The 106,758-nt window shown below is 58.7% G+C and overlaps 4 protein-coding genes and 3 long non-coding RNA genes across 11 annotated transcripts; 3 read left to right on the top strand and 4 right to left on the bottom strand.

Annotated features, from left to right (window-relative positions):
• Nucleotides 1–3,559: 3,559 nt before the first annotated feature.
• Nucleotides 3,560–25,537, top strand: ADSS1 (adenylosuccinate synthase 1). Its single transcript, XM_033191088.1, has 13 exons — nucleotides 3,560–3,833; nucleotides 14,295–14,397; nucleotides 16,688–16,750; nucleotides 17,664–17,714; nucleotides 18,086–18,152; nucleotides 18,957–19,064; nucleotides 19,193–19,274; nucleotides 19,471–19,597; nucleotides 20,211–20,365; nucleotides 21,436–21,560; nucleotides 22,674–22,771; nucleotides 24,094–24,243; nucleotides 25,168–25,537. Exons 1-13 carry the CDS (start codon nucleotides 3,642–3,644, stop codon nucleotides 25,218–25,220), a joined length of 1,374 nt encoding a protein of 457 aa, XP_033046979.1. The 5' UTR covers nucleotides 3,560–3,641; the 3' UTR covers nucleotides 25,221–25,537.
• A 3,023-nt stretch (nucleotides 25,538–28,560) lies between these two features.
• Nucleotides 28,561–30,293, bottom strand: LOC117071288. 2 transcript variants are annotated; one of them, XR_004432227.1, is made up of 2 exons: nucleotides 30,209–30,293; nucleotides 28,561–29,437 (listed from the first exon to the last, which is right to left on the bottom strand). It is a non-coding gene; the product is annotated as an uncharacterized LOC117071288 (long non-coding RNA). The 2 variants fall into 2 exon arrangements; XR_004432226.1 differs by lacking the exon at nucleotides 30,209–30,293 and adding an exon at nucleotides 30,014–30,177.
• A 78-nt stretch (nucleotides 30,294–30,371) lies between these two features.
• SIVA1 (SIVA1 apoptosis inducing factor) lies at nucleotides 30,372–36,545 on the top strand. Of its 3 annotated transcripts, none has more exons than XM_033191086.1 (4): nucleotides 30,372–30,586; nucleotides 32,804–32,998; nucleotides 33,785–33,941; nucleotides 36,317–36,545. In XM_033191086.1, the coding sequence occupies exons 1-4, from the start codon at nucleotides 30,469–30,471 to the stop codon at nucleotides 36,372–36,374; spliced, it is 528 nt and encodes a 175-aa protein (XP_033046977.1). In that variant the 5' UTR covers nucleotides 30,372–30,468; the 3' UTR covers nucleotides 36,375–36,545. The 3 variants fall into 3 exon arrangements, with proteins under 3 accessions (XP_033046977.1, XP_033046975.1, XP_033046978.1); XM_033191084.1 differs by lacking the exon at nucleotides 36,317–36,545 and adding an exon at nucleotides 36,108–36,295 and having other exon boundaries at nucleotides 30,373–30,586; XM_033191087.1 differs by lacking the exon at nucleotides 32,804–32,998 and having other exon boundaries at nucleotides 30,385–30,586.
• A 10,031-nt stretch (nucleotides 36,546–46,576) lies between these two features.
• On the bottom strand, nucleotides 46,577–73,687 carry AKT1 (AKT serine/threonine kinase 1). 2 transcript variants are annotated; one of them, XM_033191082.1, is made up of 14 exons: nucleotides 73,402–73,687; nucleotides 70,538–70,662; nucleotides 58,172–58,300; nucleotides 54,678–54,789; nucleotides 53,670–53,817; nucleotides 53,090–53,221; nucleotides 52,952–53,017; nucleotides 51,064–51,132; nucleotides 50,585–50,710; nucleotides 50,381–50,509; nucleotides 50,017–50,231; nucleotides 49,504–49,591; nucleotides 47,961–48,063; nucleotides 46,577–47,634 (listed from the first exon to the last, which is right to left on the bottom strand). In XM_033191082.1, the coding sequence occupies exons 2-14, from the start codon at nucleotides 70,581–70,583 to the stop codon at nucleotides 47,555–47,557; spliced, it is 1,443 nt and encodes a 480-aa protein (XP_033046973.1). In that variant the 5' UTR covers nucleotides 70,584–70,662; nucleotides 73,402–73,687; the 3' UTR covers nucleotides 46,577–47,554. The 2 variants fall into 2 exon arrangements, with proteins under 2 accessions (XP_033046973.1, XP_033046974.1); XM_033191083.1 differs by lacking the exon at nucleotides 73,402–73,687 and adding an exon at nucleotides 71,065–72,440.
• A 3,456-nt stretch (nucleotides 73,688–77,143) lies between these two features.
• LOC117071285 lies at nucleotides 77,144–78,382 on the bottom strand. Its single transcript, XR_004432225.1, has 2 exons — nucleotides 78,303–78,382; nucleotides 77,144–77,977 (listed from the first exon to the last, which is right to left on the bottom strand). It is a non-coding gene; the product is annotated as an uncharacterized LOC117071285 (long non-coding RNA).
• A 69-nt stretch (nucleotides 78,383–78,451) lies between these two features.
• Nucleotides 78,452–82,584, top strand: ZBTB42 (zinc finger and BTB domain containing 42). The gene is made up of 2 exons (XM_033191081.1): nucleotides 78,452–78,618; nucleotides 79,087–82,584. Exon 2 carries the CDS (start codon nucleotides 79,104–79,106, stop codon nucleotides 80,370–80,372), a length of 1,269 nt encoding a protein of 422 aa, XP_033046972.1. The 5' UTR covers nucleotides 78,452–78,618; nucleotides 79,087–79,103; the 3' UTR covers nucleotides 80,373–82,584.
• Nucleotides 82,585–94,149: 11,565 nt separating this feature from the next.
• LOC117071283 lies at nucleotides 94,150–94,758 on the bottom strand. The gene is made up of 2 exons (XR_004432224.1): nucleotides 94,432–94,758; nucleotides 94,150–94,288 (listed from the first exon to the last, which is right to left on the bottom strand). It is a non-coding gene; the product is annotated as an uncharacterized LOC117071283 (long non-coding RNA).
• Nucleotides 94,759–106,758: the final 12,000 nt, after the last annotated feature.

Here is a 106,758-nt window from a genome sequence, read left to right as displayed (position 1 = left end):
TGCACTTTGAGAATCTCTCCATCACCCCAAGAAGTCCTCTGGCACCCATCAGTCTGACCCCTTGCCTGTGCTCCTCCCCAGCCCTGGCAGTCACTCACCTGCGCTCCGGACGCTCCAGATGTCGTCATGCATGTCTCCTGGCTTCCTTTGACTGTTTTCAGGCTCCATCCTCGCTGCAGGCTGTATGAGGACGTCATTGCATTTCATGGCTGAAGCACATTTCGTTGCATGCACGGACCACATTTTGTTTTCAGGCTCCATCCTCGCTGCAGGCTGTATGAGGACGTCACTGCATTTCGTGGCTGAAGCACATGCCGTTGCATGCACGGACCACATTTTGTTTTCAGGCTCCATCCTCGCTGCAGGCTGTATCAGGACGTCACTGCATTTCGTGGCTGAAGCACATGCCGTTGCATGCACGGACCACATTTTGTTTTCAGGCTCCATCCTCGCTGCAGGCTGTATCAGGACGTCACTGCATTTCGTGGCTGAAGCACATTTCGTTGCATGCATGGACCACATTTTGTTTTCAGGCTCCATCCTCGCTGCAGGCTGTATCAGGACGTCACTGCATTTCGTGGCTGAAGCACATGCCGTTGCATGCACGGACCACATTTTGTTTTCAGGCTCCATCCTCGCTGCAGGCTGTATGAGGACGTCACCGCATTTCGTGGCTGAAGCACATGCCGTTGCATGCACGGACCACATTTTGTTTGCTTTTTTGTCCATGGGCATCTGGGTTGCTTCCAGCCTGGGGCTTCTGCGAATCCTGCTGCTGTGAACGTTTGCATAGTCCTCGTGTGGAGGCGCGTTTTCGTTTCTCTGGGGTAGATTCCTAGTGGAGGAACAAGTGGGCAACATGCTAAGTTTATGTTTAACTTTTTAAGAAACTGCCAAACTGTTTTCCAAAGCAGCTGCACCATTTTTCACTCCCATCTGTGCTATTGTTTTTAAGTTAAATAGCTCATCGCCTCCCCCTCCCCACCCCCTACAGATCTGCCAGTAAAACTGGACTATGGAGTATTGGGCGGGGTCACCTACAGGGTGACCTGCAGCAACTGAGTCTATCGCCCCGCCTGCCTGGAGAGGTGGGACTGGGGACCCTGTGACAGGAGGAGGAGCTGCCTTTCCGGAGCCTGGTTTTTCTTTTTCCTCTCTGCTCCATGAGAAGTCAGTTTAGTGGGCTACAGCCAGCAAAGGAACCAAAACGGACAGGAGCTCTGGGGGTGCTTGCACGGTGAGGCTCCGTGGCTGCAGGTGTGTATGCAGGTGTGTATGCAGGTGTGTATGCAGGAGTGTATGCAGGCGGCTGTGGGTGTCTGTGTGTGTCCTGGGCCACCGTGTACGCTGTTCCCACAGGGAGGTGTGGCCCCCAAAGAGGGAACCCACAGGTGGACACACCCATGCACCCTCGTTCTTGCCCAAGGTCACACGTCGAGACAGCAGGGCCCAGATGGATGGCCCCAAGCTCGGTGGCTCCTGTGCTGCCCATCACCTGGGGACAGGCCCACTGTGGGGGGTGGGGGTGGGGGTGTTATAATTCAGGCTGGGCCGTGTGACTGGCAGGGGCCCCAGCTGTTGGGCCTGGGCAGGGCTGTTTTTAGAAAAGCCTCAACTCCCTGCCCCCACCCGGGCCAGTGGCTATTTATAGTCCAGGCCTGGAGACGTCAGTGAGTCACTACCGTTCGCCTCTGCAGGGTCAGTCCAAGTCCCCTTAGTGAGGTGGTCTAGCATGTCCCCCAGTCCCCCAAGCCTCTGTCTGACATCTGCTAGCGCAGAGCCCCAAGTGTCCCCAGGAAGGACTCAGAGCTGGTGGCCCCTGCTAGGCCTTGGGAGCACCCCCTTGTCTGATGGGACTTTGTGGTTCCTGGTGGGCATTTAAAACTGTCAGTTTCTCTCATCTGGAAACAAATGTCCCGTGACCCTCTCGGTTTCTCCTGCTGCCGTCTGCCTCTTCCCTACCTGCACGGTTATCTGCTGTGCCCCAAATTCCCTCCTTGACACCCCCAGACCCACTGTCCCACCCTTGGGTGCAGCCCCTTCTCAGAAGGCTCCAGGTTCTGCCAAACCTCGGAGCCCTCCAGCCCTGCTCCAGCCCCTTCCCAAGCTGGGGGCGGTACTCTGCTTAACCCCCACCAGCTGTCACCCCGAGGGTGGCACTAGGAAGTTCATGCATGAAGACTGCATTTCCACCGAGGCCGCACTGACTGCTTGGAACCCACACAATGGCATTTTCCCCGCGAGGATGCTGAGGGAGAGGAAGTATCAGTGTGCCCAGTGGAAGAAGAGGGGACTGGGGACATGGGTGCAGGGGGTGGGAGGCCAGGCTTTGAACAGCCCCTCTCCCCCAGGCTGGGGCAGGGTCAGGCGCCCAGAGAGGAGGGGTGGGGAGACTGAAGGCGAGGGTGGGCAGTGGTGTCCTTGGCTGCACCTGAATCACTAACTCATTGTGAGTGACCTTTGCTGTGACAGGCCCAAGCTCCACTCCTTCCTCATAGGGAGTAACTCCATAGACTCCCTGTCACTAGCTTTGGAATTGCCCTGAGCCCAAGGAGCCTCGTGGCTCTAGGCTCTTTGGCAACTGAGAGCCCTCAGGGAGGGAACCAAGGGCCCCGCCTCCCTGCTCTGAAGCAAGAGCCTGATTCTCCTTTCTTCCCCCAGGGGCCCCAAGACCCTTCTCCAGGCCACCAGGGCTGGCTTCCTCCAAGCCTCCTCCACTTGGGAGGGGTGGGGCAGGATGGGCGAGACAGGACAACCAGCCGGGAACACGGGAGCCTCGCAGACCATCGCCTCCCTCTGTGGCCTGGTCCCTCCACAGGCTGGGACGGGAAGGTCTGGCGTGGGGCCTCTTGGAAACCTGGGCCCCATGTTGGTGTGCATCCCTGGGGGTTGCTCCCATGCCAGCCAGGTGACGCTGACAGCCTGGGTCCCTTTACCCCAGACTTGGGTGCTGAGGGCCAGACCCCCATGCTGGAGCCCGCCTGCTCGCTACAGCCAGGCCCGAGCCACAGCGCTCCTGGGCGGGACGCGGGGACCCTGCCGTGGGGCCGAGATGTGGGCAGTTGCTGGGACACGCCGTTCTCGGCGAGGGCGCGCTGCGCGGCTCTTCGCGGCCGCCGGAGGGCGCGCGGGCGCCCAGGGGACTCGGGGTTCCGCGCGGGGCAGGTGCGCTCCCTGAGAGTGCGGACCCTCCAGGTGGGGTGCAGGACGCAGATCCCCTTTTGCAAACCGCACTCCTTCCCCGGAGGGGACGACCACCTCCGCAGTTGCTGGAACCCCGAAGTCCTGGGCCCGGCAGGGGCCTGGCGGGGTGAGGTCGCGGTGCACAAGCCCTGGTCCCCGACGGCCCAGCGAGAAATTACCTCCGTTGGCAAAGTCGTGGGGGGGCCCCAGGCCATCTGCCTGCCTGGCCGTTGGTCTACGCGCCCCCTCACCTCTAAAGCGCTCGAGGCTCAACTGGGCTTCCCGGGCGGCTGCGAAGGGGCGGGAATTTGGCGGCCGGAGGTCAACGGGGCGTCACTGCGCCCGCCCTGGCCCGCCCCCGGCCCGCCCCCTGCCCCGGCCCGGCTCCATTTAATGGCGCGGACGCCGGCGGCGGCGGGCTCCGGGCCGGGCCAGCGCAGCGGAAGAGCCGAGCCAGCATGTCCGGGACCCGAGCCTCCAACGACCGGCCCCCCGGCGCGGGCGGCGTCAAACGGGGGCGGCTGCAACAGGAGGCGGCGGCGACTGGCTCCCGCGTGACGGTGGTGCTGGGCGCGCAGTGGGGGGACGAGGGCAAAGGCAAGGTGGTGGACCTGCTGGCCACGGACGCCGACATCATCAGCCGCTGCCAGGTGCGGGCTGGGGCGCCGGGTCCCTCCCCCACCGCCCAGCGAGCCCCCCTCCCCGGACCCAGACGGCCCCTGTCCTCCCATGCCCTGGCCGGTCACTCACCGGCTTGGATGCATTCCCTCCGGGAGCACCTTTCCCAGGGCCACCCCATCCATGCACGCACACGCACCACTCACACAACCCTCGACCCACACACACCGCCCTCCCTCCACCCACCCCTCCTCCACCATCTGGGCAGCGGGCCAGGGCACAGCTATAAATACAAGTCGCTGAGTTGGGGACACCCGATCCTCAGGGGGTGCTGCATGCCATCGGCGTGACGCTGGACCCTCCATGGGGGAACCGGAGGACCCAGCCCCAGGGTGGTTTGAGGACCCCCGAGACACCCCCCTTCCTCATTTGCAGTGATCACCTGGGGCCTGTCTGGGTCTGGGATAGGGCTTAGCTGGCTCCCCGCATGGTCGGCAGGTGGTGGAGGGGGTGAAAGCTGCCTGCTGGGTGGGGCTGAACCCGGTGAGTCAGCCAAGGAGAGGCAGAGGTGGAAGGGGGCCAGGCCGTCCTGGGGGGCAGTTGGGGCCGGGCCTGAGGGAGGGTGCTTGGGATGATCCTAGCCAGACATGGGAGAGGGAGGGCCACAGACTTCTGGCCAGGGTGACCTGGTGGCTGGCAGTGCCACCGAGGAGGCCAGACCCGCTTTGTCCCCCAGGGCCCAGGGCGGGGCCTCTGCCAGCCGGTGGCTGCTCTCAGCGCCCCCATCTGTTCTGACTGAGCTGGACACTGGGCACTCTCTCGGCTGCCACCCTGGGGCTGCCTGACCCATGCCAGGGCAGCCAAGTCTGCTGCCCGTGGGCTGACTTACAGCTCTGGGCACAAAGGGGTCAACTTTGGGATGCATGCGTCTGGGGTTTGGAGTCCGCCTGGGGCTGTTGCCAATAATTGAACAAGGGCCCCTGCACAGCCCCTTCTCCGGATTCTGTGGCCTCCTTCCCGAGCTCCGGAGAGGAGGGCTGGGGCTCGCGACGATCGGTGTCAGAGAAGGGAGTCAGCCCAGCACCCTGTGTGGCTCAGGGCTGTCTGAGCCCATCCTGCCGGAAGGGACTGTGGCTTCCTAGAAAGTTCTTCCTGGAACGGTGGGGGACCTCCCCGACCCGCTCTCCGTCCTAAGCAGCAGGCAAGCTCGTCTGTCGCTCCGGAGATCCCCCAGGTCCTAGAGGTGGTCCCCAGCCCGTGCTCCCTGCACACTGCCTCTGCCCTGCCACCTCGGCCCGGGCCGCCAGGCGGCGTGTCCAGCGCTCCTACCGCTCTTCACCTCCAGGGCGCCCTCAGCGTGGGGCAGCCGGGGCTCCCGCCCTCCTCAGACCTCTGCTCCGGTGAGGCCCAGGCCCCTCCCTAGGAGCTGCCGGCTCTGCTGGACGCCGTGCACTTCTGCAGGGCGGGCTGGGGCCGCCACAGCTGCACTACAAGCGTTCATCCCGCTCCACTGCCAGCTGAGGAGGTGGTTCTGGATCTGGGCCCTCCCTGCTGTGCCCCCGCCCTGTCCCCCTACAGCCCCGCTCACTCGCAGCTGCAGACAGGAGCACGGAGGGCGCAGCAGGCTGGAGCCCATCCCACACTAGGGCCACCAGGCCGCCCCCGCCAGGCCACCCCGCAGCCTGAGAGAGCCCCTGGCTCTCCAAGCCAGTGGGAGTAAAAGAGGTTTGTCCCTGGAGCCCACAGCTGTCCCTCTCCAGCCTCCTCAAAAGCCAGTGAGGCAGGAGCATCCTGAAGAGCTCCTTTACTGGGGAACGGAGGCTCAAGTGTGGAGGAATGAGAGTCACTGCCACGTTTGGAGCCCCCACGGGTGCCACGTGCCCACCCTGATAGCCAGAGGCCTGGCCCTTTGTCCCCACCCGTGAGTGCGGGGACCAAGCTGGATCTCAGCGGGGTGCTGCTCTGCAAAGGGAAGGTCAGGGACCTGTCTTCTTTGGGGCCCCAGCCCCAGGCTCTCTGCAAATGCTCAGTGATCCCCGACCTCACAGTGCCCATCTCTCCTCTTAGCGGTGGGGGCTTTCCCCTGCCACCGGGCTCCCAGCATCTCCCCTGTTCTTATGCATACCATGTCTGACCACCCCATGTCGTCAGAGGCTGGCAGAGTGAGGAGCTGGCTGGATCTCCCAGGGAAGACTGCCTCTTTTCTTACTTGGAGTGTGGATGCCTGAAGCCAGATGAAGGCACCCGACATGGGGTTTCCAGGCGCACAGAGGCCAAACTACCCTCTCATTCGAGGGGCTGAGCAGAGGACAGAGCAAGGGCGGAGTGGTCCAGGTGGTAAAAGTGCATGCAGTGGGCAGAGCGGGCTGGGCCGCATCTGGGAGACAGGCTGGTTGCCAGGAGGGCTGAAGTCCCCGAAGGGTGGCCTGGGCCTGGGGCCACCCTGAGTGTTGGCTATGCTCCTTCCCTGGCTGCCCAAGCCTCTGCACACCCAGGCTCTGGCTCTGCCTTCTGCTGACGCCTGCACCAGCAGAGCCATCACTTTGAGCCCAGCTCCCAAGCCCCCTGGTGGCCCCTGGCACTTGGCAAGAGTCGCTGCTTTGCTCACCCTGGACATGGACTTTCCACCCTGCCCAGAGGTGATCTGGGGCTGCCCAAAGCCCCACACGGCTCGCCTCATTCTTTTCCCATCCTAGTCGTTTGGGGCCTGTGGTCAGAGTGCACCTGGGGGCCCCTGAGAGTGTCCTCGCCTCCCACAGTCTCTCGCCTTGGGTCCACCTTTAGGACCTGTTTCCTGGGCAGCCTCCCTTCTCCAGGCTAAGCCTATATTGTGCATCCCCCACCTCGTGCCCCCACCCCCACCTTCACACCTGGGCCGTCCTTCCTCCACTCCAGGGTGGCTCTGGGTCTGTTAGGCTGCACTATGCCCCCTGGCCCCACTGTGCCATCTTCCTCCTTGCCTGCTCCCCTGGCTGCTCCCGAGTCTCTCTCTCCTCCAGGCTGAGTCTCCTCTGAGCCGGGTCAGCCCTCCATGCTCTGCGGCCACATCACATTGCCTGCCTCTCTGTGCTGGGGTCCTGTGTTCCCTCTCTTCTCTCTGGGCACGGACACCCCATCCTACTTCCGAGGGGTCCCCAGGCACCTCCGCCTGTGCTTCCTCCCACATGTCCATGGCGTTTCCTTCCCCTGTGTGTCCCACCTGCACGTCCGGCTCCTACCCCTCAGATAGGCAGCTGAGGACAGGCACACCTGGGTCTCCCTGCCCCCGTTCCCAGGCTGGCAGTGCCTGGCCTTTACCCCCTAGTTCCTCCTTCCATCTCCAAGCTACTTCCTATGGATAACTGGGCTCCCTGCCCAGGACCACAAGGCTCTGGTGAGTCCTGGCCTGGTTTAGAATCCCCGTCCTTCTGCTGCAGTGCAGACCTCAGGGCTGTTTATGTCTGGCCATGCCCAGTACATGGGGCTGAAGGGGACTGCCCTGGGTCTCCATAGTGCACTCCCAGCCTCCCATGCCCTCCAGCTCTAGCTAGAGCCAGTGTCCAGCTGGCAGACAGGGGTGGAAAGCCATGGCCATGTATGCGGGGTGTGAGATCACAGGGTGCTCCCACGGTGTCCTCTGTGGTGTGGCAGCGCCAGGCGGGAGCTGGCGTCCTATGCACTGAGGGCCTCTGTGCTGTGGCTGTCGTGGCTCTGGGCGCCCTCTCCAAGGGGCCATCAGGTAACACTTTGCCTCAGGCTCCAGGGTGCACCAGAGACCTTCTGGGAGCCAGAGGGGCAGCTGCCTTGGCCAGGGAATGCCTGGGCTTGCTTCCAGAAAGAGGTCTTCCCCCTACCCCACCTCTGCACTGGTGATGGTGCTGGTCACTGGGCCATGGCTCCAGGACAGAGGGTCCCTGCAGTTAAACACAGCCCTACCTCATTGCGGCAACACAAGTCCCAGGCAGCTGAGACCTGCACACCTGGACCAGTGACCTCGGTTCTGTCCCAGGCCTCACCCCACTACCAAAACCGGGCAAAGAACAATTCCTTTGTGTTGAAGGAATGAGTGAATGGTGGGAGCCTGCAAGCAGAGCCCAGAAGGGAGTGAAACAGTGTAAGTGGGTGAACCCACTGCACCACACTAGTAGTCACAGGTGCATGCACACTGGGCACCAGGGCCCCTTGCTCTGTGCCAGGCACGGTCATCATACAAACTGCCATTGGGTGCCAGTGCCAAGAGGTTGGGCCCCAGGAGCCTCACAGCCTCTGAGAAGCACCATCGGCCTCCCCCGGCGCTTGCCACTCTGCTCGCTTCACTGTCTGGCGTGAGCTTGCTGACAGCCAGGCCCTGGGCCAGGGCTGGGGATGGACACAGAGGCATGAGAGCTGGATGCTCCCATTCCAGGGGCAGAGGTGCAAACCACCACTGCATTGTCCCCGCCTCCCCAAGCCTGCATGAGAGCTTAACCAGGAGGTGGAATAGCATGGGCCTGGCACAGCTAGGGCTGAGGGGGAAGCAGGTAGAGTGCAGTGGCATTGGGGCATGGCACCGTCAGAGATGTAGTCCGCTAATGCTGTGGGGAGAAGGCTCTGGAGCATGGGAGGTAGCAAGCCTCGTCCCAGGTGCTGTTGCAGGTAGTGCTGACGATGGGGGCTGCATCGCAGGAGAGAAAGGGGCCTCCTTGGAACACTGGGCCAAGCAGGACGCTGTGGCCAGAGGAGTCATCCATGGCATTAAGGGGCCTGTGGATTGCAGGGCAGTGGCCAAGTGGGCCGGGAGTCAAAGGGGGCCCTGGCAGGTCAAAGGTCAATGGACAGCCCCCAAGCCAGGCAGACGGCAGGTGGCATCCCAAGGGTTTAGGGACAGGGTGGACAGGAGCAGGACGATGGCTGCAGGGCAAGGCTGGGACACATGCAGGTGACAAGCTCAGTGCAGGGGCAGGGCATGCGCCATCTGGGCAGTGTGGAGGTGAGGAGCAAGGACAAAGCCTGTGTGTGGAGAGGCCTTGCAGGTGTCAGCAGCGTGGCGTTGGCATGGTGGGGAGGAGCGTGGCGCCGGCGTGGTGGGGAGGAGCTGTGGGGTGGCAACCCAGAGGCAAGGAGGTGGGCAGAGGCCCCCGGAACTGGCCCTGCCCCTCAGCCCAGCCCCAGGTCACAGCACAGCTCTCCCCTGGCTGCCTCCAAGGAGTCCCCAGCTACTGAGTGGCCACTCCACGCCAGCTCAGCCCACATGTCACCTTCCCAGTGCCTGTGGAGGCCCAACCAGGGTGACGCTGGGAGAGGAAAGGGCTTGGAGGAGCCACAGGTCAAATACAGGAGGCCACACCTGCCTGCCCAGGAGGACAGCAGGAGCCAGGTCCTTAACACCTGGAGGGGAGCAGGTGGGTGTGGTGGCTCACATCTGTAATTCCAGCACTTTGGGAGGCTGAGGTGGGTGGATCACTTGAGGTCAGGAGTTCAAGACCAGCCTGGCCAAGTGAAACCCAGTCTCTACTTAAAATACAAAAATTAGCCAGGCGTGGTGGCAGGCGCCTGTAATCCCAGCTACTGGGGAGGGTGAGGTAGGAGAACAGCTTGAACCCAGGAGGCAGAGGTTGCCATGAGCCAAGATCACGCCATTGCACACCAACCTGGGCGACAGAGTGAGACCCTGTCTCAAAAAAAAAAAAAAAAAAAAAATTCCATTGTTGAAGCTGTCCAGGCTGTGGATTTTGTTTTGGCAGCCCTGGCAGACTATAGATAGATAGATGATACGGAGAGAGATGTAGAGAGAGATTTACTTATAAATATAGGTACATATATAAGATGCCTGGAGGGACCAGCAATGGTGGGAGGACTGAGGAGCAGCCCCGAGATGTGCTGTGGGTGGTCTGAGGGTGCGCACAGCCTCCTGGAGGGGAGGGTCCTGAGTGGGGCAGTGGGGACAGGGCTGGCCACAGGGCCGTGCCTTCCCTGGCCCCCAGAGGGGTGAGCTGGCTAGACCCACAGGGACAAAGCAGGGCTCAGAGCTGTGTCTGCTTCCTGAGTGGGCCTTGTTGCCTCTCCCCTCGTCCAGTATGGAGACAGCCTCCTTTCCTGAACTCCCTGCCACCAGGGAGGCAGCTGGCAGGGATGTCCCCTAGGGACTCTGAGTGACCAGCCAGACTAGGCAGAGAGTGGTAGGGGAGACTCCAGTGTCCTTGGGAGCTCAGAGCTGTGTCCTGACCCAAGGCTCCACCACAGAGGGGAAGGCCCCAGGAGAAACCTGGAGGCAGGTAAAGAGTGCCGGGGGCCACCAGGCTCCCTGGATACCCCTAACTCTGGCCCCAGCCTGAGCTGAGCCTTTGGGTACAGGTCACTCAAGGCAGGTGTTCTGCACCGTCCATCTTTGTATCTTCTCTCTCACTCGCACCCTTTTTTTTTTTTTTTTTTTTTTTTTTTTTGAGACAGAGTTTCGCTCTGTGGCCCAGTCTGGAGTGCAGTGGCCAGATCTCAGCTCACTGCAAGCTCCGCCTCCCAGGTTCACGCCATTCTCCTGCCTCAGCCTCCCGAGCAGCTGGGACTACAGGCGCCCGCCACCTCGCCCGGCTAGTTTTTTGTATTTTTTAGTAGAGACGGGGTTTCACCGTGTTAGCCAGGATGGTCTCGATCTCCTGACCTCGTGATCCACCCGTCTCGGCCTCCCAAAGTGCTGGGATTACAGGCTTGAGCCACCACGCCCGGCCAAACTGGTCGCACCCTTGTATCACTGTGCTTCTGAGAGTTGGGGGCGTACCTTAATCTACTGTCCCTGACCTGGTAAACAGTGGAAAGGTGGCATGATGTGTCCCTGCAGCTGCTACACCTCTAGGGGCCATGATTCATGCCATGGCTCTGTGACAGCACCCCCCAGAGTTGTGCAGTGTGCAACATGGGTGACCGCCCATGGCAGCTCACAGCATGTGGCTCAGCCCATTGGCCATGCAGGGGGCTCCTTTCCTAGGAGCAACAGGCCTGGGCTTCCTCTCCACCTGTAGGGGCAGCAGTGGGCATCTTAGGTAAATGCAGGACTCTGCAACCCCTAGAGGACCCTGAGTGGTGGCTGAAGAATGGATGTGCCCATGGCCTTCCCTGAGCTCAGGTGCCTCAGCTCTGCTTTTAGAGGAGCCGGGCAGCCGTGGGGTGCCTGGCAGAGAGAGGCCTGCCAGCTGGACATGAGGACCCTGGAGCTTGGCCTGAGGGGCTGTGGTGGGAGCCGTGCCTAAGCAGAGCTGTCCTGTGGCACACACTCAACCCTGGCTCTTCTGCCCATCACTTATCTCCATGAGGTAGGAAAGACAGAGTGAGTGCGGCTGCCCTGGGAGCTCAGCACTGGGGGGATGGTGACAGGACTTAGGGCTCAGGGCCGGGCTGCCTGGGACAAGCAGACACTGAGAGGCCCCCTGTGGCAGGATCCATAGACCCATCTACTGGGCCAGCAGGGGCCAGGAAAGGAGAGGAGGGAGACCGGTGGGGCTGGAGGCACTGGTGCATCTGTGCAAGAGAAGGAAGCCCTGTGAGAGGGCAGCAGCCTCCGGACTGCCCTGCACACCATGCTGAGGGGCCTGGCATCCACCTGCAGCCCGAGGCAGCCCCAAGGGACGGTCCCAGTGCCTCTCCAGGAAGGGTGGGGCTGGCCCTGATGTTTGGTCCCTCCTCAGCAGCCAGCCTCATGGTCAGCCTTAGCTGGTGGCTCCCATGGCAAGGCAGACCCTGGCCTGGACCTGAAGGCTCTGCCTTTGTGTAGAGCCCCGGCCTGACTGTACCAGCTTTCCCCCTTTGTCCCCCTTTGTCCAGCCCTCCTTGGATGCCTTTGCTGTGGGAACCAGGCTGAAGCTGGAGGAAGGGCAGGAGGACTTCTTGTCCCCCACCTCTCACCACATGCCTGTGCAGCCTGACATCCTGAGACCTCAACTGTGATGGGGAGGACAGACTGGGGTCTCTCCGGGGCCATCGTCCTGGGCTCCCCAGAACTGGGAGGGCCTGCGGGTCAGCAGGCCCCAGGCTCAGTGTCCTGGGCTGGCTCCTGCTCCCGGGAGTGGCCTGGCACTGGCCCTGGGGTCATTGGACACCCACTGGCCCACGACAAGCCACGCCTGTTCCTAGGAGCCTGTGTTTGTCCCCAACAGAACCAATGTGTGCCCAGCGGGGCGTCCCTGGGCCTGCTGACATGGGCTCTGGGCACTCTGCCATGGCAGGCAGCACTTGCCCTGACTGCCAGGTCATCCCGCGAGGCCTGCCCACCCCAGGCGGGGCTTTGTACAAGGGATAGGCTTCCCTTATCTCTGTTTCCCTACCTGTCCTCAGAGACCTCACCCCTGACTGCCCCCAAAAGGCAGCAGATGCAATCATGGGCATGCACCTACTCTGTGACCCCCGCGGAGAGGAATTACCATACCATGTATGTGCCAAGGCAAGGACACAGTAAGGGTGGGGGTCTCCAGGAGGGTGCGGTGACCCCCAAACCCAGAGTCTGTTCCAGTCACGCCAGGGCCTGCCCTGTCCCGATGGACTGAACCTGCACACCCAGGGCTGACTCAGGGTCTGCTGAGCGCCACAGGCTGAGAGCCCCGCCCATCTGCCCAGGCTGCGGAAGTGCCCTGACCCTCCACCTCCACCCCGCCTCGGCGCCTGGCAGCATTAGCTCCCCCAGGGCCTCCAGGTGCCCTCAGATCACCCTCCCTCCTGCCACCGGGCTTCCTGCATCTCTCCACCTCCCAGGATCCCCACTCAGTTCACCCAGCACTGCCCCGCCCAGAGCCACTGTCCTGAACTGGTTTCCTGCAAGGACTGGGCCCAGCCAGGCAGGGCAGGCAGAAGTCGGGGCGTGGAGGTGAGGACTCCTGCCCTGGGAAGGGGCTTCAGGGCTCTGAGTGCTGCCTAATCTCCCAGTGTGTGAAGTTAGGTCCCAGGAGGGCAAGCGCCCTGCCTGGCATCTCTGGATCTGCCCTCCCTCTGTCCCCAGGGTTACCCTGGCACCAGTCACCAGGGCTCTTTCCATGTAAATCTTGTCCAGATGCATCGTGAGGAGCTAGTACAGAGGGAGGGGACGCCATCACTGAGGGTCCTGCCTGCCCAGGACACCTCACTGCCAGGCATGTGAGGGTGGGAGGGGAGCTGAGACCCCTCTGCTGGGCAGAGAGCTGTGTGGTGTGGCTGGGAGGATCCCCCACGGGTAGACAAGTTGAGGGCTTTTCTGCCGGGACGTGAGGCAGGAAGGTGGGGCTGGATCTGGGCTCTGGAGTCCTGGGGACAGAGTGGGCCCCAAAAGGGCAGTAGTGAAGGAAAGGCCAGACCAGTCTGTGGGGCAGGGTATCCGTGTGTGTCCCCCACCACCCCACTGGGACCCTGCTCACCCTTCAGGTGGAGCTCAAGGAGAGAGGGCAACAGGGAGGGTCCCCCATGCCATCCAGTGGCTGGCCAGAAGTGGGGCTGGAGACCTGGCCTTCTCTCGTGGGGCAGAGAGCTTCTGGGGCTCCCTCCAGGCTCTGCCACACCTGGCCTACACGGGTCTCTTATGGTGGCATGAAGACCAAAAGGTGCTGGAGGGACACCCCTTGCCATTGGTGGGGGCCTGGCTTCAGGGGCAATGGGCCATGGTGGGGCATCAGAGATGCTGCCTCTTCCTCAGCTGTGAAGCAGGGGCTCCTGCCTACATGTAGGGGAGCCCTATGAGCCGTGCCTTGGGGCTGGAGTGTCCCTGCAATCATCATGCCACCAGCCCACCTGGCCTGCAGGAGCAGAGGGTGGGGGCAGCAGCGGACACCCACTGGACCTGTGCCCTGCTAAGCAGAGCCAAGCAAAAGGCAGGAGGGCTTTGGTTGTTGCCGCACCTGGAGAGGGTCCCTACTTTATCTCCAGCTTCCACTGGCACAAGAGGCCCTTTGGGAACCTAAGGCAGTGGCGTCCAGGGCGGTGGCACAGTCTGCTTGTGTCATGCGGCTATCTCCTGGCAGGAGGGGATTGGAGTCTGCACATCCTAGTCCCAGGCCCTCTCCCCACCTGCAGCAGGAGTCCCCCAGAGAGGGGAGCCTGTGGCTGGGTGTTCCCCAGAATAGGGCTGGCTCAGAACGGCTTTTTCCTTTTCATTTTAGATGGGAGGTGCCTGCCCAAAGGGAGGAGTCCCTGCTAAAGAGGGTGAGGGCAGGTTGGGCCGTGGCGGGGGCTGAACTCATGCTCTGCGGAAGGGTTGGGCCCTCACTCCTGCATGAAAGGAGCGAGCTCCAGAGCGGGACCTGCAGCTGCAGCGACCTGTACCAAGCCACCTGGAGGTGTTGGCACCAGCCTGGGCCAGACCCTTCCGACAGGCCCGTGACCAAACGGCTGCACTCCTTGCAAGGTGCAGGATGCTCACATCCCAGTCCTGCACAGACGCAGCAGAGCTGGCCACCGAACCAGGCACCCCAAAATCCAACAGCAGTGCCCTGCAGGGATAGAGGAAGCCCCTGTGGGTCAGTCCATGTCCGGGGGTTCCTCAGTACCCAAGTGCCTTCAACTCAGCCAGGTTTCTGTTCCAGGGGGGCAACAACGCCGGCCACACAGTGGTGGTGGATGGGAAGGAGTATGACTTCCACCTACTGCCCAGCGGCATCATCAACACCAAGGCTGTGTCCTTCATTGGTGAGTACCCTGCCCCCACCTGTGTGTGAGCAGGAAAGGGGGTGTCAGCCAGCCCAGGAGCCCCACTCGCAGGGGTACAGGGTACCAGAGCCTGGTGATGACGGCTCTAGCAGGAGGCTGGACCCCGGCCTCCACCTGCCCCACCAGGCACTGGTGCATAGAAACCTGCATAGCGCAGGCCTGGGCTGGGAACGCAGCTGGGCAGTCACATCCACCCGCAGGAGCGGGAGTGCCTGATCCCTGATCCCTCCGGGTTGTGCTGCAGGAAGCCTTCTCCAGCCGCCAGCCCCGTCCTGCCCAGCCCTGGGCCCCACGTGGCGGGAAACAAGGCCCAGGAGGCACCGCTTCGCAAGTGGCAGGACGTGCCAGGGCTCACATAGACACCCTCAGCTTGCGACACTCCAGGCCTCTGCCACGTGTTTATTTCAGGATGCCGTGGCATTTGGGTGACCTTTTGTGCTCACCATGGCTTGCGTAGACTCCAGGTCACTCTCGTCTGGACTGAAGTCCTGTCTCCCTCAGCTGAGCCTGTGCCATGGCCAGCCTCAGCAGGAACTGGCAAAGGGAAAGGGGTTCCTTGGAGAGGCAGCAGGGGTTCCTGAAGGGCTTCATCTTCAAGCAAAGGGTTTAGAGCTCAGGGATATATTTGTGTTTTGTTTTTTGTTTTGAGACAGGGTCTCGCTGTGTCACTCAGGCTGCAGTACAATGGCACAGTCCTGCTCACTGCAACCTCAACCTTCTGGGCCCAAGGGATCCTCCTGCCTCAGTCTCCCAAGTAGCCAGGACTACAGGCTTGTGCCACCACACTCAGCTAGTACATATATGCTTTTTTTTTTTTTTTTTTTTTTAAAGAAATGGGAGTCTTGCTATGTTGCCCAGGCTGGTCTCCAACTCCTGGCCTCAAGTGATCCTCCTGCCTCAGCATTGCAAAATGTTGGGATTATAGGCAAGAGCTGCCATGCCCCACCAGAGTGGTGCATTTGTTACAATCGATGGACCTACATTGACACATCACCATCACCCAGCGTCCACAGTCACCTCAGGGTTCACACTTGGTGCTGTACATTCTGCCAGTTTGGACAAACGTATGCTGTGTGTCTGCCACCAGAGTATCATACAGACTTTTTTCACGTCCTAAAAACCCCCGAGCTCAACGCGTTCATCTCTCCCTCCTCAACCCTCGGCAGCCACTCACGCTGTCTCCGTAGTTTTGCCTTTTTCAGAATCTTGGAGTTGGAATCGTACAGTATGTTGCCTTTTCAGATTAGCTTCTTCCACTCAGTAATATGCATTTAACTTTCCTCTATGTCTTTTCACGGCTTGATAGCTCATTTGTTTTCAGTGTTGAATAATACTCCACTGTCTGGAGGGACCACCGCTGACTCCTTTTGTTTACTGAGGGGCCTCTTGACTGCTGCCGAGTTTCGGCGATCGTGAATAGAGCTTCTAAACATCCACGTGCAGGTTTCTGCAGGGACATTCATTTTCAGCTCCTTAAATACCAAGGAATGTGATTGTTTTGCAACCATCACCACCATCCACCTCCAGAACGTTCTTATCTTCACACACTGAAATGCGGCAACATCAAACAGCTCCCCAGTCTCCCTCTCCCAGCCCCTGGTGCCTCCCATTCTACTTTCTATCTCTATGAATTTGACTCTTCCAGGGGCCTCCTATCAGCAGAATCATCCTGTTTGTGTCCGTTTGTAACTGCTTTATTTCACTCAGCATCATGTCTTCGAGGCCCCTCCACATTGCAGCCTGTGTCAGAATTTCCTTCCTATTTTAAGGCAGAATACTTTTTCCATCATATGGATAGACCATGTTCTGCTTATCCATTCATCTGTCAATGGACAGCTCTTGGCTACTGTGAATAATGCTGCTATGAACATAGGTGTGCCCATTTCATGCTAGGTTGTTTTTGTTTGTTTGCTTTTGAGACAGAGTCTCACTCTGTCATCCAGAGTTCAGTGGTAGGATCTCAGCTCACTGCAACCTCTGCCTCCCAGGTTCAAGTGATTCTCCTGCCTCAGCCTCCCCAGTAGCTGGGATTACAGGCAGGCACTACCATGCCCAGATATTTTTTTGTATTTTTAGTAGAGACAGGGTTTCACCATGTGGGCCACGCTGGTTTTGAACTCCTGACCTCAAGAGATCCTCCTGCCTCGGCCTCCCAAAGTGCCAGGTTTACAGGCATGAGCCACTGTACCCATTCACTTCATGCTGTTCTTAATGTACGTTTTCCAGTGTCTGGGACACAACTCGTCTCATGCCTCTGTCTCTCATGCAGGCAACGGTGTGGTCATCCATTTGCCGGGCTTGTTTGAAGAAGCAGAGAAGAATGAAAAGAAAGGTAGGTCCAAGCTCCTGCAGACTTGCCCTGTCCCAGACACAGTGCCCTGAGCGGTTGTGTTGGCTGGAGCCTCCCTGAGGGTTTCTCCCGCAGAGGGGACTGGCGGGGGTGGGTTCCCAACACAGTTGGCCCAGCTCATCACCCACTGGCTCGACCTGTGCAGAAAGCGAGTGAGCCGGGCAATCCAGAGGCCTCAGACGCTGGCGGCCTCGGCATCACAGGGCCAGGTAGCACCTGCAAACTCAGCTCAGGAAGTCTGGGAAGGAGCCAGGGACCTGGACCAGACACCCAGTGGGAAGTGGGGACTGGACTGCTGGGCTAATTACGCCTGCAGGGAAGGATGTGGCTCCTGGGGACTCTGAGGAGCATCTGGCCAGGCACACAGAGGCCTGCAGGCAGTGAGTGAGACCCACCAGCTGGGGGTGTGGACAAGGCAGACCTAGCGTGGGTAGGGACAGACAGCAGCCTGAGTGGGTCTGGGAGGACGCTGAGCTCCAGCCTTAGGCTGAAGGGCAGGATGGGTGTGAAAAGAGCAAGGAGAATGTGATTCTGGGGACATGGGCACCAGGGGGTACCCAGACTGAGGCCCTGAGGGGGCAGGTCACCTTCAGAGTGGCTGCAGGTAGGGAGGAAGGCCAGACACTCACACCAGCTCTGGCTCCCCAGCCCGGAGGGGGTGAAGCCTGCAGGCATGAGAGTGGGCATCCCAGTGGGGGGTGGAGTGAGGGTCCGGGAGACTCAGCTGGGGAGGAGGCAATGAGGGGCGGGCCTGCTGCTTGCTGCACAACAGAGGTGGCCCTGTCAGCCCCCACATGCCTTCCCCGGATGGGAGCTGGGTGAGCCAGCCCAGCTTTCGCCCCTCACGTGTGAGCCGCAGTGAACACGGACCCACCTGCGTGCTGTGTCCCCACAGGCCTGAAGGACTGGGAGAAGAGGCTCATCATCTCTGACAGAGCCCACCTGGGTACGTGTCCCACTGGGGCGCAGGGAACAGCCCCTCCTGCCCCCACCATTGCCAGCCGGCCCTGCTCCTCCACGGCCACCAAGATCAGGGAAGTCCCCAAGGCCTTCTTGTTCCGCATGGCTCCGTTAGCTTGTACATTATCCTTTTTAAAGAGCTTCAAGGTGGGAGCTGGGTCAGGGATCCCTAGCCCATTTGCAGATGGGGAAACTGAGCCCCAGACACTCATGGTCACACCCCAGTTTGTCCTCTTTGAAATCTCGACCACCCCCTTCCCAGGAGACTCAGGCCAGCAGGAGGTGAGTTCCATGTGTAAACATCTGTCCTCTGCTTCTCTCCTGTTCCCTGGTGCCCTCACCTGGCCCACCCCACAGTGTTCGATTTTCACCAGGCTGTCGATGGACTTCAGGAAGTGCAGCGCCAGGCACAAGAGGGGAAGAAGTAAGTCTGCCGGGACACTCTCACCCTCAGGGAGTCTTCTGGGCCCGCAAGCTGGTAGACTGTGGGGTGTGTCTGGTCTTGGGCACGAGGAGGGTACCTCCACCCACTCAAAGCCCCTGGAGAATGGCACCTGTCAAAATTCCACAGTGCATCACCCAACCCCCGGACGAGCCAGTGCCTCTGGCGTTGCACACTGTCCTTGCTGGCTGCCACTGCCACACAGCTCCCCACAGGAGTGCACAAGCCCTGCCGTAGCCTGTCACACCCACCACCTTTCCTGACTCCACACAGGCCCCAGGGAGGACATGAGGAACACTAAAAAAGTTTAGTAGAACCTCAGATGTGCCAAGGACACAGGAGTGAGGCAGATGAGTGTCCTGCCTCAGAGAGGTGATGATCACACACTTACCCACTCACAGTCTCACAAAGGCAAGGGCACACACTCCTGCTCTCACATACACACCACACGCCCACGCATGCTTGCACAGGTATGCACATGTGCACGCACCGCACAAGTCCACACACCCACGCAAATGCACAAAAGTACACACAGCCACACCTACATACACTCACACACGTGCACACACTCCGTGTGCACACATCCACACACAGGCACACACCATACCAGTACATACATCCATGCGAGTGCGTACACCCACACATGCACACACTCACAGCTCAGCCAGACACAGGCGGCAATGGTGAGCACTGCAGTCATGAGCCGGCGGGGTCATGGCCTCAGGGGGATGCCTGAGCTCCTTGGGGCTCCTGGGTTCTCATGGGCACCCCCTCCTCATCTTTCAGTATAGGCACCACCAAGAAGGGAATTGGACCCACCTACTCTTCCAAAGCTGCCCGGACGGGCCTCCGCATCTGCGACCTCCTGTCAGATTTCGATGAGTTTTCCTCCAGGTACCTGAGCCATCTGCAGTCCTGGGAGAGGATGGGGAGAGGTTGCCGGAAGGGACTGTAGCTAGTGGGGAAGGCCCTGAGGACCTGCGTGGACCGTGATGGGGTGACAATGACTGTCCCTTGTGCAGATTCAAGAACCTGGCCCACCAGCACCAGTCGATGTTCCCCACCCTGGAAATAGACATTGAAGGCCAACTCAAAAGGCTCAAGGTGAAGCCGGGGCCGCAGTGTGGGGGCTGCAAAGTGCCCCTCCAGGGAGGCTGGCTGTCCTGCCCGGTGCTCGTTGAACACCCTTGGGGCACACCCGTTCTTAGGCATTGTTATGGGCTGGCCAACCTTCCTGGGGACGTAGGACTCCTCTGCCCCAGGTCACAGGCTCACTCTGCTGCTTGGTCCTTCCTTGCAGGGCTTTGCTGAGCGGATCAGACCCATGGTCCGAGATGGCGTTTACTTTATGTATGAGGCCCTCCACGGCCCCCCAAAGAAGATCCTGGTGGAGGGTGCCAACGCCGCCCTCCTCGACATTGACTTTGGTATGTCCGGGAGGATGTGCGTGCCAGCGACCTTTTGTGGCTGCCAGGGAAGACCCAGCTGCGGAGAGCTGTGGGAACAGATGGGGGAGGGAGGGGCAGACCCGCTTTCCAAGGCCACAGTGCCATCCATGCCCATGGACATGATCCTCGTGTCCTTAGTATTCCTATTGTCAGCAAGGGAGGGGAGAGGAGAAAGTGCTGGGCTAGAGATGAAAGAACAGGGTGACAAGGTGACACGGTCAGGGGTGGGGCCAGGGAGCCTGGCAAGGTGGGTCAGAGTCAGCCCTTCCGACGGTCTGTACAGCCATATCCTGTCCTCACCCCCACGGGCGCACCAGCTCACCCTCACCCCCAAGGCGGCCTGGCCACCTCAGGCCATGCTGTGGGCAACTTCCTCCCTCCCCTCACCCCAGACTCTTATGTGAGCCACACAGCCCAGCACACAGCACCCATTGGGCCACTCCCCCAGGACAGGCCAGGCTGGCGACCCCCACGGAGGGGACCCCCCCATGGTTTGAACTGCCTGCTGCCCTTTACTGAGAAGGCCTCTTGGGCTGGGTAGAGTAATCTACAGGGGATGACAGGTAGCCCCCTAACCTACTCTGTCTTGCAGGGACCTACCCCTTTGTGACTTCATCCAACTGCACAGTGGGCGGCGTGTGCACAGGCCTGGGCATTCCCCCACAGAACATAGGTGACGTGTATGGTGTGGTGAAGGCCTATACCACACGCGTGGGCATCGGGGCCTTCCCCACCGAACAGATCAACGTGAGTCCCCAGGCCCTCAGGACCCCATGGGAGGACAGGGAGGACAGGCAGCGGTGCCAGGGGTGGGGTGAGCAGTGCCAGGGTGGGGGCCTGTGGGGACCCTGCCTGTACCATTTCCCCATCTCCCACCAGGGCCCTTCCTGCTGTGCAGGCCAGGGTGGGACTTAGTAAGAGGCACTGGGGTGGGCCTATTCCCACAGCCACAGCACATGAGCTCACACAGGGTGTGCACATGTACACATGTACACATGACCTCACTCCCCTCGGAGTGTGAGGCCCACAGGCAAGTGGGGGCGCCTTGCAGCTCCTCAGGACACCCTCATTTGGGGTAGCTGGTGGACTCACCTTGGCTCAGAGAGGACACTAAGCACCTTCCCTCGGCCTTGTCCCCAGGTGCAGGGGGGTCCTCTGTCACAACCAAGCTAGAATTGGGGCTGAAAGCCAACCCCCACAACCCCATCCAGCTCTCCAGCCTCAGGAAGTTTTCTGGAAGCTGCTGTGGCCCCAGAATCCTCAGGAGGCCCCAGCCTTCCTCTCTCAGCCTCAACCTGTGACCCTTGGTAGGGCAAGGACATGGCCCTTGTGCCTGAGCAAGAGGAAGGGCAGGTGCTGGGAGAGCCAACACAGGGAGGGCGGACACTCTCCAGAGAGGCTTGAGAGGGTGCAGGGATAAGTGTCAGGAGGTACACACACCCCTGACCCCCAAAGCCAAGCTGCAGGGCCAGGCCTACCTCCTCCAGCTGCCCAAGGCAGGAGGGGAAGATGGCAAGGCTGCCGGTGCCTTCCCCAGCTCACAAAGCCTAGTGGTCGGGTGTGTTCAGGAAGAGTGCTCACCGGCTCACGCGGCACTGTGGGCCAGGCCCTGCCGGTTGTGAGCCTCAGCTGCCGGACAGGCTTACCGTGGATGTGGGGATGTCGGAGAGCTGGACCTAAGGACTGTCAGCGGAGGCGGGGCAGCCTCAGGGATTCTGAGATCTGCATGTGGGGAGGGGGAGGTGGGGGAGCAGCAGGGCCAGGCCGCACAAAGCCCCCACCACAGTCCACGTGACATCTGCCCTGTTCTCATGTAGGAGATTGGAGACCTGCTGCAGACCCGCGGCCACGAGTGGGGGGTGACCACAGGCAGGAAGAGGCGCTGTGGCTGGCTCGACCTGATGATTCTAAGATATGCTCACATGGTCAATGGATTCACTGCGTAAGCAACCCATGCGGCTGCCATCCCCACTGGGACCGTCCCTGACTCCCGACACCTGCAGAGGCAAGCAGCACTGGACGCAGGGGGCTGAGGGCCACCAAGTCTCCTTGGACAAGGTTTCCCACTGGTCTCAACCCTTCCACAAAGCACGGCCCAGGGGTGAGCGGTGTGGAGGCCTGCGCAGGGTGTGCTGCAGCCAGCCCTGGGAGCACAAACTCTCACCCCAGGGCTGGTGCCATGAAGGAGGAGGGCGCTCCGGCACCTGTAAAAGCTTAAAATGCTTCATGTGGAAACCAGAAGTCCCCAGGACGAAAGGATGCACCGTCATCCTGCTAGGAGGACGGAAGCACTGGTGCCGGCCTGTTGAGGCGTCCACTCTGCAGGCCCCTCTGCTCCTCACGGACTGGCCCAGGCTGCCTAGCTGTTCAGGCTGTCTCCCCGGCTGTTCAGGCTGTCTCCCCGGCTGTTCAGGCTGTCTCCCCGGCTGTTCAGGCTGTCTCCCCGGCTGTGCAGGCTGTCTCCCCGGCTGTTCAGGCTGTCTCCCCGGCTGTGCAGGCTGTCTCCCCGGCTGTTCAGACTGTCTCCCCGGCTGTTCAGGCTGTCTCCCCGGCTGTTCAGGCTGTCTCCCAGGGATCAGAAAGAGGCTTTGCGTGATGGCTGGGCTCACGGCTTCCTCTCCAGCTCAGTTGGACAGGCCAAGGCTGTGAGTCGCACATCTTTCACCAGGGTTGACAGCATCAGCCAAAATTCCTCGAGAATTAACCAGACCCCTCCTGGGTGGGTAGAGCCAACCCGGCAACAGGAAGCAGAGGAACCTAGTAGCTGAGGGTGCGGCGTCTGGGGTCCCTGACCCTCACTTTCCTTATGTGCAACGCAGGGTTCACGGTGCCAGCCTCACCATGTGCTGGGGCTCAGGCTGCAGTGCTAGCTTGCCTGCCACTCATCTGCTCTGCAGCCCAGTTCCTAACAGGCCACCACCACGTACTGGTCCGCAGCCCAGGGACTGGGGACCCGTGCTATAAATAACAGAAGTGAGAGGTGAAAAGCAAATGGAAGAAACCTCAGCATTGCTGACCACTTCGTGGGTTTGCCTGGCCCCTTGGCTTTCCACAGGCTGGCCCTGACGAAGCTGGACATCCTGGACGTGCTGGGTGAGATTAAAGTCGGCATCTCATACAAGCTGAATGGGAAGAGGATTCCCTATTTCCCAGGTATGTGAAGTGGGGCAGCCGTTCTGCCCGTTGGGCTGTTTCATGGGTATTGGAATAGATGGGACCTGGGACTTCTCAGAGAGGGGAGAGTTCCCACATTCACAGGACACAGGGCAAGCAGCTTATCTCCAGGGACCAGCCTCCATCATGGCTTTCGCCTCTCATGGGTTTCTCCCCACAATGTTCCCCAGGAGGTCTGGCTGGGCAGGGGTGGCTGCAGGCGCCTTCCAGTGCTGTGGGAATGGCAAGGGGGACAGACTACGCACCTGGGACCCTGGGGGTCCTTCAGCTGCCTTGGGGAAAAGGCCCACCTGCAGGGAGCCACAGGAGGCACACAGGAGTGAGTGGATGCAGTCGGCTCTGGAAAACCTAAAGCTCTATGCAGATGTAAAGGATGACTATTTCATCTGAGAAAATACGCTCTGTGGTGAGATTTTTAAGAACTAACTGGGATCTCTGCTCCCGTGTACCCCTTCTTCTGGAAAGCATGAAGGAGATGCCATTTTCCTGGGTTTCACAGTTTCGTGTGCATCTGGACGTGCCCCCTCAACCTCAGTCCAGGGTCACGTTCTGACCCCCACAATGGCTTCCTCCCCAGCAGCCCTGGGTGAGCTGCCCCTGGCTGGTCTCCATTCAGCAGATCTGTGTAGACCACAGAGGGCCACCTGGCCACAGGAGCCATGTGTGTCCTTGCAGGCAGTGTCCCTGACCCTCCTGACCCTTGACCTTTGAGAGGATGCACTGCTGAGGCCTGCAAGGTCTCCTCATGGTGGTCCAGGGTCCCAGGAGGACATGCAAACACTGCCTGGCTCCAAGGCTCAAGCACATGTGCAGTGAGAACCTGTGTTCCAGCATCTTCCATCTGTAAGGGTGGTCGTCTTCTACCATGAGCCACAGAGTCCTGCACAGAGCGGGGGATTCTGCCCTCTGGGAGCTGATGTTCTTGGGGTGGGAGGACATAGATGCTTCAGGATCCCTTAGTGCTTCAGGATTCTAGAGTCTTAGAATTTCCAAGCCCAGGCTTGGAGTGCCTCAGCTGATGTCACAGTGGAGGTTCTAGCAGAGTGGGTAGCACATATGTGTCATGTCCCTCTGGTCCGGAAGGCATGTAGTCAGTGTCTGAGCCCCACTGCTGTCCCCTGCTCACCACCCAACACTGAGAAAATCAAACTGGGCCACGTGCCCACTTGCTGCCTTCCTCATTGCTGAGTCCCTGAGCAAGGAGGCCCTGGATGGGGATGGCTGTGTCACCAAATATTTGCTTCCTTGGTGATAAGAGAGAGGTCTGTGGGCCCCACTCATCTCCTGTGTGCTTCCCCCAGCTAACCAGGAGATGCTTCAGAAGGTCGAAGTCGAATATGAAACGCTGCCTGGCTGGAAAGCAGACACCACAGGCGCCAGGAGGTGGGAGGACCTGCCCCCGCAGGCCCAGAACTACATCCGCTTTGTGGAGAATCACGTGGGAGTCGCAGGTGGGTGCCCTGCATCCCCAGCCACCCTCCCTGCACCCTGGATGCCCCAAGGGGCCCACATCCCAGCGCAGGGCTTGGTGAGCAATAAGAAAACCAAGTGTGGTCACCAAGGGAATATATTGGATGGCAGCAGGGGAGGAGGACTCAGAGCTGGGGCAGCGCGGCTCCTGTGGCCAGGGTGTGGGTGTGACCTTGCCAGCAGCCCCTGCCTCTCCGCATCCAGAACAGATGGGTCACATCCCAGCCATATGAGTGTGTCGTATGTTTCCCTCACAGCCCAGGGGCGTTTGCACCTACAGAGAAAGGGCCTGCAGGGACAGCCACTAAGTAACTAAGGTTGCCATTTCCAAGGGAGAAGGGAAGAGAATCCTGTTTTCTGCTGCAGGAGGATCAGTCCCCCAACATGTGCTACCTTCTTTTTTTAATTTATTTTTATTTTTTTAAATTATAGATAGATACTTTTTTTTTTTTTTTTTTTTTTTGAGACGGAGTCTGGCTCTGTCACCCAGGCTGGAGTGCAGTGGCACGGTCTTGGCTCACTGCAACCTCCGCTTCCCAGGTTCAAGCGATTCTCATGCCTCAGTCTCCCGAGTAGCTGGGACTACAGGCGCCCGTCACACGCCCAGCTAATTTTTTCTTTTTTTTAGTAGAGACGGAGTTTCACCGTATTAGCCAGGCTGGTCTCGATCTCCTGCCCTCATGATCCACCCGCCTCGGCCTCCCAAAGTGCTGGGATTACAGGCGTGAGCCACTGCGCCCGGCCTGTACTACCTTCATAACTTAAAAATTAGAACTGTCTCCATTTGGAGAGAAAATAGCCCTTTTTACCAGATGAACTACTCAGAAAGATATGACGCTAAAGAAAACTTTTTCTGAATTTTCTGCCTCCAGTGTGTATCATAACAGTCTTTTCTGCTTTTTCAGTCAAATGGGTTGGTGTTGGCAAGTCAAGAGAGTCCATGATCCAGCTGTTTTAGTCGCAGACCGAGCTGATCCCAACAGACCTGGCAGTGTCTGGACTTGTGTAAACAGCGGCAATCACGTTCCTCGGCAGCCACAACCAACACCAAAGCCGGAAAACCGTTTTCTGTACTTCTCTATTTCTGTTCAACCTGTTGGTTTCCACAATGATTTTAAACATTGGAAAGCCAGCCTTGTGTATATTTTTTAAAATTCTGCTATTTAAAATGAGCCAAAGTGCTCAAAGCAGAGACCTTCTATGACACATTAGTGTCACATGGTTGCGTGTCCAGCTGAAGCAGTGTCATAATAAACATCTCCAATGGCCACTGAATGGGAGCAGCCATTGCATGTTTGATTTGACTTTGTCTTGATTGCTTTTAAACACTGAAAGACAACACTTCACTGTGATGGGAGTCTGGACGACGCAGCTTCCTAAGAGCTGCCCATGTTTTTTGGGTCACAAAGCCAAGCCTTGTGTTTACTCGGAAAATTAAATAGAACAAGCCCATATAAGAGACCAAGTGAATTAAATATGGTTTTTTTATTTGTTTTGTTTTGTTTTGAGATGGAGTCTTGCTCTGTTGCCCAGGCTGGAGTGCAGTGGCACGATCTCAGCTCACCACAACCTCTGCCTCCCAGGTTCAAATGATTATCCTGCCTCAGCCTCCCGAGTAGCTGGGATTATAGGCGCTCGCCACCACGCCCAGCTAATTTTTGTATTTTTAATAGGGACAGGGTTTCGCCATGTTGGCCAGGCTGGTCTCAAACGCCTGACCTCATGATCCGCCCGCCTCAGCCTCCCAAAGTGCTGGGGTTACAGGTGGGAGCCACTGCACCAGTGTGTTTAGTTTTTTTGGTTTGTTTGTTTTGTTTTTGTTTTTTTTTTTTGGAGACAGAGTCTCGCTCTGTCGCCCGGGCTGGAGTGCAGTGGCCGGATCTCGGCTCACTGCAAGCTCCACCTCCTGGGTTCACGCCATTCTCCTGCCTCAGCCTCCCGAGTAGCTGGGACTACAGGCACCCGCCACCTCGCCCGGCTAGTTTGTATTTTTTTTTTTTTTAGTAGAGATGGGGTTTCACCGGGTTAGCCAGGATGGTCTCGATCTCCTGACCTCGTGATCCGCCCGTCTCGGCCTCCCAAAGTGCTAGGATTACAGGCTTGAGCCACCGTGCCCGGCCTTTAGTTTTTAAAAAACATATTTAGGCGGGGTGCGGTGGCTCAGAGTTCGGAGTAAGTTTAGAAAAACAACTGCCCTTCCAGTATCCTTTCAAAGACAGGGAATCCTTCAGAAAGGCCAGTCTGGTGGAGTTAGACCCTGACTTTTGAGCACTGTGGCTGTCAGCTGGTCTCAGTAGCACAGGAAGTTCAGCAGGCTCTACTCACATGGCAGGGGCCCAGGGGCATAGGCTGGGTTATGAGATTACTGTGACTCCAGGGGTTCAAGCAACTTTTCTAGATAGTGCCAAGAACAGCCCTCAGTGACCTGAGCGACAGGAAAGCCATGCAACTGCACGGCCCTGCCCCAGGCCACGGGCGTTTCCTTCCTCGGGCCTGAGTCCCTCAGCAGCACAGCCACCTTGGGATAGGGTGGGACACATAGGCAGAAGCCAGCCTTTGAGTGTTCCCAGATGCTCTCCTTTCATAACATAGCAAGAGAGACAAAAAGGGAGCCTCGAGGCAGGGGTAAGCTCCTGGGGAGAGGGGGCTGAGGGCTTTCTCCACTCCGCCCTCGTATCTGCGCTGGGCTGTCAAAGTCAAGTCATTTAAATTGAAATTTGAGAGCTGCAAAATAGGTTTTCAAACCTCTGTTTTGTAGTAGCTGCTAAATCTTCCACCAGAACACAAGTTGTCATCGTTTTCCTCCCTCTCGGGATGGAATCCCAGCAGGCGTTTCACAGGGTAAAAAGATACCAACGCAGAGGGGAAATACTTCTCCCCTAGCACCAGCTCACTCACTTCCACGTGGACCAGAGCCAAGAGGCTCTGGCGACTGAGCGGTGGGTTAGTACAGACAGTCAGGCCAATCATTCGGGTCTCCACTCCCTTCTTTTCAGTAGCAGATGTTTGGAGGGTCTCAGTGGTTATAGTAAGGGGCTCTCTCCACTTTGTATCAATAACACAGCCCCAGTGTAGATGGGGTCTCTGTTGAATACATGGGTAAAAGACAAGTAAGTGATCATTGTAGTGAATTCTTATCGTTTTATAAGATTTATTCAGAATGGCATCCATTAAGAAGAAAAGTTGGACTTTCTGGTACAGAAGCAGGACTCAGTCCTTTTTTTTTTTTTTTGAGACGGAGTCTCGCTCTGTCGCCCAGGCTGGAGTGCAGTGGCCAGATCTCAGCTCACTGCAAGCTCCCCCTCCCGGGTTTATGCCATTCTCCTGCCTCAGCCTCCCGAGTAGCTGGGACTATAGGCGCTCGCCACCTCGCCTGGCTAGTTTTTTATATTTTTTTAGTAGAGACGGTGTTTCACCGTGTTAGCCAGGATGGTCTCGATCTCCTGACCTCGTGATCCGCCCGTCTCGGCCTCCCAAAGTGCTGGGATTACAGGCTTGAGCCACCGCGCCCGGCCTGGCTCAGTCATTCTTGACACAGTTTCTAGCTCCTCACCTCCTCCCAGTTCCCCAGGGTGGTCCACCCAGATCTCTGCTTTATACACCTGCTTGCTGGTGACCAGCTCCCTATAGGACGCCTGGATACAACCTACTGGACTCGGCCCCGACCCCCACACCCCTCACGGACTGTGCAGGCATGCCACAGGGACCACCACCCAGTCACAGCAAGATACCATGAAGCTGATGCCTGCCGGCTCGAAACCACACCCCACAGGAAATGCGCTTGGGTAACACCCTGGACTCCAATACAGATTTGGTGCACAGGCCGCTGGATCGCTCCCCATCCTCTGGCTGGGCCTGCCTGCTCCCTGAGGCTCCCCCTTCCCGCTGGCCTGTGAGGAACGCTGCCTCCTCTCTCTAGCCCCGTGAGTCACACACCCACTCTGCGGTTTCATGTGTTCCGCTGCGCTGCCTCCTCCAGCTCTCACCTGACCCTGGCACCCAAATCTCACTCTCTTCCTGGTCAGGACTCTCCCAGAGAGGCCATCATGATAGCAATGAACTGATTACGGCTCAGACAAAAGCCACAGGCTGCCTGCCAAGGCCTAGAAGCAAGCTGCTGGTGAGAGGAATGCCAGCACGGCTGGATACACAGGCCTGAGGCCATCAGCCAGGGTCAGGAGGCATCCCACGAGGGCGCACTAACCCCACGCCCACCGGCCCCAGAGCCCCCTCAGGGCAGGGCCCAAGTTTACAGCCACTCTCCAGGAGAGACCTCAAGACCGATTAGAGGAAAATTGTGACAATGATTTTGTTTAATGGATTTTCCTTTTTCCTAGCACTTTGGAAAGCTACCAGTTTCTTTACAAGTTAAGCATCCATCTGACGCAGGGCAGGTGAGCCCCAAAATTGGGGCTTAACCCTGGAGGGTTCGTGGCTTCGCCCAGGAAGGCATTCAAGGGCGAGCAGGTGGCGTCGAAGCAGCAGAGTCCTGCCCAGCAGCCTCTGAGGAACCGGCACGCGGCCCGGGGGACAGCCCCGCTCCACAACCTGCCCGAGGTTCTGTATCTGTCCACGATGGTGATGAGACCCTAGGGTAGTCTGAAGTCTGAACACAGGGAAATCTTTAGACGTCCCCACGATCTACGAGATTGAAAACAATCCTCCTCTCTGAGAATTTCATCTATTTCTGGGATAAACCAAATGTGTGTTTACTCACACGTGACTCCAACTGAGCAACTTTCATTTCCCTAAAGCAGAAGGAATTCTCCATTATGCCGGCGAAGTGGCAAGGAAGAGCCGAGAATGCTGGATCCCGTCCCCCACCGCGAGGAACCCCGCGGCAGGAGAAGGAGAAAGGACATCTGACCTGGAGGCTGGTGGGGCTTCGGCCACCCGTGGCCAGGAAGGAGTGCGCTGCCTCCGAGGGGGTGTGGACAGCCGCGACGCGGGTGTCACGCGGGATGGGTTTGCAGGGTTCCAGGCGTCAGTTCCTCACACCGGAGGCGGCGCCGACCGAGCCGCGAGGAGAACATAGTCCAGGGTGAAGCCCACGCCACTGGACGCGTCGGTTCTGCACCCGCCGGGGCAGGGGAGAGCCGCCTCTGGTGAGCAGAACCCCGGAGAAGGGACGACGCGGGTGCACCGCGCGGCCTGGGGACCCCAAGTCAGAGGAACCTGCTGTGCAAGAACATTTTCCACACACCCCCGCCCGGGGGCGCTCGGCAGCCGCACGCGGCCCTCGGAGCGCAGCCCCCACACGCCTTTACTTCCGGAAGGCGGGGACCGCCACAGCGAGGAGCTAGACCAGCCGAGGCAACAGAGCGAAACCCCGTTCCTACCCAAAATTAAAAAGCGGAGCGCGGAGGCGCGCGCCTGCGGTCCCAGCTACCCGGGAGGCAGAGAAGGGAGGATCGCCTGAGCCCGGAAGGCGGAGGCTGCAGAGAGCCGAGACTGTACCACTGCGCTCTAGTCTGGGTGACAGAGCGAGACCCTGTCTCTAGAAGGAAAAAAGAGCTAGGAAAAAGCAGACTGCCCCTTAACTTCGGAGAAGTAAATGAGGAACTATAACCAGTGTCTACTGTTTAGGCATCAAACAAAAGCTGACAGGAATCCCGGCCGTCCCCGACGTCGCCCTGGCCAATCCCGCGCCGTTCCTCTAACTAGACCCGCCCCGACGTCGCCCTGGCGTATCCCACGCCATCCTCAAACGAGGCCCGCCCCCGATGCCCAAGCTCCGCCCCTTACACTCACCGCCCTTGCTGCACCGTCCTGATCCTCGGCTTCACCCCCTGGCTCTTCCCGCGCAGCCGAATGCCGCCCTGACCTGGTTCCCAGCCTACCTCGCTTCGCACTGCATAGGAACCCCGCCCCTAGACTGTCCTCCCGCCTATCCTGAGCCGCGTTCGCACAATCCCTCCCGCGGACCCGCCCACCCTGATCCTCAACCTCGCCCCTGGCGTTTCCCGCGCGGTCGAGTCCAGTACACCGGCGTATGAGTCCCACCCCCGATCTCGTCCTCCGCCTATCCCGCGCCGCTCCGCGCAGGAGCCCCGCCCCCCACTTCACCCGCAGCCTATCACACGCCGCGTCGCTTCCTCGGCCTCAAACCCGCTCACGCCCGCGGACGGGCGCGCCACTGTGACGTCACTGCGTCGTTGGTAAGGGGCTGGCGGCCGGGGAGCTGCGTAGCTCCCGGCCCCGCGGCAATGCCCAAGCGGGGCTGCCCTTTCGCGGACGCGGCCCCGCTACAGCTCAAGGTCCGCGTGGGCCAGAGGGAGGTGAGCCGCGGCGTGTGTGCCGAGCGCTACTCGCAGGAGGTCTTCGGTGAGTGCCGGGCGGGCTGCCGAGGGTCCACTGCGTCGGGGCCTGGAACGGGCCGGGCCTCAGTGTCCCCTCTGAGGCCTCAGCGGGGGGCTCGAGGGCCCTGCTTTCTGGCCGCGGGTACACAAGCTGGCCACGCCTAGGGCTGGAGTCACTGAGGGGGATGTGAGGACCCCAGCGTTCACCCACCTTGTCCAACAACCTGAAAGAAGAGGGTCGCTGCCCTTAGCCCCCGCGCCCTCTTCCACGATCCCGGTTAGTCGCCGCCCCGCAGTGAGCGGCAGCCGCCTGGTGCTTCTTCAGGACTGTCCCGTGCAGGATGCCCTGGGAGAGGTCGGGGAGCGGGGCGTCCTGCATGGAGTTAACCCGAAGAGTGCCCCTTCTGACCCAAGAGGTATTCATGGAGCGCGCCGCCCCTGCCAGGCACTGCGGCTGTCCTGGGAGACCAAAGGCGGGCAAGACAGATGTGCCCCGTCTCCCGGGAGCTCCCCAACCTAGTTGGGGAGACCAGCAGGAGAAGGAATCGCCACAGGTGATCCGGGCAGGCACAGGTTTGTGCAGTCGCACCTGCAGGGATGGCATGGAAGGCTTCTCGGAAGAACAGAGTCTGAGCCGAATCCTGTGGGGGAGAGTGGGAGTTAGCCAGGCAGCGGCGGGGAAGGAAGAGGCCGAGGCGGAAGCCAGGCAGCAGGAGAGCGACACAGGACTCCGTGTGGCTGGAATGTCCAGTTCTGGGTGGGATGTGAGGGCAGTGAGCTCCCAGGCCTTCTCTGGCTTTCTCCTGTGGATTTCAGGCGTGTTAGTCGTATTGATCATCACTCTGACTGGGGTGATTAATACCCTGGGGCAGGTACAAAGTGGAGCTTACCTTGCCTAGTAGTTGGGGCACAAGGTCTGCACCTGTAGAGCAGTTAGAGGCTGATCCAGGGGGTGTGATTTGTCTGGTGCCGCTTGTGCCTTGGGGATGAAGGAAAGACTCTGCCTCCCGAGGTTCCTGTGTGCCGTGTCTCCAGTGTGCTAGGGCTGTGCAAGCGAGTGCTGTCCCGGGCCATGCGGAGTTAAGAGGAATGATGCCATGGGAACTGGGAACTGTGGCTGGACTGCAAGCGTCTGCCCTCTCAGGACAGTTGAAAAATTCAAACACTGTGCAGGCAAGAAGAGGAAGATGGAAACGGGGCCTGGCTCAGTCTGGCTCTTTACTCTTTACAAAGTAGGTAAATGCAGGACACCTACTTTGAACTGTGTGACAGTTTCCAAATTCCAGGCCACAGCTGTCACCCTGATCTCTTAACCTCGAATTGTTCACAAGGCCTTGAGGACAAGGATTAGCCTCACCACGTGTCTGTCCCATTCCTTTCCCATTATAGATGGGGGAAGGTGTGGGGGGCCAGGAGGAAGAGGTGCAGGGTGGTTGTGGGCTGGCATCAGCTACTCCATTTGAGTTACCCACTATTATTGCTGCCCCTTTCACGTAAAGCCACATAGAGTTTCTGGGATCTCTGCCTTTACTGTGTTATAATGAGGTGGAAAAAACAAAAACAAAGCATTTCTGGGTCTGGTCCTGGGCATCTGATTTTTTGAAGCTCCCCCGGTGACTGAACTGTGGCCTGATGGAAAACCACTGCTCCCAGGGATGGGTGGGTATTTTAGAACGAGATCTGGAAGGTTCTGGGGTGCTTGTCTTGCCAGCAGCTCTGTAGCAGGTGAAGGGGTTGTGCGCTGGCCAGAGGCTGCAGGCCCAGCTCCAAGCTTCTGGCTGCTTCCTTGGCAGTGACAAGCTTTGTGAATTAGTGCTCCACAGTGCAGAGCTCCCTCTGTGCATTCCACAGAGCCTGCTTTCCAGGTGGGGAGTGCTGGGAAAGCAGAAAAGGGAGAAAGGGGAACGAGCTCAGTGAGGCAAGGCCGGCCGTGAGTTGCCGAAAATTAGCAGAGTGATAGGAGAGGGAACCCTTGCATCAAGCACAGGTAGGGCTGTAGGGCCGGAGCCTTCCTGGAGGAGATGACAGCTAAGCCAGGTAAGGAAGGGAGGCACGAGCATTCTCAGCTTAGAGGCAGAGCAGGACCCAGCTTGCCAGGGCACAACACAGGCTGAGGTCACTGGGTGACAGAGGGCACACAGGAGGACGATGGGGTTCATGTGAGGCTGGAAAGACTAAGTGGCCATGCAGGGGCTTCGTTGGTACACAGTGAAGGACGTGAGAATGATTTGTCTTCCCCCAGAGAAGACCAAGCGACTCCTCTTCCTCGGGGCCCAGGCCTACCTGGACCATGTGTGGGATGAAGGCTGTGCCGTCGTTCACCTGCCAGAGTCCCCAAAGCCTGGCCCTACAGGGGCGCCGAGGGCTGCACGTGGGCAGATGCTGATTGGACCAGACGGCCGCCTGATCAGGAGCCTTGGGCAGGCCTCCGAAGCTGGTGAGTGGCACCAGCAGCCCTTCGTGGCTGTGGCACTGAGAGCAGGTGGTGGCACAGGCATTTTTCTTCATTTGCAAGCTCAGGCTTTTCCTCCCTGGGCAAGCAGGAGTCTGACCTAGAGCTTGGCCTTCTGGCTCAGAAGCCTCCTGTTAACAGGAGGTCTCACGTTCAAGACTGGAAGTGATTAAACAGTTTCTAACTACTGGGCCAGAAGAACAGCAGAGACTCCCTGGGTATCCCATCTGCTTTCCACGTGCAGCCCCCTGGGATGGTCCCACATGGCTGGAAACACGCCACTCCCATCCCTGTGCAGTGTGGAGTGTGGGTCTCAGAGCATCACCTGTGTTGCTGGTTAGAAATGCAGTCCCCGACCCTACCTCGAGGCTGGTTGGTGTGTCTGGGAGGAGCTCAGGCACCTCTTGGTTAACCAGTAAGGCAGTGGGCCACACTTTGAGACCCAGATGGGACACATGGAGTTCTGACAAGCAGCAGGGGAAGACTGATCCTTCCAGCACTGGCCTCCAGGTAGCAGAGGGACCTGGTGAGGGAAGGAGCACTGAACTTGGAGTCACCTGCAGGCATGTCTCACCTTGGATCTCGCTAGTGAAATGGGGTCCTATGCACTGTGCCAGGCTCCTGGGTTGTCAGAAGGACCTAGTGTGGGTGAGGATGGGGTAAGCAGGTCGGAGCCCTCTCCCCTCAGGTGTGCATGGAGGTAGGTAGGCCAGCAGTCCCGGAAACTCCCGTCTCCTTGCAGGCTGACAGCATGGCGTTTCTTCCTCACAGACCCGTCCGGGATAGTGTCCATCGCCTGCTCCTCATGTGTGCGAGCCGTAGATGGGAAGGCAGTCTGCAGCCAGTGTGAGCGAGCCCTGTGCGGGCGGTGTGTGCGCACCTGCTGGGGCTGTGGCTCCGTGGCCTGTACCCTGTGTGGCCTCGTGGAGTAAGTACTTTAGTCCCTGGAGGTGCTGAGATCCCATAGCCCCAGCAAGCTGTGACGGGGGACGGGTGGGTCACCCATGTTGGGAAGGGCCCACAGCACCCACATGTGTGGCATCTGACGCAGTGCCATCTGGCATTGCCTAATGGGACATGGTGGCCATAGATGCTTGGCCCAACTTTAGTGGTAGTAATCCTCTCTAAGGGAAAGCTGAACCTCACAGATGATCTGCTGTGTATCCAGCTCTGGTCCCTGTCTTTAGCTGCTTCCTGTTCTGGTCTTTGAGCGCCCCCGCTCCTCCTCCTCTGGCCTTTGAGCACCCCTCTCCCCGTCCTTCTCACTGTCTGAGAAGCCCCTGGTTGGTAACACAGGTGCACACTGCAGCTTCGCCACAGTCATGCGTGCTGTTTGGTTGTAGACCCTCTCAGGCAGGAAGTGGAATGTTTGTGTAGTCTCCCATTTGTAGGTGGGTTTGCTGCAGCTGGCTGGATCCCGTCCTTACTCCTAAGGTGCGGAGGGGCGTTCTCACCACAGGGGCTACTCAGCTGGTGGGTGGGAGTGGACAGTGTGGAGCCTGTTTGCCCTGCCCCTCGAGAAAGATGACTTCATCCAGACACATGTGGAACTGGCTCTGTAGACCCAAAGCAAGCTTAGTCCAAACAGTGTCTGAAATTGTCCATTTAAAATAGAAACCACATATTACATCTCGAGTCCTTTCTCTTGAGCCTTTCTTCAGTCGGGGCAGAGGCCCAGACTCATTGGAGATGGCGAGCCCCGGGCAGGGGGTGGGCAGCACCAGGGAGAAGCGCCGCATGCCTGTGGTCGGCTCCCATGGCTTCAACATGGGCAGGAGTGGGGTAACGCACCCCATCCAGGTTAGGAATCATCTGCAGGGCATGCTGCCCATCCTCTGCAGGGCTCTCCAGCTGGCTGCTGGTGGCAGGGAAGGGGCTGTCTTCACGGCTCACCCACAGTACTACTGGCAAACTCTGCAACACCAGGTGGCAAGCAGTTCTGGCTGCCTTGTTGGCTCCATGGTCCTGTCGTGTTTGGGGTGGCCATTGCCGGTCTTGTTTCCTCGCAGCGTCTCTCTTTTTTTTTTTTTTTTGAGACGGAGTCTCGCTCTGTCTCCCAGGCTGGAGTGCAGTGGCCGGATCTCAGCTCACTGCAAGCTCCGCCTCCCGGGTTCACGCCATTCTCCTGCCTCAGCCTCCCGAGTAGCTGGGACTACAGGCGCCCACCACCTCGCCTAGCTAATTTTTTTGTATTTTTAGTAGAGACGGGGTTTCACCGTGTTAGTCAGGATGGTTTCGATCTCCTGACCTCGTGATTCACCCGTCTTGGCCTCCCAAAGTGCTGGGATTACAGGCTTGAGCCACCGCGCCCAGCCAAAGCATCTCTCTTAATCTCTTTCTCCCTGTGTTTTGCTGGTTTCTCTCACCTTTACCCTTAGAGCTTTTTTTTTTTTTTGAGACAGAGTCTCGCTCTGTCATCTAGGCTGAAGTGCAGTGGCGTGATCTTGGTTCACTGCAACCTCCGCCTCCTGTGTTCAAGCAATTTTCCTGTCTCAGCCTCCCAAGTAGCTAGGATTACAGGCGTGCACCAGCACGCCCGGCTAATTTTTGTATTCTTAGTAGAGATGGGGTTTCACCACGTTGGCCAGGCTGGTCTCGAACTCCTGACCTCAGGTGATCCTCTGGCCTCGGCCTCCCAAGGTGCTGAGGTTACAGGCGTGAGCCACCATGCCCGGCCCTTCCCTTAGTCTTGATACATCAGAAGAAAGCACTGTTTGATGTGCTTCAGTGTAGACCATTGTGGTTCGGTGAATTCTGGCAGGTCATCTGGAGGTTTCTTTGGAGAGCTTCTATCCTACTGTAAACCCAGGTTGGGCCTCATGTGAATTCGTTGGCAGTGGGAATCAGCTAGGGTTGCTGTACCTGAGTTCGCAGACCAGGTGGCTTAGACAGCAGAGAGGTACTGCCACACGGCTTTGGAAACCAGAAGTCTGAGAGGAAGGTGCTGGCAGGGCTGGTTTCTTCTGAGGCTGCGATGGGAAACCTGACCTCTCTCCTGGTGTCTACTGGTTATCTTTGGTGTTCCCTGTAGACAGCTGCCCGCTCCCTGTATCTTCATGTCTTCCTTCTCTGTGTCCTTCTCTTCACGTGGTAGTCTTTTCAGGATGCTGGTCGTGTTGCCTTAGGGCCCCTACATCAGTGCCATCATCTAGACTGATTCTGCCGGCAGTCATCCTGTCTCCAGATAAGGTCATGTCCTGAAGTGTTCTGGGTTAGGACTTTGACGTTTGAATGGTGGGGACTGGTGGACACGATTCAGCCCCTGACAGCAGCTTTTCTCTCCCCTCCCTGACGCTGTCACAGCTGCAGTGACATGTACGAGAAAGTGCTGTGCACCAGCTGCGCCATGTTCGAGACCTGAGGCTGGCTCAAGCCGGCTGCCTTCATGGAGAGCTACGCCGTGCATGGCAGCCTTCCCTGGACGAGTGCTCGGTGTTCACACTGAACTGTGGGGTCAGTGGGAAGGCCTTTTACGTGTTCTATTTTGTATCCTAATGACAGAATGAATAAACCTCTTTATATTTGCACAAGAGGACTCTTGTCTGTCAGCACTTCTGAGGGTGGAGTTTGTGACCCTCCATCTGGGATGGCCAAAGGAACAGTCAGTGGGCGGGGCCTGCTGCACCTGTTGTCTACCCACCAGCTCCTAGAAACCCCACTGTGCATTGTATGAGGCCCCTCACTCGCCCTCTGCTACAGATGGGAAGTCTTAGCCCAGAGCACGCTCCTCCCCAGCTTGCCCAGCTGGTAATGGGGAGAAAGGACCCAGGTCTGGCTCCAGGGTACACAACCAGTGTACTAGACCCTCATGGAGAGAGGTGATAACTCGCACACCATCCCCAGATGCCACTGTCATGCACACCTGATCCATCACATCTTGGTATCTAGTTTACTTTTTTGGTGCCTGTGTGGTCAGACCCTGTGTGATTGATAGGCCCCTGCCCTCTGGGAACTTTGCTCTAGCAGGGAGATGGCTGTAGCAGTGCTCCCCCTGCAGTCAGTGTAGCTTGTGTGGGGCCTTGAAGGAAGAGGAGTTGACAGGAGAGGAGGCGGGGTGGCCTGGAGGACAGAAGAGGGCTTGAGTGCTGGTCCCCACACAAGTCCACTGAGACGAGTCCCAGCCCCTCCAGGGATGAATGAACAGTCGAGCCACAGCCCCTCGGAGAAGCTCTGGACTAGAGTAAAGGTTGGTTGGGGCAGAGGGTGGGTGGGAGCGTGTGCCAGGGATAGTTGAGAAGAGCCTTCGCTGTTCCTGGGAAGCTGTTGGAGGAGCAGATGATGCTGATTCTTAGAGAAAAATCAGTGGTGCCCAGGTGGTGGGTGGGAGCCAGGCCCAGAGTGGGATTTGCTGCCCTGGGGCCGAGGATATACCACTCCCATGTCACGGGTAGAGGGGACCCTCAGAGAGGTGGTCAGCATGGTAAAATTCCAGGGGGCAACTTAGAAGGGGATTGCAGAGGACTGGCTGGGGGCTTCCTGCACTGAGGACAGCCTTGACCGCCTGCTGCGAGCACCAGCAGCAAGTGGCCACAGTCAGCCCTGTGCTGACTCCTTCCAGGTGTCTACAACAGACTGCCACCCAAGCCCTCATTTGCCATGTGCTGACTCCTTCCAGGTGTCCACAACAGACTGCCACCCAAGCCCCCATTTCTGTTATTCCTGTCGCTGCTCCCTCGGGCCCGTCAGCTTTTCCCTTCATATACTCTGGCTGCATCCCTGCCCCACAGGACCACACTGCTCCAGCCAGCCTGCCTCCCTCCCCTGTGGGGTCACTACATAGCACCCTCCAGGCTCCCTGCTTCTGCCCTGCACGTGGCAGTCTGTCCTTATACAGCAGCCAGATCTGTCACTCCCCTGTGCCAACACTTCAGTGGCTAAACATGTCTTTAAAAGTAAAAGCCTGTGGCCCCACAGCCTCTGGCTTCACCCCTCCTCCCCTGTCCCAAGGCTTGCTCTGCCCCAGCCTGGTCTTCCTGCTGTTCTGAGAATGCTCAGCATGTTTCTCCTGCACCCTCTTCACTCCCTTTGCCTGGGGAACTTTTCCTCTGGACAGCCATAGGGCTCCCCGGGATTCAGCTCAGAGAAGCATCCCAGTGCCCTAATGTGTAGGACAGCCCCTCCATCACTCTCCCTCCCGCCCTACCTAACTTTACCACTGGGTGTAATGCATATTTATTTATTTATTTATTTATTTATTTTTTTGAGACGGAGTCTCGCTCTGTCGCCGGGGCTGGAGTGCAGTGGCCGGATCTCAGCTCACTGCAAGCTCCGCCTCCCGGGTTTACGCCATTCTCCTGCCTCAGCCTCCCGAGTAGCTGGGACTACAGGCACCCGCCACCTCGTCCGGCTAGTTTTTTGTATTTTTTTTTAGTAGAGACGGGGTTTCACCGTGTTAGCCAGGATGGTCTCGATCTCCTGACCTCGTGATCCGCCCATCTCAGCCTCCCAAAGTGCTGGGATGACAGGCTTGAGCCACCGCGCCCCGCCTGTCATGCATATTTAAGCAAATATGCAAATGTACTTATTTTCTGTACTAACTGAGGTGTGGCTTCCATGAGGGATGGGACTTTGCCTAAAGCAGTGCCTGGCATATATGTTTGTAAATATTTCTTGGTCTTCCAGCTGTGGTGGAACAACACAACTGGCCCATAGACGACCAGATATAGACACTGATACAGATCTGTAGACAGACAGCAGCCAGTGCAGGATAGCAGTGCCTGAGAGAGGGAACAAACGCCAGGAGCCCAGGGCAGCTGGAACACTGGAGGAGAAATGGCCTCAGTGTTGTTCCCCACAAGGCTCCTGCTGAGGACTGATGGCTCCTGTGTGTTGGGAAACTGCCTGAGGCTGGGGAAAGAGCCATTGGAAGAAAGCAGGAAGCAAGTCACATTCCCAGCACTAAGTGTGGAGAAACCTCATTCATGGAGAACAGGGTAGAGGACTCAAAAGGATATTGATGTCATATTCAGGCTAGATTAGCCCTAGACTAGAGACTGCTCTGTGCCTTCCTAACAACTTTAAGTCAAGCCTCAAAAAGACCAAACGGTTGCAAGTACTTTAATAGCATCCAGAACAAAACTCAAAGGTAAGGGGGAAACATTTTGTATTTTTTAGAACAAACGTGAGGCAGGGTGTCAATAACTCATGCCTGTAATCCAAACACTGTGGGAGGCTGAGGCGGGTGGATCACTTGAGGCTAGGAGTTTGAGAACAGCCTGGCCAACATGGCAAAACCCCATCTCTAAAAATTCAAAACTAGGGGCCGGGCGCGGGGGCTCAAGCCTGTCATCCCAGCACTTTGCGAGGCCGAGACGGGCGGATCACGAGGTCAGGAGATCGAGACCATCCTGGCTAACATGGTGAAACTCCGTCTCTACTAAAAATACAAAAAATTAGTCAGGCATGGTGGCAGGTGCCTGTAATCCCAGCTACTCAGGAGGCTGAGGCAGGAGAATCGCTTGAACCCAGGAGGCGGAGGTTGCAGTGAGCTGAGATCGTGCCACTGCACTCCAGTCTGGTCGACAGAGCAAGACTCCGTCTCAAAAAATAAAAATAAGGCCGGGCGCGGTGGCTCAAGCCTGTCATCCCAGCACTTTGGGAGGCCGAGACGGGCGGATCACGAGGTCAGGAGATCGAGACCATCCTGGCTAATACGGTGAAACCCTGTCTCTACTTAAAAATACAAAAAACTAGCCGGAAGACGAGGCAGGCGCCTGTAGTCCCAGCTACTCGGGAGGCTGAGGCAGGAGAATGGCGTAAACCCGGGAGGCGGAGCTTGCAGTGAGCTGAGATCCGGCCACTGCACTCCAGCCTGGGTGGCAGAGCAAGACTCCGTCTCAAAAAAAAAAAAAATACAAAAATACAAAAATAAGCCAGGCATGGTGGCAGGTGCCTGTAATCCCAGCTACTCAGGAGGCTGAGGCAGGAGAATCACTTGAACCCAGGAGGTGGAGGTTACAGTGAGCCAAGATCTCACCACTGCACTCCAGCCTGGGTGACAGAGTGAGACTCCGTCTCAAAAAAAAGAAAAAAAAACAAACATGCAAAGAAGCAGGAACTACACCACACAATGAGAAGAAAAGTTAGTCTGTAGAAACAGACTCAGAAATGACACAAGGTGGTAGAATAATTCTGTCTACTAAGTAGACAAGGACATCGGAATGGCCATTATTAAGAAGGATAGAGGAAGACAGGAGCATGTTAAGAAAAGGAATGAAAGACATAAAAATGGCCCAAACAATTTCCAGAGACAAAAATACAACGTCTGAGATGGAAAATACACTGATGAGATTAAAACCAAAATAGACATTGCAGAATGTGGACTTGAAGCCATAGCAATATAAACTATCCAAAAGGGAGCGGAAAAAAAAATGGGGAAAATGGCAGAGCCCCTCTGAGTTGTGGGACAAGTTCAGGCAGCCCACTGTGCCTATAACTGGAGACCCATGGACCAGGGGCATAGCAGGGTAGAGACAACTTTTGGAAAAAATAATGGTAGGCTGGGCGTGTAATCTTAGTTAGCACTTTGGGAGGCTGATGCTGGCGGATCACCTGAGGTCAGGAGTTGGAGACCAGCCTGGCCAACATGGTGAAATGGCGTCTCTAGTAAAAATACAAAAATTAGCCAGGTGTGGTGGCGGTTGCCTATAATCCCAGCTACTTGGGAGGCTAAGACAGGAGAATCACTTGAACCTGGGAGGCAGAGGTTGCAGTGAGCTGAGATCGCGCCATTGCACTCCAGCCTGGTTGATAAGAGCGAAACTCCATCTCTAGATAAATATAATTAAAATAATGACTGTAAAATTTTCTAATTTGGTGGAAACATAAAGCCACAGATCCAGGAACCTCAGTAAACCCCAATAGAAACATGGAGAAAATTACATGAAGCACATCATGAAATTCTCCAAACCAGTGAAAAATAAAAATCTTAAAAGCAGCCAGAGAAGAAAGGCACTTTGTGTTTACAGGAACAAAAAATGGCAGCAAGACTTCTCACTAGAAACTGCAAGCAGACAGTGAACAACACCTGTGGGTTGGGCAAATAACTTGAATAAACTTATTTATTTATTTATTTATTTATTTATTTATTTATTGAGACAGAGTTTCACTCTTGTTGCCCAGGCTGGAGTGCGGTGGCGCGATCTTGCCTCACCACAACTTCCACCTCCCGGGTTCAAGCAATTCTTCTGCCTCAGCCTCCGGAAGAGCTGGGATTTCAGGCATGTGCCACCAGACCTAGCTAATTTTGTGTTTTTAGTGGAGACGGGGTTTCTCTATGTTGGTCAGGCTGGTCTCAAACTCCCGACCTCAGGTAATCTGCCTGCCTCAGCCTCCCAAAGTGCTGAGATTACAGGCATGAGCCACTGTGCCTGGCTTGAATAAACATTTATCCAAATTTAGTTTTGTAAGAAAAGAATGTCAACCTGGAATTCTATACCCAGTGAAAATATCTTTCAAAAGTGAAGGTGAAATAAAGACTTTTCAGACATACAAAGCTGAAAGAATTACAAAAATTATGAAAAGAAGCTTTTCTGGCAGAAGGAAAATGACACCAGATGGAAAGTGCATATACACAAAGATATGACGAGCCCCTGAAATGGTCACTGTGTGGGAGGACACAAAAGGCAGGGTTTTTTCTGATTTTTAAAAGTACCTGTAGTCCCAGTTACTCAGGAGATTAAGCTGGGAGAATCACTTGATAGGGGTTCAAGGCCAGCCTGGGCAACATGGCAAGACCCTGTCTTTAATATGTATATATATAATCTCTTTAAAAGACAATTGCCTAGGCTAGCTGCAGTGACTCACACCTGTAATCCCAACACTTTGGGAGACTGAGGCAGGCGAATCACCTAAGGTCAGGAGTTCAAGACCAGCCTGGCCAGTATGGCAAAAACCCCATCTCTACTAAAAATACAAAAATTATCCAGGCGTGGTGGCGCACACCTATAATCCCAGCTACTGAGGAGGCTGAGGCAGGAGAATCACTTGAACCCAGGAGGCGGAGGTTGCAGTGAGCCGAGATCTCGCCATTGCACTCTAGCCTGGGCAACAGAGCAAGACTGTCTCAATTTTAAAAAAGGCCAGGCGTGATGGCTCATGCCTGTTATCCCAACACTTTGGGAGGCCGATGCTCGCAGCTCACCTGAGGTCAGGAGTTTGAGACCAGCCTGACCAACATGGAAAACCCTGTCTCTACTAAAAATATAAATAAAAAAAATTAGCTGGGCGTGGTGGTGGGCGCCTGTAATCCCAGCGACTCAGGAGGCTGAGGCAGGAGAATCGCTTGAACCTAGGAGGCAGAGGTTGCAGTGAGCCTAGATCGCGCCATTGCACTCCTGCCTGGGTGATAGAACGAGACTGTCTCAAAGAAAAAAAAAAAATTTTTTTTAAATTGTCTATACAGATGCTCCTCAGCTTACAATGGGTTACATCCAGATAAACCCATCACAAGTTGGAAATATTGTTAAGGAACATACTGAATGTGTATCGCTTTTGCAACATCATAAAGTTGAAAAGTTGTAAGTTGAACCATTGTAAGTCAGCGACCATCTGTACATAGGGAACTCATAACACGCAACAATTTAAAAAAATTCAAAAATGGGCAAAGGACTTGAGTAAACATTTGTCCAAAGAATATGTAAAAACAGCACGCACATGAAAAGATGCTCAACGTCACTGATTATTAGGGAGATGCAAATCAAAACCACAATGAGCACAATGAGATACCACCTCACACCCATCAGGATAGCTATTATTTGAAAACAAAACAAGTGTTGGGGAGGATATGGAGAAATTGAACATTTGTGCACTGCTGGTGGGAATGTGAAATGGTGCAGCCAGTGCAGAAAACAGCAGGCAGTTCCTCAAAACACTAAACATAAGCCTGGCGCAGTGGCTCATGCCTGCAATCCTAGTGGTTTGGAAGGCTGAGACGGGAGGATCACTTGAGCCCAGGAGTTTGAGACCAGCCTGGGCAACATAGTGAGACTCTGTCTCAAAAAAATAAAATAAAAGGAAAATAAAAACTAAACATAGAATTACTGTTTGATCCAGCAGTTCCACTTCTGGGTATAGACACAAAAGGATTGACAGCAGGGATGTGAACAGGCATTTGTACACAAGTTTATAGCAGCAGCATCCCCAATAGCTAAATGATGGAAACAGCCCAAATGCTCATCACGGGACAAAAGCATAAACAAAATGTGGTCTATACTGCAGTAAAATAGTATTTAGCCTTAAAAAGAAAGAAAATTCTGACATGCTACATCACGAACCTTAAAGACACTATGGCTGAGTGAAATAAGCCAGACACAAAAAGACAAACACTGCATGATCTCACTTACATGAAATCCCCAGAGGACTGGGGAGCTACATTCATTCGTTTATTCAAAATATATTTATTCTAAATGCAACACAGTATCCTGGATTGTATGTGTATACTGGAATAGAAAAAGAACATCAGTGGGAAAACTGGTAAAATCCAAAAAATAAGCCAATAAAGGAGATAAAATGAGATTAAATAAGTATTGTCGGTTGACAATACTTATTTAATCCAAAAAAGACAGAAAAGGGTGAACAAAGAACAAATGGGACATATAGAAAAAGAGCAAGATAGTATATTTAAGCTCAACCATATCAATAGTTGCATTAAATGTAAATGGTCTAGACACCTTAATTAAAGGGCAATGATTGTTAGATTTTTTTAAAAAATAACAACAACAACAAGAAAAACCTACATGCTGTCAGCCCCTTCTGTCCCAGACTTGCTAGAAGCAAAAGGATGAAATAATTATCTGTTGTATGATAAGTTCAGCCTTTGAGTGGACATTCACTGGAAGTGACATCTTCTGGGAAGGCAGACCTAGCCCTTATCCTGACATGCCGCAGTAGCGCTGTCAGCTCCTGGGACCTCATCTACAACACGGAGGCCCCCAGACCCAGGGACCTGCAGAGCCTTCAGTTACCCACACCTGCTGAAACGTGGGAGGTCTAAGTGCTAAAGTCACTTTTATTATCTTCCTCCCTTCCAGGCCGGCCTTGTGCGGGAAAGAGCATGATGTGCATATATGAGAAACAGACTCACCCATCCATGCCCAAAGAATGGACTCAGAGACCCGGAGAAGAGCCAAAGTGAGACTTTTAATGACAGTCTTGCAAGATTGGGTGTCTGGTGGGCTGGCACACGCAGCACAGTTTCAACAAGCAATGTATCCCCTAGTGCGCAGGTCCCTCCCCCGGTTCCTCATAGGCTGAGTACTATGGGGTCACGACCTTCCTGGACGTCACCTATTGGTTGTTGGGCAGGGGCTTTAGGTGTTCTTTAGGGTTGTCTTGCTGCATTTTGTTGCAATGCATTGCAATCCTAGTTAACTCAGGAGCTCTTCAGATATTTGACTTATGACCTAAGTAGCTGGGCGGGCTGGTAAGAACAGACCAAGCGAGTTATTTTGGAGGCTAGTAAGCTTTCATTTTAGACTAAACTTTGGTTCAGGTGAGGGCAACTAAGGGGCGGGGGATGGGGGTGACAAACAGGCATTGGCTATCCAAGCGGGGGCCTAGTATATCCTGTTGCTGCTGTAGTTTGCGGACCTAAGCTGATTTAAGGCACTTTGTCTTGGAAATGAACACTTTATGCATTATTTCCTTCGGGGTACCTCCGACACAGGAAGGAGAGCTTCCTCTTGGTTGGCATATTCCTGTTATAACCTCTTCAGACAGCCCTTGCTGTTCGGCAGGCTCTGGTGAGGCTTCAGGGTCCTGCCCGTCTCCACCTGCTCTGGCCTTGCTGGCCAGGACTGCGCTGCCCCTTGCAGGGGCACCTGCACCTCCTGGAGTTTCCTCTCTGAGATGTGCATCTCCCTGCACATCTCACCCCTCATTGACACCCTCCACCCCACCCCTGGGATGCTGCCTCCTGCTGTGGATGGTTCTGTCTGGGGCAGCTAGGAAGGTCAGGAAATTCTCAGAGGGTCTCCATTTCTGCGTTCATTTTGTTAGGTCCTCAGCCACTTGTAACAGGGACATCACACAGGGTCATGTCTGTACTAATGCCAATGACTTTGAAGCCTCTCTCTCTCTGGACTGTAGAACTATCCCTAAGGGGCCAGGTGTGGTGGCTCACACCTTGTAATCCCAGTGCTTTGGGAGGCCAAGGCAGGGGGATCACTTGAGGCCAGGAGTTCAAGACTGGCCTGAGCAACATAGCAAGACCCTATCTCTACCACAAAAAAGGTAAGAACTGGCCCTGAGGCAGGCCTACATTGTCAGAGGGGACCCTGCTGGGAGAAGCAGCTCGTGCGCCTCAGCCTGGCTGTGGGAGACGCTGCCTCTGCCTGACAATTTCCATCCCTTGGCTACTTTCAGTGATGCTTTGCTCAAAATTGGAGGATATTGGAAAGGCATTGCTGTATTTTTTGGTTTCTAAGAGTCACATTATTGATAGATCTGAAATCCAGATGCCTCTTACCCTCGGAGCATCATTTACTGTGTCATGTTTTGTGTATTTCCTGAAAAGCAGTGTCAGTTTTGCAGCCTGTTAGAACTGAAGCAATAAGGGATCACCCAGAGGAGAGCTTTGGGTTGCTCCAGATGTGGCTGTTCTTGGCTCCCACAGACCCAGCAGAACATCCTCCCCAGCCTGTGCTCCCTGGAGGCACCCCCTCCAGTGGAAGTGAGGGCAGCCACGCACCCCTGGGAATGCCTGAGAGGGGCCAACTGCCATCGCCAGGGGCCTGACTCTGCAACTGTCCACACCTACGGGGAGTCCATTTGACAGATGAGGAAGCTGAGGCTCCAGGGCCCCTGGCTCCCACCCCCTCTGCGGGTCACTCGACTGCCCGGAGCCTGGTGGCCAACCCGCTGTGTCAGTTGCTTGGCAGCGGACTCCTCTCCTGGCTCAGGGAGCGGTTCGGGCAGGCGCCCACCAGGTGGCAGCACCGGCACATTCTGCAGGCTGTTCGGGCTGAGCTCCATGCAGTGATGCTCTGCGGGTAACCTGGGCCCCAGCCTATCCCCTCCCAACCCCTGCAGCCCCTCCTCCTGCTCTGTCCAGCTTCCAACAGGACACTCTCAGGCCTCCCAGCCTTTCTTCCACCGCGGCCCAGGCCATGACCTTGGCCTCAGCTCTGGGCCCTGCCCTGTCTGTCCTTCCTGGTGGTCAAGGACTGGTTTACTGCCCTACCCAGGGGAACAGCAGCTGGGGCTGGGGGCAGATGGCCACGTGGTCCAATGGTCTTCAAGGCTGGGGTGAAGCTGGGTAGGGTCAAAGGAAGAAAAGGTGGATCCCAATCGGGCAGGGCCAGCAGGGCCTCCCATCTCCCCTCAGGCCAGGCCTCTGGAGATGGGGGAGGAACACCTTCCACGGGAGGCTGCCCCTGGGCACAGACCTGCAGGCTCCTGCCTCAGCCCACCACACAGCCTGTCCCCAAACCTGCTGGGGTGGCGGTGCCCACCAGGAGGAGCTGGGGAGGACCAGCTGCTCTGAGAAATGCTGGTTCCCTCCTGGGACCCCCCCACTCCCTCCCTGGCCACCCACTCCTCCACCTAGCAAAGTGAGTCAAAAACTTGAAAAGCAACTTTTATTGAAGAATTTGGAGGGAAAGTTTCGTATTATAATAGTAAAAATACTAAAGTTTAATGTTGTAAAAAAACGCCGTGGTGCAGCAGCAGCGGCAGCGTCTGGCCAGGAGGGTGTGGAGGGGCCCAGGGACGGCCACCCCCACAGCGAGTCAGTTAGGGCCTGGGGCAACAGCGGAAAGGTTAAGCGTCGAAAAGGTCAAGTGCTACCGTGGAGAGATCATCTGAGGGGGAGGCTCCCGGTGGGGCAGTCACCAAGAACCATGACACAGAAGGGGAAGGGGGAGGGCTTTCCTGTCACAAAGATTTTTTAAAACCCCCCAATGCATTTGAACAACATAATACACAATAACAAATTTAAACCTTCTCCTCTGTCCCACTGGGTAAACCCTGGCCCATCCCTGGTCCCATCCCAGGGGCCCAGCCTCTGATGATGTCCTCAGAGACACAGCCTTAGTGCTGGGGGCGCTGCCGTGTGCCTGCCACCCCCAGGAGAGGGTGCCGGCCAGCATGCCATAGTGAGGTTGCATCTGGGTGCCACAAGGTTGAACTGAGGCCCAGGGCCCCAGAGAGATGCAAGACAGCTGGTGACAGCCCAGGGCGGCTGGCTGACAGAGTGAGGGGACGCAGCGGCAGGAGCTGCCCGGCCCCCCAACGCCATATTGCGCATAGCTGCAGAAGTCCTTAACATTTCCCTACGTGAATCGGATTGTTCTGAGGGCTGAGGCCACGTCCGGAGAACAAACTGGATGAAATAAATTAAAACCCGCAGGACAATTTTCTTCCCTACCCCACTGCGGGGGAGGGTGCTGCCCACAGCACCAAAACATCTCACCATCTGCGCTCGGAGGACGGTGTGGCTTCTCTCAAATGCACCCGAGAAATAAAAACCATTAAATACAGATCATGGCACGAGGCCGCCTCTCCATCCCTCCAAGCTGTTGTCCAGCGCAGTCCACTGCCAGCTCAGGCCGTGCCGCTGGCCGAGTAGGAGAACTGGGGGAAGTGGGGCCTGCGCTCGCTGTCCACGCATTCCATGCTGTCGTCTGTGGGTGTAGACAGCTCAGATCTGGGCGCCCCACCTCCCTGCCACCCCCACCCACCCACAGCTCCAGTAGGGAGGCAACCTCTTAAAACGCAGCCAGCACGCTGTCATGCCACCAGGAAACTGAGGTAGGACCCCACAGATTGACACAGGGACCTGGGCCCTCAGAGCACTGCCTCCCACCCTCATCATTGGCAGTCTCCAAAGGGAACCTTTTTAAATATTTAGATTTTAAAACATCTGAAACCAAAAAGGCTGAACACTGCAGGCCTCTCTGAGGGTGGAGAGAAAAGGGAGCGGGCGGGGGCAGGCACAGTGGCCCCTCACCTTGGTCAGGTGGTGTGATGGTGATCATCTGGGCTGTGAACTCCTCATCAAAATACCTGGTGTCGGTCTCCGATGTGACCTGGGGCTTGAAGGGTGGGCTGAGCTGCAGAGGTGGGCAGACAGGACAGTCACGCGCTTCACTCCCTACTCCCAACACACCCAGACCCTCAAAGCACCTGGATCTCTAAGGGGTTTCCAGGCAGCACTGATGTCAGAGAGTGGCAAGCCACCAGCCCCCCATGGAGGCAGCTCTGGGAGGGAAGGACATGAGGGGTGCAGGAGCACGGAGACACCCTCACCAGCTGAGACGCGAAGTTGCCCTCACAGCAGCCCAGCAGGTAACAGGAGGCAGTGCAGCCCAGCTCTGAGACCCTCCCTGCTACCAGTAGGTGATGACTTTATTTTTGCTTTTTCTTTCTTGTTTTCTTATTTTTCTTATTGGTCTTGTAAATTGGGAAAGAGGGAGACTGGAACAGGGTGCACAGCATGAGCCCACCCTGCCTGCATGGCTCAGGGACTACAGGACCACAGCCTGCTGGCATCTGGCTGCAGAGAGGACTCTCAATGACCCAGGATCAAGGGTGACTCTAAGGTGATGTGCACATGTGAGGAGCTGCCAGAGAGCCCCTCAGGTACCACAGTCAAGGACCCCCTCAAGCACTGTCCCACTCGAGTCTGGCCTGGGCACCAGCACTGTCCATTGTCAATTAGCAAGGTCTCTGGTCAAGGCTGGGCAGAGGCTGAGCGCTGCCCAGGCCCCCCATACCCTTGGAGGGCAGGGCAGGGCTGGACGGTGGCAGGCCTCAGGGCAGGAACTGGGACTGGGACCAGGGCCAGGGCACCCTGTGTTAGTGGGAGGACAGGTGCCCAGCTGGGTCCCAGGGCTGCCCAGCCTGACCAGCTGCACATGGCCTAGAACAGGCATTCAGGGGAGGGGCAGGCTGGGAAGTGGGCAGAAGCACACCTGGTGACAGGGCACACAGCACCTCAGAGTGCAGGCTTCTGAACCTAGCCGGCAGACCCCATCAGCCAGGGTGACGGCCAGGGCTCCTGAAAGATGAGCACCCAGGATGGCGACTCATGTAGACAGAGCTGCCTCCTTCCAGGGCGGACTCCCCCATGTGCCAGAAAAGTAGGTGCTGTCCCCTGTCCCTGCACAGCCAGAAAGTAGGGCTGGGCTCTCCTTGCAGCATAAAGGACTGAGGTCAGACAACAGGAGGAACTGGTAGAGAGCAAGGGGCAGCACCCCTGGTCCACCGCCAGCCAGCCTTCACTGCACAGCATCAGGGGAGGGACCCCCAAGGCTGGCACTCAGAGTGTGACACACCTCTGAGGGGAGGAGGAAATGAGGAGGGCCAGGCCCGTTTCCTGGAGGGAGCCAGCAGTGCCAGAGCTTCTGAGCAGCAGGCACTGAGGTTGGTGCAGCAAGGCCCTCCTTGTACCAGGACTGCAGCAGGCTCCCGAGGTGAGGGCGCGTGTGTGGGAAATCCGGCGAGCGAGCCACGTGCATGCGTGAGTGTGGCTATGTGGGAAGCAGCCGCACCTTCTTCTCATACACGTGCTGCCACACGATGCCGGCAAAGAAGCGATGCCGCATGATCTCCTTGGCGTCCTCAGAGCCCCCGCCAAGCCTGCGGGTAGGAAACAAGGCCGCGGTGTCGGTACTGCCACCCGCCCAGGCCCCAGGCTCAGACCCCTTCCTCCGGTGATGTAGGGCCCGCCGGACAGGACATTCTGGGGCCAGGGAGGGCAGCCGGTGGTGCAGCGTCCCTGAGCAGCTGTGGGTAGCAAAGCACCCCGGGGCTCACGGCAGGCAGGGGCTTCCTGAGTGGGTGTGTGGGGGCTGCAGGGTTGGGGACCGAGGCCCAGCTGACCCTGCCCTACCCAGTCACTCTGCCTGCGCCTGAGGCTTTGGGGATCAGCCCTGGCCAAGGACATCAAGCTCTGGCTATCAGTGTAGTCTGGGAGGTGCCAGGACCACCTGGCACAGGGGCAGGTGCAGCCTGGGGGTGAGGGGCTGGAGGTGGAGCCTGCAGCCGGGATGGGCGGCTCTCACCTCTGCTTAGGGTCCTTCTTGAGCAGCCCTGAGAGCAAGGACTTGGCCTCAGGACCAAGCGTGCGCGGGAAGCGGATCTCCTCCATGAGGATGAGCTCAAAAAGCTTCTCGTGGTCCTGGTTGTAGAAGGGCAGGCGGCCGCACATCATCTCATACATGACCACGCCCAGCCCCCACCAGTCCACTGCACGGCCGTAGTCATTGTCCTCCAGCACCTGCACGGGCGGCAGACGGGCAGGACCTGGCATCAGGGGGTGTCCGGGGAGGTGTCGTGACGTGCTTGGGGCACAGAGAGGACACAGCTTTGCGTGTGCTCGGGACGTGGGGACACAGCGACGCGTATGCACGCAGGTGGGGCGCACACCTCGGGGGCCAGGTACTCGGGTGTGCCACAAAAGGTCTTCATGGTGGCGCCGTCCTTGATCCCCTCCTTGCACAGCCCGAAGTCTGTGATCTTAATGTGCCCGTCCTTGTCCAGCATGAGGTTCTCCAGCTAGGGGAGAGGTGGCCAGGTCAGTGCCGCCAGGCTCCCAGGGCCCTGCCCCACCCCCAGTGCCCGCCAGCGCACCTTGAGGTCCCGGTACACCACATTCTTCTCCGAGTGCAGGTAGTCCAGGGCTGACACGATCTCGGCGCCATAGAAGCGGGCCCGGTCCTCAGAGAACACACGCTCCCGGGACAGGTGGAAGAAGAGCTGTGGGAAGCGCGACCTGAGGCACAGCCGTGGCCGGGCCTCCGCCCCCACGGCCTGCAGGGCTGGCGTTTCTCAGGCAGGGTCTCAGGGCATTGGACACAGGGAAGGGACCAGCCCCCAGAGGGCACGGGGGCCTGGAAAGTCTCAGAAGCCCTAACTCAGCAGGAACAAGTCACCCCACAGCGGGCAGCTGCCTGGGCAGGCATCACACCACCCACCCAGCAGGGAGCACCATCTGGTGCTGTGGAGAGTAGCCGAGGTTCCGGGAAGGACCAGCCCCACTATGGGCGGCCCAGCTGCCAGGGCTGGGTCCACAGGCCGTGAGGCCCATCCCCCGCAGCCCCAGCCCCTACCTCGCCCCCATTGGCGTACTCCATGACGAAGCAGAGGCGGTCGTGGGTCTGGAAGGAGTACTTCAGGGCCTGCAAGGAAGCGGAGCTGGAACTGCAGCCCCACGGGCAGGACAGCAGTCCCGCACCACGCTGCCCGATACCACGCTGCTTGATACCAGGCTGCCCGATACCATGCTGCCCCGTGCCACGCTGCCCGACACATTGTCCCACACCACGCTGCCCCCCACCACACACCCCCACACCACACTGCCCGCACCGCGCTGCCCCCACCACACACCCCCACACCACACTGCCCGCACCGCGCTGCCCCCACCACACACCCCCACACCACACTGCCCGCACCGCGCTGCCCCCCACCACGCTGCCCCCACACACACCCCCACACCACACTGCCCGCACCGCGCTGCCCCCACCACACACCCCACACCACATGCCCGCACCGCGTGCCCCCACCACACACCCCCACACCACACTGCCCGCACCGCGCTGGCCCCCACCACACACCCCCACACCACACTGCCCGCACCGCGCTGCCCCCACCACACACCCCAACCACACTGCCCGCACCGCGCTGCCCCCCCACACACCCCCACACCACACTGCCCGCACCGCGCTGCCCCAACCACACCCCCACACCACACTGCCCGCACCGCGCTGCCCCCACCACACATCCCCACACCACACTGCCCACCCACACAACCCCACACCACACTGCCCGCACCCGCTGCCCCACCACACTGCCCGCACCGCGCTGCCCCCACCACACACCCCCACACCACACTGCCGCACCGCGCTGCCCCCACCACACATCCCCACACCACACTGCCCGCACGCGCTGCCCCCACCACCACCCCACACACACTGCCCGCACGCGCCTGCCCCCACCACACACCCCACACCACACTGCCCGCACCGCTGCCCACCCCCCCACACACACCCCCACACCACACTGCCCGCACCGCGCTGCCCCCACCACACACCCCCACACCACGCTGCCCGCACCGCGCTGCCCCCACCACACACCCCCACACCACGCTGCCTCACACCATACTGCCTCACACCACACTGCCCCACACCACGCTGCCCCACGCCACGCTGGCCCACGCCACACTGCCTCACACCATACTGCCTCACACCACACCACACCACGCTGCCCCACGCCACGCTGGCCCACGCCACGCTGCCGCACACCATGCTGCCTCATGCCACACTCCCCCACACCACGCCACGCCACATCGGGCTGGGCCCTGGCAGCCCCTGAGGCGCCAAGGAGGGTTTGAAAGGTGAGCAAAGTGGCCTGGGCTCAGGTCTCCAGGGCGGGTTGGGACCTCAACAGGGGGCAGTGCTCCCAGCACCAGGGCCCTGGCAAGGGAGGACGCACCCTCCCAGGCAGAGCCAGCTTCCTGCCTTCCACCACAGGCGGCTGTGCTTTTAAAACAAAGGCTCCTTCTGCAGGAGAATCATCCCCAAACACAGTGACCTGGAACTAACCAAGTGGCTGGAGCCTGGCCCCCTTCACAGTAAATACCTCCTGGGTCGAGTCCCCAGAGCGGGCTCCCCAGGACAGAGCCCGGGTCTCCACAGAAGCCTGGCGGGCAGGGCTGCAGGGCATGGGGAGCTGGGGCCTCCTGGAGCCTCGGCAGAGTGCAGAGACGACCAGGGCCACCTGCCCCACCTGCCCGCACACAGGAGCGGCGAGCACAGCCCCCAGACCACATCGGACCCCTCCACAGCCTGACCCTCCAGGGCAGGCCTGTCACCAGCGGCGGAATCCGCGGTGCGTAAAGCCCTCACGTACCCAAGAAGACAGGACATCGTTCCCTAGAGACAGCCCCAGGAGTCACTACCTGACCCCAGCCCTTCAGATCCCGTCTGGGCTCCCACTCACCGTGAGGAAGGGGTGCCTGGAGTTCTGTAGAACACGGTTCTCGGTGAGTGTGTGGGCCACCTCGTCCTGTAAGGCAGGATTGGGTGAGCTGCCGCCCCGCATCCTCGTCTCCACCCTGCCCCACCGCCCCGGCCCCACCTTGGCCACGATGACCTCCTTCTTGAGGATCTTCATGGCGTAGTAGCGGCCCGTTGCCTTCTCCTTCACCAGGATCACCTTCCCGAAAGTGCCCTTGCCCAGCAGCTTCAGGTACTCAAACTCGTTCATGGTCTGTGGGCAGGCACCAGGGTCAGCGGGTGGCGCTGCCCACAGTGCCCAGCTGGTCGGCATGTGTCGGGTGGCATGAGGGGCCCCGGTCATCCTCGGCAGACTTGGAGGCGGAGCCAGGAGAGGCAACCGCTTCACACCTGGTGGCCTGCTGGGCTCCGCGGGGAGTCCGGATTTACAGGGAACACATGGCTGCAGCCCTAGCTCAGAGCGTGGGGTTCAGGGAAGGGTGGGGTAACACTGCCCAAGCCTGGCAGGGCTCAGCGGCCCCACTATTTCTCTGACATAGGGAAGAGGACCCACCTGGGAAGCAGCCGCGCCCCACACGGAAAACCGGCCTAGATGGGGATCGCCGTGGAGTGCTGAGTGTCTCCTGGGCCGAGCTGGGACCCCATGACCCACCCAGCTCTCCACAGCCCCAGGCACAGGCAGAAATGGGCACAGGCCTCACCACGCGGTGCTTGGGTTTGGCCAGGGACACCTCCATCTCTTCAGCCCCTGAGTTGTCGCTGGGTGAGCCCGACCGGAAGTCCATCATCTCCTCCTCGTGCTTTTTGAGGCCATCGGCCACTGTCTGGATGGCGGTTGTCCACTCCTCCCTGCAGGCGGTCAGGTGAGGCTGCAGCCCTGCACCTCACCCCATGAGGTCAGGAGCCCCACCCCACGGCTTATACCCACCCTCCAGCCTCACAAGCGGGGTCCCCAGAGACAGCCCTGAGGAGGCCACCCCTTGACCTGGGCTGGCCACACACACTCAGGGTCAGAAAGCCCTTCTGGACCTGGGGGACACACAGGCTTAGCCCCCAAGCAGGGTTCAAGCCCCCAGCAGGACTCCAGCCGAACTCCAACCCACAGCAGGACGCAGGCCCACAGCAGGACTCTGCCCCCCAAAAGGACCCTGCACCCCAGCAGGACTCCACCCCCCAAGCAGGACTGGCCCCTCTCCACCAGGTTTTTCTTTTTTTGAGACAGAGTCTTGCTCTGTCACCCAGGCTGGAGTGCACTGGTACAATCTCGGCTCACTGCAGCCTCCGCCTCTCGGGTTCAAGCGATTCTTGTGCCTCAGCCTCCCAAGTAGCTGGGATTACAGGTGTGTACCACCACACCCAGCTAAGTTTTATATTTTTAGTCGAGACGGGGGTTTCACCATGTTGGCCAGGTTGGTCTCGAACTCCTGGTCTCAAGTGATCTGCCCATCTCAGCCTCCCAAAGTGCCAAGATTATAGATGTCAGCCGCTGCGCCCGGTCCCTAGACAGATTTTATCTCCAGCCTCAGTTTCCCCACCCAACCCCACAGGCAGGACTGGGCCAGTTTCCAAACTGGGCTCTGAGGAGGGCCTGGGATCACTGGGGAGTAAGGATGGCTATGGGCAGAGGCGCCCAGCACCCGCCATCCCCATGTCCCTCCTAAGCGCTAGGGCTGCCCAAGTGCCCGGCCTGGCCGCCACAGCCCACGTACCGCTCCTCGGGAGTCTCCACGTGGAAGGTGCGTTCGATGACAGTGGTCCACTGCAGGCAGCGGATGATGAAGGTGTTGGGCCGGGGCCGCTCCGTCTTCATCAGCTGGCACTCTGCGGGCAAGCAGAGCCTCTGTCTGCATGCATCCCCCTGCCCCTCCCAGGGCCCTCACCACAGTCCCCACCGCACCAGCCAGCTCCCCTTGCATACCACCCACAAGTCCTGGGAAGCCCCATCTCCTCCTCTCTCCAAGCCTCAGTTTCTCACCTCATAGAGTGGGGCTAGGACCCCCGTTCCAGCTCAGACACTCTACTCCAGGTTGAGGCAGCCCCAAAGGGCATCTGGCCCAGGGTCAGGTCAACCCCCACCATCGTCCCCTCCTACAGTCCTTCCTTCAGTCACTGAGCCCCACCGTGCGCCAGGCCTCAGAGGATGAGGGATATGGAGATCCCATAGAGGGGCTGGCATGAGGGGGACACCCCAGAAAGCAGCTTGTCCTACCTCGTGTAGAAATGTCCTGCTGTTTTCCCAACCTCACCCTGAGTACCTGGGAAATACAGACACCTAGAGCACACGCACACCTGGGGCACACCCACACCTGGTGCACACCCACACCCGGGGCACACGCACACCCGGGGCACAGCCACACCCGGGCACACCCAAACCTGGGGCACACCCACATCTGGGGCACACCCACACCCAGGGCACACCCACACCCAGAGCACACCACACCCGGGGCACACCCACACCCGGGGCACACCCACACCCGGGGCACACCCACACCCGGGGCACACGCACACCCGGGGCACAGCCACACCCAGAGCACACCCACACCCGGGGCACACGCACACCCGGGGCACACGCACACCCGGGGCACACCCACACCCGGGGCACACGCACACCCAGGGCACACCCACACCCGGGGCACACCCACACCCGGGGCACACGCACACCCGGGGCACAGCCACACCCAGAGCACACCCACACCCAGGGCACACGCACACCCGGGGCAGAGCCACATCTGGGGCACACGCACACCTGGTGCACACCGAAACCTGGTGCACACCCACACCCGGGGCACAGCCACACCTGAGGCACACCTACACCTGGAGCACACCCATATGTGGGGCACACCCACACCCAGAACACAGTCACACCCGGGGCACACCCACATCTGGGGCACAGCCACACCCGGAGCACAGCCACACCTGGGGCACACCACACCTGGGGCACACACACACCTGGAACACACCCACATCTGGGGCGCACACACACCTGGAACACACCCACATCTGGGGCACACACACACCTGGTGCACAGCCACACCTGGAGTACACAGCCACACCTGGGGCACACCCACACCCGGGGCACACCCACACCCGGAGCACACCCACACCCGGGGCACACCCACACCCGGGGCACAGCCACACCCGGAGCACACCCACACCCGGGGCACACAAACACCTGGAGCACACCCACACCTGGAGCACAGCCACACCTAGAGCACACCCACACCTGGAGCACAGCCACACCCGGAGCACACCCACACCCGGGGCACACAAACACCTGGAGCACACCCACACCCGGGGCACACCCACACCCGGGGCACACCCACACCTGGAGCACACCCACACCTGGAGCACAGCCACACCTGTGCACACCCACACCTGGAGCACAGCCACACCTGGTGCACACCCACACCTGGGGCACACAAACACCTGGGGAACATATACCTGGGGCACAGCCACTCCTACTGCACGTACACCCTGAGGGCTGTGGGAACGTGCGGGGCCCTGAGAGGTGTGAGTGAGTGCAGTGTGTAGCTGCTGGGGCTCCTTGGCAGGCTCTGGCCCAGCCTGTGCAAAGCAGGAGGGGGCTGAGGGGCCAGTGGGGGGCCTCTGACATTCCAGCATCGAGGCCCTGGCAACCACAAGGGGGCCTGGCCAGGCAGCGAGGGAGCTGTCTTCCAGGCCTGGGGGCCAGGAGGGGGCTCAGGACCAGCCTGGTGGGGAGGGTGGCCTGTGTCAACATAGGCCAGAGAAGTGGAAACCAGCGTGAAGCCCGGGCACACCCACCTCCCACTTGCTCCTGGATGGTCTGATCTGCCCCAATATGCAATCCCCAGGGCCAGGGTCTCAAGCCCACTGCCCCGGAACCCTTCTCTGGAGGAAAGCTCCTGGCCCCTGCCCAGCTCTGCTCCTTGGCCAGGCACTCCAGACCACCCACCTATGGCCTAATCTGAAGGCCCCAGCCTTGCCGGCTGCTCAGGCAACACCCCCCACTGGTACCCACCCATGTGCCTCCCCAGAGAGCTCCCTCTTCCTTCCTTCCCGATGCCTCGGCCTGGCGAGCACACCCACAGCACCCGTCCCCAGCAAGGCCCTGTCCCAGGTGCCACCAGGCACACAGCGAGTATCCAGCCTCTCCCTGATCCCTGAAGCCCCCAGCCCCAACCAAGGAGACACTGGGGAGGGCGTGGGGCAAGTTACGCAGCCCTGCCACATACAGATGGCCCACAACTGGGTCCTACTTAGCTACTCAATCACACCTTTGGCTGCCACGGGCAGAGCTGGGCTCCAGGACAGGGACACAGAAAATGAGGACCATGCTGGGAGGCCCACGTGCCTCCAGCCTCCCACCTAGCGGGTGCCTGGGTCTCCATGCCAGGGTTCCCGTCTAACACGGGCAGGGTCGCACCTGCGCCCGCTACAGGTAGGGAATAAAGCCACAGCAGGGGAGGCAGGGAGTGTCACGTGTCTCATCTCCGTGGGGTGCTCCGGCCAAGGCCCCTCGCTGGCCTTTCTGCACCTGCCCCTGCATGGGCAAGGAGGCTTCCACCCTGCAGCCTCACAGAGGGGGAGCAAAGGCTCCGCCATGGGGTTTGGGGACTGAGAGCCTGTGCAGGGAGAGGCATGAGCTCTTCCTCAGTGATGGAGGCTCAGAGCTAGAGACCCAGGTGGGCTCCATCTGCCCCGCTAGGAGGAGGGGCCCCCGGGTCAGCTGTCCACCCTGAGGCTAGGCTCTGCTACCACTTGTCTGGACCCTCCAGCCTCCAGAGCATGGGCACCAGGGAACTGCTCCACAGTCAGCCAGCACTGGGACTCGGCCCAGAGACCCCCACCTAGCCAGCCTTGGCCTCGGGACTCGGCCCAGAGACCCCCGCCTAGCCAGCCTCAGGACTCAGCTCAGAGACCCCTGCCCAGCCAGCCTCAGCCTCAGGACGCGGCCCAGAGACCCTCGCCTAGCCAGCCTCAGCCTTAGGACTCAGCCTGGAGACTCCCACCCAGTCAGCCGCCTCGGCTTTGGGACTCAGCCTGGAGACCCCTGCCCAGCCAGCCTCAGGACTCAGCCCAGAGACCCCCACCCAACCAGTGCTTGTTGCTTGCTGGCCCAGGACATGGAGGCTCCAGGGCACCCCCATCGGAGGGCCTGGTGGGCAAAGAGGGCTCCAGCCAACCCCAAATCTGAATCCCGAAAGGCTGAGGGGACACTCACGTGCCACAGAGAAGTTGTTGAGGGGGGCCTCACGTTGGTCCACGTCCTGCGGCCGCTCCTTATAGCCAATAAAAGTGCCATCGTTCTTGAGGAGGAAGTAGCGTGGTCGCCAGGTCTTGATGTACTCCCCTACAGACGTGCAGGTGGTGAGGGCCACGCACACTCTACCCGTCAGACCCTCGCCAGGCAGCCAGGTAGCAACTGGGTGTGCCAGGACAGATGTGCCTGGGACGCCTGAGTCCCGGGGGGCAGGCGCAGTGGGCGAGCTGTTTCTTAGGGCAAGCGACAGAAGCGGCCCTGGGTCAGTGGGAAGGCAGACTCGCCCCACCACAGCGCCTCTCTCAGAAGAGCCACCGCTAGCTGTGTCTGAAAACGGGCTGGGCCAGCTGGACGCAGGGGATGGAGTACCATTGACAGGAGGCTGGGAAGAGGTCTGGGCCAATCTGCACAGCCTTCCTGGAAGAGGCAGCACCAAACCAGCCAGTCCCCAGCAGGCACCAGCAGCAGCTCGGGCACCAGCTATGGCCACAGGGGCTGCAGGGCTAAGAGCATTCCCCAATCAACCAGGGTTGGCCAGGTGGCGACAGCAGCTGACAGTGGCAAGTATGGGCTGTCCAGCATGGCCGCCCCCTACCCCTGCTACCCACCAAGAGGATGGAGCATGGCGTCAGCAGTGAGAGATCAGCACTACTCAGACTGAGGGCCAGGCTTGCGGGACAGGACTGCCCCACTGCCGTGGGACAGCACTCCCTGTCTAGGGGCCTGGAGCACAGTCCTGGGGACTGCCAGTGAAGCCAGACACGGAGGTGGCGCAGCCAGCTGGGCAGCGGCCCCAGGGCACAGAGGCTGTCAAGTCCCCAGGCTGAGACCCACACTCAGGCCCTGCCGCCGTCGGCCCTGCTGTGTCCCACCCATGGGTCACTCAGGTACACGGGAATGTTTTCCCTCAAGTTTTGCAGCATCAGCCACTTCAGGCGTTCGCACTTCAGAATCAGAGCAGCTGTCCTCGGTGATAGCCCAGCAACCACCATTTTTCATACTGACACTCGGAAAAAAATGTTCCACTACATTTTGCCGAGCAAGGAGTTTGAACAACAGGGAACTTACTAATTAAGCAACTGCTTCATCGGAGGGGCCACTGGGCAGGGGTTGGGGAGGGGCCAGGGTAAGGGGTTGGCGTCCCTGAGCTCTGGGGCCTGGGATTTCCTGCTACACTGAGCCCCTGACAGGGACACCTGGAGGGATGTGGGGGACAAGCAATTGTCCTGTCACCAGACCACCCACCACCCGGTCCTGCTGGGTCTGCATGGTGAGCCCAGACGCGCCCAGCCCTCCCTGGTGCACAGGGAGGTCCCAGCAGGGCAGCAGCCCCAGGGGAGCTCAGAGGCCATGGGGCGTGGGCATCTCAGAGGGCAAGGCGTTCTACTTTCCAGGGAGCCACGGGCGCTCAGAGGCCATGGGGCGTGGGCGTCCCAGCGGGCAAGGCGTTCTACTTTCCAGGGAGCCACGGGCGAGCTCTTTCAGAGGTGAGCCACCAAGGCTTGACAAATGGCCACCCCCCAGCCAGGGGACCTCTCCCTCCTGCCCCAGTCCCAGGTGCCAGATGCCCTTCCCACCAGCACCATGGGACGTGGTCTCCACAGGACCAGCCCTCATTCTGCCCAAGCCAGGGCTGCTGGGGGGATGCTGGTGGAGGTGGGGACACCCCACCCAGCAGGGCCTGAGTGTGGGGAGAGGCTGCTGTCGGGTCTGGGGTGAACCAGGGAGGGACAGCCGCAGCCCACTCACAGCTGCCTGACACCCCTGGAGGATGGCCAACACCCAGTTGCCCATCTGGGGAGGAGGGTCTAGGGCCCAGAATCTGCCCCATGCCCAAGAGCACTCATCAGAGGACCCCACCCACTCCATTGAGCCCTCCATGCCCCTGCCAGTGGGCTGCCGGGCAGGCGTGGTGCTGCCACCCTTGGGCGCCGGCTCCTGTCCCTGGCCTGGGATCTCACACACACACCCCCGAGTGTGCACAGACACGCACACACGTGCCACACAGCTCCACCTCCCCTCCCAGGTCCCCTCCCGCAGCCACAGGACCCCTGCAGGTGCGGCAGGCAGGCAGGGGCTCTCAGTGAGAGCAGAGCAGGCTCGGGGGGCTGCATACAGCCCACTCCACCCGTCCCCCATCCTAGGCCACCCTGCTGCTCGCGCCCACCCGCCTGCGTGCCAGTCTGGAGCTGTCGGCCCCTGATGGAGTGCCTCCCATCCTGCCAGCTGCCACTCCCCAGGACGCTAACTGAGCGGGAAGACTGATGAGCGCCCAGGCCCGGCACCCCTGAAACCCATCTTGATCCACCAACTGCTGCCAGCCCCCACCGTGCCCAGCATGGCCCCGTGCTGCCCCCGAGCACACAGCCCCGTGCCCAGCCCTGGTCTTGCCCCTGTCCCTGCCGCCACAAGCTAAGCCCCAGGTTCTGGGAGCTGGATCTGGGAGTGCGGGAGGGGCAAGCCCAGGGGCGGCGCTTACCAGGCGTAGGGGGTGGAAGAGGGCAGGTGCCCAGACCCGAGCCCTCCTGGGGAGTCTTGGGGTGGGCAGAGGCCCAACTGGGCCCTGGGATTTCAGTGCCTTCCTCTCGCCTGGCCCCACAGACCCAGGGAGTGGACAGGGATCACGGCTGGCCCAGGGCAGGCCCGGGAGACAGGTTTGAGTGAGGGAGCCTCACTTGGCCTTTGTCTTCGGAAGCCCGGCCCAGCACACAGACCCCTCTAGGGGAGGAGCAGGATCCCCAGGGACCGGGATAAGGGGTCCAGAGACACACAGTTCTTTTTCTTCATCTCCCGCCTACAGGGTCAGCCAGGCGATCAGTTGTGGGGGTGCCAGCTGCGGCCAGGGCCGTGGCTTGCATCTTAACGAGTTCAGCTCAGACAGGATGCTGGGTGGGCGGCCAGCCCCAACAACAGATGCCCCAGGGCCCCCCTACTCCCTGCTCCAGGACTGCGGTGACACAGGACTGGGCAGGTGGAGGAGACAACCACCCGGGGCCCAGCATCACTGTCCTCACGGCCACGGGACACCTGCAGGCTGGCACCTGCCTACTCCAGGTCCCTCAGGAGGGTGGGAGCACAGGCACATCAGTCAGGGCCGCCCCACAGACCCCCCACACGAAGAGACCGGCCACATGGACTCTTCTCCTTCGCTGTCCTGAGGGTCTCCAGGGGAATTGGAACCTGTCATCCAGGCCTTTCTTGAGTTCCCCACCCTGTTGTGGTCCTCAGATGGCCCCCACTCGAGGAAGGAGTAGAGTCCACTTGGAGATGCGTAGAGCCAGCTGGCGTCCCCCCGACCCCACCCCACTTACCCCTAACCCCACCCCACTCCACCCCACCCACCTACCTGCCCGCACAGCTGACGGCACCAAACAGAGTGGGCACAGACCCCCAGGTTGCCATGCCAGGCCCTCACTCCACATGGGTACAGGCAGGAAATAAATGGGGAGCCCAGGGCACGCCCCAACCCACAGAACAGAAACCCACACACAGCCAAAGCCATCTCCTGCCAGCAGCCACTCCCAAGGGCAGTGGAGACCCCCTGGCATTCAGGCCCAGTCCCTAACTGGGCCTCTTCAACCCCTAACTCTCACACCCCCATTCTTGGCTCGAGAACCCCCAAGTCCCCAACCACTGCACATGCTTCAGACCTGGGACCTGGAGCAGGCAGGATCCCAGCACAGCCCCGGCCTGGGCCTCAGGATCTAGCAGCAAAGAGGGCTCCGTGCCCCTTCAGGAATGTCAGCAAGTCCGGATGGGGGACCCCACACCACTGCCAGAAGACCTGAGTGGGGGCCGAGTGGAGGACAGCACGGGACCGGTCCCACCCTCCTGCCCCATGGCTGGTCCCCCCGGCAGCGGGGAAGCAGCAGCTCCAGTCCCACCCTCTAGGGTTCTCTCAAGGCCAGCCCCGGGCCGGTGAGAGCCGCCCTGACGCTTAACCCTGTGGCCCTGCACCTATCCAAGACCGGGTCCTGTGAAGCCACAAGGGAAGGGGCTCCTGTGCCCGATGGAACCCATAACCCTCCCCGCCAGCCAGCACATCCACGGCCCAGGGTCTAGGCATGGGAGGTGGCTGCCCTCGGTGGGGTAGGCAGTTGGCCAGACGCCTGTGCCCTGCCTGGAGGGACAGAGGAGCCCAGGCTACCCCGACCCCTCCTGCACCTCCTGGGCCCCATATCACCCAGCCCTGGTCCCTTTGGCATTCCCATGTCCCGAGTGGCCCTCCGGCAGGAGTGACCTTCCATCCCCAGTGCTGCTCATCCCCAGGAAGGGGCTGGAGCACCCCCAAGGAAAGGGGGTTCCTTCCCAGGAGTCCTCCTGGGCCGAATAGCAGGGTTCGGAGAGGAAGCTGCTCTTGCCTGGCCTCCCCCAGCCCACACCCCACCATAGGAGCCGTGCGGACAGCCACAGGCAGCACACCCTCTCCACGCCTCGCACACGCGCCCCAGGCCACACTGGGGGTCAGGGCCCCCAAGGCAGCGCCCACGAAGACATGGGGACCAGGACCCATGTGCCACGGGCAGGACTGGGTGGCCCCTGAGGGCCAGCTGGAGGGTGGTCCATGTCCCAGGACTGACACACGTCCTCCTGAGCCACCAGGTGTGTCAGCCCCTCTAGGCCACCACGTCCTCAGCTCCATGAACATTTTCTCAAAGTCCCCAGTTCTCAGGAAACTGCTGGATAAACACTTCGCAAAGACGGTGGTGGCAGCGGCTGGCAGGGTGCCAGGCGGCACTGAGCTGCTTCTCCACAGTGAAGTGAGCCCAGCAGGCCCTGGGAGCGGGCGCCAGCTGACAGCGGCCACCGCGGTCCCCACTGACGACACATCCATCGCCCCAACAGCTGCCGGGGGCCCATTTACCTTCTCCAGCACATTGAGCAGACGGCCCCGCTGACGGCAGCCCATGAGGGGCCCGCAACCCACCCTCCCTGCCTGCCAGGCCTCTGCCCGGGCCCGAGAGTCCACATCCCTTTACCAGCAGCCCTCGAACCCTGTAAACAACCAGGCTGGGGTGAGGACAGGGGAGGGGCCACACAACAGAGGCCAGCTGACCCCACTCGGCTGGAGCCCCCCAGTCTGTGGGTGAAATGCATCCACTGCTCCTCCCGGCACAAGCCCTTCTGAGGGGCACAGGCGGCCAGTCTGCACAAGGAGGTGCCTGTTCCCGCCAGACAGAGGGCTGGCGCTCCACCTGCCTGGGCCTCTCCCAACCCAGGACCCATTCTGCTCTCCCAGAAAGCCCACCTGGCAGGCAGGGCAGGCAGGGTTCATCATGCCCATCAGCTCCCTGGGGAAACTGAGACTCAGGGGAGGTGACCCTCAAGGTCACAGAGACGCAGATCACGACCAGAGATCCCAGGTCCTGCCGCTCAGGCAGGGTTTGTAACTTGACACAAACTGGAAATTCTTCACCACCTTCTGTTCCACCACTGAGCAGGCCTCAGCCTGACACACACACACCGGGAGGAACGTGGGTGCGGGCAGGGGGCACCGCCATGACCCCATCTGCCTCACTGAGGCACAGCTGGAGGTGCCGGGGCCCCTCTCCCTGCTGCCCAGGGCAACGCCTGGCTGGCAGCTTTCCATTCCCCGGGGGCTCTACAGCGGTGGGGTACCGGGCCTCCCCCTGGCGCTGCCCCTGACAGACCACCTGAGAGCCTGGATGTCCCCCCACAGGCACTGCCCGTCACCCACCCCTCGGGCTGGCAAAGGCACCCCACCTGCCACACACCCACCCATCGCAGAGCCCAGCAGGGGCACATCCCAAGACCCTGTGGATATGGCCCTGTGCCCTGTCCCCCACCTCATTTTTAGTCTCCCCCAAGCAAGCCCCACCCATGTCATGGCCCACCCTGCCTACTCAGGAACCCTGCAGATGAGGCTGTAGCCCGTCCCTGGCACCTCCTGCTCTGCCCCCGCCCACTCTCCCCGTAACTGGCAGCAGGCTTTGCCAGGTGCCCTCCACCCAGTGGGTTCCCAGGGCCCTCACACTCACTCCCTGCATGGGAGGAAGCAGGGCATGGGGACAGCACACAGTGCCTGCTGCGAGGGAGGGCTGGCCAGAGTGTCCCACGTGTAGACACTGCCCTTGGGAAAGGAAGTGGGCACGGGCACAGGCTCCTTCTGGGGCTCGGTCGGGGTCACAGAGCCATGCCCACAGCCCCTCCCTCCTCCTGTCTCTCTCGGGCAGGGCCCCTGGCGGGTGAAGGGCTCCAGTGCTGACCTCTCGATCCCTGACATCCCAGGACAAGTGCCCTGCACTGCTGGGGGGAACTGGAACCAAGCAGTAGGGACGTTCTCCCCCACCCCAGCCCCAGGAAGCACCTCCCAGAGAGAGACCTCCCCACCACCGGCGGCTCCTGTTTCTGCCCTAACTTGGAGCCACGCCTGGGGCAAGAGGCCCCCAGAGCATGGCCGGCGGAGGAGGTGCTCCCCAGAGCATGGCCGGCGGAGGAGGGTGCTCCCCAGAGCATGGCCAGCGGAGGAGGGTGCTCCTTCTGATCCCCTGGCCTGCTGGGATACTGCAGCCCTGACCCCCGTGGCCTCACCCCCACACCGCACCAAGCTTGTGCAGCTCAGCATCTCTGCGCCCTACCTGGCTGCTATGCCCCTGGCCGCAGTCTGTGGGGAAGCCAGCCAGTCCGTGGCCAGCCCAAGGGCCCCTCTGCATACTCCGGGCCCAGGGAGCAGCCACCTCCCCGCCAGGCCTGCCCGGGGGGTGTCTCCACCCCTGAGCTGGACAACCAGCTGAAGGCCTGGGCAGGTGGGCCCGCCAGGTGACAGGGTATGGGTGGGGTCTGCAGTCACCGCCTGGGGGGTGTGTGAGCCCAAACACAGCACCCCAAGGGTCCCACCCCAAAGCCCCCAACATTGGCGGTAGAGTCAACAATGAACTCCCCACTGCCTCAATTCCAATGTTTCTGAAATCCAAACCTATCATTTCTTAAGGTTCAAGGAAAACACACCTAAAGGCGGAATGACAGGGAAGGGAACTCCCACTGGGGATGAGGAATTGAGGGGCCTAGGGTTCACCCAACAGCCCCATCCTGGCCTAGAGCCCCAGGGCCCTCTGCCAACCTGCCCAGGGCTCCAGCGTTGGGCTGGAGGAACCTTCTCCTGAGGCAATGGGACTGGGCACAGTGGTCCAAGCAGGCAGAAGCAGCAGGCATCTGCCCACCTAGGGTGGCCTGAGGAGCAGGCCCAGAGCCACAGCCACCAGGCTCAGCTATGGGAGGGCCCGAGGGCAGGGTGCTGGCCCCAAGCCGGACCGGGTGTGCCCAGGCAGAGGGGACGCCAGCAGGGGCCGCGCCAGTTCCCTCCGCTCAGCCTCCCACAGGACTTCTAGGAACCCGGCCTGATGCAACCCAGCCAGGCCTCTCCTGAGAGTGGAAGGTGTGCAGGGGTCCGGGCGCCAGCGCAGGAACTATTCCACACACATTCTGTCCCCTCTCCTGGGCCTCAGTTTCCCTTTCTGGAGTCCAGGCCCCCACAGGGCATCCCTGTCCAGAGAGGGCCAGCAACCAAGAAACAGACAGGAAGAAGAGCTGCCCATCAGAAGCCACCAGGCGTGGGGCTGAGGTCCAGGGCTGGGGCCAGCGGTGACCCCTCACCCCCACTCAAGGCCACCTTGGCTTCCTCTTTTGTTGTTTTTGAAGTGAGAACTCAACAAGCGCCCAAAACAGGAACCTCCCCATGCCGGCGGCCTCCACCACAGCTGTGCCATGACCTCCACCAGCCTGTGCCTCCAGCAACACCCAGGTGGGCCCAGGGCTGTCGGGACCCCCACTTTCTGCCCAGCCCACCCATCAGGAGCCAGCACACTTGCCTCCCAATCTCTGTCCCTGGCCCGCCCACAGGAGCCGTTCCGGACCCTCCCCCAGGGGAGGCGGAGCTTGGCACTAACCAGCCCAGGGCCCCTAGGACTCAGACTGAAGCCCCCCAGATGCAGGCTGGGGTTGACCCTCACCTGACAGCCTGGGAAACTGAGGCCCAGGAGGCACAAACAGCCTTGGCCTGGAGCTCACAAGGTTCCCACAGGCTGAAGGGAGAGTCTGCGGGCTCCCTCCTTCAGGGTCCTGCTGGGCCCCTCATCCTGGCAGGGTAATGAGCAGCCTCCATTTGCACACAAACAATTAGCCCAGCGGGGCCCTCCACGGCAGCTGCTCTCTGGAGTGGGCTCGGAGCCCCCCACAGACCTCTCTTCTCCCGGGTGTGTTTACTCAGCAAAGTCAAGGCCTCCTCCAGGATGAAGGGGAGTGGGCTGTACCCGCTGAGGTCCCCCACCTCATACAGAGACCCCAGGACCAGCTGGATGGCTGGGCAGCAGCTGGGGTGCAGTGAGGGTCTGTGTCACTCACCAATGCGAAGTAACACACTGGGGTGGGACCACTCTCTCCCTGCCTCGGGGCCCCCTGCAGGGACAGCCAGTGGCAGAACCTCAAGGCGGGGAGGGGGGTGGGAAGGAGGCCCAGCCTGGGCACCTGCTTGGGGTCAGAGAGCAGCCTCCATACTCCCCACCAGGGCGCCTGGGGCTAACTCAGCAGGAGCGGTGAGGGCGCTGCCCTGAGGCCTGGATTGGGGGGTCTATGCCAAGCATGGGCCCGGGGTGGGGCACGGCAAGGACTCAGATGTCCGGAGACTGGACCCTCCGTGAGCTGCATGGACGCATGGTCCCATGTCACCCGGGTCCGGCCGGGTACCCAGATCCGTGGCTTGGACACGCCACCCATGTGCACTCAGGAGCATCTGCCGCGTAGACCCACGCATCACAGGCAGCTTCCCTCAAGCCACGCCCACTCGGCCTTGGCCTGCTGGGTTACAGCCTGCCGAAGGCAGCCAGGCCTGCAGCTCTTCCCCGGGCTCCTTCTCAGTGACCAGCCTGAGGGAGCCCAGGAGGTGCCCCTGTGGCTGGCACCCACTCCTGGTCTAGACCCAGCTGTTTCTCAAGAGCCCAGAGCCCCTCACCCTGGGTCCCAGCATGCCGGCCACCCGCCTTGGCCCTCTACTGACCCACTTGGTCCGGCCAAGTGGATGGAGGGATGCTCAGGAAGACAACCGCAAGTGGACAAGGACAGGCCCCCAGGCCGGCAGCTGCACCACAGCAGCTCTCCATGGGGCTGGGCTGCAGCCAGGCTGGTGCGTGGCCCCAGGAGTACTGGGGCAAGCGGGCAAGGTGAGCAAGCCGTTGGGGAAAAGTACCTCAAAAGAGCCACACAGCCTCTGGCCAAAGCCTGGCACGGAGCTATCAAAGGAAGGAAAACTGCAGGCTGGAGGCTGAGTTCAGCCAGATCTGTGCCCTGGCCCAGGGTTGATTTTTTAAAATTGTCAGCCTTCAAAAATCAGGAGACTTCACACAACAGAACAAATCTTTGAAAACGCAAACATCTGAGCAACACTGAGCCCACCAGGTCACCAATGGCCAGAGCTGAGCTATGGCTGCTTATCCACTGACACAGCCAAAACAGTAGGGGACATCTGGCCCCCTGTCCCTATAGGTCCCACCAGCCTCCTCGCTAGCTCCTGCCCTTAACAGCCTGAGCTCACCCTCCAGGAACCATCTTCCTGTTAGATGCGCAGACCCAGAGGCCTTGCCTGGGTCCAGCCACAGGTCCACACAGGCCTGTAGCCGGAACTCCTGTGTCGCCATGCCAGGTCCCTTCTATCTCTGAAGCTCCTCTGACCCAGAGCACACATATCAGAACAACAGAAAGCAGGCTGGGCCACTTCCCAGAGACGACACCCACCTCGCAAGGGGCAGGAGAAGGAACCTTGGCCTGGCAGACACTGCCACTCTCCCCTCACACACAGGGAACACCCATCCCCTCTCAATGACCACATCACCCCTGAAGGCACCATTACGAGATGTGTGGCCAGCCCAAGTAGCCTTGGTGGGACTGTCACCTGGGGGTTCAGCTGAGAACCAAAGTGCCCCAGGCCATGGCTGTGGGGAGTCCCGGCAAAGGGGACAGGTGTGGGCCAGCCTCCAGGACAGCACCCTAACCTGCAGGAGCAAGGAATGGTGGGGAGTGGCACAGGGCGTCTGCAAGGGGCTGCGGCCAGGTCTGGAGGACAGTCACTGCATCCCTCCCCAGCCAGGCCTGAGCACTGTGAAGCAGGGGTGGGGTCAGCCCAGCACAGCCCTGCTGCGGACAAGGAGGCAGTTGGTACCTCCAGCCAGTGTTATGGGTGGGGCTGGCCCAGCCAGCAGGGTGGCAGAGCACATCTGCAACACACAAGGGGCCCGGGGACGGGAGTGGGGAAATGCGGCAGGCCCTGGGGGAGAGGCTTTCCTCCGCAAGCAGGGACCAGCTGTGCGGGTGGACGCCCACCTGTTCTTGGCAACAAGAAGGGCTATGCCTGCCAAGGGCATATGTCATACCCACACCACCTCCCATCCTCAGCGCCCACTACACTGGCAATGGAGGAGGAAGAGCCAGGGGTAGAGGTACAGGACCCTCTCTCCTGGCCTGAGGCTAGGGGTCAGGTGACAGAGCCCAGAGGCTGCTGAGGCTGGCTGGACCCCAACTCAGGGCCCCCCGCAAGCCATTCTCTACTCCACCAGGTCTCTCTCCCACCACTGCTCCCTGGTGTAGATGGGGAAACTGAGGCCCAAGGAGCTCAATGAACTTGCCCTTGGAAAGGGACATGGTGATGGAGTGGCTAACCAGGGTTCAAACTCAGCTCTCTGGACACCCCACTGAGCCTGATGCCCCGTCCCTGCCAGGCCCCTCCTGAGGGCACGACATCAGCAGCAACCTGAAAACCACCCGGGGCCTCAGAGGAGCACTCCCGCCTGGGCCCAGCTGGCTCATGGGCACCCCAGTCACTGGGGCCTGGGCCCCTGGGCAGTCAAGGCCCTGGCGTCTCCTGGTCAACCCAAAATCCAACAGTCTACCAACGAACAAGCATTTGCCAGGGATTAAGAAGCAGCGGCCCCAGCAGCAGACTGTGTGTGGCACAGAGAGGAACAGGGCCAGGGGCAGCGGGGGGGGTGTCCCTGACACCAAAGAGGGCTGCGAGATGAGGTAACAGAGCACCTCCAGACACAGGTGGCAGGACTCCTGGGGAACAAGCAGGGGACAGCACGCGGGAGGGGATGGAGAAGGCAGGCTGGCGCAGGAGGCCTTCAGGGGAAGCCGCGCCAGAAGCTCCCCATGGACTATAGGCCTCTGCAGTCTCCTTGTCTTCATCTCGAGACCCCGCGTGACATCACTGGTAGCTGCCAACTGGAATGCTCCAAACACACAGCCAACCACACCCGATCCCCCAGCATCTCATCTCGGGCACTCCTTCACCCCACCCCAGGCTCCTGTGGCCTCAGGCCTGCTCTTCTGTGAGCTCCTATACATCCCACAATGCCCCATCTTGTGACACCCACTTTTGCTACACCTCCCTGTCTGCTCCAGCTGTGTCTGGGGTCTCCCCACTACCAGATGTGAAGCCCATCTGCTAAACGGTATACGCAAAGTGGGCAGCTGCTGGCATGAGATCACTAGAACTCAGCAGGGAACAAGTCTGGAAAAAGAAGTCAGGAGAGGGCAGACAGATCCCGCCTGGGGCAGGAGAGAGTGACTCGGCCAGAGGACCTGAACCTGAATAGGAAGCCTACCCCAGCAGGACAGAGGAGCAAAACAGCCACCCAGCCTCCACTGCATCCCCGTGAGCAATGGAGGGTGGGCAAGGCAGAAGGGCCCACACAGGGTTGGATTGGGTGGGGCTATGTCCCCAGCTCCCATCCCACCAGCTCCTGGCCAGGCCCCTTGAGGAGCACCCCCTCCACGGGCTGCAAGGCCAAATGAGTGAGGAGGGGGACTCAGGGGCTGGGGGGCCTGGGCTCAGCCAGCTCTGTAGCTCCAAGGCAAACATGCCCTGCGCCCAGGCGGTACGGATTCCCCCCACCCCCAAAGCTCAGGCCTGAAGCAGGCACCAAGCCAAGCCAAGCAGCCCTGCCCTGCCCTCAGGAGCCCTTGGGCAGTGCCCCGGGCCGCCAGCGTGCCAGACCCTGGAACAGCCCAGTGTCCTCGCCGCCTTCCAGGAAAGCCAGGAGAGAGGCTGGCAGCAGCTCCCCCGCCTGCCAGGGCCCGCACCAGGAAGCCACTCAGATGGCCGGCCCTGCACGGGGCCTCATCCTCCTGGCCTCCCCGAGGCCGTGCCCTCCATGCCATGGGAAGACATGGGTCCCTGGACACTCACCCTAGGCCAGCCCAGGGTTCCCAGGGGAGGCAGTCCCTCCCACCCAGCAGGCCTGGGCACAGGCACTCACAGGCCCTGGGGCCACCCCCATCCCTCCCTCCCCAGGCCCAGCCCGGGCAGTGGGTACCAACCTCGTTTGTGCAGCCAGCCCTCCTTCACAATAGCCACGTCGCTCATGGTGCCCAAAGCTTCCGCGACGCTCCCGCGCTCCTCTCAGGCTGGCGCTCCCCGAGCCCAGCTGGCCTGGCCACAGCCTCTGGGAGACGCAAAGGAAGCTGAGTGTGAGGCCATGCCCAGCTAAGGGAAGCTCCTCGCCCAGGGTGAGTCGGAGACCCACTGCACGTGCCTGGGGGCTCCACCTGCACCTGCCTTCCCAGGTGGGCTGCCATCCCTCTAGGCTCTCTGACCCCCAACTGCCGGCCTGCCTTACCTCCCCCCAAAACACTCACGGCTGCCAAGTGTAAAATCTACGTAATTGAACACAGTTCCCCGGACCTGGGCCTCTCCTCATTCTAGGCTGAGTCCCCAGCCCCTGCCACCCGCCCCCCGCAACAGCCTGGCCCTGAGAGCTGCTGCCTTGCTCCCCTCCCCATTCCCACCTCCCGGAGCCTTTGGACAAATCATCCCCATCCCCAAAAGGCCTTCCAGCCTGCCTAACCTGACGCACCAGCTGACAGGCTGCCTCCTCCAGGCAGTCCCTTTGAGACTTCTTTGACCCAGGCTGGCTTGGCCTTCCCTAAGCCCCTGGTGACAGATGGCCCCGTTTGCTCTCCCTGTGCATGGTGTTCCTACCCATGGATCCTGGGACAGGGAACAGGGCTCCTCCCTGCTCCCCAGACGAGGAAAGCAAAGAAATTCAAACATGAAGAAGACTGGACCAGGATGCAGGCCACTGGTGCAAACGGCCCAGAGCCCTCCAGGGCGAGCCCAAAAACCTCCTGGGAGAAACCCCAGGCCCCTCCTAAACCACAGCGCCCCTGCCGGTCTGAATCTGGTTCATTCATTTGGCCAACGTGTACCAGGCGTCTCTGGCTTTGCCAGGCCCAGTGCTGGGCGCTGGAGACAAAGAGAGGTTCAGACAAGTCGGTCAGTGAGGAGCACCCAGTCCAGGGTGGTTACAGACCCATAATTACAGCAGTCGGGAGGCAGCAAGTAAGTGGGGGAGCACTGGACAGGCCCCTACCTTGCAGTGGCCCACCAGCCAGCCCTCACCTGAGCACACTTTATCCATTGATCCTGCATGGCTTCCTCATTTCCCCTCTGATAGATGAACTCCTAGGCATCCCTCAAAACCCAGTTCCCATATCACCAACTCCTGGCATCCCGAGAAAGAGCACTCGGCATGCTCTTCCTGTGAGCAGTCCTCTGCTACCCTTCCAGACGGGCCTTCCTGAGGGGAGAAGGGCCCTCTCTGGGACCTCCAGGCCAGGCAGAGACACCTGACGACCTCTGTGGAACGGACCCCAACATAGGCCTTTCTACAGTCAGCCAAGATGCTCTCCCACCAGGCAACCTTTCCGGCCTCCTGAGGCATGGGCTGGACACCCACCGAGGGTTGCTTTGCATTGATTGTCTTAAGCTACATTTAGAATGGCAGGAAGGCCCACTGCCTTGTGTCTAGTGCCAGGACAGAGAAGACCACACCTTGCTCAAAGAGGGAAATGCCCCAAGTACTCAGCAGGATGGAAAGCAGGCCAGACCCGAGGAGGGCAGGGCTCCCAGCTGCGCACGCCTCAGGCACAGGGGGCTCTGACGACAGAGTGGGCGTGGCCTGGAGGCAGAGGGCTGGACTCAAAGACCTCTGGATGTCCCCCCACCCCCCACCCGGGCCTGCGCCCCTCCAAGGCCTGCTGCTGACAGAGTCAGACAGCTGTCCAGAGCCATGTGTAAAAATACATCTGTGCACACACAGGGTGGTGTACGTCTGCACAGAAACGTATACACCAGGCCAGTACAGGGCTGCCTGTGGAGGCGGAGGGACCCCAACTTCCCACAGCCTCTGTACCTGCCACCTGCCTTTACCATAAGCACATATTCTTGCTACTATTATTATTTAAGTCACAACTTAAAAAAAAAATACTCTGTGTTTCGAAAGGGCTCCTCCATCTGCCTCCAGAACCCTGGTGTATGAGAAGTCTATACAGCTCCGGGGAGAGGGAACCGGGCCTCCACCAATGCACTCCGCCCTTTGCTTGGATGAGGGACTCAAAGCAGTCAAGAAGTGGCCACCTGGAGCAAGGCCAAGAGACCCAGGAGTGAATGTGGGGCGGCCTCTGGCTACAGAGCAGGGGCCCAAGCCAACCCCGCTTACCACAGCAGCACTCAGGGGCCCTCCCGACAGGACCAAGGCTCGCTAGCGCCCCAGGATACTCAATCTAAGGGGCAAGCCCCAGCTGCCCTCCAAGCCTCGGCCTCTGGGACGGGCGGGCAGGACCTCCAGGACCCACCCAAGACAGGAAGCAGTTCCGGGGCCCAGGAGGGTCAGTCCTTTGTGGCTAGCCTGGGTACCCCGCCACCACGTACAACTTTTTGTCCGTGGGAAATGAAGTCTTCTTCCGGGCCCTCCCACAAACTTGAAGGCCGTCCGCGGCGAGCCTTTCTCCTAACCCTGGGGCACCTCCGCCGGCTGTCTGCTGGCCCAACGCCCGAGGAGCCCCACGGCCCGCAGGGGCACCCCGAGCGCCAGCCCCAGGCCCGGCAGCGCCCCTTCTCCCGGGCCCCGGCCTCGCCGGGTGGAGCGGCCTCCCCAAGGTCATGAAGGAGGCTGGGGCCGGCAGCCTGCACCCCCGGCGCCCGGCGTGGGGCCGCCCTCCCTTGGCCGGGCCCGCGCGCCCCGCGCCCTCCCCGCCCAGGCCCGCTCGGCCACTTCCTGCTCCCGCTCCTCCATTCTGGCGGCGCCGCGGCTCGCGCCCCGGCCCGACCGGCCGGGAACAAAGCGGCCCGGCCCGCGGGGAGGAAATCCGGGCCCGGGCGGCCGCGGCGGGCGGGGACTCACCGGGCCGCCGCGTCCGAGCGCGAGCGCGGGCCTAGCCGGCCGCGGCCTCCGGCGCCCGCCGCTCCGCATCCCCGCGGGCCGGCGCTGGGCGGGGCCGGGCTGGAGGCCGCGGCGGGCAGGGGCGCTGCTCGGGGCCGGGCCTCGCGTGCCGCTGCCGCTCCGTGCCCGGTGCCCGGCGCTCGGTGCTTGGCCGCCTGCTCCCGTCCTTCGGGCCGCGCTGGCTGCGCTGGGCCAGCCGCCTGCCGCGCTTGGTCCTGCTGCCGCCGCCGGCCCGCCCTCTCCCCGCCCCGCTCCCGCCCCGCGCCCGGAGTCGCCCGCCCACATCCGCCTCCGCCGCCCGGGGCGTCCCCACCGCGCGGCCGCCGGGGCCCGCGGCGAGGGCGGAGCGCGCCGGGGAAGCGCGCGGCCGGGCTGAGGGGCGGCCCCCGGCGGCCTGGGGCCTGGGCTGGGCCGCTAACGGAGCCCGGCCACCAGCCAGCCCGTCCCGGGGCCATGCCTTCTCTGGCCTCAGTTTCCCCATCTGTAAAGTGACCCGGCGCTTCTGGACTCGCTCTGCCCGGACCCTACTAAAACAGGCCCGAGACCGGTCAGGGACAAATCCCGGACTTCTGCCTCCACTGCGCGGGGCGGGGGTGGGTTAGGTTGACTTTCAGGCCGTGCCCCACGTGTGCACTGCCCCACTGTGGGGGGCGTGGAGGGGACGGCCAAGAGTGTCCTAAAAGGCCCAATCCCAGGACCTTGTGCCTCTGGGGGAAGTGCGGGAGGATGCCAGGACAGGAGGCCAGTTGGAGGTGGGCCTCCAAGGAGTGGGAAGGCTCTGAGGGGACTCAACCTTTCACCTAGGTACCGGCAGCTACACTCACAAAAGGGAGACTTTGCTGGGGAGTGGGAGAAGAGGGGCACACTTTGCCTGGGTCCCACCTTGAGCTGGGAGCAGACACCAGACAGAGGAGGAGCGGTGTCTAGGGTGGGCTGTGACAGCTGAGAGCCCAGGACCCTCCCTGCTGGGTGGACTTGGTCAGCCCCGACACCCAGTCCGAAGTCCACTGGGAGGCCGATGGGCCCGGTATGGAGTGAGTGAATGGGACACAGACCCCCTTCTCCTGAACACTCACAGGACAATGCAGGTGACTGCCACCCCGACCCCTTCCTAGCCAGAAGTTCCTCCAACAACTGCCCCTCCCCCATTCCAGAGGCCCACAGTTGATAATAACTCTTTTGTGAAAGAGGGACTCTTGTGAGTTCACCTTCCTGAGGCTGCTAAGTATTGGGGTGGGGGGAGCATTTTTATTTTCAGCCAGAGTGACTTCAGTTGGCAGCAGGGGAGGGGGTGGCAGGAGATGCAGACAGAGGCAGCAGGTTCGGCCCAGCGCTCAGGACAGAGTCTGCAGCCAAAACTGGGGCTTCATCCCTGCCTCTTGGGGCTGACCAAGAGAAGGACTGTCTCCCACTGCGTAGGGGCACTCGCTCCTCAGCAGGGGACTCCCCATTTCTGCCTCTCCCCTGAACACCTCTGCTCCCTCCCAGCTCAGACTTTGGAACCCCAGAAAGGGCCCGGCCTCCAGGGGGCCAAGTCAGAGGCCCAGTGGTCTGAGCCGCCTGGGTGGGATACCTGACCCAAAGGTTGCCCCCAGAGCCTGGGCGTCTGGTGTCTGTCTCTCACCCAGCAAACCTGAACCATGGGCCACCTGGGGCTCCCTCTGGGACTGTCCCACCTGCCCATTGCTCCTCCTGGAAGAGTTCCTGGTATCCGCCCACTATCCTGGGCTCTGCCATGCAAGGATAGAGGAAGGAATTCAGGGAGAAAGCAGAGGATGAGAGAGCCATGAGAGGAGGCCAGCAAGTGGCCGAGGCTGGGGGTGTGGGAGGGAGCAGGGCACCCTCTCATGGAAGAGGCAGTGACACCACGGGCTGTTCTTGAAGTGGTCGGACCTCCTGCTTATTTTGCACTGGCTGTCTCCAAGAAGGCCTCCCAGTCTTCCCAGCCTGGTGCCCTGGCATCCGCTGGTGCCTGCAACCCGCTGTGGGCCCCACACTCCAGTCCTGTCTTCACCTTGGCATGAACTGCCCTCCCCCAAGACGGGGATCTCCCAGTGGGCAGGGCCAGCTCCCTCTCCTCTGGCCTCCCAGAGGGAAAGCAGAGTCCTCTCTTCGAGAATACCCCCTCCCACCTCACAGAATGGCCAGGAGAGAACCCAGTCCCATGGCTGCTGCTGGGACTGCTGAGGAGCTCTGTGGCCAGATGTTTCCAACTAAAACTGCTGCACCAGGGGAGGGCCTGCCGGCTGCCTCCTCCCAGAGCTCAGGGGCCTCCTGCCCTGTCACCTTCTGCAGCTGCTGGCCGGGGGCAGGACTCCAGGGCCCTGGGCTGTGTAGGTCCCGGCAGCAGCTGCAGGGCGGGGCCCCAGGGCAGCTCACAGGCCAGATGGCCGCCTGTGTCTGGAGAAGGACTGCCTGAACCACCACCACCGTGACAGTGGCCGTGTGACAGTGTCCTGTCATTCTACACTTGAGACCCAGCCAGTCACAGGGGCTCTGAGGACTGCAGGCTGTCCAGGATCCCAGTACCAACTCTGGGTGCTCTCTGCCTGGGACAGCCCCCCTTCCCTGATCAGCGTGGGGCAGGAGGGACTTGAACCCAGACATCCCAACCTGAGAGGCACAAGGAGCTTCTCTCCCACTGTCCACTCCCCCTCCTGTAGCCCATTCCTAGCTGGGCCCACCTTCCAGGTCCTACCCTAGGCTCCCGAAGGCAGCATCCTGACCCTCCTTGTGTACCACAACCCCCATTAAGGGTCCAGGCCCTCTCTGTCCCGCCAGCCAGGCAGGGCAGGCTAGGGTGTTTGCTGCCAGCCTGGAGTGGGGAGCTGTCAGCCTGTTGCCCAGAGCCCCAGGGTGGCAGGCCACCCCTACTTGCTCTGAAGGCTCAGCGGCTGGGGGTGTGGGCAGGCAGGGCTAAACTGCTGCCACAGAGGAGTCAGGATTGGGGATGGTGGGACCATTGGTTATCACTCACAGAAGCAAACATCATGCATTCACTCAACACACATTTACTGAACAGCCACTTGCATCCTGCCCGCTTTTCAGCACCAAGTGAACAAAACAGCCCCTTCCCTTTTGGAAGGAGATGGGATATCCCACAATCACAGGACACCAAGAATGGGCTGGAGAGGAGGGTATGCAGCCCAGGGATTGGGAGGGAGCTTAGCTAAGGTGGGCAAGAACGGCCACCCTGACTAAGGAGTGGACTTTGAGCAGAGACAGGAATGAAGAGAAGCCAGTGAAGGGTTCTTTGGGAAAGAACATTCCAGAACCTGAGAGCTTGCTGAGTGCCAGGCCCTCTAGTTAATTTTCACAAAGACCCCAGGATGCACTCTGATTCCCATTTTGCAGAGAGGGTTATTGAGGTTCAAAGAGGTTAAAGGTTTGGTCGTGCTCAAGATTGGGAGGGGCCGGGGCAGGGCTCTGTTCTAGGCAGGGGCGGAAGGGAGCAGTCACATCTGGGTTCACCCTTAGCTTACTTGAATTCAGCTATTCCTGCTGGTGGCCGGGGCAAGGCAGATGATTATTTAAATGGGTGGAGGGATGGGAGTTAGCCTTCCTCAGGAAGGGGTCCTTAGGGTGGGTGGCCAGCGGTGATGGGACCAGGCCTCTGCTGTCTGGTCTCAGTGGCTGTAAGTGCAGTGTCATTCCAGGGGTCCAAGCTGCAGTTGCCAGGTTTAGGAAATAAAGATGCAGGCCATCCGGTGAAACAAGGAAGGATATTTTAGTATAACAACGAGGCCTTCCTTCCCAGACTTCAGATCCCACTGTGGGCTCCACTCCTCCTGCACACATATACCTGGCTGGGTCCTGTCCTTTGTGAACCAGCCCCTCTTCTAGCACCACCCCCACCCCACTGCACAGCCTTGGCCAGGGAGACTCCTCCACTACATCCTCCATTTCCCGGACTCCAAGGCAGAGCAGAATGAAACTGGCTGAATTCAAATTCTGGTTCAGTGACTTACTGCCTAATATATGGCCCTGGGTACCTTACCTAACCTCTCTCACCAAAAAGGTATAAAAATAAGAGCATCGAGTTAACCGGGCTGCTGTGAAGATGATCTGGTGGTCTAGTATACCGTGAAACCTGCTCAGTCAAGGGCAGCCCAGGTTGTGCCCCTGGGAAAAGGCTCCACCTGCCGGGGAGAGACCCTAGCCCCGACAAACACACTCTACTTCTCTGGCGATTTCCCTGTCCCAGAACCAGGCGTCCCCCTCACACCTCAATGCTTCTTTGCCCTGAACACTTTCCCCCACTCCTCCCTACCCCCACTCCCATGCCAGCCCCTGTCCGGAGTCTCCTCCTCTTTGAATACGTTCCTGTCTACCCTGGGCTCTGGAGGGCTTCCGACTCCCTCTGTTATGGCGTTTGTCCCCCCCATGCCATGATGTCTGCTGGGAGGTGCCCGTTTTCCGTGCCTCTCTGCGCTGGGTCCCCCATAGACGCTGGGCTGGGGTCTGTGGAGAGGGTGGAAGTCCCCGTTCTGGACTCCAGGATCGAGATCCTGCTTGAATGTTTGGAAGAGGGTCCCAGCTGAATTAAATTCAAAAAGAGGCTTTCAAGGAAGAAGGAGGCGTCATCTTTGCAAAATTAACAACCCCCAATCCACGCACCCCCTACCCCATCCCAAAGCCGGCGCCCTGCGAGGCGGCAGGAGGCCGGGGTCCCGGGTTTACCCTTGGGTGACTGCCCAACGCGAGCTGGGATAGAAGCGGACCCTCGGAAGGGTTCCCTTTGCAGACTGGCGCAGTGAAGACCCCATGCCTGGAAAGGTTGGGAGGTGGGGGACCCAGGCCAACGCGCCAAGTATCGCGAGAGACCCCCAGCCCCCGCGCAGTGCCCTAAACCCCCCTCTCACCCCAGCGCCCCTGCTGGCTGCGCGCGGGGCCCGGCCGGGAAGGGGGGGCGAGAGTGACCTCAGCGGTTCCGCCGCTCCGGGAAGTAGCTTGGCCCGCCCCCTCCGGCCCCCGCCCCGAGTTTCGCTCTCTCCGGGGCGGGGCGATTGGCGGGCGGCGCTGGGCCAGCCAAGTTGGAGCGCGCCCCGCCCGGCGCCCTCGCCGTCCCGGCGCCCTCCCCGCCGGGGCGCGCTGCCCGCAGCTCCACGAGCGCCAGGGCCGCACTGGGGAGGGCGCGCGGCGCGGGCGGCGACCGGAGAGGAGCACGGGGCGGCGGAGGTGAGCGCGGGGGGCGGGCTCCCGACTCTGCCCGCCCCGCCCGCCGGCCCGCTCCCCGCGGCCGCGCTGCCATAAATGGGGCCGCCGGCGGCGGCATCTGGTGGGCCGGGCGGCAGCTGGAGGCGGCGCGGAGGCGTGGGGCGGGCGGCGGCGCAGCCACCGGGGCGTCGGGGACGCTGCGAGCGGGTGGCCGCCCGGGAGTGAAGTTCAGGAGCGCCCGGCGGGGACGCGCGCAGGTTTGCGCGGCTCCGGCCCCTGCGCCTGAGTCCCGGGACCCGCCCCCGCGGCGAAGTGGCTACTGTTTACTTTCGATCGAGTTTTTCCTGCTCGGGGCAGGTGCCCGCGGCGGCTCCGGACGGGCGGTTGTGCGCGTCATTCCCGCGCCGCTCTTTCCGCGCTGCCTGCAGCTGGGAAGGGCGCTTCGCGGGCGTCTCCAGGCGCGCTGACGGGCGTCCCGTTTGTGCCCAGGTGATGACGGCGGCGGCATGGAGTTCCCTGAGCACGGCGGACGGCTGCTGGGCCGCCTGAGGCAGCAGCGCGAGCTGGGCTTCCTATGCGACTGCACCGTGCTGGTGGGCGACGCGCGCTTCCCAGCCCACCGTGCAGTGCTGGCCGCGTGCAGCGTCTACTTCCATCTCTTCTACAGGGACCGGCCCGCGGGCAGTCGCGACACGGTGCGGCTCAATTGCGACATCGTCACGGCGCCCGCCTTCGGCCGCCTGCTGGACTTCATGTACGAGGGCCGCCTGGACCTGCGCAGCCTGCCTGTCGAGGACGTCCTGGCGGCCGCCAGCTACCTGCACATGTATGACATCGTCAAGGTCTGCAAGGGCAGGCTCCAGAAGAAGGACCGAAGTCTGGACCCAGGGAACCCTGCCCCTGGGGCAGAATCTGGTCAGCCACCGTGCCCTTGGCCTGTCTGGACCGCGGACCTCTGCCCAGCTGCCCGGAAGGCCAAGCTCCCCCCGGTTGGGGTCAAGGCTGCCCTCCCTCCTCGAGCATCTGGGCCTCCTCCCTGCCAGGTCCCAGAAGAGTCAGACCAGGCCCTGGACCTGTCGCTGAAGCCTGGCCCAAGGCAGGAGCGGGTCCACCCACCGTGCATCCTCCAGACACCCCTCTGCAGCCAGGTGCAACCAGGGGCCCAGCCACTGGTGAAGGATGAGCGGGACTCACTGTCCGAACAGGAGGAGAGCAGCAGCTCTAGGAGCACCCACAGCCCCCCGAAGCCACCTCCTGTTCCTGCAGCCAAGGGCCTGGTGGTGGGCTTGCAGCCGCTGCCTGTCAGCGGAGAGGGCAGCCGGGAGCTAGAGCTGGATGTAGGACGACTGGCGAGTGAGGACGAGCTGCGGCCTGGTGGGCCCCTCTGCATCTGCCCGTTGTGCAGCAAGCTGTTTCCCAGCTCCCACGTGCTGCAGCTGCACCTCAGCGCCCACTTCCGTGAGCGAGACAGCACCCGGGCCCGGCTCTCCCCCGAGGGCGCGGCACCCACCTGCCCGCTCTGCGGGAAGACCTTCTCGTGCACATACACACTGAAGAGGCATGAACGGACACACTCGGGTGAGAAGCCCTATACGTGTGTGCAGTGTGGCAAAAGTTTTCAGTACTCCCACAACCTGAGCCGGCACACCGTGGTGCACACTCGAGAGAAGCCGCATGCCTGCCGGTGGTGTGACCGCCGTTTCACGCAGTCTGGGGACCTCTACCGCCACGTCCGCAAGTTTCACTGTGGCCTCGTCAAGTCCCTCCTGGTGTGATGCATCCCTGTGGGTCCTGAGGGTGGGGTGGAAGGGAAGGGATGGGCCCTCCCAGGTGGGACACAGCATGGGGTGTGAAGCCTGGCCAGGTGGAGGTCCCTGCTCGGGCGGGATGGCTCCACCCGCCTGGCAGTGAGAATGCTGCTGCTTCCTGGAACTTGGCCTCAGACTTGGTGACGGGCAGCCTTCCTCCCTCCTTGCCTCTCCTTTCCCCTCACTCCCCAACTCATTCCGGCCCCCCAGGCTGTGCCCTGCCTAGGCTGTGACACTGTCTTCCTCTCCTGTCCCCTCCAGCCAAGTTCTGAGGGGTGTCCAACCAGCACCTGGCTCTGCCCCGGTTTCTCCGTGTGAGATGGCACATCATCTCCCGGCCCGGGACTTTCCTGACCACCTCGCTGGCAGGCTTGGGGAAGTCTTCATGAGCCTGGCCCCACGCTAGGTGAATTATTCACATGTCAGAAAAGTTGTTGGTGTGCCTCCCGATGGGGCGCTGGGAGGGAGCAGGACACTCCTGGGGAATGGCAGCAGGAACCCCTGCCAGGAAGGCCTGGGGCACCGTGAGTGCCAGCAGGGGCCATCTGGGCACAGCTGGTGTCTCGGGGTGGGGGGGGGGTGCAGCCCCAGCAGGGATCCTAAGGCAGCAGAAGTAGAGCCAGCTAGAAGCTGAGTGGCTGTGGTGTCATTGTCACTTGGGTGGGATGTGGGTCCATGAGAGAGTGCAATTATGACCACACTGTAACTTTGGGCAGAGAAAGTGGGAATTTGGAACTGGATTTTCTTTAGACCCAGGAAGAGCCTCCCGAGGCGGCCAGATGTCTGCTGGTGGCTGCCCAGCCACACGCTTCTCTGCCTGAGTGCAGGTCTAGGACGCCTCTGGGCATCCCCCAGGGTGGGGCTTGGGCCACTGAGCTCTGTGCTGCTGCTGGGCCACCGTGGGCCTTACCTTGAAGGTCACTCTGCCCACTAGAGAGTCTCCCTGGAGCTGTGGGCATTTCCATGCACTGACTGAGCAGAGGCAAAGGTTGCCCTGTCTGCCAGGGGCAGGGTTTGCGGGCCTTCCTTTCCCCACGGCGAGGCATGGGTGAAAGTGGCCATGGCAGCAGGGGTAGGGGCAGGCGAGGAGTGGGAGTCGCAGCACCCTGGTCTCCATCCGCAGCCTTGGGAGACTGACACTCCTTGCACATGAATAGGGTATGAAGACCACGCCCCCCGCACATGTCGTTGGTTCAGGTCGCCCTGCTTTGCCTGCCTAATTCAGCAAATCTTGCTGCCAGAACCTCACTGGCCTCTGGGGGTCAGCCACCTGGACACGTGGAGACCACCTGGGATGTTTCCTCTGTGGCTGGGAATGGCCTTGACAGCAGAGTCCAGCCAAGTCTACGTTATTTTCTCTTCTCCTGACAACACTGGATGTCATATTTATTAACCTGATCTGGAGTCAAAGACCGTCCCTAGTGCATCTCCCACATGCCCTGGGTTCCTGGTGTGCTGGGTGCCAGCCTGGGAGCCCAGTGCTTCTAGGTGATGCCCCAGGGCTCAGAGGCCCTGGATGGCTTTGGTCTCGAGACAGCTGGGGGAGGGGTCCTGCTTCTGATTGTCCTGGGCCCTAGCCCCTACCTCTGCAAGGGGTCGGTGTGATGTGCTCCATAATCGGGTGTGTGTGTGTGTGTGTGTGTGTGTCCATGCGTCTAGCACATGGCAAGTCCCAAGCCAACCCGGCACCCCGCAGATGGGCAGCTACACTGTCGCCCAAGCACGGAGATGTGGCCGCGGCACTGGTTCCCCCAGTGGTTTCCATGGGGGAAGAACTTCCTTTCGCTGGGGTGGGCAGCCTGCCCTGAGCTATCAACACTGGATTTGTTGTCTTCCGCACAGCTACTGTGAAGATAATGTAAGGAGAAGTGGTCAGTTTTAATTTTATAACTGACACAGCTGGGATGAAATATATACATCTACATATATTTAAGACACTAATTGTGTGGGAGAGTTTGGTAGAGGCCTGTGCAGACACAAGGCAAGCAGAGTCAGCAGGGTGGGGGTCTCCTGGGCCAGCTCAGCACCTGTGGGTGCTCTGACCCTGGGGGTGGGGACAGCTCCAGGCTAACCCCAGCAGACAGTTGTTGGTGCACAGTGTCTAGGAGGCGTGGGAATGGGTGCTGTCTTCCTCTTTCTGCATCATGGCGACAGTAATAAAGCCCACCTCCAGTGGAAACGGCAGTGACTATTCCTGGGGACGGGTGGGGATAGGTGTCCCAGATGCCACCACGTGCTCATGCGGGTGGATGGGGGAGGCTGGGACAGGGCTGAGGTGGCACCCCCTCTTTCCCCAGGTTTGTCCCCAGCTGCCAGTGTTTGAGGGAGGGGAGTCCAGGGAGGCACAGAACACAGGCCAGCTTGGGCAGGGGAGGCCACAGTGGTTTCTTGTCCTGGGGAAGGAGGCTGGACCCCAGAGGAAACCTGCGAACCTGGGGATGCCGTGGCCCTCCCCACTACCCTACGCCCTTGGGCCTCTGGCGGGTGGGAGAAGAAATTTCTAGAGCCCTGTGCTGAGCTGGGCTCTGGGCTGATGAGGCTGGGGTAGGCAGTTTCACGCCGCCTCTGTCCTGCTCCCTCCAGGGGCCTTGCAGGGGGTCATTAGCCCTGAGCCCTCCCTGGGGGGAGCACGGCCTTCCTTTCCAGGCCAGGTGGGGCAGGCCCTCCACGTGTGCTGTAAGCGTCAACACAGCACCCTCTTGGCTTGAGAAGAGCCAGGGTAAGCCCCAGGCCCAGGACAGGGTGGGGATGGTGCTGGCCAGAGGGTCCTCAAAGTCAGGCTGAGCTGGTGTGCAAGGGCCTGCCCCTCTTGGGCCAGCTCCTGCCACCTTCCCAGTCCTGACCCCAAATACAGGTCCTTCCTTCTGGGAGGTAGTGCTGGCTCCTCCCCTCGCCCCCCCCCCACACCCACCCTGCCTCCTGCTGAGCCTGGACCAGTGCCCTGTCCTGCAGGGAGGCCCTCTCATGTTCCCAGTTGGGCTCATGACTCAGCCCAGGCCTTCTCAACCCAGAGGAGGAGGCTGTTGCTATGCCAACCATGCAGGAAAGGAGGATGGTCTGCTGTCCCCTAGGGGGCATGGGGCTTCCTGGGGCCCCTCCAGCCTGCCCAGCTCTGCCACACTGTGCTTACACTCAGCTGACTGCTAGTCGCCGAAGCTTTCAGTCCCACTCCTGGCCAGGGTGGGCCTCCTGGCACCCTCCTTGGAGGCTTCCTTGGCTGGATGGTAAACTGAGGCACATGGAAGGGACCAGTACCGGCCCACGGTCCCAGAGCCAGTTGGTGGCAAATCCAGGATTTCCTTCCACCAACTCCAGGAACCTTAAGCTGTTTACCCACAGTGCTGGGCACGGCACCAACGCTGTCAGAGGCACATGGCAGGTTGGGGCAGCAAGGACGAGGTCAGAGGGAAGGAGAGGGTCAGACTCTGTGGAGGAGGTATCCCAGGAAGGGTGACCTCTCAGGAGCCTGCGAGTGGACAACACGGACACAGGCACCAGGCAGGGGCCGGCACGCCACAGAGGCCCGGTCATGTCAGCCCAGGTGCGTGGATACCACCCTGGGGAGGCTGCCTTGCAAGTGGGAAGCAGGTGAGTCGGCAGCCTTGGCCCCTCCCGCCACCTCCCCAGCTCCTGCCCACTCCCACACACACCTGGTCTTACCTCTTTCCAGTGTTCCTAAATGGTGCTGAGTCCTTCCCGGTGTGGGAGGCTCCACTCTACAGACACCCCTGGGGAGTATGGTAACAAACAAACCCGGTGCAGACATGGCTCCAATTCTGGCCGTCCCAGCTCTCAGGGGTGAACCCAGAAGCTCTGCCCTGGTCTTCTATGACTTCTTTCATCCCCACCTCAGTCCCATCTTTCTTCCGTGAACACATCCCGCACTGTCATCATGGTCATTGTCACCATCACCCTACCCCATGGAACCACAACTGTCACCTCCACCATTACCTTTATCTCCACCATCAATATCATCTTGACCACCATCACCTCCACCAGCATCACCACCATCACCGTCACCTCCACTTTTACCTCCACCATCACCTCCACCTCCACTACCACCATCACCACCTCCTCCACATCCACCATTGCCTCCACCTCCACCATCACCTCCACCTCTACCATCACTTCCAGCCACCATCACCTGCACCTTCACTATCACCATCACTACCTCCTCCACCTCCACCATCGCCTCCACCTCTAGCACCCTTACCTCCACCTCTACCACTATTACCTCCACCTCCACCACCATCACCTCCACCTCTACCATCACCTTCACATCCACCATCACCTACACCTCTACCATCACTTCCACCTCCACCACCTCCTCTATCACCATCATTACCTCCTCCACCTGCATCATTGCCTCCACCTCCAGCACCATTACTTCCAACATCACCCCCACATCCACCATCACCTCCACCTCTACCATCACCCTCACATCCACCATCACCTCCACCTCCATCGCCATCACTACCTTCTCTACCTCCACCATCGCCTCCACCTCCAGCACCATTTCCTCCACCTCTATCATCACCCTCACATCCACCATCACCTCCACCACCTCCTCCACCATCACTACCTCCCCCACCTCCACCATTGCCTCCACCTCCAGCACCATTACCTCTACCTCTACCACTATTACCTCCACCATCACCTCCACCTCTACCATCACCTTCACATCCATCATTACCTCCACCATCACCATCACTACCTCCTCCACCTGCATCATTGCCTCCACCTCCAGCACCATTACCTCCACCTCTACCATCATTACCTCCACCTCTACCATCATTACCTCCACCATCACCTCCACCTCCACCTCCACCTCCATCACCTCCACCATCAGCATCACTACCTCCCCCACCTTCATCATCACCTCCACCTCCAGCACCATTACCTCCAACATCGCCTCCACCCCCACATCCACCATCACCTCCACCTCTACCATCACCCTCACATCCAGCTACCATCACCCTCACATCCACCATCACCTCCACCTCCATCACCATCACTACTACCTCCTCTACCTCCACCATCGCCTCCACCTCCACCACCATTTCCTCCACATCCACCATCGCCTTCACCTCTACCATCACCCTCACATCCACCATCACCTCCACCACCTCCTCCCTCACCATCACTACCTCCCCCACCTGCATCATCGCCTCCAACTCCAGTACCATTACCTCCAACATCGCCTCCACCTCCACATCCACCATCACCTCCACCTCTACCACCACCCTCACATCCACCATCACCTCCACCTCCATCACCATCACTACCTCCTCTACCTCCACCATCGCCTCCACCTCCAGCACCATTTCCTCCACCTCTACCATCACCCTCACATCCACTATCACCGAGATCCACCTCCACCATTGCCTCCACCTCCAGCACCATTATCTCCACCTTTACCACTATTACCTCCGCCATCACCTCCACCTCTACCATCACCCTCACATCCACCATCACCTCCACCATCTCCATCACTACCTCCTCTACCTCCACCATCGCCTCCACTTCCATCACCATTTCCTCCACCATCACATCCACCATCACCTCCACCTCTGCTATCACCCTCACATCTGCCATCACCTCCATCACTACCTCCTCCACCTCCACCATCGCCTCCACCTCCAGCACCATTACCTCCACCTCCACCACCATTACCTCCACCATCATCACCTTCACCTCTGCCATCACCCCCAATTCTACCATCACCTCCACCTATACCATTACTTTCACATCCACCATCACCTCCACCTCCTCCATCACCTCTACTTCCACCACCTACTCCATCACTTCCACCCCCACCATAGCCTCCACCTCTATCACCATCATCTCCACCATCATCTCCGCCTCCACTTCCACCATCACCTCCACCTCCAGCACCACTGCCTCCACTTCCATCACCATTACCTCCACCATCATCACCTTCATCTCTACCTCCACCTTCACCATCACCATCACCTCCACCTTCACCACCACCACCACCTTTATGGAAGATCCCTACAGAAATTGAGCCAGCTCTAGGTCGGCTTCCAGGCTGAGGAAGTAGAGCTTGATTATGTTCAAGCTGAGAAGTGGTTGGAGAAAGGGGTGATGTCTGCCCTCCTCATGCAGTGGAGCTTCAATATCTGCACTTCCCTTTTCTGTAGCCCTCAAGTTCCAGGATTTTGTTTCTATTTTTTGAGACAGGGTCTTACGTCGCCCAGGCTGGTCTTGAACTCCTGGACTCAAGTGACCATCCCCACTCAGCCTCCTGAGTAACTAGGATTCTAGGCATGAGCCATGAAGCCTGGCTAGTTCCAGGGTATTTTCTCAGTTTCCCTGCACCTCCTCCCTCTTGCTGCTACCCTTCCATATACACAAGAAGGGAAGTCTGCATCTCTGTGAAAGTAGGTCTATACCCCTCTGCATGCACACCCACTGGCACCTCTGAACACACAGCATAGAAGGAAGGCTGCCCCTGCAAGTCCCACGAATTCCATGGCACACAGGGCCACCAGTGCCTGTCCCGTCAGCCACCTGTCCTGTGCTCGCAACCATGTCACTTCCTTTCTTCAGCCTCAGTGTTCTCGCCTGTGAAATGGGAACAGCAGACAATTGTTGATAGGTGAATAGGGTAACATCCACACTGAGTGTTGGCAGCATTGCTGCTGACAAATGTAACACCTGCCTGCCTCTCTCTGGGGCCACTGCCAGGTCAGAAGGGAACCAAGGGTGAGGAGCCTTTGACAAGAAGGCCGTACAGAGCACCCCCAGGCTCTCGGGATAACAAGGCCGTACAGAGCACCCCCAGACTCCCTGGGATAACAAGGCCACACAGAGCGTCCCCAGGCTCCCCAGGGTGCCAGGTGTGCTTGGGCATTGCTGGTTTGTGAACCTTTGCAATTGGGCCCTGGCCTGGCTCTGTTCCCCTGCTCCGGCCAGCCTCTTGCTCCCCTCCCCGTTCCGCTTTCCCTCCATACTCCTTCACCTCCAGCTGTTGCAGAGGATGGTGGGGTACACCACAGCAGTGAGGAGTCCAGGGACAGCAGCCTAGAGGGCTGGGCCGCTCCCGACACAGGCTGGCAGCAGCAGAAAATGCCGCCTCTGGAGCTTGTGCCAGAGCCTGTGGCTGAGGCAGAGAGGGTGGCCATTCAGAAAGGTCCCAGGCCAGGAAGGACTGTCCCCGCCAGGCAGGGATGATTGAGCACCGAGGTTGCTGCTGGCCCAGCTGTAGCCCTAGTATCAGAGGTGACAGTGGATCTGGGGGAGGGCCTGGGACTCATCTCCCTCTGTGGAGCTCTCCTGGTTTGGTTTTCACTAATTTTAGAAGGAGTCTGAAGTCAAAACACACCCCCTGCCCCCCCCGCTTTTATTTTTCTGAGACGGAGTCTCGCTCTGTCGCCCAGGCTGGAGTGCAATAGTGTGATCTCGGCTCACTGCAAGCTCCGCCTCCCGGGTTCACGCCATTCTCCTGCCTCAGCCTCCCAAGTAGCTGGGACTACAGGCGCCCGCCACCTCGCCCAGCTCGTTTTTTGTATTTTTAGTAGAGACGGGGTTTCACCGTGTTAGCCAGGATGGTCTCGATCTCCTGACCTCGTGATCCACCTGCCTCGGCCTCCCAAAGTGCTGGGATTACAGGCGTGAGCCACCGCGCCCGGCCCAAGACATATCTTTCTTTGCCTTCTGAAGCAGATGCTGGGGTATGTTTTTTGTTTCTTTATTGGCTGTAGTAGTTGGCGCTGGCTGTCGTAATAAGCTACCACAGACAGGGTGACTTGAACAACAGACACTTACTGTCTCGCAGGTCTCAGGGTATCTGCAGGGTGCTTCCTCCTGAGCCCCGTCTCCTCAGCTTGCAAAGGCTGGTCTTCTCCCTGCAGCCTCACATAGTCTTCCCTCTGTGTGTCCTCATCTCCTCTTCTTCTTCTTTTTTTTTGAGATGGAGTTTTGCTCTTGTTGCCCAGGCTGGAGTGCAATGGCGCACTCTCAGCTCACCGCAACCTCCGCCTCCCGGGTTTGAGCGATTCTCCTGCCTCAGCCTCCCGAGTAGCTGGGATTACAGGCAAGCATCACCACGCCCGGCTAATTTTGTATTTTTAGTAGCGATGGGTTTTCTCCATGTTGGTCAGGCTGGTCTCGAACTTGCGGCCTCAGGTGACCCACCCTCCTCGGCCTCCCAGAGTGCTGGGATTACAGGCGTGAGCCACCATGCCCGGCCCTAATCTCCTCTTCTTATAAGGACACAAGTCCTGTTGGATTAAGGCCCACCCTAATGACCTCATTTTACCTTCATCACCTCTTTAAAGGCTCTATCTCCAAATACAGGCACATTCTGAGGGACTGGAGGTTAGGACCTCAATGTACAAATTTGGTTGGGGATAAAATTCAGTCCATAACCCTTGATGTTTCAGAAGAATGTGGAGGCCCAGATCCCACCCTGCCTCTGCCAGTCCTGGACCAGCCACTGCAGTTTTCTCATCAGTACAATGTGTTGATGTTTCCATTTTGTCCCACAACATCCCAGGTACACCCATGGACACTTGGGTACAGTCAGGCGGTACAGCCTCACCCTCAAGAAAACCAAGGTGACTCCATTGCCCAGGCCCTCCCAGCAGCACCCTTCCCTGGCTGCCTACCCCACCCCTGCATCCCCAGAGCAGACTGGGGTGTGGGACAGTTGAGGTCCCCTTTGTGTTTGTTCTCCTGGACACTCAGCTGCCCCCGCTGCTGTCCCACGCACTGCTCCCCTGAAGAAGTCCGCCTGCACCACCAACAGGTCAGGAAGGGAGGTGGGGGCATCCCTGACCCCTTCCCGCTTACCCAGGCCCAGCTCTTCAGAGGCTCACACCCTCCTCCTCCTCTCTGCCGGACTCTTGACCCAACCCCGTCTCCCCCATATTTGCTCAAGGCTGCAGCTTTGGGCACCCCATCTCCTTCATCTCCCATCCCACCCCAGCCCCCCACTCTTGGGTCTGTGGTCTTTCCCAGGTCATCTCCAGCAGCCGTGGCTCCACTGGAATCTGAGCTTCAGGCGTCCTCACTCATGACACAAGCTCCTATTTTCCTGTTTACCTAATCAAGCAGGTAATTTCTCTATACAGCAATTCCTTCGTTTCGTGGTTTTCCATTTCTTGACCTTGCCACCTTCGCCAGTCTCTCTCCTCCCCACTTCTGCCTGCCTCTCGACTCAATGCCTTGGCCATCATTAGATGACCCCCAGCCCCTGCCTTGAGCCCTCCCCTCCTTTTCTTTCAAACTACTTCCCAAGACCCAACCTGGATGAACCCACACATTCCCTTCACTGCACAGGTCACAGAAAAGGAAGGGCAAGCATTTCCACACCATCCATAATAAATATCATTTTAACAAGTAAACTCGCCCCACAGGGAGCAACGGTGGAGCAGCCTGGGCAGACTGACCCCCCATGGATAACAAAGATAGATTCTGAACAAAAATAGGCATGTTAAAAAAACCTCCTGGAAGGCACTGGAGAGCAGGTGAAGACAGGCGGAAGCTGGAGAGGAGGCTGCCCTTGAAAACAAACTGGCGGGTGAGGTCTCTGTGTTTGTGGCAGCAGATCTGATAGACTTTGCACAAAGGAAGTTACACAAATGGCTAATAAACACATGAAAAAGTGCTTAACATCATTAGTCACAGGGAAATGCAACTCAAAACCTACCGAGAGACTGGGCGCGGTGGCTCACGCCTGTAATCCCAACACTTTGGGAGGCCGAGGTGGATAGACCACCTGTGGTCATGAGTTTGAGACCAGCCTGACCAACACCATCTCTACTAAAAATACAAAAAGTAGCCAGGCATGGTGGCATGCACCTGTAATCCCAGCTACTCGGGAGGCTGAGGCAGAAGAATTGCTTGAACCTGGGAGGTGGAGGTTGCAGTGAGCTGGGATCATGCCATAGCACTCCAACCTGAATGACAGAGCAAGACACTGTCTCGAAAACAACAACAAAAACACAACACAAAACAAAAACCCCACACCAAGGCCAGTCGTGGTGGCTCATGCCTGTAATCCCAACATTTTGGGAGGCCCAGGGGGGAGGATTGCTTGAACCCAGGAGTTCAAGACCAGCCTGGCCAACATAGTGAGACTCTGTCTCCACAAAAAACAAAAAATTAGCTGGGTGCAGTGGTGCATACCGGTAGTCCCAGCTACTCGGGAGGCTGAGGTGGGAAGACTGCTTGAGCCTGGGGGATCAAGGCTGCAGTGAGTCATGATTGTGCCACTGCACTGCAGCCTGGGTGACAGAGAGAGACTCTGTCACAAGAGACAAAAAAGTCCCACAACAAGATATCACTACACACCGGCTCTGAAGACTGACAACCCCAAGCACTGTTAACATGTTAACATGCACCTGCCACTTGACCTGAAGATTCTATCCCCAGGTGTCATCCAGAAAAGAAGTGAAAGGTGTGACCACAAAGGATGTGTCCTCTAATGCTCATAGGCGCTTCCTCCAACCCCCATGCCCACCCACGGGAGAACGGACAGACCAACTGCAGAATATTCATACAATGGGATCTTATGCATGGATGAAAGAGAGGAGCTGGCGGGGCACCCCATGTTGATGAAGCTCCCTGAGCTGAGGGAGAGAAGCCTGTTGCAAGAGTGCCCACTAGTGAGTCCTCGCAGAGGCAAAACTCATCTATGGCGGAAAAAGAGGGGACCAGCAGCTGCCTCAGGGTAAGATCACAAGCAGGGACTGGGAGGGAGGGACACAAAGGAACTTCTAGGGTGATGGACACGCTTAGATTTGTATTGGGCACGGGGCTATACAGGTGCAGCCATTTTCAGAATTTATAGTTAAGATTCGTGCATTTTGGCCAGGCGTGGCCATGCCTATAATCCCAGCACATTGGGAGGCCGAGGTGGGCAGATCACCTGAGGTCAGGAGTTTGAGACCAGGCTGGCCAACATGGCGAAACCCCGTCTCTACTAAAAGTACAAAAATTAGCTGGACATGGTGGCATATGCCTGTAATCCCAGCTACTCGGAGGCTGAGGCAGGAGAATTACTTGAACCTGGGAGGCAGAGGTTGCAGTGAGCAGAGATCGTGCCATTGCACTCCAGCCTGGATGACAGAGTGACACTCCATCTCAAAAAAAAGGAAAAAGAGGCCAGGCACGGTGGCTCACACCTGTACCTCCAGCACTTTGAGAGGCCAAGGCGGGTGGATCACAAGGTCAGGAGTACAAGACCAGCCTGACCAAGATGGTGAAACTCCATCTCCACTAAAAATACAAAAATTAGTTGGCCGGGCATGATGGCTCACGCCTGTAATCCCAGCACTTTGGGAGGCCGAGGTGGTCGGATCATGAGGTCAGGAGATCAAGACCATCCTGGCTAACACGGTGAAACCCCGTCTCTACTAAAAATACAAAAAAATTAGCCCGGCGTGGTGGCAGGCACCTGTAGTCCCAGCTACTCGGGAGGCTGAGGCAGGAGAATGGCGTGAACCCGGGAGGCAGAGCTTGCAGTGAGCTGAGATCGCGCGACTGCATTCCAGTCCAGGCAACAGAGCGAGACTCTGTCTCAAAACAAAACAAAAACAAAAACAAACAACAAAAAAAAACTTTCCTTAATACAATGTTTATAGGAAAAAATATAAAGATACTATTTGGTATCAGACTGGCAAAGATAAACACTTTGTGTCTTAGTTCATGGTGCTGTTACAAAATACCAGACTGGGTGGCTTAAATAACAGAAATGTGTCTCTCAGTTCAGAAGGATGGCATGTCCAAGATAGGGGTGCCAGCGGCTTTGGTGTCTGGTGGGGACAGCCTTCTTGTTGTGCCCTCACATTGCAAAGAAAGCAAGCTCCAGTCTCCTCCTCTTCCCATAAGAACATCAGTCACTCACCCTCATGACCTCACCTGAACCCAGTGACCTCCCAAAGGTCCTGTCTCCAAATATCATCGCATTGGATGGTAAGATTTCCTATGAATTTTGGGGGGACGCGAACATGCAGTCCATAACTTTGAATCATACAGTGCTGGGGGAGCTATGGGACAACAGCACCCTCTACTACATTACTGATAAGGTAAAAATGGGCACATGCCTAATTCAGATGGCAATTTGATCACTGCTGTCCACATTATAATTACATAAGTGTTTTGACCCAGTAGTTCTGGAAATTCTATCCCATAAACTTGCACATAAGCAATACGACCTTCATATAAGGGTATTTATGAGAGTATTGTTCAGTACAGCAAAGCACTGGAAAAGGCTGAATGTCCATGGGCAGGGGACCAGCTAATAAATCATGGTCCATCCATTGAGCAGACTACTATAGTCACAAAAACGAAGGCACTCTCTTGCAGCCTGTGGGAGCTCATTAGGTTTAGATGGGGTCCTGAGTATAAGAGTATGAAGAATAGGGAGTATGATTGCACCCTCTCCTCCCGTGGTGTAAAAGGAAATTGGATGCACCTGAACACAGTATGCGTTTTCACATGTATGAAATATTTCTGGACAGATCAAAAGAAGTTTGGTTGTCTGTGGGGAGGGAACTTGGTGGCTGGAAAATGACAGAGGGTAACTTTCAAACTTTTGAACCATGTTACCAATCACTAATTATCAATTCAATGGAATAGACGAAAATAAAATTCAAAACTTATTCCTTTATCCCTTATCTCCTTCCACTTTTCTCTCCTTTCCAGTAAGAGTTCTCACATGACTGGCCACTTTAGTGTACTTTCTTTCTCTTTCCTTTTTTCCTAAGTATTGTTTTAATCTTTATCCTTTGTTATTAAAAAAAACCAGACATTGAGACTCCCTGTGGCCTGTGTTCCCTGCCTACCCTGTACCTTCGTCCCCACTCCCTTTCCCCTGCCTTCAAGGAACCCCTATTAGTTTCTTGTGCGTTCTTCAATGTTTCTTTTCGCAACTATGGGCAAATATTTTCCCCCATTACCACCCCAAAAGCAGCATACCCTGTATGTTGTTCTGTACCTTGCTTTTTTCACTTAAAAATAGACTGTAGGCCGGGGCGATGGCTCACACCTGTAATCCCAGCACTTTGGGAGGCCAAGGCAGGCAGATCACCTGAGGTCACGAGTTCGAGACCAGACTGGCCAACATGGCAAAATCCTGTCTCTATTAAAAATACAAAAATTAGCCGGGCATGGTGTCAGGCGCTTGTAGTCCCAGCTACTCCGGAGGCCGTGGCAAGATAATCGCTTGAAGCCGGGAGGCGGAGGTTGCAGTGAGCCGAGATCACGCCATTGGACTCTAGCCTGGGCGACAGGGCAACAAGATATTGTAGAGATCTTTCCATATCATATAGGAATTTTTTTTTGAGATGGAGTCTCACTCTGTCACCCAGGCTGGGGTGCAGTGGCGCCATGTCGGCTCACCACAACCTCCGTCTCCTGGGTTCGAGTAATTCTCTTGCCTCAGCCTCCTGAGTAGCTGGGATTACAGGCGCCCAACACCACGCCGGCTGATTTTTATATTTTTAGTAGAGACGGGGTTTCACCATGTTGGTCAGGCTGGTCTCGAACTCCTGACCTCAAGTGATCCACCCACCTTTGCCTCCCAAAGTGCTGGGATTACAGGGGTGAGCCACTGCACCCGGCTGAGCAACGTCACTTACTACCTCTGCTGACTTGGGAGCAAATCTCACATATAAATTCCTCCACGTGTGGAGGCGTTTCCCTTCCCTTGCTGTGTCTGCATTCGTCAGCAGCCATGCTAAGCGACAGGACCATAATGGAGCATCACAAAGTGTTATTTTATTTTATTATTTTATTTTATGTTTTTTGAGACAGAGTCTCGCTCCTCCCGTCCACTTGCCGGCGCTCCTCGGGTTTCGGGCCACGGCTCTCTCCTCCGGGAGCGGCGGCGCTGTAGGAAGCCTGGTCCTCTCCCTCTGCGGTCACAGCCATCTCTCGCGGATGCCGCTGGACTGACGCCGCCCGCCGGGAGCCCTCCTCGAATCCCGCCCGCGCAACTCCCACGCCACAGCCCTGGGCCATCCCTGCTCCCGCGCGGCCCGGGTCGCCTCCCTCCTACCTCGCCTCCCCGAGGCCCCAGCGCGCCGGGGCTTCCCTGTCCCGGGCACCTGCTCGTGGCGGCGGGCGGGCTCCTTGCCCCGCTCTTCAGGGTCAGCGCCGGCTCCTGCGCCTCCCCTCCTTCCTATCGCGGCCTGCTCCTCCCACCTGCCTTCTCCGAGCTGATGCCAAGGCCGGACGGACACGACAAAGGCCTGCTGCCGAACGTGACCTGTCCGCGGAGTAGACAGACGCGCCCCCTGACCGCCAGACTCAGGAGACCCGGAGGGCAGGAGTGGAGGGCGCGCCTGCGCACCCCTTCCCGGCGCTCGCCAGTTACGTGGGACCGCGAGTGGCGCCACTCCCGGAAACGCCCCTCCGGAAACGCGAGCTGCGGAGCGGGGTTCCGCCTGGGCCGGGCTCTAGAGCCTGCGCCGCGCGGGAGTCATTGCGTGCCGACTTCCGTGTCGTCGCTCTCCCGTCCCAAAAGCGCGGCCGCGAGGACCGGTGCCGCCGGCGATTTCCCCGCCTTTGTGTCGCGGGGCTGCCCGCTGCGCGTTATTTGGTGTAATACGGGAGCTCGGCGGTGATCCCGAGCCCCACGCGAATCTCCCTGCGTCCCTGCTAGTGCCTGACGCCGTCACTGACGCTGAGGCGTGAACACGGAGCCAGCCCAGAGGGGCTCTTCTCCCGGACGCCAAGGCCACCCAGCGCGGCCGCAGGGCCGGGTAGAGGGGACCTGTAGGGAGCCGCGGGCCGCATCCCTCCCGGAGGTCTGCGAGCTTCTTGAGGCCTCACGCCCTCTTTTGAGCCCCGCCGCTGCCTTGTGGCGCTTTCCCTCCATCCCTGCGGGAGACCATCGACCGCGTTCCCCAGGCCTTGCTCACTTCTTGGTTACGGGCCAGGGGGTGCTCCTGCCCGACCCTCGGCATTGCCCAAGGGAGTTTGCACTTCCCTCTGTGCTCTGCCAAGCCTCTGTGGAGAAGAGCCGTCCACCTGCCTGATTGGGCCCAGCTTTGGGGAAGACCTTCTTGGTTTTGTCTGCTGGCTGGACTGACCCTGGCCCTCAGCCCAGGTGAGGCGACCAGTGGCATGGTGCCCAGGTGGAACATGGATTTCTCTCCAGGGTGGCAGAAGAATGGTTTAGAGGCAGCAGTGGGATGGGGGAGAATCCTGACCCCGTCTCAAAAGGTCAAGATACGCCAGGTCTGGGGGAGAAACGTCACTACTCTAGAGGCCTGAGAGCTTGGTTTGGTGCAAATCTGGGAATCCCTCCACACTTTAATTTCTTTAATCCTGGTAACAGTTAACAACTTCCTCCAGGCTGACACCTCAGGAATAAACTCCTTCACCTGTGTTCCTTTCTGTTTCCTCTGTTCTTTCCTCCAATCCTTAATTTTTTTTTTTTTTTTTTTTAGATGGAGTCTCGCTCTGTTGCCCAGGCTGGAGTGCAGTGGCATGATCCTGGCTCACTGCAACCTCCGCCTCCTGGGCTCAAGCGATTCTCCTGCCTCAGCCTCTCAAGCAGCTGGGATTACAGGCGTCTGCCACCACGCCCGGCTAATTTTTGTAATTTTAGTAGAGACAGGGTTACACCATGTTGGCCAGGCTGGTCTTGAACTCCTAACCTCAAGTGATCCACCCGCCTCGGCCTCCCAAAGTGCTGGGATCAGAGGCTTTTTTTTCCTTTTGAGATGGAGCCTAACTCTGTCGCCCGGGCTGGAGTGCGGTGGCATCATCTCGGCTCGCTGCAACCTACACCTCCTGAGTTCCAGCGATTCACATGTCTCAGCTTCCCAAGTAGCTGGGACTACAAGCACGTGCCACCACACCAGCTAATTTTTGTATTTTTAGTAGAGTTGGAATTTCGCCATATTGGCCAAACTGATCTGGAACTCCTGGCCTCAAGTGATCTGCCAACCTCAGTCTCCCAAAGGGGATTACAGGCATGAGCTACCACACTGGCTTCCTCCAATCCTTTCTAAAAACCATGTCACTCATTTGCTTAAAATCTAGGCCAGGTGTGGTGACTCACATGTATAATCCAAGCATTTTAGGAGGCTGAGGCAGGAGGATCGCTTGAGCTCAGGAGTGGGAGACCAGCCAGGGTGGGCAACATAGTGAGCCCCCATCTCTAAAAAATAAATAAATAAAACCTTTGTTAACTATAGGATGGATGCATAGATGGATAATGTATCAGTTAGAAGCACTTTTGGCTTCACAGCAGAAACTCCAAGTGTGATTTGAACCAATAGGGATTTATTTTTCTCCCATTACAGGAATCCTGGAGGTAGATGTGACTGGCGTTACTTCAGCAGCCCCGTGGTGTCAGGGCCAACAGTTGCAGGGCCAGGCTTTGCAATTCTGTGACTTTCCCTCATGGTCACAAAAGGATTGCCACAACTCCAGACAGCACACCATGTTCTGGCTGTAAGAACAGGGAAATGATAGTTACAGAGATGTTTATCTCTTTATCAGGAAAGCAAAATTCTCAGAGGCGCCCCAGTAGGCTTCTACGTACATCTCACTGGCCAGAAGCAAGTCGTGTGCCCAGTGCTGCTGTGAAGCTTAGAGAAGTTGGCACTAAGCGTTCCCAGTGTTTGTAGTGAACGGGAGTTGGGGAGGCGAGCGTGGACTTAACTGTGGTGGTGGACATCTGTCATTGGGACTGCCCAACAGCTTTTGAATATCTTTTTAACATTTTGATAGTTCTCTCAAGGGGAATCCTGTCATTCCCACTTAGAACTCAGGATTTCATTGGTCTGCCCCCCCTTGCCACTAGGGGAGATGAGGCAGAGGCTGCCATGCCGGGACACCCAGGGGCTAGCTGGTAGGGCAACCATTTTGCTAAATTTGGTCCCGGCAAACCAAGCAGTGTATTTCGGGAGTTCACACTGGTTGTGTCAGCTTCCTGCCACAGCAATTCTGGGGCTGGTGGGGGCAGCCGACCCCTTACTCAGACCTTACTCAGTTCTGGCAGGGAATCTTGGCATTGTGCCCAGAAAGTTAGCCTCATCTGTCAGCCATCCTACAGCTCTTCAGAAATCCACTTCTACTTAAACTAGCCAGACTAGGTTTGATTGTTTGCACTTGTTATGAATCGAATTGTGTCCCCAAAAAAGCTCTGGTGAAGTCCTAAGCCCCAGTAACTGAGTATGACCTTATTTCGGAATGTAATTGATTACAGATCTATTCAAGTTAAGATGAGGTCGTATGGGTGAGCCCTAATCCAATATGGCCGCTGGCCTTGTAAGAAGAAGGAAATTTGGACACAGATATATGAGGAAGGCCATGTGCATTAGAGTTCTCCAGATACACAGAGCCAATACATTTATGAGAGGAGATTTACTATAGGAATTGGCTCACATGATTATGGAGGCTGAGCAGTGCCATGATCTGTCAGTCTGTCGCCTGCACGCTGCAGAAGCAAGACAGCCATGGTGCCATTAGTCTGAATCCAAGGCCCGAGGGCAGGAGAAGATGGCCGTCCCAGCTCAAACAGAAGCAAATTCTTCTTCCACCTTTTTGTCCTTTCCAGGCCCTCAGATTGGATGGTGCTCACCCACACTGGTGAGGGTGGGTCTTCTTTACTCAGTCTACTAGACTAATTCAAGTGCCAACTTCTTCCAGAAATGCCCTCACAGGCGCACCCAGAAATCACATTTATCAGCTGTCTGGGCATCCCCTTGCCCAGTCAAGTTGACGTAAAATTAACCATCGACCATGTGACACCTGAGGCAGAGCTCGAAGTGCTGCAGCTTCAAGCCAAGGAAAGCAGGACTGCGGGCCCACACCAGAAGCTAGGAGAGCAGCGGGGGAGGCTCCTCCCTCAGCCTTCAGAGAGAGCGTAGCCCTGTGGCACCTTGCCGCCCAGCCTCCGAAGCTGTGTGAATACATGTCTGCCATTTGTAGCACCCAATTTGTGGTCCTTTGTTATGGCAGTGGAACCCCAGCGCAGCCCCCAACCACAGTTCTCTGGGCAAGTGGGAGGGAGAGGGACAGACAAGCAACCGGATCCCACAGTTGGGTTTTGCTTGGTGATGAGGTTCCCACATTCCAAAGAGAGATCCAACTAAGGGCTCAGGCTGCTACCCCTGGGCTTTCAAGGAAGTGACAAACTACACAGCTTGGCCCAGCGCGGTGGCTTACGCCTGTAATCCCAGCACTTTGGGAGGCTGAGGCAGGCAGATCACGATGTCAGGAGTTCGAGACCAGCTTGACCAACATGGTAAAACCCCGTCTCTACTAAAAATACAAAAATTAGCCAGGCATGGTGGCATGCGCCTGTAGTCCCAGCTACTCAGGAGGCTGAGGCAGGAGAATGGCATGAACCCGGGGAGGCGGAGCTTGCAATGAGCCAAGATGGCGCCTCTGCACTCTAGCTTAGGTGACTCCATCTCAAAAAAAAAAAAAAAATCAGCCTGGTGTGGTGGCACATGCATGTAATCTCAGCTACTTGAGAGGCTGAGGCAGGAGAATCACTTAAACCCAGGAGGCAGAGGTTACAGTGAGCCAAGATTGCACCCCTGTATTCCAGCCTGGGTGACTGAGGGAGACTCTCTAAGCTACACAGCTCTGGCAGCCTCATGTCACACCCTCCCCTGTCCTGCCTACAGGAAGGGAGGCAATTCAGAGCCCACAGCCTGACAGACAAAATGCAGTGATTCCCACCCCTGTCACTGCTGAAGCAGTGAGGGTGTGCATTTGACATACTTGCAGGTAAGGACTGCGGCATCTCACCCTCTAGCTGGGAGCCAGCCAAGCTATATTCCCTGCAGACAGCCCTGCTGTCCACCTGGGAGCAGAGCGATCCTCGGGGAACTGGGCTCATCGTCCCCGAAGGTGGGCTGTCCAGTTGAACGTGGAGACGATGCCCGCCACTCTGCGTATTTCTGAACTTGGGAGCCTGTGAGAGCAGCAGGCACCAAACTAGGCAGGCAAAGTGGCAGGCCTGGGGCGAGAATGCTCTGGGTGGAGCCTGCAGAAACTGGAGCTCCCTCCTCCTATCTCATTCAGAGGTGCAGGCCGGTGTCAGGGAGTAGACCAGGGGCCGAGGTGCCCAGAAACCAGCCATGTGGGGCCATGATCCTGGTGAGATTTGAGAGTCAGGGCCCCTCACCTTCATGTCCTTTCTCAGGGCCCTGGGAGGGACCCCAGAAATGTACTTGCACAGTCATGTGACTTAGATAATTTATATATCTTAAATAAATAAATATCTCTCTACATATCATCTATCCATCTACAGTCTGCCAGGGCTGCCAAAACAAAATACTACAGCCTGGGTAGCTTAAACAATTGAATTTGTTTTTTTTTTTTTTTGAGATAGGGTCTTACGCTGTTGCCCAGGCTGGAATGCAGTGGTGCGATCTTGGCTCACTGCAACCTCTGCCTCCTGGGTTCAAGTGATTCTCCAACCTCACCCTCCCCAGTCTCTGGGACTACAGGTGCCCGCCAACATGCTTGGCTAGTTTTTGTGTTTTTTGGTAGAGACAGGGTTTTACTACGTTGGCCAGGCCGGTCTTGAACTCCTGACCTCAAGTGATCCGCCTGCCTCGGCCTCCCAAAGTGCTGGGATTACAGGCATAAGCCGCCATGGCTGGCCGACAATGGAACTGTATTTCTCACAGTTCTGGCGGCCAGAAGTCTGAAAAGGGGTGTCAGCAGGCTTGGGTTCCCCAGAGGCCCCTCCTTGGCTTATAGACGCCGCCTTCTCCCTGTGTCTTCACGTGGTCTTCCCTGTGTGTGTCCTGATCTCTTATGAGGGCACCTGTCAGATGGGATGAGGGACCTCGCACTCTGGTGACCTTATTTAAGCTTAATTGCTTCTTTAAAGACCCCATCTTGAAATATAGTCATGTTTTGAGGGATAGGGGTTAGGACGTCAACATATGACTTGGTGGGGGCAGGGACACAATTTCGCCAAAAGTAAAGAAATGAAACATATTCTTTTTTTTTTTTTTTTTTTTTTTGAGGCGGAGTCTCGCTCTGTCGCCCGGACTGGAGTGCAGTGGCCGGATCTCAGCTCACTGCAAGCTCCGCCTCCCGGGTTTACGCCATTCTCCTGCCTCAGCCTCCCGAGTAGCTGGGACTACAGGCGCCCGCCACCTCGCCCGGCTAGTTTTTGTATTTTTAGTAGAGACGGGGTTTCACTGTGTTAGCCAGGATGGTCTCGATCTCCTGACCTCGTGATCCGCCCGTCTCGGCCTCCCAAAGTGCTGGGATTACAGGCTTGAGCCACCGCGCCCGGCCATGAAACATATTTCTATATTAAAATATGCACTGCGTGTGTGTGTGTATCCTTCTACCTTAAAGAGGAGCTTTAAAAATGTGCCTGTTGGCCGGGCGCGGTGGCTCAAGCCTGTAATCCCAGCACTTTGGGAGGCCGAGAGAGGCCAATCACGAGGTCAGGAGATCGAGACCATCCTGGCTAACACGGTGAAACCCCGTCTCTACTAAAAAATACAAAAAACTAGCCGGGCGAGGTGGCGGGCGCCTGTCGTCCCAGCTACTCGGGAGGCTGAGGCAGGAGAATGGCATAAACCCGGGAGGCGGAGCTTGCAGTGAGCTGAGATCCGGCCACTGCACTCCAGCCCGAGCGACAGAGCGAGACTCCGTCTCAAAAAAAAAAAAAAAAAAAAAATGTGCCTGTTGGGCCCTGCAAATCTTCGTGTACCTCTACCTGGATCCCAGCAGAGCGAGGACCCCGTGGGCGCTGCAGGGCAGGTTTGGCGGCAGAAGCAGCGCCTGAGCAGGGAGGGGTGGCGAGCAAGGCCCCAGCAGCCTCCTGCCTTTCAGTCTCCTGCCAGCAGCTCCCACTGGCCACTTCCTGCAGGAACTGGCGGGAAGAGGGTGATGTCCCAGGCAGAGAGCAGTGCTGGGCGCCAACGGAGGACCACGGCACAGCCCACGTTTGTACTCTGCATCCTGTCCTTGGTGACTGTCCTTCACTAGGAGAAAGAATTTCTCACCCCAAACAGGGAAGAAACCGTAGCGGCACTTCCCACAGAAATCGGAACTGTGTTGTGAGCCACTACTAATCCCTCCTTAGAGGTAGCAGGGAAAGAGACGATCAAAGGAAATGGTAAATTAACCTGCAATGTGCTGCGCTGCCTGTGGGAATAGAAGCTCCCGCTGCAGCTGGCCCACTCCTCATCCCTGCACCAGGGGGGCTCTCCCAGAGGTGTGTCAAAACCCCAGCCTGATGACCAAGCTCTGTCCACTGCCCACCACAAACAGCCACCACTTGAGCCTAGATGTGTGCACACAGTGGCAGCATACACCCAGGAGGGAGACCCCAGGAAGAGGCCTGCCATCTAGGAAGCAGGCTCAGGCCTGTGTGGGCAGCAACCTAGAGGGAAGGGGTTAGGTGCTGAGGGGCCATGTCCCTTGAGCTGGAGGAGGCCAGAGCGAGGCACTCTACAGCATGGGCCTCAGGACAGAGCTGGGTCGGGGCAGTGCCGGCCCACACTGCAGGAGCAGGTCAGGGGCCTGCATTGGTGAGAACGGCTCCTGCATTCGTGTGCTAGGGCTGCTGTAAGGAGGTGCCACCGAGGGGACATGAATGCAGCAGCGTGTGGTCCCACAGTTCTGGAGGCTCCAGCTGTCCACAGGGCTGGTTCCTTCTGAGGCGGTGGCGGGGAATCTGGCCTCTCCTCCACTCTCCAGGGGTTTGCTGGCTACCTTTGCTGTTCCTTGGCTGCTGGAGGCAGCGGCCCGATCTCTGCCCGAATCTTCACATGGTGTTCTCCCTGTGAGCTGTGTCCAAATTCCCCGTCTTTACAAGGACACAGTCACACAGGATTAGGGGCCCACACTCCCGGGATGACTCATTCTAACGTTAATGAGTCACATCTGCGAAGACCCTGTTTCCAAACAAGGTCACGTTCCAAGGTCCTGGGGGTTAGGCCTTCAGCATATGAATTTGAGGGGACACAATTCAACACGTAACAGCTCTGTCTCCCCACGCAGCCGATGTGCTCCTCCCTCTGCCACGCTTAGGCTGGGGTCTCTACGAGGCTCTTTGACCCGACTCCTCACTCGGCCAGCTCTGAGCCGCACATCGCTGTCTGTGGGAGCTGCCCGAGTTTCCCACTGACCTTTATTAGGTGACGTGGGATATTAAGCAGTGCCCCAGAATCTCTGGGTTTTGACACAGTGCTTGCTCCCCACCTGAGGCAGCATTCCCACCTTCCTGCAGGGATCACTCCAAGGAGATTCCTCTGCAGGGATCTGTGGCCAGCGCAGCCCCCTTCTCCAGTGGTCAGCTGGGCAGCAAGCAGCCCCACATGGCCAGAGGGCATCTCTGCTCCTGTGTCTGGACAGCTGACCGACATTCCCCAGAGGACCGGGAGCCAGGACTGCCACTCCTGTGACCCCACCTCACCAGAGTGGGAAAGAAAAATTCCTCAGTAGCTGATTAGCTGTCACGGCCACTCTGTGTAAGGACTGCAGAGGCGTGGCAAGGCCGTGACTGGTGTCTGTCCACAGAAGGCCTCTCACAGAATGCCGAAGAATCCACTTCGGCATTCTGGCGGTGAAGAAACGGCCATCTAGGTCGGTCCCAGGTTAGAAGCCTGTTCTGCCCCCCGCCGGCCCACATCTCAGTGTTAAGGGTGCAGTCTCCCTGCTGTCTGCCCCCCACCGGCCCGCATCTCAGTGTTGAGGGTGCAGCCTCCCTACTGGAGCCATTCCGCCAGTCTGTCAGGACGCCTGCTTCTGGGTGAAGGGTGTGGAGTGAGACCAGTGGAACTGATGGACACAAGCTTATCCCCACACTGGTTTTCCTCTGAAACAAGGCCCTGGATTACAAATGTCATTTGTGGAATCCCAAGGCAGTGAAGGAGGCCAAGGTTGGCATGTTGGCAAGAGGACTCTGCGAGGACCCACCCGTGCGCAGACCGGCTCTTGACAGAAGGCACACCATGTGCTCTGCCTGCTTCCTGGAGGCTGGCTGCCCTCCCCACAGGGGTGGTGCCAGATCAGGGCTCAGACACCGTCCTTGCCGTTGGAAAGATGGGCGCCCAGCTGTCCGTGCTGCTGGAAGGGTCTGGTGGGGGTGAACAGGCCACGGAGCTGGTGCGGCCACCACACCTGTGACCTCGGCCACTTTGTGCAAAGCACTGCAGAGGCGTGGCAAGGCCATGACGTGTCTGTCCACCGAAGGCCTCCCCAGTTTTGAGCCCCTCCTCTGAAGGGAATGCTTCCAGCACTTTCGTGGATTGCAAATGTCTTCAGCCCCTGCCCTTTCAAGCAGTTTCTTAGCTCCCCTCCCCAGTCCACAGAGCCATCTCCTGCCTGTGAGCTAGGCCTAATCAACGTAAGTCTGTCCTCCAGGCCCTCCCTTCCCTCCAGGTGAGGTGCTGCTGGACGTCTGACCCCCCGCTGAGAGGCCCCTCCCTGTTTTCCAGGCCGCCTGTGCAGGGGTTATGGCACCAGTTCACCACACAGGCACCCGCAGGTGAACGAGGTCAGTGTCTGCTTTCTCTTCCATGAGTGAGTCGGGCGCAGCCCTGTGAGGCCAGGGGTGTACACAGAGGCACGAGGAACACCAGAATGGCAAGCATCTGCTCCAGCGAATCCCGGCGCCTCCCGGCCCTGCTCGGCCCGGTCTCATACATGCTGTCTTTATTTCATGACAGGAAGGCAGCCATGTGTGTGATTTTATGTTTGTGTGTTGAACATCACCAGGTTCATGGCGGGCTGCTCATGGAGACCCTTGATGTTCTCTGATCAGCTCTTCAGGGCCGGTAACCAAGCCAGGAGGGGCTTCTCAGTGGAGAATAGTTGTTGGCAGACGACAGCATGAGCTCATTCACTGTTTCTTGGGAATCTCCTAAGAGGGCTCACCAAAGGCCCATACAGAATCCACATCTCTTTCCTTTCTTTCTTTCTTTTTTTTGGCGGGGGCGGGAACGGTGTCTCACTGTCACCAGGCTGGAGCGCAGTGGTGCGATCTCTCGGCTCACTGCAACCTCCACCTCCCAGTTTCAAGCCAATTCTCCTGCCTCAACCTCCCGAGTAGCTGAGATTACAGCCGCCCGCCACCATGCCCAGCTAATTTTTTGTATTTTTAGTAGAGATGGGGTTTCACCATGTTATCCAGGCTGGTCTCAAACTCCTGACCTTGTGACCTGGCCGCCTCGGACTCCCAAAGTGCTGGGATTACAGGTGTGAGCCACGGTCTTTTTTTTTTTTTTCTTAAGACAGAGTCTCACTCTGTCACCCAGGCTGGAGCGTGAATACAGCTCGCTGCAGCCTCTGGATCCTCCCACCTCAGTCGTTTTCCTCTTGTAAGGACCCTTGTAGTGACATTGGGCTCAAATGAGTCATCCAGGATCCTCTCTTCATTTCAAGGACTTTAATCACACCTGAACACCGCTTCTGCCAAGTAAGTAATCCATTCACAGGCCTGGGGATTAGGCTATGGCCCTCTTTGGGGGCCATCACTTAGCTACCACGGGATGCAAGAAGAAACACCACCCCTGTGACTTTGATGTCTTGAATGGTGACGTTAATTTCAGTTCCCCCAGGGATCTATTTCTTTAGCAAAATGTAGAATTTTGGCGAAGTTGGGGTGCAGTTTCAGGGTGTTCTGCTTGACCTTTCCTACCTTATTAACTCTCATTCCATCAATCACGGAGCCAATACGGAAGCTATGCCAGTGCCAAGTGTCTCCCCTCAATACATTTGGAAGCTGGGGAAATAACCACAGGACAAGCCCACAGACCTGCAGGACCTGCCACGAGATGGACTTGGACCACCCCACAAGCTCTGTGACCTCCATAACCTTCTACTCTGCCCATGGTGGCATGTTGAGTCCCCGGGAAGAGTATCAAGTCGGAGTCAGTATGCAGTAACCCCTGAAGACCCGGCTGTGCTCTTTTCCCATTTCACAGTTCGCCTTGTGAGTGGCCACTGCTTCTCTAGGGAGGGACTGGAGAAAGACTTACAGCAGACACTTGCGGCCTTGTTGTAGCATCCTGTCTCAGAGTGACACGCTTACGGAGCTTTGGTTCTATGAACTGCCTTAGGTTTAGGAAGTGGGTGAGAGTCTTGCATTCCCTGGATGGGAGCTAGAGTCAGGGTTCTGCTGCAACTAACCAACCAAGTGAACTGTTAGAGCCACTCCCAGCTGTTCAATCACAAGATTAAGTCAAGTCCTCCATGAGTGCACCCATGTGAACACATTTGTCCCGACCCAATCTTGTGTTTCCTTTCCTTGGTCCAATCCCTTTAAAAATCTATTCTCACAGATAAAATGAACCTGTAGGTTCTGCCCGATACAAATGAACAAGTTCTTCCTCCCTGAGCAGATTTTGCACTTCTCCCCTGGGCTATGCTGGGATTTGACCCTTACTATTGACCTAGAGGCAGCAGCGACAGTGGTGGGTCTGAGGAAGCGGTCTGCCTGTTGCTGAAGACGATCTGAATGCCCGGGATGTTGCTGCGTGTCATGTTATCCATGTCCCACTGCCCCTTAGGGAGGACATTGGGCTTCCACCGGATGTGTGAACACCGCAGTGCCCAGGTCCCATTTGGAAGATCTGTTTCCTGAGCCTGTTCCTTTCATCCAGTGCAAGGTCCATCAGTGGCAGGGTCCATCAGGTGTTGTCAGGAAGCACTACCCACCCCAGACTGTTCAACGCAGAGACTACAAAAAGGATGACTTCTGGAGGTGTGGGGATGCCTTGGGAGGCAGGTGAAGCACGGTGAGGCTCTGAGAGGCTCTCAAAAGCAGAAAACCATGCCTATCTTTAGGGTTGAAAGAATAAAGGTACCAACTAATGTTTCCAGAGCCCACTGAGAACTGGGCCATGGAGGAGGGCTGCCCAGTGAAGGTTGGGGCTGTGGGTGCTGTGAGAGACTTGGCACTAATGTTGGAGGGAGCTAGAAAACTTATTTAAATTACCTATATATTTCCTCCCTCCAGCTGTTTGCTGGTGTCTCCCAGCTGGCATGGAAGCCCAAGTGGAGTGGTCTACAGCAGGCAGCCTCCCAGGGCACACTGGGCAGAGGCTCCATGTGCAGCAGCAAGGGGTTAAAGGAGGATCAGAAAATAAGACCCCATAGGGCGTCAGGCCAGCCGAAGGACACTCATCTTGGAGAGGAGCTTGAGCCATGGACTGCTGGTGGGCCTAAGGAAACAGGCAGCAGCTGCTCTTGGGCGGTCTCAGGAACTGAGGGTTCAGCTGCAGCTGTCTGCTGTCCTAACACAAACATGACCTCCACTTACATGGAGACTATCACATCGTGGGGAAAAGTGGACCCGGTCAGGGCAAGAGCGGGGACATCTCCCCACTCTGAGGGTCTTTGCCTCCCTTCCCCCGCTTCCCGGCCCGCAACCAAGAAG

This window comes from Trachypithecus francoisi, unplaced genomic scaffold (assembly GCF_009764315.1).
Source record: "Trachypithecus francoisi isolate TF-2019V2 unplaced genomic scaffold, Tfra_2.0 Lachesis_group3, whole genome shotgun sequence".
Classification (NCBI taxonomy): domain Eukaryota; kingdom Metazoa; phylum Chordata; class Mammalia; order Primates; family Cercopithecidae; genus Trachypithecus; species Trachypithecus francoisi.
Note: the sequence above shows the minus strand (reverse complement) of the source record. Positions and strands in the feature narration are given on the sequence as shown.

Coding starts and splice junctions, on each gene's coding strand:
- SIVA1 (XM_033191086.1), top strand. CDS start 30,469: ATGCCCAAGCGGGGCTGCCCTTTCGCGGACGCGGCCCCGCTACAGCTC. Junction 32,999..33,784: donor TGGGCAGGCCTCCGAAGCTG/GTGAGTGGCACC, acceptor TCTTCCTCACAG/ACCCGTCCGGGATAGTGTCC. Junction 33,942..36,316: donor ACCCTGTGTGGCCTCGTGGA/GTAAGTACTTTA, acceptor ACGCTGTCACAG/CTGCAGTGACATGTACGAGA.
- AKT1 (XM_033191082.1), bottom strand. CDS start 70,583: ATGAGCGACGTGGCTATTGTGAAGGAGGGCTGGCTGCACAAACGAG. Junction 53,018..53,089: donor AGGAGGTCATCGTGGCCAAG/GTGGGGCCGGGG, acceptor CCTGCCTTACAG/GACGAGGTGGCCCACACACT. Junction 50,232..50,380: donor CCGAGTACCTGGCCCCCGAG/GTGTGCGCCCCA, acceptor CCGCCCGTGCAG/GTGCTGGAGGACAATGACTA.
- ZBTB42 (XM_033191081.1), top strand. CDS start 79,104: ATGGAGTTCCCTGAGCACGGCGGACGGCTGCTGGGCCGCCTGAGGCAG.
- ADSS1 (XM_033191088.1), top strand. CDS start 3,642: ATGTCCGGGACCCGAGCCTCCAACGACCGGCCCCCCGGCGCGGGCGGC. Junction 19,065..19,192: donor TTCGATGAGTTTTCCTCCAG/GTACCTGAGCCA, acceptor TCCCTTGTGCAG/ATTCAAGAACCTGGCCCACC. Junction 24,244..25,167: donor GAATCACGTGGGAGTCGCAG/GTGGGTGCCCTG, acceptor CTGCTTTTTCAG/TCAAATGGGTTGGTGTTGGC.